Source organism: Thermobia domestica, chromosome 15 (genome assembly GCF_964235325.1).
Source record: "Thermobia domestica chromosome 15, izTheDome1.hap1.1, whole genome shotgun sequence".
NCBI lineage: Eukaryota > Metazoa > Arthropoda > Insecta > Zygentoma > Lepismatidae > Thermobia > Thermobia domestica.
This window is the reverse complement of record NC_137468.1, coordinates 23,000,969-23,145,147: the sequence shown is the minus strand read 5'-3', so window position 1 is coordinate 23,145,147 and position 144,179 is coordinate 23,000,969. Positions and strand designations below refer to the sequence as shown.

General features: G+C 36.0%; 2 protein-coding genes, 1 long non-coding RNA gene and 4 other non-coding genes across 7 annotated transcripts; 2 read left to right on the top strand and 5 right to left on the bottom strand.

Annotated features, from left to right (window-relative positions):
• Nucleotides 1-5,812: 5,812 nt before the first annotated feature.
• On the bottom strand, nucleotides 5,813-57,321 carry LOC145672108 (pfs47 receptor-like). Its single transcript, XM_081741380.1, has 4 exons — nucleotides 57,126-57,321; nucleotides 15,661-15,854; nucleotides 10,773-10,919; nucleotides 5,813-6,051 (listed from the first exon to the last, which is right to left on the bottom strand). Exons 1-4 carry the CDS (start codon nucleotides 57,130-57,132, stop codon nucleotides 5,962-5,964), a joined length of 438 nt encoding a protein of 145 aa, XP_081597506.1. The 5' UTR covers nucleotides 57,133-57,321; the 3' UTR covers nucleotides 5,813-5,961.
• On the bottom strand, nucleotides 21,586-21,678 carry TRNAY-GUA (transfer RNA tyrosine (anticodon GUA)). The gene is made up of 2 exons: nucleotides 21,642-21,678; nucleotides 21,586-21,621 (listed from the first exon to the last, which is right to left on the bottom strand). It is a non-coding gene; the product is annotated as a tRNA-Tyr (tRNA).
• TRNAY-GUA (transfer RNA tyrosine (anticodon GUA)) lies at nucleotides 25,844-25,937 on the bottom strand. The gene is made up of 2 exons: nucleotides 25,901-25,937; nucleotides 25,844-25,879 (listed from the first exon to the last, which is right to left on the bottom strand). It is a non-coding gene; the product is annotated as a tRNA-Tyr (tRNA).
• On the bottom strand, nucleotides 36,150-36,244 carry TRNAY-GUA (transfer RNA tyrosine (anticodon GUA)). The gene is made up of 2 exons: nucleotides 36,208-36,244; nucleotides 36,150-36,185 (listed from the first exon to the last, which is right to left on the bottom strand). It is a non-coding gene; the product is annotated as a tRNA-Tyr (tRNA).
• On the top strand, nucleotides 37,798-37,879 carry TRNAS-AGA (transfer RNA serine (anticodon AGA)). Its single transcript has one exon. It is a non-coding gene; the product is annotated as a tRNA-Ser (tRNA).
• Nucleotides 57,322-60,909: 3,588 nt separating the features above from the next.
• Nucleotides 60,910-141,271, bottom strand: LOC145671439 (pfs47 receptor-like). Its single transcript, XM_081740628.1, has 8 exons — nucleotides 141,105-141,271; nucleotides 131,587-131,783; nucleotides 125,622-125,768; nucleotides 119,164-119,247; nucleotides 116,357-116,465; nucleotides 79,060-79,253; nucleotides 75,913-76,059; nucleotides 60,910-61,107 (listed from the first exon to the last, which is right to left on the bottom strand). Exons 1-8 carry the CDS (start codon nucleotides 141,109-141,111, stop codon nucleotides 61,015-61,017), a joined length of 978 nt encoding a protein of 325 aa, XP_081596754.1. The 5' UTR covers nucleotides 141,112-141,271; the 3' UTR covers nucleotides 60,910-61,014.
• LOC145672110 (uncharacterized) lies at nucleotides 99,960-106,763 on the top strand. The gene is made up of 3 exons (XR_014128615.1): nucleotides 99,960-100,319; nucleotides 104,096-104,255; nucleotides 106,578-106,763. It is a non-coding gene; the product is annotated as an uncharacterized LOC145672110 (long non-coding RNA).
• Nucleotides 141,272-144,179: the final 2,908 nt, after the last annotated feature.

Below are 144,179 nucleotides of genomic sequence, written 5' to 3'. Positions count from 1 at the left end.
AATTTTTGACATCTTATAAGAGGGCAAACATATACTTTACAATGTCTGCGATAAATTCTTCATTGTTTTCTTAAATCTTTCTGGACAGTGTTTTTCCCCAACCATTATTCATACACCCTCCATTCCAAAAGAAACCGAACTTTTGAAAACAAATAGTACCATCTGTTGTAATATTTTACCGGTAGATGGCGTAGTCCCTCATTGACAACTGGTATAAATGTCACGACATTTGGATGCACGGCAACAAAATTATTGCGTTTCAACTGTCAGAGTGTTGTGTACATCGGTCGGAAAATGAGTTTCAAACAACGAGCTGCAATTGAGTTTTGTGTTAAACTGGGTAAAACTTTTAGTGAAACGCACCAAATGCTACAAACTGCATATGGTGATGAGTGTCTATCCCGTACGCAAGTTTACGAGTGGTTCAGGCGATTCAAATCGGGTAGAGAGACGCTGGATGATGACGAAAGATCAGGCCGTCCCAGAACCGGATTATCGGAAGAAAACATCGAAAAAGTGCGTGAATTCATCAAACATAACGAAAAATCGTCGGTGAAAGTTATTGAAATGGAATTAGGCATTCCTCAAACAACCGCATATCGCATTTTGACCGAAGTTTTAGGCCTTAAGAAGGTTAATTCGCGGTTTGTACCACACAAACTCACCGAAGACCAAAAAGTTGATCGAATTGCGCATTGCAAAGATATCGTTAAAATTGCTCGGCAGGATCGAAACTTCTTGAAATCGATTGTAACTGGTGACGAGACGTGGTGTTTTGAATATGAGCCCGAAACAAAGCGGCAAAGTGCTGAATGGAGAGCGCCGGATGAAGGAACACCCAAAAAAAGTCGCTTGGTGAAGTCAAAAGTTAAGGTGATGCTGATTTGTTTTTACGATTCAAAAGGAATTATCCACAAAGAATTTGTTCAGCCCGGCCAGACAGTCACTGGAGAGTTTTACTTGGGCGTTATGAAGCGTTTGCTGGCAAGAATTCGTCGTATTCGGCCCGAATATCGCGAAATCGGCAGTTGGACTCTTTTGGACGATAATGCACCATCACATCGTTAGCGACTTGTAACTGAATTTTTGGTCAAAAATCACATTATTCGGTTGCATCATCCGCCCTATTCACCAGATCTCGCTCCGTGCGATTTCTATCTGTTCCCGAAACTGCATTTGGCGATGAAAGGAAAGTGGCACGCATCGATTGATGCCATTGAGAAGGCGACGATCGCCGTCCTAAAGACCATTCCAATAAAGGACATGGAGAAGTCGTTTGACAACTTGTTGGAGCGTGCAAATATGTGTATCGATGCAGAAGGGGAATACATTGATTAATAAAAATGATTTGTTCCAAAATGTACATTGCTTTTTTGTTTTTTTAAAACGTTCGGTTTCTTTTGGAATGGAGGGTGTATTCACACCACACAATTTTCGGCTATTCCTACGGAGCATGTCAGATGTCAGTCTTCTTTGAAGGTGTACTTCTGTTCCGATTATATAGCGACTGTCGACAGCCGACAAAAAACAAGGTTCTCAACAAAAAAAAAAAAAAAAAAAAAAAAAAAAAAAAAAAAAAGGAATAGAGGCAACAAAGAGGACTCATAATCTCTATCACGTGTCGTGAAGATAAGCAGTGAAGGATTCAGAGGACTTTCAGAATTCCAGAGAAAACATTTCTGTCCTGAAGTATACCGCGCTACGTTTTGGAAGAAATGCTTCATGGTCTGAAACAAAAATTCATGTGCAGAACATTTGAGAAAATTATGTCATTGTTTCTCATTTGCGCTTTCTGATATCCTCTCTCCCTTGCTCTCAGCAGCTATGGCTCTGAAATCTCATAACCATAGAGAAACAAAAAATTCCTTGATCTACCAATACTCAAAAATGTATAGTAATTTCCTGTTTATTGTTGTCCTAAACCTTCTTGTTTCTACGCCTGGTGAATCATCTTGCAATGCAACTTTTATCAATACACCTCTAAACTTACATTTTTGCATTAGTTCAGTAGCAGACATTATGGTTTGTAAAACAAGGATTGTGTTTGATCTTAATACCAGGGTAAAAATATTCATGCTAGTGAACGAGATATTTGAACGTAAAGCAAATCATGAAGATGTTCAATGTCGGTGAAACTCAGGTGTACGAGATTCTAAAGAAAAGAATGGAAATTTTGAACCGGTGAGAAAACTGCAGTAATGAAAAAATAAAGAGAGAACTTGCGAAAACTGAAAACCAAGACATTAATGAAATAGTGTGGGAGTTGTTTGTTAGTGTCAAACCGTAAAATTACCACATATCGGACTCTATTTTACAGGAATACACTAAACGGTACCTGAAAAACTGGGTAAAACTGAATTCAAAGCATCCAATAGATGATTAGAAAGTTTCCGCAAAAGACATCAGATAGTTTTTTTTTAACGAATTTTTTGATAAATCGTGTGATAGAAATAGTGAAACATTTGATGAATGGGTTGCTAAACTACCTTCCATAATCGGAAGACATGAAATTGAATTGAATTTTTTTTCTCAGGATAGGTCTACCTCTATTAAGCGGAAACCTGACTTTAACGGAAAATGTTACGAGTCCCGCTCGATTCCGCTAAAGACAGGTTTCACTGTATTTAAAATATAGTTCACAGTATTCCGAAACAACTGGCAACACTGTAATTTCTGTGGATGGCAATATTGAAAATTCTTCAGGTTCATATTTTCTGTTGTAGAATAACATCTATAACTGTATTAAGTTACATTTCATTATCTCCTTTCACTTATGAAAAACTGCAGAAGAAAAATGGTATATTTTGTATTATTTTTAGTATTTCAGGCTTTTCAAGTAACTATGCTACCCATTCCACAACACACTTTCCAGTTTTTAGTCCACGCGTCTCTGAAACGTATCTTTCAAGTAGTAGTTTTCTTTTTCCAATATAGCTCCCTCTTGGCTAAGCGGTTAGTGCACACGCCTTTGGCACGGGAGACCCGACTTCGATTTCCGGCGGGAGCTCGTGTGGTTTGGATCTTACGCAAAGTAGGTCCACGTCTTATATAGCCTTGCTGCTGCAAGGGACGCTAAACTCAAATCAAACTTTTTTTTTTCCATAATGGCATAGCGCTATTGGTTGTACACTTGCGTATTTCACATTATTTACCAGTAATTTCGAACGCGATGCTGTGACCTGATAGGTTCCTCCTCTCTATTACAGTAAACCAGACAAACTAATGGCTTAAGGATTTTAATTCCTTCCTCCCGCTTCAGCAAGATGAGATGGAAAATAAAGCATCTACTATATTAAAATGTACAAAAATCACGCGTGTCCTGAAAGGATATAAATAACTAACACTTTCTAATCAGAGTAATGCTCTTATTTATTGAAGCTAAAATAATGTGTAACAGTTTCAAAAACTTAACGTTGTGTTCATAAGACAGATACTCAGATGATTGAATGTCTGAGGAAGACAACGTTAAGTTGTTGAAACTGTAACACATTATTATAGTTTTAATAAATAAGAGCATTACTCTGGTCAGAAAGTGTTAGTTAATTGTCTAATAAATTCCAGAGTTGTAATGGATAGTGTGTGTTACAAAGAAGTGAGATTGAGCACTTGAAACTGTTTATGCCACTGACACAAACAAATATAAAGAGCTAACCGAACAACCTGATGTTTGCCGTTCATGTAATGGTTTTAAAAACACATTTCTTGTGGATCTATGACTACTCCCACGCTACCAACAATTGCACTTGTATCTTCTTTAGTTCTCACTGTTTCTCTGTGTTGCTTCTTCAAATAGGAAAGCGTGCCATGACATCATATATCGGCTACTTGTAAAACAGTCGCCAACATAAGTGCATACGTGAGCTCCTTCGTGGCTAAGTTGTTAGTTCCCACTTTGGCGCGGGAGACCTGGGTTCAATTGTCGGCGGGAGCTCACGTGGTTCGGATTCCACATTAATCAGTAGGTCCACATCTCATATAGCCTCGCTACTGAACGGGACGTTAAACTCAAAAACCAGACAAGTGCATAGGTTTCCTACAGAATACTTTTTTTTTTTTTTTTTTTTTTTTTTTTTTTTTTTTTGAACTGGTATACCAGTTTTGCAGTTTCGAGTACAGTTATCTTTTGACATAGAAAACTTGTAATTGTATGTTATGTTATTGAAACCTGAACTTAAAATAATAATTGGAGCGCGATGGCTTAGTGATAGAGCGCTCACCTCTAGAACATGGGCGTCTCTGTTATGTTAAAATTTGGGGGACGACTACAATGTTAGTTGACCTCAACTAAATTTAAATCAGATTAGAAATCCAGTTAAATTAAGAGCTAACTGGATCGTCCATCTACCTCTATCAATACAATTCATCCTAATTTTCTTCCATTACTGGTAGGCCACTTACTACAAAGTTAAGTTTCCATGCAATATGATCCTTAGGTAACTTCTTCGCCCTGTTATAGGAATTATAATTTTAATACTACCCATTAATTTAATCTTTCCCTACCTACCTTTTTGCCTTTCACCATATCTTCTACCACGTCATTCGGAGTACAATTTCATCTTCAACAATATCCCAATATCTTTTTAATTATTTCCAATTTTATTCTTTTACTCCATTATTCCTAATGCCACTCATTGGTTTATCGTTCATCTGAAAATCAAGTTTTACGTTCATCTGAAAATACAACTTTCGAGGAACTCAACTATTTTATTGTCGTCTTTTCGTAATGACACGTTTCTATTTCATACAACGTAATACTTTTCACTTGAATCCTTTCCGAAACTCTTCATTCAGTGTTTCAAATAGTATTTTTCTCGTTATTCTCATTAGAATCATCTTGAAGATTTTTCACCATTTCTTTCGTTGCTTCCTATTTAACGTTCGCATTTCATATCTTCGTTATTAATATAGGTATTGAGAAATAGGCACCTATTCTGCTTTCTTGCTCATATCTGTAATTATCACAGTCTCTGTCAACCCAGCCACCACTTCTTTTAATTTTTTTCATAACTATTTTCATCATATATTATTTTTTTTTTAGGCCTTTCGTTATGTTTTCTAGCAGCATATTAATTTTGAATTTAGATTTCGGAGGAACAATTACTTCGTCTCAAAATAGATATATTTGTTCTTTTCTTGTCAAACTCTTCTTCGCTATCTTATAGGTGGTAAATTATGTTACTGGGAGGAAAAATATTTGTCGAAATCAAGCCATTATTTCTAGCTTTCTAAGACTAGAGTATTTCCCAATACAGAAAATCATCACTATGGGGCTGGAATCTAGCACTAAGCGCGCTATCATTAATTTGTACAGAGTATTCACATGTCCAATAAGACACTCTTGCCGTCTACTGGAGCTTGCCACTTAGTATTTTTTGGATCAAAAAATCCAATATATTTTAATCAAAAATTTTCTTGTACGCCTTATATCTGGAGAACTACATATAGTGTAGCCAGACCCAAACAATCACTTAACTCAGTATGATGTGCTCATTTCGTAGAAAATATGAAAACTCGATTTAGGGGCCGTTCAAAAATTTTGTGGCCTCTGATCGAAAAACTAATTATTGACCAAGATCGCTTTTTTTTTTCTTTTCTTTTTTTTTAATCATTCCTTCAATTCCTGTTTAAGAAGCTCTGGAATCACGTCACAATATTAGATAAACACCGAAAGTACGGTTTCTCAACTGGGGCTCTGTACCACTTATCTACAGGTAATAAACACAATTAATGAATATTTGAAATTCACGCTTTCTTTGAAAGACTGGTGTTTAAAAAAAATGAAGATAAAAGGTAAAAATTTTAAGAAGGAAATTTAAAACTTTTATTTACTTATAAAAAGTACATTATTTCTTAACTATGCTTTACTTCAAGTAATAACTTTTTTTTTCTTTCTTTAAAGTTACAACACAAGAAAAATGAATGAAAACTATTGATCTTCTTTCAGTCGTTACATACCATACTTCACATTTCCAGTACTAGAACTTCATATTCACTTAATGCAATTTCTTGTCCTCCAAATGGAATGTACAGAACGCGATGGCTAGGATGAACCTATAAATAAATATGCTAAATGTTTTTATATATTATTAGACATTTCTGATAACAGAGTTGTTAGAAACCTGGTGAGTAAGAAATTTCATTTTTGATCTGACTGGACGGGGAGAGCTATACTATATCATCCTCAGTGATGTCATCAAAAATGATAAGTATATGTATTCGCTTGCTGCTTTGCGATGGGGCATTGGTTAATCAATTCTGTGGCTTATTCTGGCCTAGCAGCGCAGTTGATGGAAACGTTATTTTCTCCCGGATACAAGATAAGGTCTTTTGATCTCTTTATTCAATATGTGTCCTATACAGGGTTCCTAGTGATCTGGAGAAATCTATTTCCCTGACTTTTTCTGACCTTTGCCAAGACTGATTCATGACAGGTGTCGGATGACGTTGAGACAGTGGGTGTTATTCTATTTTTTTTAACAACCGTTTCTATATATATATATACATATACATACATATATATATATATATATATATATATATAAAAAGATAGATAGATATAAATAGAGAGAGAGAGAGAGTAGATGGATAAGCATGTAGATAGATCTAACTCTCTTAGGAAACAACCCATAGACAAAAGTAACTTTTTTACTGGATACCACAAATTACAACTAGAGATTACACAGCATCCTAATACAAGGTAGTGTGACGATATTAGGTAACACTACGAATATCTTGGGAACGAATTTTCCAAGGTAGATGATTGTCAAAAAGCATTGGGAAGATCTTAATCCAGCAATGGATCAACAATTGTTGATAATGGTATGTATGCATTTGAAATATAAATAACCCTCACTACTACACTCATGTGATCCCAGTTCTCATTCGAGATATTTGAAATTAAGAAATAAACGCGTATACGTTGTTCTGAGAGATCATGGGCCTTATGCAGAGTCGTTTTGACGTATGATTAGCGTCATACTAAAGGCCTGACTACTGCAATAAACATATGTTAGTCGAACTCTTTAGTATGGTACCGGTGTCAGAGCGACTCTGCATAAGGCCCCATATGTTTAATCCTGTAGCTGTAAGAATTTCTGAAAAAGATAGTTAAACTAAAATTTACTGTTCCTGCTCATAACTGGGTAACATTTACTGTTATGTCTGGGTATAACAAACGGTTCTACGAACTCGAAATATTTTAACCGGTTCAAGCGAACCTTCTGAATAGCACCACTAAGTTGACATATGAATAAGGAATAAATACCGGTGACTGTTTATATATGAGAACATTTATTTTATAGAGACAAATAATAATCAATTGCTCATACGTACATTCCACTTATTACCCATAAAAATCTGAGCAACGTTCCATACTGTGATAATGAATATCTACTTACAAACGTATGACAATTAATTACTCTGAAGATACGATACTTCTTATACATTCATTTAGTTGATAATGGTTGGCTAAGCTGAAATTGGTGTGTAATTAATGTTAGAAAAAATATATTTTATAAAATTTCCCTGATTTCCATTCTTTCTCCCTGAGCTCCCCTGACATGCTCTATTTTCCCTGACTTTCCTGAGCAGTAGGAATCCTGCTATAATTACCTCTAACAATTACATCACATAACACATATTGAAAAAAATATTTATTTATTTATTTAATTATTTATTAATGTACAATGAACAAAAGATAACGAACAAACTAGCAGTTGATTCTAAGAGAAAATATCGTGAAATGTCAAGACATTTCGTGAAAATTTCGTTGGGATGAACTGCACCTGAAACTTGAGTTCGTAAAATATTAATCATTGACTGTAGTGATTTTTCTTTATGTTAGTTTGGAAATCGAAGTAAACACAAATTTGTAATACTATTATTGCAGTCGTTAACCAATATTAACACTTTTTCACTCATTTATGGTTTTAAAAAAATCCTCCATTTTCTCAACTTTCAATAATTTTAATACATATCAAGGTCTTTTTAGGGAAAACGCTAATTTATTAACCTGTGATATACATATATCTATCACGACCAAAATTCCTCAAATTGTCTATTTCAGACAAAATGCTTGATTGTCCTTCTCCACTAGTCGTAAACAGGCTTATATCATCCTATGTAAAAAGTAGCATCACGTGATAACACGATGTAATTCCAGTGTAAGTTATGAAAGTGCAATAACAGAAACATCAATTGTAATGAAAAGCTAAGACCACTTTTTGCACAGAAAATTCCATTTACGACAGCAAATGCACCTTACCTAAATCACTAATTTACTATTTTAATGTTTTTATATGATATTACAGGTCTTTCAAGATGTGAAATTCTTCAATGTATGAGGCTGAAATATTTTTCCAGTCCCTCCGAATACGGTTCAGAAATTAAAATGACGACATCTCCTTTCTTTTCCTGTAGTACAGTTACATATTGGTATCTATTGGTTTCAAATTATTCATTACATCCACTGGAGTTTACAGCATCTCAGCCTTCGACAGACTTTTTGCGTAGAATGATAAAGGATAGCACAGATAAAAGTACCTCGTGTAAGAATAAAGGAGATGCAGTAAAATTACAGAAATGAAGAGCTGAAATGGACTTACCATTTATTTACAATGAAAAATAGAGAAAAATACATTTGTAGAAGATGTTGAACGTGACCTCCTGCGATATCAATACACAGCTCTGCACGTGTAAGCATATTCAGATACACCTGGCCTAAAGTTCGGATATTGATGATGGCAACGTCATGGCTAATGTTATCCTCTATCCGGATACTTGAACCCCAAAATTTCGGGATTTTCCTTAATCGAGCCCTTTTCACATATGCTTCCACAATTTCAATTCTTTCTTCTATCGAGAAAGTCGTTTTGCTGACCGCAAAGAGAAACGTTTAACTTCACTCATGAAATAAATTAAAATGCTGACCGAAGAATGCTAACAATCGATAGGTTTTGTATGTCCATTGTTGTATATTATCGATTGTTGAAGAAAAAACAATCGATAATTGCATAAACTGTCCATTGTTGTAGCCGTTTACTCAATTTCAGAAGTCGAAATATTGAATTTGCATTCAAAGGGAATGCAAGCTACTTTTAACTGCGCCACCCTGAAGCCTATTTACTACTACTGAAGAATGATAATGGACTATTTTATGCGAAATATTTAGACCATTTGGTAAGTGTTAATCGTCATAAGGACATGAGACAGGTTAATAAACTATGTTATAGTCTGAGATTGGAGTCCCGGTTTTTCTCTTACAAAATCTGGCAACTCTTCTTTCAACGTGCCTCTCTTTCCTTCCAAGAAAAAAAGAGTATGACTGACAAGAAAAATGGGAGGGGATAGAGAGGAGGAAGAAAGAAACGGGGAAAGAAAGAAGCAGCCAAAGAAAGAAAGGTTCTTTTTTGAATATCAATACTTGCACACCTATCATAATTGTCTTCTTTCTTAATTTAACGTCCCACTATTATGCACCGAGACTAAGAAAGATGGTGATAATGAAATGAATGAAAATGGTGAAATGACGAAAGTGGGAGAACCCGAGAAAATTTCACCCACAACAGTTCGTCGTGTTTGTCCATAACAAAGCCCACTTGGTGGCAGCTGCGATCGAACAAGGGACCTACGCGCCAGAAGTGAGCGCTCTACTATTGAACCACCACGGTTTCATCTACCACGCGTGTTAACATAATTTTTTCTCTGTAAAGCATTAATTAGGTGCCCTTTATTTTACAAGTTCTGTTTAATTTCAGTTCTGTACCACGAGTTATAAATATATTCGAAACGACCTATTATTTTAAAAGTCAATTGAGGGTAGTCATGTAAATATATTATAGGTATCTATTTACTATTATTTTTGGTCGTGTTTTCATATACCATGCTTGCTTTATGCTCGAGGCCACGAGTGTGGCACATAAGTGTTCGGCAAATCATATAACAGTTTGAATCCAGTTGGGGTCCATAAAAATAGTTCAAATGAAAATAAAAAGCGTTTATAATAATAATAATTGAATTTCTTTATACTTAAAATTGATTGAAAATCAAAATTCTTATATTCTCGCTGTTAGTCGAGAGAGCTGTCCACTTATTATCGACAATGCTGCACACAATGTAATGAAGGCTACATTCCAAACCATGTTCGAAATATGCAGTGTGAGATACGATACGTTTCTCAATGTGTCAGCTGCTATTTCGAATGTAGTTGCGATGTATGTATTTATTCACTTATAATTTCAATGTATACGTTTTACAGTATAGGGTTTAACTACCAATAGAACGAAAAAATGAAGAATGTTAACGTTTATTACTTTATTAACTTTTACTTAAGCAAGACATTTCATACATTTCAGCTCTATTGTTACTTTTTGCCGTCCCTATACGGATTTCTCCGTCTGGCAACTCCTACAGCACTTGTCGCTAACGCATCACACTCTCGGCCTCCATTAGCAAAAAATAAAACCACATGGTATAATCATTATTTCTTTATAATTTATTTTAAATGTACTGTACCTCCATTAGCAAAAAAATAAAACCACATGGTATAATCATTATTTTTTATAATTTATTTTAAATGTACTGTACTAAGACTTAGAGAAAATCTTAGTACAGTATATTTAAAATAAATTATAAAGAAATAATGATAATACCATGTGGTTTTATTTTTTGCTAATGGAGGCCGAGAATGTGATGCGTGAAGTTACTTAACTTATATATGAAAGAGTTACTAGTAATGGATAATTTTAAAAGTAATATATTTTCTACATACTTACTTTACCCACAGTTAGTGAGCCTTTATAAAACGCTCTTCCAACATACAATTTCTCACCGCTGCGAGTACGTCCAGCATCAGTTGCCCACCTTGGAATGGATCCGTTAGAGCATTGCTGCCATTTAACCGTTCCATTATGAGTCAGAACCTTCATTAAAGACAATAAACAAAGGCATACAATATTTCTTAGATGAAATTTCCTATCGTAATTTATAGACATAACACGTCTTCATACTCAGTACTGTTTTATTTCAAACATATTCTCTGATATTTCAACTACTCGAAATGATTTTGTCTTAATTTATTACCTTTGCAATAGTGGCAGATCAGTCTTATTAGCAATTTGAAATAACTATATAGGTCTATTAAATGGATCACCAGAGAATTAGATTATATATCACACGGATCATCAAGAGAGACTTAGAATAATTATGATCAGCGATATATTAAATGAATTACTAAGACAGGATACATATTAAAGAAATACATATTAAATGGTTTATGAAAAAAGTGTTAAAATACATATTACATAGATCAACAAGAGAGAGTTAGCATACATATTTCATAGATCATCAAGAAAGTTAGAATACATATGATGCGGATCATCAAGAGAGAGTTAAAATACATTAAATTGATCATCAAAAGAGAGTTAGAATACATATGATTTGGATCATCAAGAGTTAAAATAATATTAAATTATCATCAAAAGAGATTTAGAATACATATTAAATTATCATCAAAAGAAATTTAGAATAAATATGATGAGGATCATCAAGAAAGAGTTAAAATAAATATTGATCGTGAAAAGAGAGAATACGTATGATGTGGTCATCAAGAGAATAAAAATACATACTAAATTGATCATCAAAAGAGAGTTAGAAAACATATGATGTGGATCATCAAGAGTAAGTTAAAATACATATCATCAAAAGAAAGAATACATATGATGTGGATCATCAAGAGAGAGTTAAAATACATATTAAATTGATCATAAAAAATTTAGAATACATATTAAATTATCATCAAAAGAGATTTAGAATATATATGATGGGAATCATCAAGAGAGAGTTAAAATACATATTAAATTATCATCAAAATAGACTTATACTACATATGATGTGGATCATCTATCATCAAAAGAGAGAATACGGTACATAGGATGTGGATCATCAAGAGAAAGTCAAATACATAATAAATTGATCATCAAAAGAGAGTTAGAATACATATGATGGGGATCATTAAGAGAGAGTTAAATGCATGTTAAATTATCATCAAAAGAAAGTTAGAATACATATTAAATTATCATCGAAAGAGATTTAGAATACATATGATGGGGATCACATCATCAAAAGAGAGTTAAAATACATAGGATGAGGATTGTCAAGAAACAGTTAAAATACATATTAAAATACCATCAAAAGAAAGAACGTATAGAAAGAACGTATATGATGTGAATCGTCAAGAGAGAGTTAAATACATATTAAGTTGATCTTCAAAAGAGATTTAGAATACATATGATGTGGATCATCAGGAGAGAGTTAATACTAGAAGCACCAAGCGGTTTTTCAGACCGCTTCCAGATAAACGTATTGTCCGTTTTCATTAATTTTTATCGATTAGTCGCTCATACTCATGGACTTTTGTTTACTTGTTATTCAACGTATTTACAACGATTTTGAATAAAAAATTATGTAAGTTGAAGGAGTTTCAGCTTCATATATCTAAAAGCACCAAGCGGCTTTTTAGACCGAATAATGTTAAGGGATGGGAAAATGAATGAAATTACTGTTGGTTATCGTGTTAATTTGTGGGTGACGGAAAAGGATTTTTTCATACAATATTAAGTACATTTTACATAGAGGAAACTAAGTGGCTGCAGTATCAATTATATAACTTAATTTTAATTTGTTTTCTTTGTTCACATTTTTTATCACAAATGAGTTTCAAAAACTCAGTGTTATAGCTTACTTCCTCCTTTCCTATTTGTGTTATCAAAACACTAAAATGGGGCTTTGAGATTGGTTTCCTTGATCTCTCGTATATCATGCTCTAGAAAGTTACTTTATTCCTCTTACTAGGTAATTTTATACATCTTACACGCTGTGATTAAATATAGGCTTAGTGCTTGAGACTACTTATTTCTGTAGTGAAGGACTATCATCGTGAGTGTTTGATTTAATTAGTGTTCTGTTGAAATGAGGCCCTTAGAATATTTTCTCACACTTCAGGACCTGGAACAACAGGAGTCTGAATCTGAAGATTAGAAGATTATCAGGTAAAAACAGCGAACATTCCAATCAAGAGAGTTAGAATACATACGATGTGGATCATCGAGAGAGAGCTAAAATACATATTAAATTATCATCAAATTGGAGTTAGAATACATATTAAATGGATCATCAAGACAGAGAATGCATATTTAATGGATCATAGAAACAGAGTTAGAATATGAAGTGGATCATAAAGAGAGATAGTTAGAATACATATTAAATGGATCATCAAGAGAGAACTGGAATACAGATTATATGGATCACCAATAGAGAACAAATGTTGCATAGATCATGAAGAGAGAGTTAGAATAGAATGGATTATGAAAAGAGAGACAAGCATAAAGTCTCACAACCAAATTACCACAAACATTCTACAGACAGATGAAAACTAGGATTTGGACTCATGCTATACCTTTCATCGACAGCCCAGTAGAGAATTCCGATGCCTGCTGTGCCTTTGCACTTCTGAAACACTTTCTTTTTGCAAGGTGCACACAGTTTGCGGCCTCTGGAAAGTGTCCCAACAGGAATGTATTACTACAATGCCCTGTGTATAGGTGAAAAGAAGTCTTTCCCAGTAGAACATAACCAATGACGGAAGATTGGACTTTCATAGGATTAAAGTCTTCAAAGTCATATATATATATATATATATATCGTGATGTGGTGTCAAAAATATCAATTTGACAACTCTAAAGCTATTTCTCGCGGTATGTTTTGGCAGTCTGTTAGAGCGAAATTGCACACAATGCCCTGCTCTTTCTCTCTCGAATTTTGGTTACTTGTTTTCTAAAGGCTGAATACCGGATCAATAAACAGAAGTAAATTTACGATGAAAGAATTCATCATCATCATCACCATCATAGGTATTCTGCCATTATTGGCAGGCATTTGCCGCAACTGAGAAACTTCCATACTCCACGGCCTTCCGCTAAGTTCGTCTTCACGTACAATTTTCTGTTTTGATGTCGTCCATTAACTGTAGTTTTCTTCGATTCTTCCTCTCTTTTCTGCTACCATACCTTCTAACACGTCTCTCATGATACAGTTCCTTCTTAGCCAGTGTCCCAACCGGTTTCTCTTTTTCTTCTTAATAATATCTAAAATTGTTCTTTTCTCCTCCATCATTTCTAACACCTTCTCATTCGTTTTAAGCTCGACCAAGCTAATTCTCTCCATTCTTCTCCATACCTACATTTCGGAAGTTTCCATATGAAAGAATTGGTGAAATGAAAATACAGGTAAGGAAGCAGGAGAATCCCAAGAAAGAAGAATTCACAGACAAAATGTCGACTGCAAGCAGATATGAACTACGACCAGGGGCGGATCCAGGACCGACTTCTGGGGGGGGGGGGCGGTGGGTTGTCATACTGCTACTTTTAAGGGCTCTAAACTTTGGGATGGGTTTTATTTATATATATAAAATAAGAAAGTTTCCTCTTCTGGGGGAGCGGTCGCCCCGATCGCCCCCCTGGATCCGCCCCTGACTACGACCACACCAAAGGCTCTTCGTAAACTGACAAATATTAAAAGTGGTTAAAGAAATCAAGAGACTCTGCAAAAGGCAGTAAAGGAGATCGCGATAAATATACTTTTATGAGTGAATGAAATATTGACAGTTGCAGTTAAAATCACCGTTCCCCGTACTGACTCCATTAACGAGCTCGGCCACAATAACCGCTCGAGCTATGTATGAAAGACAAAATGGAAATAAAAAATTCGCCTTCGTTCGAGTTATCATATGGAGTCAAGGACGGGCAAACTAAGACTATACATTATGGGATAAATCCTAGGAAATATCTTACGAATTTTCCTAGAGCCAAATTTCAACGTGCATGGCATCAGATGTTATGCCATTTCCTATGTTCTAAACAATCCTATGAGATTTCTCCTGCTTAGATCACGCTCCATTTCGTAAGAAAGAAAAAAAAACGTAAGATTTCAATTTAAGCGACATCAGGTAGGAGAAAATAAAAACAATTTTTTCTGGCCGAGTATGCGTTGTGAGTCCTGGTACCTCTTCGGAGGATGTGAAACAAGTTTCATCATCTTAGGCGATCATATGTGGGTAAAAGAGCAAAAATACTTGACAAAATGAAGAATGGTGCAGGGACTGATAAAGTATGTTTTGCTAATTTATCTTCTGATTTTTATGCTTTTTATTTTCAGAGGAGTGCAATTTAACAATATAGCGCCTGGTATCAATATCAGTAGGATGCACAACTTCATTTGGTCAGACACGAAAACTCTTCACGTGTATCGCGCAAAAGGGTAGGATTTCCTATGAGATATGTCGTAACATTTTTCCTAAAGATATTTCCTAGGATTTATCTCATAGAATATAGCGGGCCTAACTAGGGGTAAAACTGGATCTGAAAAGGTAGGGAGATGCATCACGTCACGCCGTCCCCCGTGCCTATCTTTGTCCAATTGTAACATCTTTTAGGAAGCGGAGGGACGCCATAAATATTTTTGGAAGTGGTGGTATGACGTACCTCCGCGTTCCCTCTCACTTTTACCCCTGAGTCTAACAGAACAATCTTGTAAGTCACACTTGCATGATACTAATATGACAAAAGACAGGCAAGAAGGATAAGATATTAAGAACAATACTCTTACCTCATATTCAAATTTGGGGTGTTCTTTTCCACCCCAACAGACGAAAGCGCCACCTTTATTGGGAACCACTTTAGCAGGCAGAAGATCTCCTTCATGATGAGCTCTTCCAACGTAGATAGGACTGTTGTCACAATCAACTCCGGCCTTGACAGCATTGGGTGGTACACTCCCTCGAGAAGCTCTCGTCCACCAGCCTTTAATGGAAGAAAAAATATATAAGCTCTCTGTATTTGTATATTAAAAATATTTTCACGTCAGTGTTTAATGTATTTGAATTTTGAATCCAAAATTAGATCTTCATTTAATAAAATTGGTATTATATCATTCACAATATAAGGTAATTATAATATTTTATTATTTTAATTACCATGAAAAATGTTCAGGGGAAAAAATGAAATTTGTTTCCCGAAAGTTTTTTTTTTTAATTTTTATTTTGATTCTAGAAGATGCACCAATAAAGTAACCGAACTTTTACAAAAGCAGCCTACTCCCTTAAAAATGATGCAATAATATGACAACACTGGAAATACCTTTGTGTAAGCTTCCCATTAGCGGTTTGATGCAGTTTGTATCTGGGTAAACCCGCGACAAATGCATGTAGTATGAAGTCGTCATACGAAACACGCACATCGAAATAGAACATGATTCTTAAAAAAAAAAAAAAAAAAAAAAAAAAAAAAAAAAAAAACTTTGTTACTAATTACCGAAACGTTGCCGATAGTGATGTAGGATTGTCAAGAACCCAGGTATATCAATGGTTACAACCGTTTCAAATATGGACACGAAAATGTTGAGGATAATTCCAGGCCGGAACTCCATTGAGCAGCAAGGAATGAGGAAAATATGGAGAATAATCGTGCAATGGTGAGCGCTGATAGACATGTAGCCATGCATCGCCTGTCAACCATGCTTCAGACAAAGAAAGGTTTAGATTAATTTTAAGCAAGGACTTGAAAATCAGGAGTTATTCATGTAATTATTGTTTGCGAAATAACTCTAATTTTTGACAGAACAGCAAATGTATTTGAGGATTTGGTGGCTACTGCAGTACGTGACAGCAACTTTCTAAAGTGTATCACAGCCGGCGACGAAACTTGGTTTATAACAGTTTCGTAGGGCGACTTCACACAACATGTATTTGTTGCGCACTTACCTGTATAGAAACAAACAGCATCACGTCGGTTCAAACAGGCATTTAGATAAAGGTCTTTCCAGTGTTGTTACACTATAGACTATGGAAACATTGTTAAGGGATTTGTCCGATTTTGTAAACGTTCAATTACTTTATACGCACACGTCGTATTTATAGCATTTTCTACAAGTGGGATCATAAAAGAACTTACTATATATTTTCGAATCCAATACAACACCCTATTTTTTAACAAATATTATAAAGAAAAAAATAGCCATAGCACATACATGGTTTATTTTTAGAATTTACTATACAATTACACTAAAACTCAAATCAGATACAGGTAACCTTTAATCTTCCTTACTGGAAGGTGCCACTGAATCTGCAAACATTCAAAGCTAAAGCGACCCAGACGAGGAAAATATGTTCAGTAAAGAAAAACTCCACGTCATATGTCGCGAAAGCATTCAAAATTTTTGAGCACGAAATTGTGAAAAAAAAAATCTTGGATTCAGAAATATACGGGATTTCGTTGTAAGATATGTAGCTTTATCAATTATCTATTATTCTGAAAAAATATTATTATTATAACACTCTCGTGGCTATGTGGCTAGCGTACGCGCCGTTGGCATGTGAGATCCTGGTTCAATCCCCGGAGGGACCTAATCTATTTCGAATTCCCCGTTAAGAGGGAGAAGGAGTGCGCCACAGCGGCCGGAATATTGGTGTTCAATTTAACATGGGGTCTCAACCATTTTTTAGGCAAATCACGGTTTCATTTCGTTCTTTCGCAAAAATGTCTCAGTAGCGCACTAAATATGATGCATCTCATTTTAAAGGTGCAATTTGAGCGCTGTGCGTGATATTTTCTTCTTATAAATACAGATAATTATAATCCAAATTCCCATAAGAAAATGATCAAAATCAGACGGAAAAGTCTTCTGTTTTTTTACAGTAAGGAAAAGAGCTAAAAACTCCGGACTTTTTTGAGAATGGTGTACAATCTTTGTATTTGTGCGCTACTGTACTATTTTTTCGCTGTTTCCAAAGACATCCATTTCACAATCGATTAGAAATTATATCCTTCATAATTGAATCTACAGAAATCTGAAATCAGATTTTTTCGTGTTCACGTACTTGGCCGTATAACTGCTAGATGGCACTATAGTCATTCCTCATCCCACTTTCCTTCTCAGCGGGAGCCAGTCCTTTTGCAAATCTACTTTGAACTTCTTAACAGGGGCGGGAGGAAGGAAATCATTGTGAAGAACGGGAACTTCAAACACGAGGAATGGCAAAATTTATGACCTCTTTGGTTGATGGTTTCTGTTTCAGCAGTACAGTGTGTTTGTAGATGGTTTCTGTGAGAAGTAATTTGTGTTTGTAGCGATAAAGTCCTTTCGACAAAAATTTGTGAAGGAGAAGCCGAACCAAAGTCTTCGTTTATCTATTCCAAGAAAGAAATGAAAACTTCCTGCAGGACTAAGAATATACATGCAAGAGAAAAAATAAGATACATTATTATAATCATTAGGATAGATTAATTCCCGAAATATTCTTTGTTTACCTGTCAAAAAATCAAGAATAATGTGGTATAAAGCTCTTTCATCAGCTTCCATCGTACAACATACTAGACACACACATTTATATACATACATACATGTATATATATATATATATATATATATATATATATATATATATATATATATATATATATATATATATAGTGGCGGATCCAGGATATGATCAAGGGAGGAGCTAAACCATAGTTTGCCTCTTTATCCAGAGTAAACAGGATTGAAGCCCATTTTATCCAGTGTATACCTGAGCGTCAAGGGGGGGGGGGGGCTATAGCCTCTATAGCCACCCTTGGATCCGCGCCTGTATATGTATACTATTTACAGTGCCGGAGTTACGTGTAAGCTAAACAAGCTATAGCTTAGGGCCCCGCTCTCTTGGGGGCCCCAAAATCTAAAGAAAAACTGGATTTCTAAAATATAAGAAAATTTAAAAAAATAAAATAAAATTTATATATACGTAGCAACAGTGCTTCCTGCTGTGTAGCCTACGTTCGTGTAATTAATAGGGCTCCTTCTACCAGTCTGCTTCCTAAATTATCTCTAGTTTCTTCATTGCTCTATGTAGGTTGCCTATGTTCATCTGGACACATAAAGGACCCCATTACCTTCAACAGCTTGGGGCCCCACTAAACCTAAATCCGACTCTGACTATTTATGCATGTTTGCTCCCTATTTTTTCGAAGCAGTGTTTCTTTGATATTGCTTCCAATTCCGGCAGGTTTTACCAAGGGGGGAAGAGTCCTTACTCATTCCAGGCATTCAAACTAGGGACTGGACTACTTGCTTCCAACATTCTGTCCCCCATGTTTCCCGGTCTGAATCAATTGTCTAAAGCCCATAAAACATTCAAATTCATATGTAGATGTTGCTCATCAGTGTGTCGACACCTAAATATTTCTCAATCAACGGTAGGGGTGTTTGGTATCCTCAATCTGTCTCCCTCTTATTAGCGGAGCGGTAGTAATATTCGGTAGTAATTCTTAAAAAAAAAAAAAAGCTTTTTAATGTATGTAGTAACGCATAGGAAACTAAATTTTAATATACCCTAGTAGTATAGAAACGTACCATACGGTACCTTACCAAAATAAACACCCTATGCCAAGGACGCAAACATTAACAATAATAAAAAAAGATAATAATAAACATTTTAAAGACATTCTTTCATTAATCAAGTCGCACTTAAAAGTTAAAAAAAAAAATGTTTATGCGTGACTAAAAAAAAAAGGGATGCGCTCTCATATAGGCTTACAGTTACTTTATAAATTCTTAAAATGACGCGCTCCATCCTTTTTATTTAGTCTTGCATAAACAAAATTATTTTTAACTTTTTAGTGGGAATTTATTAACAAAAGAATGTCTTTAAAAGGTGTCTTATCATTTTTTTTAATTCGTTGGACACCTTTTCCAAATCCTAAAGTGATATGCAACCAGGGATACCGGGGCTGGTTAAAGGCTTGTATTTATTTTAGGATAAGGAAGTTGAAAATAAAAACATTAAAATTTGCTTTTAAAATAAATAGATATATTGCAAAGTATGAAAGTAAGAATGGAATATTGTCACCGGACTTACATCGCTCTGCAACAGTTCTTAGTTCTATGACGTCAGGAAATAAGTTCAATTTATACGAACACTTATTTAATGTTTGAAACAAACACCTGTTACATCCTTGTACACTCATGTCCAAAATGATTGTCGCATATCTATAACTGTCTTCTTGTAAAAATATCATGTAATAATGATTTTGCAGGAGACTTTTAATACTGATACTATGTGTACAATCGGGAAATATATGTGGTAAATTTCATTGGAAAATACAGTAATTATAAATACGAAGATTAGAATGAGTAAAATAAAATGTTGCTAAATGGACACGAAAGTTTTGTTTTCGTTTTATTGTTCTTATTTACTGCTCTTTTGACGTGAAATTTGTCACATACATGTCTTTGCCGATTGTACGCATACTAACATTATAAGAAATACCGGGTGAATTCGTTATCAAATTATATTCCTACAACAACATATTTATAGACATGCGACAATAATTTTGGACATGAGTGACACATCTTTTTGTTAATGAAGTGGTCTATTTCCCCCAATAAAAACCAACATCAAGCAGGGCATGTGCCCCTTCCTGTCCTTCTAAGCCGGCCCCCAAGGCTGAATGTAACATTGCGGCTTTTTCCTGTTATAATAGGAAAAACTCAGGATGGTCAGCAACTGGTATCGAACCCAGGACCATTCGAATGTGAAGGCGAGAGAGAGGGTAAATCTGGTAGTCATATTTTGAAAAGAAAATAAGGAAATGGATTCCACTAAAAAAATGATTCACATTGTCAATACATTTCAAATCTTTGTCTGGGTTTTCTGCCTTTCAATTCCAAGTTTTTTTTTTTAAACCACGGAGGCCCTAAATAAATTAGAATATCGACTCTCCCGTGTGTGTGTGTGTTTTTTTTTTTTTTTTTTTTTTTTAATATTGGCATGGTTCTTCAGTTTATATCAGATTCTTCCCGCACTATTCTGTTATTTACCATAGGTAGAATCCTTTGAGAAAGAGACAGGCGACAAGTGCTTTAGTTCTCTATGGTATGTTTGTGACCGTTGTAGATATTTGAGTGGCTCTCTGACACGGAGCTGACGGCTGATATCATGTTGGTCCCTCTTATTTATTTGTTTCTTCAGTTCTGTTTCTCTTTTAGCCAAAAGAATAGAATTTCACTCTTCTGTCCCATTTACAGCCGTAACCATCCCCCTCCTACGCTGTCCAACTTTGACCACATGCAGGGGAAAACGAAGGAAAAGGACGGGTGCATTTGCTTTGACGGCATTTCAGCGACAACCCCATCTGTTGCCAAAATAAGGAAACACTTTGAACTGCAAGGAGAAACTCTATCTTCGATTTGTCAAGGTCACTTGAGTCCCTCCGGCTCTTAAGTTGTAGGTTCATGTTGCATATAGCCTCGCTGCTAAACGGGAACACACTCAAATCCAAGAATCCCTATTATTATTAACCACCTTGTTTAGATTCCTGGTTATTTAACACTGTAAATCGACATTTTCCACACACACACTTTTTCTGTAGTTCTTTGACAAGTTATTCTAGTACGTACTATTCATTAAAAGACAAAACAATTTTATTAGCAACTATGTCATACATTAGTTGTGTAGTAATAATGGAGTTTCGAGTTTTGCTTACAAAGTAAAATAACTCCTCCGGGCCGGATTTGAACCAGCGACCTATGGATAACTGACTGTTATATTACATCTACAGTCCACCGCTCTACCAACTGAGCTACCAGAGGATGTTGACAGAATTTCCTCTCATCCAGTTATTCTTGAAACAACTTTCACTTTGTTATCTTGCATTCATGTTTATTATATGAAATAAGTATACCAGCGAGATAATTTCTTTAATCAAAATGCTTAACTTTTAGGCACGTTAGTAAATTTGAAATGAGTACATTATTCATTTTTTACGTTTCAAGCGACTTTTAAAATCTTATCCTATTTTCCTTTACTCATATTTGTTTTATACAGTATTTGAAGTGGAGAAAAGCAGAGGTGGTATGTTTTATTACAATTTTGACTCGATATACCGGCTATTTATATGCTGAAATACAGTGAGGGTATATTGCCTAAAAGAATGCATTTCTATTTACATAATGACTCTAAACCATGGGAGAGCTTCTCCGTAGTTAGGGTAAAGCGAGCATGGAGAGACTTTGCCTCCCGTCCCCAACTTTCTGAAAAAATAAAAAAATATCCGTAAGTTATATGTTTTATTATAGAGAATTATACACGAAAATACTCAGAAACCGAGTTTTTATATAAACAATTTTGTGCAGGACAACTTACGGACCACAGTAGACTGAGGGATATTCCAGACCCCGGAAGGTCTGCCCACTCCCATAGCATACAACCTCTAAATCCGTCCATGCTCAAATTTTTAGATTTTAATGCACCCAAAATTTTCTTCGCACTTATACACATAGAACAACCAAATTCACCATTATTGTATGTCAGCCACGTATATTCTTTAAATTTGGCGTCCCATTGTTCTTGAGTAAGATAATCAGGAAATGCAGCGACATTAATGTCTTGAGGATTAACTTCTTGATAAATGAATTTATTGGAAAGCATGTAAGAGAGCTGCTTTTTTATTTTTCCTAAAAACTTCTCCACATTGAAAATATTTATGAAACTTCCATTAATTAACTAACAATATCAGATTGAATTAAAAACAATCGCCATAAAGATCTAAATATTAAGGATACCTCACGCACACAGATAATCACCACACACATATTCACAGTATTATCAAATTATTAGAAACATGCAAAAATACTTTTCAATTGTAACAACAGATATTTTGGTTGGATAAATTATATTTCTTTTTCTCGTAAATACCGGACTCAGGTACGTATTTCTTTATCATTATAGACGGAAAAAGAAAGCCCGACCAGGGCCGGCTCTACCATATGTGCAACACGTGCATTTGCACGGGGCAGCAATTTTCGAGGGACGGTAATATCTATCATAACTATATTATTTAAAATAAACATTTCTTGTTGGAAACAAATTTCATGATGATGGTTGTCAAATTTACTAAACTGATCTATTTGAATACTACATTCATAAATCATGTTTAGATCGCATTAGATTAAGGTCACATGGACAGTGCTAAACCAAATATTCAAACATATCCCAGCATGAATTTCTTGATTGTTGTCAAATACAAGAACTCAATTCTCGAACAGTAGAAAACACCTTTTCCATTTAGTTAGGTATTAGTTTTGTTATGAAAGGTAGAATTGTCTTTGTCACAAACAAATTTCTTATAATTGAAGGTGGAAACAACTTTAAAAAAATACCAGATATAGAAAGAAAATCAAGAAATAAAGATAAAGGAGCTAGTTGCACTGGAATTGCAAATTGATATGTTGAGATTAAAGCTCGATATTAAATTCTATAAAAAAAAAAAAAAAAGATTACCATCTCGAATGTTTGCTTTATCTTTAACTAACATAATAGATTATCATTCACATAAAAAGAAACAGACACAACGAGATTGTATTTTCAGTGTTTGAACCTTTCTGAGTGCGAGTGCCTTTCCATCTCCATCGTTGTTCATGATGGGGTAGCACTGAGGTAGCATACTTAAAATCGTGGGTTTTAAGATTTATTGTTTCTGAAGAAAGGGGACGGCAAGTGATCCCATGGCAAGGGGCCCTGGTTCCGACTAATTCATAACAATCCTTTCTAATTTCAGTTTAAACGAGTCTCCTCAATACACTAATTTTTGTTTGGATTAGACTCATAATGCATTCCTTTCTCTTATGTGACCCTTACCTGCAACCAACACAACCAGCACCATAATTTCTTGTATAGGAGCAAGGAGTGAACTTTGTAGACACTTTATTTTAAAAACAAAAGGTAGGAAAGGTAACAAAATGTCGGTGTTGGCAACTTAGAAGTTATTTCTACTTAAAAAATGAGATCTTTGACGTGTAAAGCTATTTGTCACTTACTGTCCATAAAAATGGATTTATTAAAGGTATATTAGCATCCATTTTCCAGTGACGGTATGTTTTGGTTAGGAATGCGCACGAGACAAGATTTGAGGCTGTCTCGTCTCGAAAATGTGCTGTAAAAGTGATGTCTCGACTCGAAAAACGTATATTTTTCTATTGGAAGAGCTGTGTCTCGACTCGAATTTTCTCAGGAAAATTCTGTCTCGACTCGGCTCGTGCGCATCCCTAGTTTTGGTCACTGAAAAACCAGAGACGGCATGTCTTCATCACTAAGAAACCAGAGGCGGTATGGCATACCACCACATACCGTCTCACTTCGACCACTGGTTTTATAAGTTAGAAACGTGGAACTAAAAAAAAAATTAGTTTGATTTATTTGTGCGTGCGGCAAAATTGCAAACTAATTTCCCTTTTACGTGACATCAGTACGTGACAGGGGTGACTGCCAGATGTACTGGTTTCATTTGAAATTTCTTTCATATGTAGTGTTTCAAGAAAATTAAAAGGATACCTGAACCGGATGTAATTTAATGGAAGCAGTCCTGTATCACTGTCACAAAATAAAATGCATGTTTCTCGCTTGAGAATACCGTATCTTTTACCCGTTACTATGAGCATGAGATCGGTGCGCGTAGTTTTCAACCATCTTGTGATTTAATTAAAGGTTTTAAAGGCCTCATCCTTAACAAAATCAATAAATGCATTACCTTTTTCTTTGCAATTACACAAGAGAGTATAAAAATATCATAAAACTTAATAAAAACAATAAAATAAAACTTCCTATGTTCTTTTACGGCTTGAAACTTACGACTATTAAAAACATATTTACATAGTACAGAAGTTCTGTTACATCTTATTCTCTGTCTCTTTGGATCCGTACAGGCCTTTCATCCACCAGGCACGTAGCCAAGGGGTGGGTCCGGGGGGTCCGGACCTCTCCTTCGCATCCAGAAATGAAATATATTAAGGAAGGATGAAACAAAAAGAAACGAGAAGAAGATGAATCAACGTCAAAAATATAAAGCTACAGCAAGTGTTTGGTTATTCTTTCTTATGATGAGCTTTGTGTGGAGGAAACCGGAGGGGGAGTTGAAAATTGGTATTATTGTAACGAAGCATTCCGAATACCATCTATCTGCATAGATAACATAGACTCTGAGGTAGAACTTAAGAAATGCCCAGAATCACCAATGATATGAGTCATTTTGAATTTCGCGGCACCTCTAATCCATTTTATAGGATGTCTTTACTCCCGAAAGAGTATCTCGTTGCTATCCTTGATGGCATTAAACGAAGATAAGAAAAATAGGAAGAAAGAAGACAAGTGGAACTGAGTTCGAATGACCTCAGAAGTCTATATCTTTTTCAATACTTTTTTATTTTCTTTTACTCAAGATTTCTTCATAGTTTTTCTTCTTAAAATACTTACTAACATGTCCTCATTTTATTGTCCTAAAAGACCAATGTGGGTATGTTGTCAGTAAAATAGTTTAGATTGCTCGATTCCCTGGTGTGTAACCATAGTATTTCATGTCACCCCCCCACCCCTCGATTACGAAATCCTTGCTAAACGAACGAATATATCTTGCCACTAAAATAATTTAGAATGATCGAGCCCCTGGTGTGATAACCACAGTATTTCGTCACGGACTCCCCTATTTCGAAATCCTGGATACGTACCTGCATCCACACGCCTCGTGATGGAGTTTCTGTTGCTCTTTGCACTTGATTTTACATTGAACAGGCAGAAGAACAGTAAAAAGAGAAATATGATTAAAATTTTAGGTGTGGTTCGATATTCTGCCATCTTTTTCTTTAGTTCTTTGAACAAGTTTATTTAGTACTATTCATGAAAAGACAAGGCTTATTATACATTAATTTCATTAATTGAGAAGTAATAATAGAATTTCGAGTTTTGTTTTCAAAATAAAATAACTCCTCCGGGCCGGATTTGAACCAGGGACCTACGTATAACTGGCTATTATTATCTTACCTACAGTCCACCGCTCTACCAACTGAGCTACCAGAGGAAGATTACGAACGTCCTTACAGAAGCAATCATTCTTGGAACAACTTTCTCTATTTTTTATGTGAAATTTATGAAAATAAGAGAATTTCAATAATCAAAACGCCACATTAGTATGTTAAACGCATTATCCAAAGTTCCTATTTCAAGATTTTTTTATTTTATTTACTTTATTGTATTGGGTTCTTGTTTTTACTGGCGCAAATCGCGGGGGGATGAGGAGGACATGTCTCCTCGAATCTTGGAACTGGGGGGATTGTCCACCCCAATAATCCGATTTGAAATGTGTTTTCTGGGGGGAGAAAAGTGATGATTTGTGTCCAATTGCCACAAAGGAAAGTGAGACGAAATTGGTCCCCCAGAATAACCCTCAAATCTGCCCGCCTCCCAATATTGAAGGCAACTCTGCTCCCCTGATCCTCCACAGCATTGTCTTTCAACTTCATAAATATTTTGAACATCGCTTAAAAAAAATAAAAATAAAAAAAATTGTCCCCCCAATGCTGAAGACAGATTTGGGTCGCTGCTTGTTTTGATATTTGTTTCAATAATAAAAATAAAATACCTACTTGCATTTTTTTTTTTTTTTTTTTGATTGGCTAACGGAACTTTCAAACAATAAATACTTAGTATTAAATAACTAAAGAATTTGAGAGCAAGAACGGATTAAAAATTAATGAAAGCAAGACGTTAGGTGTTTTTGTATCGTTCATAATATGTAAGAAACGTAACGAAAAGCAGTCGATGAAATTGCGAATGGACATTATTGAAGCGTTGAACGTCAAATTACGTTAGCTATTTAATTGAACTTAGCTTATTGTATTGGATCCTTCTAAATTTGATAACTATTATTTACATTTCGAATTATGTACGATAAATCAGCTGTGCCGTACGCATGAGGAATTTCGGAGTTTAAATCCCTTTGAACAAGATATTACGCAAAATTAAACACTTACAACATTAAGTTATGCATATAAATACCTGAAGTTATATAAACTTGGGAGCCTGAAGCATCCTCCATTTTGACAAACTTATGCCTACGCCATCGAATTCGACACATTTCATACAAATATTGTGAATTGTATTCAAACACTTTGTCATGGTAAAAAAATCTATTTCAGAAGAGAAAAGTAAGAAATACATGCATGGGAGGAGCTATGGGCAAAAGCGCCCATTAGTGGGGACAAGCCTAAGAGGAAATTGTACTTGCGAATATTGAAAACCCAATAGAATTTTTACATTAGTTACAGCAAAATTTGAAACTATATTTGAAACGTAGCTTATACTTGCCCCCCCCCCCCTTGGAAACCACAACATGGGCGCCCTTGGCTATGGGTGGCCATTCTTCCTCACTAACTTTTTGACAAAAAACAAAAAATGCCACCTATAAAATGGCCACCTACCAAGATCTGTCAAACAGATCCGAGACTGACCAAAAGGTCTGCGCCCCTTCCCCCCAGCAGACAATTCCTAACTCTGCTTATGAATACATGTAACATATATGTGGTAATAATCAGAGCCATAGTTAGAGATTTCGGTGCCCTCTATGCTCATCCCACCAACGTTTTTTTTTTCTTTCTTTTTCCAGCGAGAAGCAGTTTCTATTTTATGCTAGGCTGAATTATTATGAAGCTGCATGGAGAGAGCATTGCAACAGCCAAAACCAATCATTATGTATTCTTTTTACAAATAAGAGCTGTTTTCAAGAGGATCTTTTTGGACTTTTTGTCAAACTTGATAGAACTAACCAAAGATCCACTTGGAGAATAGTTATGGAAATTTACAATGCAATTATTATTTCCAATGTTTCATACTATCGATAAGAAATGAAGTTTCAATACATTAAAAATTATGTGCTTTTAAAATGTTCGAAATGGGTGAGATCATTAATTTACAGTAATAATGGAAACTTTTGAAATTTTATTTTGTATGTAATCTCCACAAATAACATTTCAATTTCGATTCTTTCACGGCGAAAAACACATTTTGTAAAATGTAACGGAAATTCAGAAGGAGCCTTCTTTGCGAATTTCTCAATATATTCTCTCTCTCTCTCTCTCTCTCTCTCTCTCTCTCTCTCTCTCTCTCTCTCTCTCTCTCTCTCTCTCTCTCTCTCTCTCTAGCCGAGTCGGTGAGCTGTTGGCTCGGCTTACTTCTCGGTTCGGGTCGATAGTAAATGAGCTGTGAGCCGAGCTGCTCGAGTCGTTGACAATTCTAAACCCGGGCAGAGCAGTTTTGAAGATATTTGGCCAGTGCTCTCTAACTTTTAACAGTGTTTGGCTCGAGCTCGAATACTCAACCTAGACCCCCAACCCAAATTCAGAAGCTCGTGAACAATGTCTTTGACTCCTAGACTTCACGACTACCGAGGTTGGCAATCAACTAATTTTTTAGTATTCAAATACAAACCTCCAATCTTTCGTTTTATATACAGTGTTGTTAAAATAATAATAATAATAATAATAATAATAATAATAATAATAATAATAATAATAATAATAATAATAATAATAATAATAATAATAGCGGTAGTAATAGTAGTACGGAAAATTTAAGTCATATTTTTTTCACATTTTTAAAGTTTCGGACTTAAAAGTAACGCGTCAGTAACGCGTTACTTTCGAAGTAAAGTACCAGTTACTTTTTGGGGGCAAGTAACGCGTTACATTTTAAGAGAAAGTAAAGTAACTTGTAACGCGTTACATTTTTACAAGTAACTTACCCAACACTATGCGTGTGTCTCTTCACCTCTTTCATTTTCATACTTCCGTCACACCGTTGTGATTAATTCGATTTTGTAGAAAAGCGGGATTAACTAATAAAACTCATCACCATAAAAACGCCGAACACGAATTTCAGACTTGTACCGTTATTTTTATTTTAAGAACGCTCCTGCGTACACTATAAATGATTATTCGGCACGTATATTTCTTCACATCGTCATTAATAAATCATATTTAATAACTTTTTTTTTTTTTTTAATTAAGAAGTAAAAACTATTATTGAAACGATTTGGGTTGTGAGTGGAGCAAGCAAACAAAATTTTTATGAAATGTATTTTCTTGCAAACCGACAATATTAATTTAACAGGGTACCAATACTTTTACAGGGCGTCCCATCGTTTACTCTTTTCTAATATTTTCTCTTTCTGCTTGCTCGTTCGGCGCCCTCTTATTATCAGCGCCCGGGGCAATGGCTTCGCTCGTCCCCCTCCCCTGTAGCTCCGGCTCTGGTAATATTATCATGCCTTCCATTTAAGCGAATTCTCACATTAAGCATTTTCTGAACAAAGAATCGGAAATTTTAATATTTTCTACTAGAAATTGTCCTGTTTAGTAGCCGAAATTTTGAAAAGTTGAAACATGTTCTGGAACATCCGTACACACACACGCACACACACACACACACATATATATATATATATATATATATATATATATATATATATATATATATATATATATATATATATATATATATATATATATATATATATATATATATATATATATATATATTTGGTCTAGGAATTAATTCGTGCGGTTGGTACGCACGGTGTCTTCCCGTTGTGCCTACTTCCCGTTATGCCTACAGGCCCTCCAGCACTTTGTAGAAAATATTTTTAATGATCTTATCTGTAGGCAGAACGGTAATTCCCGTTGTGCCTACTTCCCGTTCTGCCTACTCTTTCGAGACGGGGAATTCTGTGCAGGGAGGGATCTTTTCTAGGGATTTTTTCTTTAGTAATTCTAATAGATTCTGTAAGAAGAATAACTATTCCTTTAAATTTCATCATATATTTTAAATGTTATCTTACTTGCTCTTCTCAGAAAAAATGACTAGGTATAGTTTTGTTATTAGCAGCGTTATTCACGTCTACTTTAGTAGAGATGTGTTTTTTTAATACTTACAGAGAAATGGAAAATTAATTGATTCAGTTACAAGAAAATAAACTTATTTCGGTCTAATATCAAGTCATTTCACAACAAAATTTTATTCAGTTTTCCAGTAGTTCATCTCCAACATTCTAAGTTGGGTCTTAGTCTCCTACATTAAAATTACTTTTTCGGCATCACCTTATCAGCTGATTTGTCTTCTATACGTGATTCTATACTATATGCCATAATATCATACATACTTCTATTTTCATATTTATATTGTCAATGTAAATAGCAGGAATACAAAATACAAATATCATAATTGAATGTTTTTGTAGAGTTTCAACTCAAATCAAAAGGTCAGATAATCGGGGAGGGAAAGGGATTTATAAGATTTTGTTTCAGTTTGGTACTCTTGAAGGTGATTGGCTACTGTGTTCACCGGTAGCCAATCAGCGTTCAGAACACCTGACGGCTTCGAAAAGTGAAAGTTCTGAGATCGAGACAGTAATCTGTATAAAATTCAATTCAAATTTTTAATCTGTCACTTTATAAGTATCAATAGGAATAGTAAGCAGCACAGAATGGCAGAATTTGTCAGTTCGAAATACGGGGGGAAAGTGCTCGCGTACGAAGGGTTCTTATACCGGATTAATAGACGTAGTAAAGAAAAGACATATTGGAAATGTACACGTGGGTGCAAAGCGACAGTTGTTGTTTTGGGTGACGATGTTTTATCAAAGAGTGGAGTACACTCTCATGAAACAGAAAGGAGCAAAATTGAAGCAAGATGCTTAATAGACAGGATGAAGTGTAAAGTGTCCGAGAATCCTGTAGATGCAGTTCCAAAAGTTTACAGGTAAGACTAAATTTTCTTTTTAAATGAGTAGTTATTTTATTGGTTAGTTCTATCTTCTAGTTAAAAATTAACTACTTTTTTCTTTCGTTTTTTAACATTACGTTAAGAGACACCAAATAGTTGATCTGGGTAAACTGAAGTCAGTTTCTTGAAGGTAGTGGCCTAGTATCTCGCTAGTCGTGTGATACAAGTTCAAGTTAGCAGTACAAATAATCTCAGTTTACAAGTTTTGACTTCAAGCTTATTGCACTAGTCAGATGAATGTATTTTGCAGGTAAATTTTAACGAAACTATTCATGTATTTTTTTTATTTATTTCATTTGTTTCTATCTTCAGAGAAGTGATTGCAAAGGAAGGGATACAGGAAGAGGTTGCAGCCGCTTTGCCAACATTTGAGGGAATTAAACATACCCTGTATAACTGTAGAAGCCCAGAAAGGCCTGAACTTCCCACAACAAGAAATTGTATTAGGTTAGAGGGCAGGTGGAGACAGACATTAACAGGAGAGGAATTTCTCTTAATTGATGATGGTGTTGATTCTGATCGATTATTGGTAACTGAATTTATTATTATTCAATTTTAATTACAATAACTTTCGTAAAGTACTTAATGTTAGCAGTGTTAAGTTTACAGACATTAATTAATATCATCTAGTTTGAATTTACTTAATAGGATCCTCAAAGTTTAGTTTTGGAGCCAGAGGTGTACTAATACAATTAACTGAGGGATTTCAATTGTATTATATTCTGGGCACGAGCTTTAGATAACTTTAACATTCAAGTATGCATCCTTAAATTTTTAGCTAGAATTAAGTATGCTGGTCATCACACTTCAAGCTTGCAGCATGTCTGAAAATTCAATATTAAATATATATTTTGTTTGAATTTAATAAGTTTGTTAATATGTTAATTAGCTAATACACTAATAATTATCAATATATTAGGGGAGCTAAATATTAATATTATATTCTGCAGGTCTTTGGGACAACCGGAAATTTACGGAAGCTTTCAACCACAAAGACAGTTTGGATGGATGGTACTTTTAAAGCAGCTCCCCGTATATATCAGCAGCTGTACACCATACATGGGACATATTTGGGGCAGACTTTTCCGTTTCTATTTTGTTTATTGCCTTCTAAGAAAGAGGAAGACTATCGTAGGATGCTGCTTCTCATTAAAGATGCGGCTTCTGCAAATGGTCTTTCCTTTAATCCTACTACAGTGATTATAGACTTTGAAAGAGCGGTAATCAATGCCGTTACTGGTGTTTTTCCGGATGCAGCCATTCGTGGGTGTTTCTTCCATTACACCCAATGTTTATGGAGGAAAGTTCAGTCATTGGGGTTGTCCACTTTTTATGAAGAAGACAAAGAGGTCAGGAAGTGGATAAGACGTGCTGCTGCACTACCACTTGTGCCAGTGGAGCAAGTGGGTGACATGTTCCTGCATCTCCAGGAAAATGCCCCGGAAGTACAAAACGCAGAGAAGTTTCATGACTATTTAGTCGAAACATGGCTGGACGATGCAGACGCCATTTTCACAAAGTAAGTACGATATAGTAGTTACCTTATTTTCTACGCTATTTCACTATCTGTTTTTCGTTTGATTTTTTTTTTTTTTTTTTTTTTTTAATATATGTGGTTTTCGTTTGGGAAACGAAATCTACGTTAGCAGTGATTAGTATTTCATATATAGGCCTACTCATTCGGTCATTTTAGTCCTTTATGTTTTTCCATTAGTTTCGTTTGTCATTGTTGTATTGCCTATGTGTTCTACAATTGTGAGCTCAGAAGTGTCTGGATATGAAATGGTGCATAGTGTCTTTAATGGAGTGTGGTAAGCGTAATTATTATTCTCATTCCATAAAAAATCATTTCTGAGATCTGCATACCAATACGAAATTTTAATCTGCTCATACCAGAGATCTGAAATTAACTCTATACTAGTGTAATGATTACAAAACTGAATACTTATAAATTTACCGTGTTACTAACAACAAACAACAGACGCTATCCTTAACGTTATCTACGACAGACGTTAACATGCAACTTCCAATCGTTGTTGAATGTCTATTGTCAAGCTTTGATTTGTTTTATGTAATTAATGTTTCTCTCTTTTCCAGAGATATATGGAACCAATATGATAATGTTGAGGGAAGAACAAATAATGTTGTAGAGGGCTGGCACTCTAAATTAAACAGAAAACTGACAAGAGAACATCCAAATATTTTTACATTTGTACAGCTGTTGCAGCAAGAACAGAGTGAGAATGAAGCTTGTATGCTGATGTTGGAGGTAGGAAAAAAGCCGAAGGAACCAAAGCTGAAATATAAGCGAATTGAACAAAAAATAAAATCATTGAAGGCACGTCTGGAATCACATGTAATAGACTTGGTGGCTTACACAGATGCAGTTGCATACTGTTTGCATTTAGAACAGTGATGGTGAGATGTTTTAAATATATTGGCTATATTAACGATATATGGTATTAACATTGACGATATGTAGTATTTACATTGACAATATAAGTATATGTAACATTGCATGTAGTATAGAATCGTGTTAGAAGACAAATTACCTGTTAAGGTAATGCCAAAGAAGGAGCAGTGATGTAAAAGACAAAGGCTCTTTTTTTTCAAAAGGGCCGCCTTATGCATCCTCTTGCATTGTTTGTTTAATGTATGGCCGAACATGTCTTGAGGATGTGAATTGTGGCACTTTTTAGTACTGCAAGCCTTAGTATGCTGGAGATAAACTACTGGAAAACCGATTAAAATTCGGTTGTGAAATGAATTGATATTAGCCCGAAGTAAGTCTGTTTCGTGTTCGTTTCAGATACAATGTCAAACGGGTTACTGGCAACTGAATCAATCAATTCGAGGAAAGAGATATGATGGAGACAAACACTCTTTTTAAAGGCCGCCTTATGCATCCTCTTGCGTTGTTTGTTTAATAGTTGGCCAGACATGTCTTGGGGATGTGAACTGTGGCATTTTTTAGTACTGCAAGTCTTAGCATGCTGGAGGTAAACTACTGGAAACCCAAATAAAATTTTGTTCTGAAATTGCTTGATATTAGATCTTTTTTTTTTTTTTTTTTTTTTTAATGTTTGTTTCACATACAATGTCTAACATTCTTGCAACTGAGTCAACCAATTTTCCATGTATGATGAAACTTGTAGAGGTGGTGGTTGTTTTTACAGAAGCTTTTAGAAATACTAAAGAAATATTCCCTACAAAAATTCCTCCCTGCACATAATTCCCCGTCTCGAAAGAGTAGGCACAACGGGAAGTAGGCACAACGGGAATTACCGTTCTGCCTAGAGATAAGATAATTAAAAATATTTTCTTTAAAGTGCTGGAGGGTCTGTAGGCAGAACGGGAAGTAGGCACAACGGGAATGAACCGGTACGCACACATTGAAGCTGTAGTACAAACACAAAATACATAAATACCTTAAGAAAAATATTGTCCATCGCTAGCAACCACTTTCGCCCATCTGTCAGGCAATGTACGGATTCCGTGGCGAAAGAAGTCCTCATCCTTGGAAGCGATCCAGTCAGAGACCCATGTTTCGATATCTTCTGAAGAAGTAAACCGCTGTCCAATCAAATCGTTGTTCATGCAATCGAACAAGTAGTAGTCCGAAGAGCAACGTCTGGTGAATACGGCGGGTGGGGTAAAACTTCCCATCCGACATTTTCTAAATAGGTTTTGACCGGTTTTGCGACATGTGGGCGAGCGTTATCATGTTGAACAATAAGTTTATCATGTCTGTTCTCCCATTCTGGTCGTGTTCTGGCCAGAGCTTGCTTCAAACGCATTAATTGTCGTCGATAACGTTCTCCATTCATAGTTTCACCCGGTTGCAGCAGCTCATAGTACACCACACCTTTCATATCCCACCATATGCACAGCATAACCTTTGCACAGTGAATATCTCATTTTGGTTGTGATGGACCTGGTTCACCTGGTTTCACCCAGGCCTTTTTTCGTTTAGGGTTCTCGTAATGGATCCACTTCTCATCACCCGTAATAATTCGATGCAGAAACCCCTTTCTGCTCTGTCGTTGAAGCAGCAATTCGCAAATGGTTTTTCGTCTTTCAACGTCTCTGTCTTTCAATTCATGTGGAACCCAATGTGACATCTTTTGAATCATTCCCATGGCTTTCAAGTGTTTGGAGACTGTTGTTTGATCAACGCCTAATGCTGCTGCAAGTTGTTCCTGCGTTTGACACGAATCCTGCTCGAGCAATGCTGTCAATTCTTCGTCTTGAAATTTTTTTGGCTGTCCAGCTCGCTCTTGGTCTGCCAAGCCGAAATCACCACTTCTAAACCGTGCAAACCACTTCTGACACGTTCGCTCAGCTAGAGCATGGTCACCATACACTTCCACCAAAATACGATGACTTTCAGTCGCACTTTTCTGCATGTTAAAGTAATGCAGCAGGACACCCCGCAAAAACACTTTATCAGGCACAAATTGCGCCATGTTCACTTAACTACAAACTGGTGTCGTTGACGCTTTAATCCACTGCCCTATACTACGAACGATACGCGATGACAGGGGTTTGCAACACATGTGTGGATACACGGAACTGTGGGACGCTCCGTTCGTTGCGCCATCTCTTGTCCACCCGCACGAATTAATTCCTAGACCTAATATATATAAAACACCGAGCATACTACTATTAATCGATATTTTCCACACTTTTTTCCTTTTAGTTCTTTGAACAAATTCACGAAAAGACAAAACTATTTTATTATTTATTTATTTATTTATTGTCAACACAACAGGCTATAGCCGAATTACAGTGTTGAAGATTACATAGTTACATAATTCGAACTCTTGTTAACGGCATTTCTAAATTTCTTAGGTGTCGTATCACATATATCAAATTGATTTTTTTTTTTCTTTATGAAAGTTCAATTTACTAAAATCTTGAAGGTATACAGGCGACAAGGAACAACAAATTAAAACTGATTGATACAAATAGATTTGGGGATCATTCCAACTATTTGAAAATTAACAATTCTATATATTTTTTTTTTTTTTTTACATTTTTTTCCCACTATAATCACTTTATTCTGCACATATTGTTTCCAGAAATCTAATGTCATTAAATACACAATAATATATTTTTTTTTCGAGAGTTTGGTGAGAGGAGAGTGATTACAAAAGGAAAATTTCGTCCAAAGCTTTTCCCGGAGGGAGAGTTCCTAGCATCGCTGCTACGTTCCCTCTTTGCACAGCCATACTTATCCAATTGATTGTTATTTACAGACATAATGGTGATTTCATTATTATATTAGTTCTTGATTTTTTTAAATAGTAATACAGGCCAGTGTTTTTACGTGTTCTTAATGAAGGAACATGAAAATTCAATGAAGAAACGTCGTACATTCAATTCGGAAATACGTCGTACATTAATTGTGTAATAATAGTGGGATTTCGAATTTTGCTCATAGAGCAAAAATAACTCCTCCGGGCCGGATTTGAACCAGCGACCAATGGATAACTGTTCATTAAACACTTCACCTACAGTCCACCGCTCTACCAGCTGAGCTACCAGAGGAACTTGACGAAAAGTCTACCGATACAATTCTTCTTGAAACAATTTTCCCTGTCTTATCCATATTTTTCATACGAAATGTGTGAAAATAAGATAAGTTGTATAATCAAAACGCAAGACTTAGTCACACATTTGTATATGAAAAGCATTATCCAACGTTCCTATTTCAAGTTTAATTAATTCAATTATTTATTACTTTAATGTATTTGGCTCTTATTTTGATATTTGTTTCAATATTAAAAAAGAAGCACTGTAAATACTTGAATTAATAGCCATTACAGCAACACTGCGCGATTTGATTATTATTATTTTTAAAATTAATTTTTATTAATAAAAACGAATATGATTTTCTCATAATCTGACGTTTCCACAGCATGTAGTTTGTATCAGTTTCGTATTGATAGACGGAATAGATATGAGGAAAAAGCTTGTATACCAATACACGCTTTCCCCTCATACCTATTCTGTGAATCAATACAAAACTTGGCACACACATTTCTTATCCCCTATAGTACTTTTCGAGACACATTTGGATTGTGTGCTTTTACCCGGGGTCACTCCAGAGTGCTCCATAATTGATGGGAGGGATTTTTAGAGGGAATTTTCCCGACACTCTCTCAATTTTACTTGTTCAAGTACGTTATGGGCCCCAACACATAGCAGCTCTGGAAATCTTGTTTCATGCTGAAGAAAATGAACTACAAACCATGACTTACTAATGAACAGTGTTGATGCAATAACTATTTAACTGCGAGTCTACGATTTTGAATTGAATTGAATTGAATTGAATTTCTCTTTATTTCAGCGAGCGAGGTTCAGCCGGAGGCTGCTCTGCCACCTAACCCTTGTCGTCATTACAAAGAAAAGAAAGAAAAAACAAAGGCATAAATGAGATACAAGATACAAATAACAACATAACATGATACATTCAATAATATAAGGATAAACAAAACTCAGTAAATGTAAAATAAATAAATAAATAAAACACTATACTCATACTGCTAGTCCAATTTCATACCAATTTCAGTCCAATTTCATACTATACTAAACCTTTCATGGTTGTCTCTGATCACTAAATAATAATGTTTGGAGTGATGATTTAAATGAATTGTACGGTTTGTCAGTGATTGACTTTGGTAGGAAGTTCCAGATTCTTACTGCCAAAATTGAAAATGCCTTCTCTGTTATTTTTAAAGTATGCCGGGGTCCCAGGGATTTTACTCCATTGTCCATGGCACCTAATTTGTTGTGAATGATCATATCTTTGTTATGTTTATCGAATGGACTAGGTTTGATTCGGATGTCCGGATGACAGGTTCAAGTCCGTTAGTTGTAAGTTGTAAACATTTTACGTGAGTCTCAATAATTCGATTTGAACAGCTATCCATTTTCCTTCCATGTACACCATCCATAGAAAATATATGTTCGCCAATAAATTAATTAATCAGATACTGGAAGAACATGACTATAAAATAATAAGAAAAAAGAAAGTGAAACTTTCTTCAAAATAAACTATAGAGCAAAATTTCAGTTTCTTTGAAAAGCTACCTATTACAGCAGTCGTGGCCGAGCGGTTAAGGCGTCTGACTAGAAATCAGATTCCCTCTGGGAGCGTAGGTTCGAATCCTACCGACTGCGAGGATTTTTTTTTTTTATTATGTCTGTTTGCTGTAGTCGAGCAGTCTGAAGGATTAGGTATTACTCATAATGGTGAGGCAAACCTTGTCTTCGATTTCCATTGAAAAGCATGGGAGTTTCTGTGTTCATATCCCTGTTAGGTCTATTAATTCAAAATATAAGAAAGATGAAAATAACTTAATAAAAATGATACGGGGTGTAATAAGCAATTATCCATAGGTCGATCTTTCAAATTCAGACCTGACCCAAACCATAGTCAGAACACTAAGACTAAGGCAATGGAAAGCAAGATAATTTTGTTTGGGGATGAGGAGGTAATTTAAATTCACCTTATATTTATAGTTCCTTAGCACTTATAAACGCTATTATGTAATTGAGCCACGTAGAAGCTTTTGAAATAGACTGAACAATTAACATAATTTAATATGATTTTAAAAATGAAATGAAATCTTTACGTCCCACGGTTATGCCGGCTACGCTAAAGGAGACGGTGATTATGAGAAATGAATGAAATGGTGAAATGAGGAAAGTGGGAGAACGCCGATGAAACCCAAATCAACTACAAGGTTCACATGGCTCGATTTGGATTCGAACCAGGAATCTCATGCATCAGAGGTGAACGCTCTACCACTGACCACAGCGGCCCCCAAATATGATTTTAAGACCTTAGTAAAATTGAAAATTTACCACAGAATGAATTCATACTTGAAGACTCGCTGTAAAAAACAATGTAAGTGCCAAACACAATAGTTACTGTAACAATAGAGACAAAAGATATTATGGCCAAACGTAAAGAAAAAAAAAAAACTCTTCCTTAGAAATACAACTTATCATATAACCAAGTATGAAAATCTAACTCAAGACATAAACGTATTACAAAAAATAAAATAACTGAAACAATTTCAACGTGGCACTTACAGTAAAGCGTCGATTATCCGAACGTCGGTCAACCGAACGACCGCTTAACCGAACTATGTACTCGCTCGCAACTGTTACTCTCCCACCCTACCGTCCATCATCCCCCCTCACTCCCAAACCAAGTTTCCCGCAGTAGTCGCCGCACTGAGCCACCGCTGTCAGAACATTGCTTCTATTGGGGCCTTCATAAGGCACTGCTGACCGGCCAAGCCACCAGTCGCTGTGTTTCAACAATCAGCACACTTCTGTCGGTTTGGCACTGGCTGTAGAAGTAGCGGCAGTATCAAAGCTGTTCACAGCAACAGCTGCGCCAGCTTAGAGTTGAGGTGTGCCGCTCCGCGCATGGCAAATAAATATGTACAGTTCGATTATCCGAACAAACCAGTTTTCCGAACACCCATGTCCCCCAATTACTTTGGATAATCGACGCTCTACTGTACATTGTTTTCTGCAGTGAGTCTTCAATTCTATTAAGTGAATATAAAGCATGTATTGCTTGCAGAAGACTGTAACCATCTAATACTTTTATGAAAAGAATTTAGGCCAAATCAATTGCGTAAATAAGTTTGTGAAATAAATGAAATATTGAATTAGATAAATAATGCTGCAACGAAAATGGTACAGATACATGTCTGAAACTGCCGACCCAAATGTAGTAGTTGAAATTTGTTATATACACGTATTTATATTAAATGCCAATAGTAGCACTGAACACCACACATAATAAAGAAGTACTTAAAATAAAAATTATCCAAAGATGTAGAAGATTATTAGTAAAAATAACACAACCACACTAAAAAATAAAAGTTCCTTGCATGTGACTCCAGAATATGGATCCGATGTATTTTGTTACAAAGAATCTAAATTTCGAAAACCCAGGAAGATCGATTGTGTCAATTCTTCGTTATAGTCGAAAAACTTGAGCGATTTTGGATAGGTAGATACACACGTAATACAGCTATGAAAAAAAAAAAGAAAAGAATTCTGTTCAGCGGACCCCAGAGTATAAATTTGGTGTATTTTGTTACACAGAATCCAAATTTCGAAATCCTAGGACGGTTGACCAGGGGCGTGCCCGAAGGGGGGCGAGGGGGCAACGGCCCCGGGTGCCTAAGTAACGGGGGAAAATCGGGAGAAAAAGGAGCAGAAGAAAGGAAAAATTACTTGGAATATATGTATGGGGGCGCCGTCGTACGGGGGTGCTCTCGCCCCGGGCGCTGATTTTCCACGGCACGGCCCTGCGATTGACCGTGTCCATTTTGTTTTATGGGCGAAACGTGTGTTCTCCCTATCCAAAATCGCTCAGGTTTTTCGACGGTCAATCGTCCTAGGGTGTAACAAAATGCATCGAATCCATACCATGGGATTCAATGCACAGAACTTTTATTTGTGTGTGTGTGTGTGTGTATGTGTGTGTATACGTGTATGCGGCAGAAAACTTTTGAAGTATTATGGTCGCCATTTACAGGAAACTTCCACTAACGGACACCTCCCATAACGGACATATTTTGTAAACCCCGAACACTGTAATAGGAAAATGCATATTGGCAAACCTCTCTAAAGCAAACACTCTCTAGTACGGACACGGACAGTCTTTCCTGTCTTTTATAGGTACTATTTACCTCCGTATTACGGACACTTTCTCTACAAACAAAGTTGAAAAGTACAGTAAAAATTCATTTTTAGTAATTCATATGTGTGTGTCACCAAGGAAACACATAAGGGTGTGAGAACATTTCGCTTCCTCAACTGTCTGCTCAGCAACCCAGAGGAACAGTCTCTTTTTAACAACACCCTCATGTCCTTTGCTTGCATTCCACTCCCACCCAACCTGTTTTAAACAGACAACTGATAGATAGTTGCCCGAGTAGTTATGGGGCATCTAGTCCTCACTCATGAATATTCATGAGTGTTTACTTTTTTGACATGGTAGCACTTGGTAATACACGTTTTAAAAAAATGGATACACCCTTTTCCGCATACTAATGACACATAATGTATGCAGGTGCGGCCGGAGGTAACATGACACATAATAAATGTTTCCGGTTAAAATAAATGTTAATTGGACAAGCAGAATACAGAAAAGACCTTTCGGAAATAAAATATGCAGATCACACACGTAGAACAAGGTAATTCATTAATATGCAGCACATGTAACGCGACAGCTGCTGGAGAATATGCTAGAAATTTGGATCGTTGGTATGAGTGAAAGAAAGCACTAGAAGCTTCCAGATCTTTTTTTAATTTATTATTGTTGGAATAGGGGAAAGAACACACTCGAAACTTCTGGAAAGATTTCTTGTAGTATACTTGTTTACTTTTTTATATGGAAAAGGGACATATTGTAATTGTCTGGAGTATAAGGGGACGGAACTGTTTGGTTTTAATCGGGAATTGATTGCGGATTTTCCGGCATTAAAAATGATATGACTCGGTGTAATTTTATGGAATTATAACGTGACTAAGATATAGTATAATGTAATATGTAGGGAATCAACATTTTTTATTGCACCGGGACTCGAATTAGTATTCTCCCACGTGGAGAACCGTACGCTAAATTTTATGCTTGCAGTGCGAACGTGTTACTTATATGTAGCTATGAATTGTGTATGACATAACAGGTATATATAAATTATATTGTACAGAAAGTTAGCAGAATGCGCCCCCGGGAATCGAACCAGAGCTCTTCCACGTGAAAAGCCGTACGACAAACATTTTACTTAGCAGATGTTGTTACTTATATGTAGCTATGAATTGTGTAAGACATAACAGGTATATATAAATTATATTGTACAGAAAGTTAGCAGAATGCGCCCCCGGGAATCGAACCAGAGCTCTTCCACGTGAAAAGCCGTACGACAAACATTTTACTTAGCAGATGTTGTTACTCATATGTAGCTATGAATTGTGTAAGACATAACAGGTATATATAAATTATATTGTACAGAAAGTTAGCAGAATGCGCCCCCGGGAATTGAACCAGGGCTCTTCCACGTGAAAAGCCGTACGACAAACATTTTGCTTAGCAGATGTTGTTATTTATATGTAGCTATGAATTGTGTAAGACGTATAACTGGTATTTAGAAAGTATATTGTAAGAATTTTGTTATAAACTGTTGTGTTTTGTTTCACATACGCTAGTGTAACAATGAGGTTATATGGCGACAGAACGTTTAACGTTACCGCAGATTGAACTTAAGGGTTTTTCATGTTGAAAGCTAAGGCAATAAAAAGAGACCCGAGATTGTTTGAACGTATTACCCAGGATGAAATGTAGTAGTGAAGTTAAAAGGGAAACTTTATACTTAAATTTTGTAATTGGAAATCGTAATACAGCAAATAATTATTTTTAATTCTTGTATTGTTTTAGGTGGTGAAGGAAATAAAAATCTTAATAGAAACACGGGAGAACAAACCTTATTTTCCTGAATTGTTTGTTGTTGAAATATAGCGGAGTTTTTTTTTTTTTTTAGTGAAAAGGAGTTATAGATTGATCTTAAAATATGGATTTACTGAAACCGTTGGATCTTAGTTGTATGAAATATCGAAAATATTGGATAATGTGTGATATGAATATTGAATACTGAAATATCGACATAAAAGTTATTATAAGTGTTACATTTAACGAATATACTGGCTAGACTAAATGAGACGGTGATGATGAGTAATGAATGAATATGGTGGAATGAAGAAAGTGGGAAGAAGCAGGAGAACCACGACAAAAACCCACGCACATAGTGTTTGTGCACCAAAAAGCTAACTTGAAACAAGCTGGGATTGAACCAAGGACTCCATGCACCAAAGGTGAACGCTGTATTGCGTACCCACCATAGATTTTTCTATGTATTATATTTGGATGAATAAAAGTACGCATGTATAAGTTGGTGGAACGAGAATGTAGGTGGAAACGGGAGAACTTTACACTTACACAATGTTTAAACTAAAAAATACACTTTGAATGAGCGAAAGCATTTTGTTTTAGAAGTGACTTATTTTTTATGATCAGCGCTATTTAATGTTTATGAACGAGGAAAGAAACTGTAGCAGTTATTGGACAATTATACTTTTGAAACTCTTTATACAAAATTAGGTGTTTATATAACTTCATACATACTAGTAAAGAAGATATATTTAATAACACGTAATGTACGTTAGGGACAATTTTGACATTATTTAAACAGTGTAGGTAACGACTCTTAAGGCAATACAAGAGACGGACAATTATTTGACAGCGCGGATTAGTTTTATATGCAGATGGAAACAATTGCTTTGAATAAGAGATAGCACTTTGAACGTATAGTTTGGTTAAAATTGCTTTACTTTAGAACTCATAACATTAAGTACAAGGTAACCAACACCATTGGCGATAACTATTAGCAGGACTGTGACCGATGGGAATTAGCGTGTTGGAGAGACAGATACATTTTGCATACATAATAATAGTGAGTATGAATATTTGACTTTGGCACCTAGAAGATTATGCAACCGACAAGTTAAAAATGTTTTGACGGTTGCATATAATATTTACAGACAGTCTGATACGATTTTGTATTTTATTTGAAGTGTGATTAATGTTTGTTGAACTAAAAAGGGTATTTTATTTATAGGTCTTGTTTGTAAGTTAGAAAACAAGAACATATTTTTGTAATGGTGTTATAGTCGCTAGAAGCGAAATAATTTAATACCTTCTATTACAGGTAGTAGCTAACATGTTCTTTTTTACAGTTGAAATAGATATCTGACAATTTAAACTTTAATAAAAACTAGTCTGAATTTCGACAATTTTAAACTTTATTATAATTGTTACAAATGCATAAGAAAATAGTATTTTAATGTTTTAGTTGTCTGCATATACAGTGCAGATATATTTGTGAGTGAATACATGACATATAGTTATAACATATCAGAAGTGATGTACTCCCGAAATTAAATCTTCCTAAACCTTAAAGAGATTATATTGTGCAGTTTTCACTTATTGAGTTAAATTTGGTAATTTAAGACGAACTGTGGTTTTGCTTTTTACCCACTGCAGTTGTATTGGATTGAAATACTGAACTTACTATATCTGGATTTTTAGTTACTGTTTTACTGGTTCTATGAATGATTTGGGAGGGCTGTTGTTTAAAGTGGAATTTGAACCATTACTAATGCTTGTAACGAGAAAGTATATCTATTGAGAAGTGTAGATTTTCTTTTGACGCAGATGAGAAGTAGCCTATGTGTAAGACAGCAATACGAAAACGAATATTTGCACAACGAATTGAATCACTAATGCTCACACCAAGATATATTTTAACTGTACCTGGGACTTTTGATTGATTAGTAAATGAGTAAATTATATTTTAAAGCGGTGTTGAGATTTATTTCGTATTAGGTTTTAACTACTGTTTGGATTATTTTTTAAATTTATGTTTTATATAACAACAAGGTTATAAGGAACAGTATATTAACAGTAAAATGGATTTTGAACCACAATAGGGACAACGTTAATGCAGTTGCTGTGTATATGAACTGTTATGGAAGATTAATTTCATAGTATATATCATTTCTTTTATGTTATCGTAACTGCAAGAGAACTGTATTATAAGACTACCTACTCTCGAGTTGCTACTCGCCAAATTTCACAAGTTTCGTAGATACGAGTTTCTTCTTTTCTGGCTTGAAGGCAAAGCGAAAACACTTATTCTGACATGTAGATATGAGTTTCTGCTTTTTTTTCTGGCTTGAGAACAAAGAGAAAACATTTTGTTCTGGCATGAGTCTTATATACTCATCTACTCGAGACATTTTACAAGTAGGCAACGTTGAATGGTTAATGATTGTACAAATGTTGAATATGAAGAAAGTGGTAGGAATGGAGAACCCCGAGAATATCCACAGGATGTTGTCCATCACAAATTGTCACGGTCTTGGGATTGAACTAGGGATCCTCGTGCCAGATGGGTGCACTCTACCAATGGATCAAACTGTTTCCATTTAAAGAAGTATTCCGTACAGTGATAATTATGAATGTTGTCTAATATTTTTCTTGTGGGTTTTCGTGTTCATGTTGTTAAATAAAACATGTTTTCTACTAACATTACAATGGACAAATGATGAAAGCGAATATGTATAAGAAATAATAAAATATTAAATGGTCGTATAAAATAATCTCTAATATTAAAAGTTAAATAAAATTGAAATACTCGCACACAACTCGTATTTAAAATCAATACATAAACTTTTCATCCACACCTGTATCGCCCTCCTATAATGCAACTAGATAGTTCGTTCGTTTATTATAGTTTAAGTTGAATGCTTGTTCCGATGAAATTTCAAAAAAAGTATTAACAGTCCAGATAAAGAAACATTTCGTCTTTTGAAAGTTCGTGTATCGTTAATTTTAATACCAACAGATGTTTCGTGAAGTTGTTGTTGTCCACCAGCACCACTACCCATGGAATTTTTGTCCATCACAATTGCACATGTTCTGAGATTAAACCATGTAATACCATTTTGCAAACACTACCTGGTTCACTTTTCCAGTTTTAGCTACTGGCATAATCATACAAACTCATCATCTGAGAAAAATAATCGTTATATTTGGTGGTCAATCTCAACCATGGATTGTCTCAGTTTGAAAACAGAGGCTGTTTTCCTTAATTCTTTTGCACGGTGGGAGTTTCCAAGTTTATTTCACCTCAGTATGTTCTTATTTTCTTCATTATGTTTAAAGTTTTACATTAACTTTGAAAAAAGGTTCCAGCGAAAACATTTATTCCAACAAAAGTCTACCCAGGTTCGATTCCCGGCGGGAGCTCATGTGGTTCGGATTCCACGTTAATCAGTAGGTCCACGTCTCATATAGCCTCGCTGGTGAAAAGAGATGTTAAACTCAAATCAAGTCAAGTCCAACAAGAGTCTTATACAAAAATCTAATGGCCTTATAATTTTGAATGCATGTGTATAAAGCTGTAAAATTAAAACTGTAATCCGTGCACGTTCTTGAAATCTATCATTCTGGTCCTCTTAAACATTAGTCCAAAAAGAACAAAATAAAATTCATGTAACCTTTGTATCACATAGTATACTAAGAATCTCAAACAATCATTAATACTACTGTGGAATTATAAAATATTCTTCATCGCCTTCAAATCCTTCACCTCTGGCGCATGATGAATCCATGGTTCGATCTTAGCCCGCCAAGGCATAGAAATTGTATTATTATTCAATTCAAAATCTTTTGTCGTTGTAAAATTCTATCGAGGAAGTTGAGGTTTTAATATACAACGACAAACGTACCTGTTATACTATATATTATGAAACATAATAGCTTCCTTACTCTGAAGAACGTCCTTTAGGTTAAGGGATAAGCCAATTAAGCCAATAAATGAATGCTGTAGGAAATGGAAGTACCAGGAGAAAAAAGGTGTTGTCCACCACAAAGTTCACTTGGTCGTTTTTAAATCACGACCATCAAAATGTCGTTCTACCACTGAGTCATAGTGCTCTCCCCATATCCGAGTATACCTCACTGTGGGTCTACAAGTTTCAAGAGGTTACCATACAATGTTTATTATCAGGATCAATAAAAGTAAAGCGTCTGCAGTGTGTGTCAATTCATTATACGTAGGATTTCTAGTGGTTGTCTAACAAAAGGGTTGTGTTTGATTTTCAAGTCCAAGGTAATTATTCACAAAAGTACAATCTTGTCCTTTTACTATATAAAATGGAATAAGTATTTCACGTTATCATCTTAATAAGAAGAAGTATTTTCCTGTATATTTCTACGCATTTCATAGACATTTTATCCTTTACCTCAAAGTATTGAGCTCTCTAAGCCTTATTCTTTTAAAAAAGCATATACCAAGTAAGGGTCTGCACATCCTGAAATTTGTTGAAGGGTGAATCCAGCCCTAACAGTCACTGCGTTTAAGCATTATTGAAGTAGCATTATTCTACTTGCAATAAAACAAGATGTAATTTTACAATATTTTCATCTATATTCTCAACAAAATAGTACACTAACTTCTTTTTATAAGAAAGGAGCACAAGGGTACTGTAACATCAACTTTTCTACAATATATCACGCATTTCTCTCCTACTGCAACCATAATTTTCTTTAAAAAGTTTTGAAAAGAAAAGTTTTAAAGTCTTCATATCATAAAGTAAACACAAGGTATCAAGCTCAGTGACTTGTTCAATGGACAACAGTTCATCATTCAGTTACGTTGGTAATGTCTGTAAAAAATAATCTAAAATTAAGTATTAAATAATTTCAGTTTCCTACCATATTCTTCGAAACCAATTATTTTTCTTCTAATGCACTGCTTCTTAAACACTAGTTTCTTCATATAGCATAGAAACAACTAAGATTATTTTTTCTAATATCTATTTATTTCTTTCTTTAAAACAATACATTACTCTCACTGACAATTCAGTTGCCAGTACTTCAGTATTTTAGCTCTAACTATTATTTACATGTGGTAGGTAGTCTTATAATACAGTTCTCTTGCAGTTACGATAACATAAAAGAAATGATATATACTATGAAATTAATCTTCCATAACAGTTCATATACACAGCAACTGCATTAACGTTGTCCCTATTGTGGTTCAAAATCCATTTTACTGTTAATATACTGTTCCTTATAACCTTGTTGTTATATAAAACATAAATTTAAAAAATAATCCAAACAGTAGTTAAAACCTAATACGAAATAAATCTCAACACCGCTTTAAAATATAATTTACTCATTTACTAATCAATCAAAAGTCCCAGGTACAGTTAAAATATATCTTGGTGTGAGCATTAGTGATTCAATTCGTTGTGCAAATATTCGTTTTCGTATTGCTGTCTTACACATAGGCTACTTCTCATCTGCGTCAAAAGAAAATCTACACTTCTCAATAGATATACTTTCTCGTTACAAGCATTAGTAATGGTTCAAATTCCACTTTAAACAACAGCCCTCCCAAATCATTCATAGAACCAGTAAAACAGTAACTAAAAATCCAGATATAGTAAGTTCAGTATTTCAATCCAATACAACTGCAGTGGGTAAAAAGCAAAACCACAGTTCGTCTTAAATTACCAAATTTAACTCAATAAGTGAAAACTGCACAATATAATCTCTTTAAGGTTTAGGAAGATTTAATTTCGGGAGTACATCACTTCTGATATGTTATAACTATATGTCATGTATTCACTCACAAATATATCTGCACTGTATATGCAGACAACTAAAACATTAAAATACTATTTTCTTATGCATTTGTAACAATTATAATAAAGTTTAAAATTGTCGAAATTCAGACTAGTTTTTATTAAAGTTTAAATTGTCAGATATCTATTTCAACTGTAAAAAAGAACATGTTAGCTACTACCTGTAATAGAAGGTATTAAATTATTTCGCTTCTAGCGACTATAACACCATTACAAAAATATGTTCTTGTTTTCTAACTTACAAACAAGACCTATAAATAAAATACCCTTTTTAGTTCAACAAACATTAATCACACTTCAAATAAAATACAAAATCGTATCAGACTGTCTGTAAATATTATATGCAACCGTCAAAACATTTTTAACTTGTCGGTTGCATAATCTTCTAGGTGCCAAAGTCAAATATTCATACTCACTATTATTATGTATGCAAAATGTATCTGTCTCTCCAACACGCTAATTCCCATCGGTCACAGTCCTGCTAATAGTTATCGCCAATGGTGTTGGTTACCTTGTACTTAATGTTATGAGTTCTAAAGTAAAGCAATTTTAACCAAACTATACGTTCAAAGTGCTATCTCTTATTCAAAGCAATTGTTTCCATCTGCATATAAAACTAATCCGCGCTGTCAAATAATTGTCCGTCTCTTGTATTGCCTTAAGAGTCGTTACCTACACTGTTTAAATAATGTCAAAATTGTCCCTAACGTACATTACGTGTTATTAAATATATCTTCTTTACTAGTATGTATGAAGTTATATAAACACCTAATTTTGTATAAAGAGTTTCAAAAGTATAATTGTCCAATAACTGCTACAGTTTCTTTCCTCGTTCATAAACATTAAATAGCGCTGATCATAAAAAATAAGTCACTTCTAAAACAAAATGCTTTCGCTCATTCAAAGTGTATTTTTTAGTTTAAACATTGTGTAAGTGTAAAGTTCTCCCGTTTCCACCTACATTCTCGTTCCACCAACTTATACATGCGTACTTTTATTCATCCAAATATAATACATAGAAAAATCTATGGTGGGTACGCAATACAGCGTTCACCTTTGGTGCATGGAGTCCTTGGTTCAATCCCAGCTTGTTTCAAGTTAGCTTTTTGGTGCACAAACACTATGTGCGTGGGTTTTTGTCGTGGTTCTCCTGCTTCTTCCCACTTTCTTCATTCCACCATATTCATTCATTACTCATCATCACCGTCTCATTTAGTCTAGCCAGTATATTCGTTAAATGTAACACTTATAATAACTTTTATGTCGATATTTCAGTATTCAATATTCATATCACACATTATCCAATATTTTCGATATTTCATACAACTAAGATCCAACGGTTTCAGTAAATCCATATTTTAAGATCAATCTATAACTCCTTTTCACTAAAAAAAAAAAAAACTCCGCTATATTTCAACAACAAACAATTCAGGAAAATAAGGTTTGTTCTCCCGTGTTTCTATTAAGATTTTTATTTCCTTCACCACCTAAAACAATACAAGAATTAAAAATAATTATTTGCTGTATTACGATTTCCAATTACAAAATTTAAGTATAAAGTTTCCCTTTTAACTTCACTACTACATTTCATCCTGGGTAATACGTTCAAACAATCTCGGGTCTCTTTTTATTGCCTTAGCTTTCAACATGAAAAACCCTTAAGTTCAATCTGCGGTAACGTTAAACGTTCTGTCGCCATATAACCTCATTGTTACACTAGCGTATGTGAAACAAAACACAACAGTTTATAACAAAATTCTTACAATATACTTTCTAAATACCAGTTATACGTCTTACACAATTCATAGCTACATATAAATAACAACATCTGCTAAGCAAAATGTTTGTCGTACGGCTTTTCACGTGGAAGAGCCCTGGTTCAATTCCCGGGGGCGCATTCTGCTAACTTTCTGTACAATATAATTTATATATACCTGTTATGTCTTACACAATTCATAGCTACATATGAGTAACAACATCTGCTAAGTAAAATGTTTGTCGTACGGCTTTTCACGTGGAAGAGCTCTGGTTCGATTCCCGGGGGCGCATTCTGCTAACTTTCTGTACAATATAATTTATATATACCTGTTATGTCTTACACAATTCATAGCTACATATAAGTAACAACATCTGCTAAGTAAAATGTTTGTCGTACGGCTTTTCACGTGGAAGAGCTCTGGTTCGATTCCCGGGGGCGCATTCTGCTAACTTTCTGTACAATATAATTTATATATACCTGTTATGTCATACACAATTCATAGCTACATATAAGTAACACGTTCGCACTGCAAGCATAAAATTTAGCGTACGGTTCTCCACGTGGGAGAATACTAATTCGAGTCCCGGTGCAATAAAAAATGTTGATTCCCTACATATTACATTATACTATATCTTAGTCACGTTATAATTCCATAAAATTACACCGAGTCATATCATTTTTAATGCCGGAAAATCCGCAATCAATTCCCGATTAAAACCAAACAGTTCCGTCCCCTTATACTCCAGACAATTACAATATGTCCCTTTTCCATATAAAAAAGTAAACAAGTATACTACAAGAAATCTTTCCAGAAGTTTCGAGTGTGTTCTTTCCCCTATTCCAACAATAATAAATTAAAAAAAGATCTGGAAGCTTCTAGTGCTTTCTTTCACTCATACCAACGATCCAAATTTCTAGCATATTCTCCAGCAGCTGTCGCGTTACATGTGCTGCATATTAATGAATTACCTTGTTCTACGTGTGTGATCTGCATATTTTATTTCCGAAAGGTCTTTTCTGTATTCTGCTTGTCCAATTAACATTTATTTTAACCGGAAACATTTATTATGTGTCATGTTACCTCCGGCCGCACCTGCATACATTATGTGTCATTAGTATGCGGAAAAGGGTGTATCCATTTTTTTAAAACGTGTATTACCAAGTGCTACCATGTCAAAAAAGTAAACACTCATGAATATTCATGAGTGAGGACTAGATGCCCCATAACTACTTGCCCGCCGTTTGAGATGGCACGTCATTCTACTGTCCTGCTGGACTCTCTAACGAAACAGAAGACAAGTTTGGTATTTTTTGGCCGTGGGTACGCATATTGTCTCAAAAAAAAGTCATTATTGGACTGCAATTAACTCACAAATTAAAGCAACACACCGAAAACGCAGTAAGTAGTGATAAGTGTAAAATGCAGAGTACCATAACATCTTATTTTATATTGTGCCTCGGGCATAGAGTATTGGATGACGTAAGATAACGCAGGTACAGAAACATTGTGTAATATTCGTAAATACATTATTCATGCAAAAATATTTTTTCTAATTGTATATTACCTTGTTTACTAATTTATCCACTGAAATCTCTCTATAGCGGACAATTTTTAATTCCCCACGGCTATCCATTTTAGAGAGGTTTCACTGTACTATGGACCTATAATCATTTTATTTTCTTTTTTACATATTGCTTCCACTACTGAGTGTCTATGGTCAACCCATAAGGACCAATGCCAATGAAACTGTAAGACACACTGTAAAAAATCGTTGGGTTATTTCAACGACATGCCTATGTGTTAACACGATTGTGTTAAAATATAACACAAACAAGTGGTTAGAACAACTCACTCTCCATTTGGAGTTGTGTGTCAAATGCCGGTAGTTGAAATGACACACAGCCTGTGTGTTAAATTAACACAAGTGTAGAATCTTCGGTGTTGTTTTCTGCGTGATTGCCAAATATGTTGGGCATCTAATTATAAAGGCTTATGAATTGAAGCTACAGACAAATACAGTAGAAAGAAATACTTCTTAAACAAATCCACATATACGCAAAATTTCATCTCCCACATTTGATTCTTTATTGCTTCTTTTTCTAAGTGATTGTGTACTAGGAGCAACAAACGCATCAACCTTATCAGATGGCAACTGTCGCCGATCATTTGAAAGTAAATATGGAAGAACTATAAAATAAAGTAAATAGACAATCGCCATTTTGTTATAAAATTACATTGCGAGCAGATTTTATCTTATCCCAAACGGTTATCGTCGAATATACACGGCTTAAAGGAGCACTCTGATTAGCCAAATTCAAAAGACCTCAACAATTTATTCCTCTGCAAGCGACAATTACTTCAGCGCTTGCGTCGGTAAGTTGGAAGAGCACGCGGCTAGTAATCGAGAGGTTGGTGGTTCGGGCCCTCTACCCGTCACTAAAGTAATTTTTTACTTGTTTAAAGTGTTTTTTTTTTTTGACTCAGCGTAATGTAAACACATTACACATATAGGCGATTTAACATATTTTAAGAGAGTAATTTTGTGGTTCATTAACGCTTACAGAACGGCACGGCTCAACACCGGTTGTATGTTAAAGACGTAACACTCCCCCTTTGTTAAACGCCAACACCACAGGGTATGTGTTGAACTAACACCGCATAGTGGTAGTCACGCTGGAACCACTCACTGCCTTGTGTTAAAATTGAGTTGAATTAAGACAACCATTTTTTACTGTGCAGGATCATTAGACCATGGGATGACATTTTCCAGTAAGTTCGTCCCTATACGCATTACGGTGAACCAATATGAAATTGAGGAGTTTGATGTAGATCTAATAAGGGCGTAAGCGAGTTTACGTCCTTTTTGGATCAAACGCATTTGTGGCTTTTGCCATGCTTGTTTAACCTCCTGGTAACATTTCAATTCAATATCGGAATAAAATTATATTATTACATTGTTTTATGTAAGAAAAAAAAAACAAGATTTTCAACATCGTTTTTCTCCAACTGCATGTTTCAGGCTTACGCCCTTATTGCTTCAGACTCCTCAATTCAAGAACTATAGCCATATGATCTTCAAATGGGGCTAGACAAACATTATAGTTAACAAGTAAGCTATCTAATTCTGCACGTCGCGTTACTGCGTATGTAAATATATGGTGCTTTTACAGTAAATAGCACAGTTAACCACAGTTAACAAAAAAAAAAAAAAAAAAAAAAAAAACTATTCCGCTGTAGTGCATTTTCGAAAATAGCTGAGTTAAGCTGGTTTTCATTTCACTTTGATTCAAATTCACATTATAAAGGGTGGAGGGAAGTATGAAATGTATAATTTAAATATTTTCTTTAAACTTATTATTCCTGTCATAAGAAACTGGCAACACCTCATAATTACTGGTACAACCTTAACGAACACCAAGACTTTTTTTTTTTTTTTTTTTTATGGCAAGTGCAACCAGACTACCCCCAACTAAAATATTTTGCTTCACTATTGACGACTTTCAAAAAACGTACTTTTCAGTAAGCTGGCTACTCAAGTTGGCTCGTAGTCGATTTCAAATAGGCCTACTTTTTGAAAGAAAAATATGCGTATGAGTGAGAGTGAATTTAGTTCTTGACATCAGAACAAAATCTTCTGTAACATCAGAAAGTTCATTTGTTCTGTGATAAAGATTACAGTCATTCTTGCCAAGCGATATCTACTTATCAGTACTTATCGGTGTTATCAGTATTAAATATATTTTAAATTTTAAACGCATACTTGTTCCTGACAAACAAAAAACAAGGAAGAAAACCGATAATTTATCTTATGTGTATATTTATTCCAAGAATTTGCCAACTCTCAGTTTAAAAGCTGATAAAATTAACCTGATAAGAGATTTAAATATACCAAGAATAATGTTTTGCGTGTAAACCTGAAATCAATATCGATTTCTTATTTATGAAAAATTGCAACATTTTGGTAGTCTTGTTAATGAAAATGGGTTCGAAAGAAAAAAAATGAGACCTGCTAAGGCCGCTCCTACATTAAGTTCATTGATTTTGAGTTTCATGTCTCGTTCAGCAGCAAGGCTATATGAGATGTGGACCTACTGACTAATGTGGAATCCCAACCACATGAGCTCCCATCGGGAATCGAACCCGGGTCAACCACGGCAAAGGCGCCTACGCTAACAGCTTCTTTTAAAAATAAGAAAGTCAACCGATCATACCTCAGTTTCCTCGTATACAAGGTTTCTTTAACCTTTTACCAAATTCGACAGGGACACGAACACATACATACCCAGGATAGTTAAAATTCCAAAGGCTCTCCCACCGGGAATCGAACCCGAGACCACGTATACCAAAGGCGAAATTGCTAGCAACTAGACCAGCGGTGAAGGTTTAGCCACGAAGGAACTCTGGCACAATATTGACCAAAGAACAGGATAGTTTAACCAAGATTCAGTACTGTGTGGCAATGCAACTAAGCCTATTACGGCATATTCTCTAGCAAATGCTAGACAAAAGCCTCTCCAACGTTGTGAGGGATTTTATTCTATGACGGTCAACGCTAAAACCGGAAGTGGTTGATTTTCTAACACTTCCGGCTTTAGTAGAGTGTTTAGAGTGGAGAGGAAATATCTTCTTGAGACGTTTAATTGATTGCAGAAATCCACTTTTGCTATCTGTACCCGTCCTTACTCTATGACGATTGAAATTAAAGACTGAAGTGGTTTATTTCTGCCATTTCCGGTTTTAGTAGAAAGATAGATTGGAGATGGGATATGTTCTTAACCCCTGGATGCATACGTGGGGTCTCTTCGACCCTAAGCCGTTCTTCGTGCTTCACATCTCCCTTGTTACATGGCACAGGAAACCCAAATTTGATGACTTATTCCTACAATATTTTCTTCTTTTGTGTAAAGGCATTTCTCATTTTTTTTCCAAATTTCTGAAAAGAAATCGATTTTTAATCGATACCTTCATTTTCCATGCATCTAAGGGTTAATTGTCTAAAGAAATCTGTTTCTCGTTACCTTTTACGATTTTTATTCGATCAACGCTAAAACCGGAAGTGGTTGAGAAGATACCTATTCTTAGAACGCTAAATCGATTCCCGCCCTCCCCCTCCAAAAAAAAAACTCCCGATATCTCTGATAGATTTTCGTTTTGTGTAGATCATTATTGAGACCGGAAGTTGTAGCATTCCTACCACTTCCGGAATATAACATCGTTTGGACTTGGGAGTTTTAATCGATTACAGAAAACCGATCAGCGTTGCCAGACCCACAGCTCGGAATTATTCCAAAACCTGATGGAAATTATGCTAGATTGGGTCAAATTATGCTAGATCCTCATAATTACTAATTCAGGTGTTTTAAAAGAAAAAAACGAAGTTGAGATACGATAACGTAACTTAAAATACGCAGAGCGCAAGAATGCGTGGATAGAACTCAGTACGTCACGGACCAAAGGTTTAACTCAACTAAACTAGTGCAGTCGTTGCTAGACTCAATGGCGTATATATCGTATAAATGAATGCAAAGTGTTTGTTTACATATTTTGAAAGAAAATTACCTCGCAGCATAAGCGGAGTTGGGAATTGTCTGCTTGGGGGGTGGGGGGCAGATGTTTGATCGGTCTCGGCCCTTTTATTTCAGAAATAAAGATGGTCATGAAGTCAGAAATAAAGATGGTGAAGTTGTCAAAAAGTTGGGGGGAGAATGGTCCCCATAGCTCCGCCCATGACTCGCAGTTAAAGGATTAGAAAACCCTGGGTGGAGCCACACACACACACACACACACACACACACACACACACACACACACACACACACACACACACACACACACACAAACACAAAAAAAAAGCCGTTTCTAACTTACTTTGGAAAATAAGACTGGGTGTATGGTTTACCGAGTGTATGAATCAATGGAAGAGGATACATTTCTGCCGTTCTTTTTCTTCCTACAATCAACTTCTTTCTCATCTCCAGGTTTTATGGCTTTTTGATAAACTTGCTGAAATTATGCTAGATTTGGGCAGGATGCTAGATGCTAAAGACATGCAAATTATGCTAGATCTAGCATCATTATACTAGATCTGGCAACGCTAAAACCGATTCTCTCTATTTATTATCTTTATTGCTCTGTAGAGATCAACGTAAAAACAGGAAATAGCTGATTTCTACTATTTCCGGTTTGAAAAATTGGTTCCAAAAACAAAATCATCACTTTTGATCAAACTTTGGTGATAATCCATGGTAATTGCATTGGCACTCTGCGTCTGTATTGCATTATACAAGACGTCAACATGATTCATCAGCTCAGTCTGGCTTGTTAAATTTCTTTAAAGGAAAAGAGTATTTTGTTATGGCATTCCATCTATTATTTTTTTCCTCAACCTTTTCAAAACATACCAACAAATGCCTTGTTTTTATGAACACTACCTATAACAGTTCCATCTTGTTGAAGAAAATGTAAAAATCCTCTTATTATTGATTGATCATAAGTCACTTCACTTAGGCGATAAAGAGAAACATTGTGAATCCAGTATTTTTTTTTTTTTTACAAAAGTATTCTATAACTAAATTCAGTAAGTGTGGGTAGCAATGAATGTGCTTGGCATACGGGAATAATTTTGTATCAGGTTTTATACACCTTCTTGGTTACCACTGAGTACCGGGACACAATCGTATGCTTGAACTATGCGTGCCTTTTTTCAATTGAAAGGTTCCAGACTGTTTTTCAGAACCTCACTAAGGCCTAAATTTACCATTCTTCCCCCCAAATTTATCCTTCTTCCCTCCACATTTACTTACCTTTATCCCCCAAACTCATCCCTTTTCCCCCAAATTTACTTTTATCCCCGATTTATCCTTCTTCCCCAAACCTACCTTTTCCCACCAAATTCACCTTTATCCCCGATTTATCCTTCTTCCCGAAACTTACCATTCTTCCCTCATTTATCATTCTTTCCTCCAAATTTACCTTTATCTCCCAGATTTATTCTTCTTCCCCAAACTTATTATTCTTCCCCCAAATTTACCGTTTTTCCCTAAATTTATCCTTCTTCTCCCAAATTTACCTTTTTGACCTCCAAATTTATAATTCTCCAGCTTGATTACACCATTTTAATGAGCAATTATAATTCCCTAATTATTCTTATGGGCGCAACCCTTGCCCTAAAACCCGCTTGTGAACACCACTATCATCACATTTAGACTTAATGTTGCAAATCGACATTACTTTAAAAACAGGAAAAATCACTCCTCTTTCTTCAGGTTCTCTGCCTTTCAATAAGACTCTATCCACTCATTCTACACAAGGTACGAAGTTCCAACATATCAATGCATTAATAAAAAGCATATCCAAAGACTTACCTGGCATTTTATTCACTATCTGTTTCCTCACTTCACGAAACTTCACAAAGTTCCAAATCGAAATACTTTAGGTTGGTTAATAAATAAAGCAAGAAAAATCTTTTTAAAACCGTCAATGCAGAGAAAAATTGATCGTTATACGGTATTTAATGAAATAAATGTAACGTTGGAATCACTAGATAACAGTATCGTTCAAAATATTATCTTAAGCCTACTTAAGAGGCGTTTCCTGGATACAAGAGAGTGTTTTTTTCTTTTTTTTTTATCATCATATCGTTGCATAGCACCTACATTATCTGTCAATTGCTCCACGTTAATCTTTCTTGGAAATTGACATCATAACTAAATGATTTTCCAAGTGGAAACGCTTACCAGGAATTTATCTCTTACAGTTAATATTAAAAGATAATACAGGTACTTTTGCGACTTATTGATTAGGAATCTTCACATAATAATTCATCATCATAAGCATTCTCCTATTATTATAAAAGTTTCTACATCCTATACTCTCCCCATAATCAGTGACGTAACTAGCGGGCAAACGGGGGTGCGCAAAACTCTGCAAATATTTATTTTCAGTATAAAGCAAGGAAAGGAATTTTTAGCAAACTAAAGATAATAAAAAATACCTCAGAAAATTAACAGGACAACGACTCACAAACTTTATGATCATATCCACCCCATCAGGACGTCGCGGTCGGAAAGAGGGATTGCCGCCGTCGACGGTGGCGGGCCGCCGGAGGCAGCCGGCACCCGTCCGCGGCAGCACGACGATCTACATGTTCAAAGTTGCCGACCTTTTACCGAGGCGGCAAGCGATCGAAAATCGTCAAGTAAAATTCCCTTTGCCTACTCTTTGCCGACTGTTGCCGACCGTCAGAGCCGGCAAAACAATCGGAAAGGCCTCTTTCCGACCTTCTGCCGACCTCTTTTCGACGGCGGCGCCGGCGCATTTACTGCGCCTTTACGGTTATTTGCAGACTGTTCGGCAAGACAACTTTCCGACGGCGGTGCCGGCGCATTTAATGCTCATTTCCGGCTGTTTGCCGACCGCTTGCCAAGGCAACCATTCGTCGCGGTCGAAAATCGCGCTGAAAGATGCCGGCGTCCGGCGCCGGCAAGCCGACCGCGGCATCTGGTCGGCATGGACAAATTGTCCGACTATAGGCGGCAGAATCCTGATGGGGCATAAAGCGCAAGTTAGCTTTAAAGCTATATTTTGAGGACATTGTAAAAGCCTTTGCAGCCAAAAGAGCCTGCAAAGTTAAATTTTAGTTCCAGCTTTTTGTGTTTTCATTTAACTTACATCGATTTAAGAGATTTGCAAAATGTCCGAGTACAATACTCGAGACAACAGCTTGACAGTTTGTCATAATTAAACATTCTACTCTACAGCAATAGACTGTTGATTCCTTCTATACGTATGTAAATCCCGCTATAATTAAAAAAAATTATATTATGATAAAACTATAAGAATATATCAAACATGCTACTATCAGATTATTTGTCAATCAAATACTAGTTTGGTGTTTTATCTTGTACTAAAAACAAAATGAAATTATCTATTGCAATTTTGAAATCAAGCTTTACCACTTGAAGAAAGAAATGGAATAAGAGAATTACTGTTTGGTGCCAATATCAGGTGTAGTTGGGGAGCGTTTTGGTTTGGTTGGTTATGGGGGAGAATAAGACGAATTCTTGCCCCGGGCGCATTTTCGCCGATCCCAAGAGATTCATCCTAAACATGGCTGAAGTATCATTCTTATTGGCCACGTACCAATGACGTCACTACTATTACTACTACTACTACTACTGCTGCTTTTGCTATAGATCTTTATAGTACAGGGGCAAACTTATTTTAATGAAAGAAGTTTAATGGAAAATTTAAAAAAATAATCGTTAAATCACTTTCGATCTGTATAGTACAAGGGCAAACTTACTTTAATGAAAATTTTAAAAAAATAATCGTTAAATCACTTTCTGAATATTATTTTAACAAAAGAAGTGTTATCAAAAATTTTAAAAATAATAAAGAAAACTTTTCTTAAACAGGATTTGAACCCACGAGAAAAACTATTTTTCTTACTAACATGTTGCGCTAGCTCACTCAGCCACGAGGGCCAACAGCAATTGTCGTTTACTTTGTGCTATATATATGTCATGACTCGTGATGTCGTATCTGTATCGGCCAATCAGATCAGAGAATATCTGAAGCTCTTGGGATCCGCGAAAATGCGCCCCGGGCGACAACGAGCGTAGTTGCATCGCTGCCCATAATATTAGATTGGTACGAATGAATGTCTGCTTTGACGTCTGGTGGAAAAATTACCTCAGACACAACACAGAGATAGACTAAGATAGTGGTTTCCAACATTTTTAGACTCATAATATGCTTTGTTGATTACCCACGACACTACAACACACTTGTTGATTCTGTATTATTATTAATAATATAAATTATGAAGTAGTGACTCTATGTAGTACTGACAATGAACCTGTCATCCGGATATCCGAATCAAACCTAGTCCATTCAATAAATATAACAAAGATATGTTCATTTACTGTACAAAAAATTAGGTGCCATGGACAACGGAGTAAGACTCTGGGGCCCGTTAACCTTGTTAGTATAAACAAAATCGTAGAGTCGCAGTGAAATAGCTATTACATCAACACTGTTCATTGGAAAGTCATGGTTTATAGTTCATTCTCTTCAGCATGAAACAAGCTTTCCAGAGGTGTTGTGTATTGGGGCCCATAACGTACTTGAACATGGAAAATTGGAAGAATATCGGGAAAATTCCTTCCAGAAATCCCCACCATCAACTTTGGACCCCTCTGGAGTGGCTTCGGGTAAAAGCACTCAATCCAAATATATCTCTAACATTACTACAGGAGTTAGGAAATTAGTGTAACAAGTTTTGTATTGCTAGATGGAATAGATGTGAGGGAAAGATGTGTATTGTTATACAAGCAGTGGTCGCCAAACTTATGAAGCTTCTAAATTACCATATAGTTTTAAATCCTATTGAAAGCTACTAACCAAAAGAACTACCAATCTTTTTTTAAATCTTACATTTGTTTATTGCGTATAAACTTAGGCCATCAAGGTTACGTCACCGGAGCGTTAACGTGATCTACCGAAAATATCCCGCGAGCTACTAGTAGCTCGCGATCGACAATTTGGCAATCACTGATGTAGAGGGTTAGAAATCAAGTGCGTTGGTTGACTTGATATTCAAACCGGAAGTAATAAAAATCAACCATTTCCGGTTTTAAGTTTATTGTTACTATAGAGCAAACATGTTAATAGACAGCGAGAAGCGGTTTGCTGTAGTCGATTAAGCGTTCAGAGAATACATTTCAGCCTCATGGTTAACTCTTTACTAAAACCGGAAGTGATAGAAATCCATTACAAGTTCCGGTTTCAATGTTGATCTACATGAACCAAAAAAAGATAAGAGATAGCGAGAAGTGTTTTACTGGAAACAGGTGTTTTCAATTAACCTTCTATATTCCAACCGGAAGTAGTAGAAATCGACCATTTCCGGTTTTAAAGTTTGTCGCTATAGAGCCAAAACGGTAATATATAGCGAGAAGTGGTTTTCTACAATGAATGAAGCGTCCGAAGAATATACTCCATCTCTCTAATTTCTGTATTAAAACCGTAAATGCTTGAAATTTACTACCATTTCCGGTTTCAATATTAAGTAAGAAAACATGACACCACACAAACAAAAACACGCGACACTGCAACTTGTTTTGTATTAATTCACTAAGACGCAAGTTATTTATAGTATTTATTGTAGAAAGGATTTATTTAACTGATTCACACATCATACATTCAAACTGTTGTTTCCAAAAGAAGTAAGTCTTAATGAGATTCACTTTATCACATCATGTCCAATAGAAGAACTTCGTACTCTTTAAGTGGGATTTCCTGGCCTCCAAATGGTATGTATAACACACGATGGCTAGGATGAACCTATTGAGAGATAGAAATATTATTACAAAGTAAAGACTTTTGGATGGTTACAAAGCATAGGTGGCACATTATGCCTGCTACATTGGAGATACAAACTACTTATACTTGACATGATTAAAATCCACACCTGATAAAAACTAAGGAGGAACTACGTGAGTATCATTCCATTCTTGCTACCAATTAAATGACAATAAACCAAACTTCCCATGTTTGACGTATTTTCCATCAAAATTGGCGCTCGTGCATATTTGTATGTGCATTGATTTTTTAAAATGGTTTTCTATGTTTTACGTTTTAAGCATTATTTTTCTGACTCTTTCTCTTGTGGATATATATTTATTTCTTCTGTCAAGCATCTGATTTATTGGCACTATATGATGTATACAATCTTGCCAATTTAGTGCTGTTACCAACAGATCTGAGGTTATCTGACATTTAATGAGAAAAAAGTTCTATTTAATGGCCAGACTAAAATGTAGTTTATTATCATAATTTATTCAAAATTCTTGAAATCGAACAAGGACGATTCTACCTACCAAAGATGAGCTATTTACCCTTCATCACCACATCCCTCTTTAAATAATTACGAGAACAACACACTATCATTAGGCTAATTATTGTAAGCATACAATAATTATTAAATAATTTAATTATTGGTATTAATTAGAGTAATTATGGGGAGAATACACAGTACAATGTTTAATTCGTAATTTGCAATATTCATCAATATCGCGAGTTAGATGTATGAAATGTCTCTATTAGTAGCACACAGAATGTTACACACTTGGCATCATATTGTGAACACACTTGGCATCACCGGCGGGTTTAGGATTAGTGAACGAGGTCTCGTGTTTGGAATAACGCGTGCTGCGATGTATTGTTGCACGGTATACTACACGTTTTTTACGCATATGAGTATGAAATAATACATCATTGTATGCGTTACTCCGCAAGTCGAGAAACCGTCGAGCTGCAGTTCTCTTAACACTTCAGACTTCCGCTGACCTATAACGTGTTCCCTGCTCTCAGGGCTTACATTTTGCCGAAGGTATCTAAGAATTCTCTTAGGAGCTTGTCTGGCAATTATGCCCAGTGGGAAATCCCTTGCAGACACATTGCACATTGCTGAAATATGCATTGTTGGGTAGCACATGTGACTTCTTTTATATGTATATGGACTGCCACTCCATAGTTTGTCGTGTTGAAAATAATGCGTGTTGCGATGTAGCTTTACCTCACTTTAGGGCAGCCTTAGCTGTGAAACTAAGAACTTTCCCCCCATAGGTACCAAATTTCACAAAATTAAATCCCCACGTTAAGCGGGTTTGCATATCCAGGCTCCTAACTATGAAAACATTTACGCTCACTCCAACCTCAATCATTTCACGAATTCAACCTGTTTTACGTATGTTATTAGGACATAATATCGATTGTGATTTATTCTAAAAACACTTTTATACATTGCAAGAGCTGTAACGTCCAAATATTTACTGAGAACTCATAGTCGTATCGGAATAAACAAAAGCGAGCATGAAACAGTAAACTGCTTTCACAAAAGACAAAAGAAGATGTACAAAGGCATACAAAACGGTCGAGTGGTTTGGATCGGTACACTACCACTCACATGTTTGTGTGTTCAAACCCGGTAGCAAGTTGTTTCTTTTTTAAGTGTCTTCCTATTTTCATCCGGAGGCTGAAAATATTTCTTTGAGTAACTCATTGAAAACTTCTTTTGTTTCAAATTCGATTAGAACGGAACATTATATGAATTGCAAATTTTAAATCCATAGCTAAAATAATAATAATAATAATAATCATAATAATCATAATAATAATAATAATAATAATAATAATAATAATAATAATAATAATAATAATAATAATAATAATACTCACTACTCCGTCATCCTCTGATTTGTAACGAAAAACTATTTATAAACAGTGGTGACTTCAGAAAATTATCCTCGGGGGGAATTTCAATATGCAGATGAAGGGCAAACATTGGTAGTCTACATTGAGCACGATCGAATATATGGTCCTGAAGGCGGAAATTTCTTAGCTCGAGAGGAGTCTCAAATTCTCCCTCAGATCACATCCTGAAAGCATCATTGCTTAAAAGCTTTTCGTAACAAATATATTATTACACTTGTTTCTCGTTCTACATTTTGAATTGGTAAAATCATAACTTATAGAGGATTATAATAAAAGCATAAAAATTACAATACCAATCATGTATAAATTATCCTGTAAGTTACGAACTTTGGGTCAGATTAAAACTCAAATATTTGTTTTCGGATTGCACTTAGAAGTAAGTCCTCTCTATATAATCCTGATTGGAAAGCCATGTATAACTCTAATTAATTAATCAATATTTATACAAATAATTTTTTATTTTACTATTTTTACTATTCAATATTATATACACTTCATTTCTAAAATCAAAATCTCGAAAATGTATATTGTACGAGTGCAGATTCATAAATAAATGCTTATTTATCATATATATTGGTCTCTATTCGAAATTCTATTTAATCGAATCCGACAAGAACACAGACAGAAACATCGAGAACAGGTGAAAAAAAGAGAGCAAAAAGTTCTGTAGCCGGCGGAGAATGGGACTTAGTTCGAATGGTGCTTTATAAGCCGAACGCCTTAGACCACCACTTTTTTTTTTTTTTTTAATAGTCACTTTATTTTCCTATATACATGGTATTACAGAGTAGATTTACAATGGAGAACAAACATGTTTGATCACTAAAGTGAAGAAATAAAGTGATGATTTTATGCTACTTGTCCAATACCACCTTAAGAAAGTTTTCAAACGTTTTGTTTTCCTCCAAAAACTGACACGTCTTCCATCTTGTTCTTCTCAAAAAATCCATGTAATCTTCCACTGTGAGGAAAGATCTATAGCTGTCAATATACCAAAGAGTATTGGCTATTAGCCATGATACAGCGTTATTTTTAGATTTCGGATAGTACTTGTAGTCAGGGTAGCCACTCGGCTATGGTAACAACTAGTGATTTTAGCAAAGGCTTCGAATAGTAGTTTTTATTACAGAATAACATTTTCTATTGCCTAAAATTTAAACCTAATTTACTTTGATATAATATATCTATTAATTTGTTTCATGAACACGTTTTCGTTACTTTGATGAATGATGTATGTTGTTGATATAGATTCTATTACACGTTCTTTCGTAAATATTATAGAAAGTATCAGGGTTATTTATGATCTTTCATGGAAATTGACTGGCGCATGCGCAGTACACAGACAGTTCAATTGAAAGGCGAGGGAAGGAAACGCTAACACACTGTTAGAATGTTTCCCTCGCAAGCAGTAGTTCCCAACCGAGGGACGGCGGGACGCACTTCCTCCTCCTGGGGTGGCGTGAAGGGCTTACGAAGTCCCTTCGTTGTCTTATATTTCTTGAATGATTATGCGCAATATCAAGTCACATCTTCTACACATTTGGAAGTGATAAATCGTAGTATAAATAAATCGTCCTCCACACACAGTGATTGTTGCTTTTCCAAGATTATAAACTGAAACACTTTTTATTTCAGCAGAATATAAAAGTTTCAATGGGAGGGGTTACAACCCCCTCAACCCCCTGGGTCTTTGATATGTCACCGCCTAAACTTTAACTTTCAAGTTAGAATCGAAAAATGGAGACATGTGACCTACTAAATATATTTTTAGTTCATTATACATTTTCATAAATAAAATATCTACAATGACAGTAAACGCTAAGTAATTATTGTAAATCTTTGTACTTTCATTTTCCCTTTTTCTTCTCAACTGAGCTTGAAAAATGTAAAAATGGGAGGTTAAGAATTTCAAATATTACGTATATTTTAGCGTATTACGATATTATATTTAATAGAATCCGGCAGGATCACAAACAGAAACGTCAAGAAAGAGGTAAAACCAAATTGTACTGTGGTGGGATTCGAACTACTCTTGAATGGTGCCTCAGAATCTCTAGCTGAATGCCTTAGTCCACTCGGCTAATGTGACAAGTTGAAAACGTAGTAAGCGTGTTTCATGTTCAATCTTTTGTTACAGTATGAAATTTATTTTGTATTTTCTGAAGTTTAAGCCTATTTTGGCCTGATGTAATAGTCTGTTGAAATTGTTTTATGTTTACGGTATTCTTTACTTTGATGAATGACGGCTGCTGGTCCTGGAGATTTGGTTGCGGTGCCTGAGAGAATGAACAGCAGTGTTTACATTAATATCCTCGAAAATACGTTGTTACCGTCCTTAGAAAGAAACTTCCCCGAACAGGAAGAATATATATTTATGCATGACAACAGTGCTGTTCACACTTCCCGGCAAACACGAGAGTGGCTAAGTGAACATCCAGAGTTAATTTGTATTGAGTGGCCCCCTCTATCCTCAGATTTGAACCCAATTGAACATCTGTGGGCCTACATAGTGCAAGAATGGGAAGAAAGACGTAAAGACAGAGACCAAACGTTTCTTCAAAATCATGTTATGGAACTGTGGCAACATTTTAATGACACACCGTCGTATTGCTCGAGACTTGTATCTAGTATCCCCTCCAGACTTCAAGAAGTTATTGATTCTAGAGGTGATTACACGAAGTACTAGTGTGTCATTTTTTGTGTAACCATTTATTTAAGTTTCATTTATTTATTACATTTTTTCAAGAGCAATACTTTCGTTTTTCATTCTTTTCCTTTGCTTGTTCACTTATCAGTTCGTTAAAACGTTAAGGAAGAGTAGTATATCTTCAAAAAGTATTTGTGAATTTACTTTGAACGTTTCTAAGAATACATTTACTTTTTTTTCTTACTCTATATCATGCCCAATATTACTTTTATTTCAGGTAATTAATAACTATTTCACATCTCGGATAAAAGTATTATCGTCATTTTAGCGATGTTTTTCCTTTTGATTGTGTAATGTCTAGTTTCATTGAATTATCTCAATTCGAATGAACAAATCGCATTTTGCTTATTGTCCCTTCCTTAACAATTTTCGAATTCGAGAACAATTTGGTGTAATTTACGTTCTTTATTCTTCATATTGTGCAGTAATGACAACATTAATTATTTTTCATGAGTCCAGTTGATCAGTGAGAACTTGGACAAACATTAACCTGGTGATTCTTTACGCAATGACAAGCGTAAAATACATTTTAGCTGTTCTTTATACTTCACAGCGATGAAACATTCTAACAGTGTGTTAGCGTTTATTTCCTCGCCTTCCAATTGAACTGTCTGTGTACTGCGCATGCGCCAGTCAATTTCCATGAAAGATCATAAATAACCCTGATACTTTCTATAATATTTACGAAAGAACGTGTAATACAATCTATATCAACAACATACATCATTCATCAAAGCAACGAAAACGTGTTCATGAAACAAATTAATAGATATATTATATCAAAGTAAATTAGGTTTAAATTTTAGGCAATAGAAAATGTTATTCTGTAATAAAAACTACTATTCGAAGCCTTTGCTAAAATCACTAGTTGTTACCATAGCCGAGTGGCTACCCTGACTACAAGTACTATCCGAAATCTAAAAATAACGCTGTATCATGGCTAATAGCCAATACTCTTTGGTATATTGACAGCTATAGATCTTTCCTCACAGTGGAAGATTACATGGATTTTTTGAGAAGAACAAGATGGAAGACGTGTCAGTTTTTGGAGGAAAACAAAACGTTTGAAAACTTTCTTAAGGTGGTATTGGACAAGTAGCATAAAATCATCACTTTATTTCTTCACTTTAGTGATCAAACATGTTTGTTCTCCATTGTAAATCTACTCTGTAATACCATGTATATAGGAAAATAAAGTGACTATTAAAAAAAAAAAAAAGTGGTGGTCTAAGGCGTTCGGCTTATAAAGCACCATTCGAACTAAGTTCCATTCTCCGCCGGCTACAGAACTTTTTGCTCTCTTTTTTTCACCTGTTCTCGATGTTTCTGTCTGTGTTCTTGTCGGATTCGATTAAATAGAATTTCGAATAGAGACCAATATATATGATAAATAAGCATTTATTTATGAATCTGCACTCGTACAATATACATTTTCGGGATTTTGATTTTGGAAATGAAGTGTATATAATATTGAATAGTAAAAAGAGTAAAATAAAAATTATTTGTATAAATATTGATTAATTAATTAGAGTTATACATGGCTTTCCAATCAGGATTATATAGAGAGGACTTACTTCTAAGTGCAATCCGAAAACAAATATTTGAGTTTTAATCTGACCCAAAGTTCGTAACTTACAGGATAATTTATACATGATTGGTATTGTAATTTTTATGCTTTTATTATAATCCTCTATAAGTTATGATTTTACCAATTCAAAATGTAGAACGAGAAACAAGTGTAATAATATATTTGTTACGAAAAGCTTTTAAGCAATGATGCTTTCAGGACGTGATCTGAGGGAGAATTTGAGACTCCTCTCGAGCTAAGAAATTTCCGCCTTCAGGACCATATATTCGATCGTGCTCAATGTAGACTACCAATGTTTGCCCTCCACCTGCATATTGAAATTCCCCCCGAGGATAATTTTCTGAAGTCACCACTGTTTATAAATAGTTTTTCGTTACAAATCAGAGGATGATGGAGTAGTGAGTATACTTAATTTTTTTTTTTTTTTTTTTTTTAAGCTATGGATTTAAGATTCGCAATTATATACTGTTCCGTTCTAATCGAATTTGAAACAAAAGAAGTTTTCAATGAGTTACTCAAAGAAATATTTTCAGCCTCCGGATGAAAATAGGAAGACACTTAAAAAAGAAACAACTTGCTACCGGGTTTGAACACACAAACATGTGAGTGGTAGTGTACCGATCCAAACCACTCGACCGTTTTGTATGCCTTTGCACATCTTCTTTTGTCTTTTGTGAAAGCAGTTTACTGTTTCATGCTCGCTTTTGTTTATTCCGATACGACTATGAGTTCTCAGTAAATATTTGGACGTTACAGCTCTTGCAATGTATAAAAGTGTTTTTAGAATAAATCACAATCGATATTATGTCCTAATAACATACGTAAAACAGGTTGAATTCGTGAAATGATTGAGGTTGGAGTGAGCGTAAATTTTTTCATAGTTAGGAGCCTGGATATGCAAACCCGCTTAACGTGGGGATTTAATTTTGTGAAATTTGGTACATTAGAACTTTTAAAATTGTCTTGGTATCAGGAATAATCTCTCATATGGTGTCAGGGACACGGTGGCTCAGTGGTAGAGCGCTTACCTCTGGTACGTGAGGTCCCTGGTTCGATTCTCGGCACAGTAAGTTTGTGGTAGACATCGTATTTGTGGGTTTTCTCTAAGTACTCCCGTTTCCTCCCACTTTCTCATTCCACCGGTTCTCCCATCATCTTTCACTTGCTTTAATCATCGTCTCCCTTAGCCTAACAGGCATTAACGTGGGACGTTAAACGGAAATAATTCGTTTCGTTTCAAATGTTGTTGGTGTTGTTTCGAAACATCCTGTATATTACAATGCTATGTTTATATCTTTGAAGGCAATTCCTTTTGACAATCGGATCTCGGAATCGGAACTACAAGTTCTAGCAATTGTCATTCTCGCGGGTCGATTCCCAATTTTGTGTAGACTCGCTAGTTCTCATTGATATTTCCTGCAAGAGCGGGTCATTATTGTTCTATTCAACGTTTTATAAAGGGTTGTTCTGGGGCCCCGGCATAAGCGTGGGACGTAAAACTCAAAGATTTAATTGAGGCCGCGGTGGCTCAGTGGTAGAGCGTTCACCTCTGGTGCTTGGGGTCCCGGTTCAATCCCAACCTCCGCCAAGTGAAGACAAACACAGTGTGTGTGGGTTTCCTCGGGGTTCTCCCGTTTCCTCCCACTTTCTTCATTCCACCATTTCATTCATTACTCATTATCACCGTCTCCTTTAGCATAACCGTGGGACATAAAATTCAAAGATTTCATTTCATTTTCATTTTTAAAGACTTCATTTCATTTTCATTTTTAAAGATTTCATTTCATTTTCATTTCCAAAGATTTCATTTCATTTCGTTTTGGGGCCGTAAGACTAACATTGTCACTAGGACGTTCCTAAAGTTGACATTCTTGAGTCAGGCTTCCCGCAGAAGAGCTACGTATAGCGGGTTGACGGACAGTGCAGGCGTTTTGCTTTAATCGGATTGACAAAGCCTATTGCGTTCTCATAATTTCAAAGGCCTGTAGAGCAGCAATGAGATGTACTCGGATATGGGTTTATAAGAAAGAAAAATCCATTTGACGTCATTTATCACTTCTCACATACACTACACACCTCACTTCAATATCATTTTTATATGTTAACCCGTAAGTAGTCGCGCCATTTTTTGTAACGTAAGTACTCGCGCGGGGGTGCCACAGACCCCCATATTTTTTTGTTGGTTTTTCTAGCTGTTAATTAAAATATTGCGGTGAGAATTGCTAGAGACATTCCTTATAACCTTTCTTTTCGGACCTTGATAGAATGCTTGTTCTATTTTAGGAAGATACTGTAAGTGGCAGCATTATAACCAACTCAATTTTCAACAAAATCACTAAGGAAACTTGCTGGGGGTCTAGGAGACCCCCACGCGAGCACTTACGGGTTAATATTATGCTTATGACCAGTTCCTTTCGACAATGAGGTCTCGGAAACCATAAGCTCTAAAAATGTGCCATTTTCGCTCCTTGATTCCAAATTTTTGTGTGTTTTTTTAATTGATCTGTGAGTTTTTATTGAAATTTTAAAAAGTGCCGTTATTTTTCTATTCAACGTTTTAGGAGTCATTTTTCAACCCATAAAATTAACATTGTCGCTAGGGCTTTGCCAAGGTAAACAAATACCAAGGCGAAAATTTCTGTCTTTTTCTTTTTTCTTCCTTTCTTCTTCTTTTCTTTCTTTCTTTTTTTTTTTTTTTTTTTGGAACGATTGATTCTCCCATTTAAAAACACCAATTGTGACCATACTTTTAGAAATAATTAATACTATATGTAATCACGAAGAAAAAACTAATATATCAAAAACATGTTCTTAAAAGCACGAAAATTCGTTGTTATGGTTGCTTCTATAGTCGCTTAACCTCTATGCTGATGGATTTTGTTTCGGTTTGAGAAAAAAAAAAGTATCAACAGGAAAGTTTTTAGTCAGGGTATTGAACTTCCTTGCAACGAAAACAAATTTTCGAAATATTTCTTCGTATGTTTGTTTAGGAGTTACTTGCCTTGAATCTCGTCGCGTTGGAAACGACAAGATGAATGATACCAACATCGCTTTACTCTCATAATAACAAGGAGACATTACGAAATGAATTGTTTCGTGTACCCTTATCTTTAACAACATGATTTTTGTTAAAAAAAGACTCACATTTCATTTGTTTTGTCGTAACTCTTGTATTTGTAGCAATTCACTCTCTTCGGCCCTTCACTTATGTATGTAAAGTGGCATGAACAGATATAGTGAGGAAGTAGAAAGTAGATTTGTGCTCAAATCAGAATGATACTCTGTGCAGCTAGCACAGGTTCAGCTAGTAGTTTTATATATATATATATATATATATATATATATATATATATATATATATATATATATATATATATATATATATATATATATATATATATATATATATATATATATATATATAAGATCAGAAACGTCTATCGAGTTACTAACCAGGGATGATATCGAAACTGCACCTTGAATTGGGAGACATTCTATTTATTTTCTGATAGGACGTCTCAAGCAAGTTCCAAAACAGGTGTTCGTTTCTTGCCCGGAAGTGACCCAGCCTTTGCAGGGGCTAAAATATATAGAGCATTTTGACCTATTTTCTATAGCAGGTGTACATAAAGTACGTTGCTACCCCTAAAAGTTGAAACCTATGCTAATACGACAAAACACCTGTTTCATCATTGTAAAAGCTTAATTTTGCGAAGTGAAAATATTTGCCCCAGGGTCTCCGCAGGGTCCCAGGTGGGGTCTAACTCAAAATTGGCAATTGAAAAGATGGGCAAGTAGCATATCGTTTGAAAGCTAGTGTTAAAGGAAAAACGATAACAGAAGTCTCACAGCTCTAATCAAACTCTGTGCGAAAAAGTGCTATTTATCGAAATGATAATGTTTAACCCAGGGTCCCCGCAGGGTCCCAGGTGGGGTCCAGCTCAAAATTTGCAATTGAAAAGAGGGGCACGTAGCATATCATTTGAAAGCTATCCCGCTACAACTTACCGACAGCCCGTCTGGTAGAAGCGATCTAGAAACCTCTAGACCACGTGGCTGTTTTGCATTTACAAGTGTCGTTTTGATGTGAAGAACCACATAGTTCGACATTTGTTTCAAAGCTTTAGGTGTAAGCAGTGGTCATGAAATTTAAGATTCAGAATGCAGACGTAGTGTAAACACCCCACCATTTTGCACGGGATTGGCATAGAGACGAAAGATTGGTTCCATACGCTGTCTGTTTTGAGAAACTTTGAAAGAAAATACTACTTAAGCCATCTGAAAATGTGTTGTCTGCCCGCATATAGGGAATCCAGGACATACGTTTTCATTTACATTGGAACGTAATCATATACATTGAACGTTTGGAATGACGAACTTAGAAAGCCAGCAACCCTGACTTATAGCCTGTGATTAGCTTGAATGAAAAGTTGTATTAGCCAATTTGCAATAACGTTGACTTACATCTAGAAAATTGATTCTCTAGATTCCAAAAAAGGTTCACAAGCTGATCAAGTTGATGGTGACAAACTCTGTTCTCCAGGACATTACAATGACCGTAGACGATTATGTTCCGTTGGAAGATAATACTCAATTCCAGCCCTTGGACACAACATCAAGTCAACAAGGAACTGCTTCGGGTACCGAAGGCGATACTGATAACGACTACATGGACCCAATTCATTTTCAGGAAACCGCATATTGGAGATCATGGAATGAAACGAAATTAAGGGATATTGTAGTAGCTTATAACAACGCATCCAATGGTCGTAAACTCTAGGATGCGAAACGTGTAGCAATAGTTGACATCTGTACAAGTGACATCATTCGGATGAAACTATTCCTAGGCAAGGAATCCAAGCGGACCAAGCTAGCCGAACTCCGAGAATCTGTCAAAGCATGGTGCAAAAATCAACGCGCTGCTCCGAATTTTTTCAGGATCACTGAAGAAGGCATTGCCGTGGAAGCCTTGGAACAATCGCGGATGCTAGGGGTTGGTTTCAAGGCATCCCGATTCTGGATCCGCCGACTATTGAGAGAAATGAACTGGGGTTCCAGGAAAATCACAAAAGTCATGACAATGGTAGCCAGAACAAAAGCACTGGAACGTTCAAACGAATTCGACAGCTACATTCAACAAATCGGGCGGGAGATTGAAGAGGATAACTAAAACCTTGATCAAATTGTAAATCTTGATCAAAGTGGATTCAATTATGAATTACTAACACCACGAACTTTAACTCAAGGCGGAGTAAAAAAGTCGAAACTCAAGTCACATGCGAATCAAAAGTGAACATCCTTACACAGTCCAGGAAGCGATTTCGGCATCAGAAAAGCTCGTGGGCCCGACTGTCATTATTCTCCGCGAACCATCCGGGAAATTTGGATCAAGGGTCCAATGTAAAATCCTTCACATCCCTGGAGTCATAATCAAAGCCAACAAGTCAGGAATGATGACAAAGGCAATATTCAAGGAATACCTGCCACATCTTCTTCGAGACGTTGGGACGCCATGTCTTTTATTGAAGGACGACGCAGCCATCATGAGAGATCCGGACTTGTATCAAGAGTGTCCTGACTTACATCCAGAAACAATCACACTTCCTTATGGACAGCCATTCGATGGGGGACATATTATTTACAGAAAAACGATGGTGAAGCGTGGCCACAAGCATGTTCGGAATGAAGGACTTGGAGACAAGCCAGACATGACAAATCAGTATTCCAGTGCTCACTTGATTGGGGTAACACGAAATCAGTTGGAATCATCCAGATTCCAAGAAATGATCAAATATGCTTTCGGCAAATGTGGATACATCGACCTTCCTGACGATTTTAGTTATCAGTCAGTGAGAGACTTGTCTTTCAGTTTCCACACAAAGGATCCAACTTTTTCGACATGTTCGATTCTGGACGACGAACACTGCATGAAGAAGAGTGTTTTTCAGTGCAGTTGGTGTCTCCAACCAATGTGCATTTATCACTTCTTCATGAACAATAGCATGGCCGCACCCCTCCACGAGACACTCAAGCCTCACTATCACGCCGTAGAGTGATCGTCATGCATATGGCCCTCTTACCTGCATAACAAAGATACAGTCCTGGCAGCTACCACGTTGCTACGACCGTGGCGTGTGACTTTCGTGGCTCTCACACATAGACCAAAACAACAGCCAAGCGTCACCAAACAACATGCGACGGAGCCGTATCTTCTAGACTGCTTCTACCAGACGGGTCGTTGAAAAGTTGAAGAACGATAGCTTATAAACGATATACTTTTTGAAGCCTTTCCAAATGAAAACGTCGAACTAAACCCGCGTGGGACCCTACGAGGGCCCTGGGGCGAACATTTTCATTTAGATAAATTACACATTTTAAATACTGTAACACATATTTTAGATTTTGACATCTGTATCACAGTTTTGGAATTCTAGTGCTGGCCATGCACTGCTAGATGCAGACTGTTTTCAAATTTTGAATTTTCCGCCATTTCACACAGATTTTGATTAGAGCTCTGAAACTTCTGTTATCGTTTTTCTTTTAACACTAGCTTTCAAACGATATGTTACGTGCCCCTTTTTTCAATTACAAATTTTGAGTTGGACCCCGCCTGGGATCCTGCGGGGACCCTGGGTTAAACATTATCATTTCGAAAAATAGCACTTTTCAAATAAAGAAACACGTGTTTTAGAATTTTGACACCTGTATCACAGTTTGGGAATTCTAGTATTGGCCATGCACTGTTAGCTGCTGACTGTTTTCAAATTTTGAATCTTTCGCCATTTCGCACAGAGTTTGATTAGAGCTGTGAGACTTCCGTTATCGGTTTTCCTTTAACACTAGCTTTCAAACGATATGCTATTTGCCCCTCTTTTCAATGGCCAATTTTGAGTTGGACTCCACCTGGGACCCTGCGGAGACCCTGGGGCAAATATTTTCACTTTGTTAAATTATGCTTTTACAATGATGAAACAGGTGTTTTGGCGTATAAGCATAGGTTTCAACTTTAGGGGTAGCAACGTACTTTATGTACACCTGCTATAGAAAATAGGTCAAAATGTTCTATATATTTTAGCCCCTGCAAAGGCTGGGTCACTTCCGGGCACGAAACGAACACCTGTTTTGGAACTTGCTTGAGATGTCCTATCAGAAAATAAATAGAATGTCTCCCAATTCAAGGTGCAGTTTCGATATCATCCCTGGTAAGATTGGATGAGGTCCAGTGGGTGGAAATCCCGTGAGCGAGCCCTAGTACACTCAAAACAAAAGTATTAAAAAAGTGTTAGAAAGTTTTCGGGTGGTCTGGACCTGATATATTCTCTATATGGATGCGCCCTTAACGAGATAGATTTGCCAACATTTTGGACAGGGATTGGATTTTATATTTACATGTCCGTATTGAATAACTAGGGATTTATTTCCGTATACTAAATAGATGTAGTGTAACAAGATTGATCGATAGCAACGTTTTACAAGTGTGATGGGACAAAAGACTGTAATCTGAGCACAATACTTAGCGCAAAAATTAGGTACAAACAAAGAATGAATGAATACAGATAATTATAATACATGTATTGAAATTAATTCATTCATCATTAAGATTTTTTAAATATGGAATAAGAGGTGTGTTCCAAAGGAAACCGAATATTTGCTATAACATCTTTATTACTCATTGTACAACTTTTGAAGCACTGTCCCGCTCAAAGTTGTCCTTTCTACTGGTAATACACCGTTCCCGACATTTCTTTCACTTTTGGAAATCCTAGTGGAACGCCCTTTTGGGAATAGTGCGCAGGTCTCTTGTCACATTATCCGAAATATCCTCTATGGTTTGGAAACGATGTCCTTTCAAGGTAGGTGATTTTAAGTTTGGGAAACAGGAAAAAGTCTGCTGGGCCTAGGTTCCGATAATGGGGTGGATAGGGCACAACTACAAATGAGGAGCAAAGCGTGAGTAAACACATTGGCACAGTGCACCATCCAAGTCTGATTTTCACACAATTCAGGCATCTTCCTGAGCACATCGTTTAACCGCGCTAAAGTATTCTGGTAGACCTGTTTGTGTGCCATCTGACCACGTGATACAAATTCAGGATGAACAATGCGTTTCCAATGAAGACACAACCAACATCATCTTGATTTTTACCGATTCATGCATGCTTTTTTGGGTGGGGGGATGAGGAGGCCCTGAATGAATTGAAAAAGCAATTGAAATGTCTCTGTAAATGTTTTGTCTGGTTTGCAGTAAAATTTACCACACAGACAGCGTTCTTCAAGCTCTTTCATTGTCACCGCATCAATAACTCAACGAACAGTTTGTGCACGTGCTCACTTTAGCGGCTGCAGCTTGGCGACTAACGTTCACAGTGAAACGAGGTAAAGGGCAATTTGTTGTTTAAACCTGCTGCTGCTCCCTCTACAAGTTGGCGCGCTATTTCAAAAGGTCGGTTTCTTTTTGAACACACCTCGTATTTGCCAAACAGAAACCACGTTATTTCTGGAAGTCTTGTAAATCAAAACAATTAATTGGAAACGTTGCGGATTATTTAGCAATGTAACGTGAAGTTATTCTACTTACCTTGCCAACTGTCACTGATCCCTGGTAAAAGCCCCTGCCAACGTATAATTTCTCCAGAGACGAGGTTCGACCTCCTTCGATTCCCCAAGTTGGAACTGCACCGTCTGAACACTGTTGCCACCTTACAACGCCATGGTGAGTAAGGACCTAGGAAGATTAAAAAAAAAAAAAAAAAAAAAAAAAAGATTAAAATTAGAGTTGGAGATTTCATTGTGTGCACATGTCTGGAACTTTTAAATAAACTCCACAACTTGTACTCTCAATACCTAGCATAACGTAAATAAAACGTATAACTCTGAATATCTAGCTTAACGTATAACTTTAGCAAAACATACAACTCTGAATATATAGTATTACATATAACTTAAATAAAACGCATAACTCTGAATACTTAGTATTACATATAACTTAAGTAAAACGTATAACTCAAAATATCTAGTATTAGGTATAACTTAAATAAAATGTATATCTAATGTTATGTATAACTTAAGCAAAACGTATAATTCTGAGTACCTAATATTACGTGTAATTTAAATAAAATGCATAACTCAAAATACCTAATATTACGTACAATTTAAGTAAAACATACAAGTCTGAATACATAGTATTACGTATAACTTAAGTAAAAATAAAAACTTACAAGTAAATCTTTATTACTACGAATCCGCGTTACAGTTTTGGCGATATCAATGTTTTCATTAGAGCAGATAATGTGTCTGATGTAGGCAATAATATTTTAACAAAGATTAGAATAATACATGTTTGCTTTGGTCATATTTCATAATTTTTTTAAGACCGCACTGACACATTTTCATTCAGATAATCCTTCAAAATTGTCATACGAATCAAGGCTCACAGAACACAAGATGCAAATAAAATTGGATACTATAAGAAAGAAAAAAGCGGCATATGGATGGTACTTTTTCTTTTGTTCATTTTTAGCTTCCGCTTTGTAACTAAAAAAAGTAAATGAAAATGAAATGAAATCTTTCAGTTTAACGTCACCACAATTATGGCCTTTAGGCTAAGGAAGACAGATGATTAAGACGCGTGAATGATGGTGGAAGAATTGGTGGAATGAGAATGTAGGAGGTTGTCCACCAGAAACTTACTTGGTAAGGGATCAAACCAGGGACCCCACGCACCAGAGGTAAACGCTCTATCACTGAACCACTGTTCCCCGCGGGAGCTTATAGTCACATATATTAGCTGGATCTAAACCAGATTTAATGGGCAGGTAGCCTATAGTTTACGAATAAAGATAGTTAGGAATAAACTCTGCAATAAATGCCGTCTCACAGCTTTGCACGCCGAAATTTCTGAGTTCAGTTCACTGATTGTGTTCCCCTTTTTTACTTCTGACTTTCTACAGTAGATCGGAGTGCGTTATCTTTTAATTTATGTAAATCCGCAATTGCATCGTAATGCTGCATTATCTCCCAAAATTTTAAAACCATACAAGAATATCCTCACAGCAATTTTGGATAACATTTGAACATGAACCTTAAAGTACTATCTCTCTATTTTATAATGTGAAAAACAAACTATTTGGTGCAATAGTGTTATGGTAAGTTTTTATTTCGAATTGAGTTGTTGATTTTAGTTTAACGTCCCTTTCAGCAGCGAGGCCATATGAGTCATGGACCTACAGCTTAACCTGGGATCCGAACCACATGAGCTTCCGCCGAGAATCGAACCCGGATCTTCCACGTCAAAGGTGCGTGTGCTAACCGCTTAGCCACGAGAGAGTTCAGTCTTTATTTCGACTGTTAGCTTGATACCTAAGTAGAAATTGAACTAATGTTTAGGGACATTGATATATAGACATTTTATAAAATTTACAAACGGAAAACATTACAGAGTTTACTAAAATGCATGAAGTAAAGACAAATAGGATTTGTCAGTAACTGTGACAAAGATTACCTGTAATGAGTTCTTGGATTGTCGAAAGAAATATTATACGTATACATTGCGTTTACTTAACGCTTTGTACTATATTGCATTCATTTAGCGCTTAGCATCAAATTAAGTATGAATGGTAAGTTACATTTATATTCTACCTTAATTCTTGTTGTAAGATAAGTTCCTTGTATATTTCCCCTAATTCCATGAATATTTTCCCGTAATTCTTGTTGCAAAGTAAGTGCCATGTATATTTTTCCGTAATTCTTGTTGTAAGATAAGTTCCATGTATATTTTCCCCCAGTTCTTATTGCACGATATATTCTTCTCTAATTCTTGTTGTAAGATATGTCCCATGTATATTTTCCTTCAATTCTTGTTGCAAGGTAAGTGACATGTATATTCTTCCGTAATTCTTCTTGTAAGATAAGTTCCATGTATATTTTCCCCCAGTTCTTATTGCAAGATATATTCTTTCCTAATTCTTGTTGTAAGATAAGTCCCATGTATATTTTTCTCCAATTCTTGTTGCAAGATAAGTGACTTGTATATTCTTCCCTAATTCTCATTCAAGATAAGACTCCTGTATATTTTCCTCCAATTGTTGTTGCAAGGTAAGTGACATGAGTATTCTGCTCTAATTCTTGTTGTAAGGTAAGTTACATCTATATTCTTCCCTAATCCTTGTTGTAAGATAAGATCCATGTATACTGTTACCTAATTCTTGTTGTAAATATAGTGACTTTTCGTAGGAAAATTTGACGAAGTCCAACTCCTAACTTACCGAATTACATTACTTTTGGTACATGATTGGATAATATAGTCTAATTAAGGTTTTTATCACCTTATGGGAAGGGGAACATGAAAATGTGAGAGGAGGAGTAGACAGGTAGTAATATGTAACATTAATCGAAAATGACCGAGAATAGTGTCTAATTCGTAGTTTTTTTTAGTGTCACTAAGACGAACAGCGCCATTCGATGTTTACGTCCAAATTCGTGCCCCATCGACATGTGGGGCGAGGGCTGAGAATGGGAAGAGGTGCCATTACAGACTTTTATTATTGCACTTTCATTGGAATGCGTTTCCTAAGGGTTCATTAGTATCCTAAGGTATTCTGTTTCCATTAATTTATTCTCGCCGTGCGAAGAATATTATCGTTTCAGTTTGTAAAGACAAATCAAATAATTCAACTAAAACTCTTGCTCAGAAAGGAAATGTCTAGTCTGAAAAGTTTTCCGTTACCTCGTATTGAAATTTGGAGTGTTCGCCACCACCCCAAGCGACGAAAGCGCCACCTTTGTTGGGAATCACTTTAGCAGGCAAGAGTTCTCCTTCATGATGAGCCCTGCCAACGTAGATGGGGCTGCCGTCGCAATCAACACCACCTTTCACAGCGTTTGGTGGGACATATCCTCCGGTTGCGTTGACCCAGTGACCTGGAATTGACAAATTGTAATCAAGAAAGAAATAGTAATGTAGTTTCTTAAATATACAGGGTGGCCCAAAAGTAGGTATACACCCCTGCATTGATCAAGTATAACATTCTAGTTTATGAGTTTATTTGCTTCGGCTCTTCCGAGCTTGAGATGTAATCAAAAACACATGAAGAACAAATAATAAAGCAACTAAGTCTACCTGTTGGATAACAATAAGAAATGATATAAAATGCAATGAGCTGATCAGTACGATACTGAATACCTACTTTTGGGCCACTCTGTATATAGATAAATGCAATAGATAAACAGAAAGTATATTTTCATAACAAATCAGAAATAGCTCTTTTTATATACTCCACCAGTAATGATTTGATTGAATATGTAATCAGTTATTCAAAATATATCCCTGTATTTTTCCATGTATCCATGTATGTGGTGGACAACATCGTGTCCGTGGGCTTTCTCGGGGTTCTCCCGTTTCCACCAACTCATCATTCGCTTTCCTTAATCGTTTATCTTCCTTATGGGGCGTTTACACTTAGTCGATTTGCGTTCGATTCAGTTGAATTGACGTCACTTTCAACTTAATCGACCGTGTAAACAGGATTTCAACTTAATCACTTGTTAATCGAAAGCGACTAATCGACTAGCAACTGAATTGAAAGACGTTCTATTTTCTGTGGTCGATTCTATTTTCTTCTGCTATAACACCGCAAATTGTACCAATTTCTTTTTGCTTGGACATCTTTAAAATTGCCAGTCGATTTCGAATCGATAAGAAGAGAGCGAGTCGACAAGCAGCATTCAATTTCGGTTGAAACAATTGAACACATCCATCGATCTCATTCGGTCTAGTTGCTTCGATTTAGTCGCAAATGCAGCGAGTCGATTTAGCCGTGCGACTAAATCGACCAAGTGTAAACGCCTCATTAGTCTATATTTTTTCTAAAAGGTATAAACGTGGGACGTTAAACGGAAAGATTACTTTTTTTTTATTTTCCACACTTGAATATCTTCACATATAAAGCTTAGATCCATTGCATTTGTTTGCCACAATACATTTTAATTCATGTTCATAACTTATGAAAAAATGCACGATTCAATTTCTATTTAATAATAATTTTCTCGATAAGTTTTGATTTTCTGTTTTATACTAAAATAGCATTATTTTGCATTTATTTTTTTTGATAATGTTCTAGAGAGTTTTAATTTAAATGCTTATTTAGTTTCAATAATGTAGACATTTTGGATAGAAATAGAAAAGACAAAACTTGAGTTTGTTAACCTTTTTACGCCCGCCAAGGATTTGAACGAAATCGTAGTCCCTCACGTTGAAGGCCCTGGTGACACCTCGTAATTATCACAGTCATGATTCATCACTGGCGTAGCAGCTGCCCCCGCAACCCCCGCAGTGCAGGGAGGGGGGGGGGCGAAGTCTTGCGATGAATAAAGATTTAAAGAAGTAGAACTTCAACCTTACTTCTCTCGGCTTTACAACTAGGGCCCCTTCTCTATACTTTGCAGTGGGGCCTGCAAAAGTGTGCTACGCCACTGTGATTCATACATGGTTGGAAAGCTTATGGAACAAAGACTCGAACGAGGTAACATTTGTGCAATTCCCGCCCTATTCGTAGTAGTAGTAGTAGTAGAAGAAGAAGAAGAAACAAAAAGTCCTAAAAATATGAAAATAAAATTTCGGGGGCCTTGGCAACTCTTGCTGTCACCCTACGCTAACAAAATGATGCTAATGTGTAGGTAACGGACTTGTGACAATAATAAAAGAAAATGGTAGCCATTGCTGCACTATGTTATGTCTAGAAGAAAAATTAATTGAATTCGACATTTTCCCCCTCCCCCCACTGGTACCACGTTATATCCACATAATTTTTGCTGCACATAACATGCACAGCAACAAGAATTATGTTTCTATAATAGACCAATTCAGTGAAAATATATCTTGTCTTATATGGAACCCACCTGAAAATAAATGCAATTTATGTTATAAAACTGAGACTCAAAAAATTGGAAAACTTTGCCACTCTCCTTTTCTATACAAGAAACAAGTACACATACAGCGTATTACCATGTAGTGAACTACTTCATTGCTTTAAAAAAAAAAAAAAAAAAAAAAAAAAAAAAAAAAAAAAATCTGATGGGGAAAAAATCTTTACTCTTCACCGTGGTACCCCCGCCCATACATAAAATGCATATCAACGAAAAGCTTTATCTTTCAGAATCACATTGATACCAAAGTTATCTCCCTAGCTTAATTAGGGGTTGAGCTATTGAGATTTAGAACTTTACCGCAACACTTGCGTCAATGAACGTTTAAAGCTTAAAGCTACTTGTAAATAATCATTACAAGTGGTGCTTTATTCGAAATTTCAGTGTATTTGTCAGTAGAATCCGTCCCTTTTGATCATTCTTCACGCACTCTAGGCTGGAAAGCACTGCTCTAAATTTATTATTTACTAGAAAAATTAATAGCAATTAAAGTTGGGCATAAATTCTTGGAAGGAAATAGATTCGGGTCTGTATACATTTTGAAAAGCTTAAAAAAATGTTCCACTGTTATGTTCTTTAGGCTAAAGAAGATATATATGATTGATGAAAATGAGTAATAATAAAGTAATTAGTAGAATGCGAATGTGGGAGGATAAGGGAGTATCCGAGAATACCCACATTTCCTTCGCGCTAGAGGCGAGCACTTTCCCCACTGAGCCACTGTTCTTCATAATTAGGGATGGCCAGAACCGTTTCCTGGTGGAACCGGTTTTCGGGTCTGAATGGATCCGGTTCTAGAATATCCGGTTCCGGAATCGGTTTTTCGGATCCAGGTGTGGAACCGATTCTTCGGATCCAGTTCTGGAACTGGGTTTTCGGATTCAAGACTGGAACCGGTTCCCAAGATTCGGTTCTGGAACCGGATTTTCAGATCCAGATCTGGAACCGGTTCCTAATATCCGGTTCTGGATCCGGGTTTCGGATCCAGGTCTGGAACCGGTTCCGAAAACCGGATCTCCGAGAATCGTTTTGTCCGCCGGAACCGGAACTTTGTGGCCATCCCTATTCATAATGTCTATATAGATAGAGTTAAAAGGACCAGATCAGCTTGGTGTGACTGAGAAAAACTATGTAAAAATCTCAGCCAAAGTGGCTTGCCGTGGGAATGGAACTCGGGATCTCACAATGACGGAGCAAGAATGTTCAAACTGTTAACTATACCTTTTGGATGACTACCTAGGCATATAACATATGACCAAGTTTAATATAACCATAACCAAAGTAAATAACAAAAAAAAAAAAAAAAAAAAAAAAAAAAAAAATTTAGAATGTTTTTACAAGGAGCTGAAAAATCTTTCCCATATCTTCTACACTTCAAAATGTTTAGGCACTTCCGACAGGATTAGAATGATGAAATTTGGCATGATTCTAGCCTTCCAGGACTAATCTGCAGGAAAATTACCAAAAGTGAATATTTTTAGTTTTTAAGGGGCCTAGAGGAGGGATGAAGAAATTCCCATGTTATTTAAATGGGCGTTTTCTTGGGATACACAATCTTACTTTTTAGATAGTTGAAATAGGAAAAGAAACTTGAAATTCGGTAAAATTGTGGGCTTAAGAGGTGAGAGGCCGCAGGACGAGCAAACGTGGGGGTCTGGGGAAAGGCCCTAGTTAAGCCAAATTCAGGAAATACTAAAAGCAAATCCACGAAATTCTCTCTTGATGCAAAGGCTGACACATAAGAGATGCAAAGCTGTAGGCCGAGCAAACGCGAGGGCCTTGGGGCGAAGGCCTCAGCTAATCAAAGGCTAGTCAATCCACTATAAAACTGCAGTAGTGCTGTAGAGTTAATATTTCAGCTGCTTCCAGGTCATCAGATCTGTCCAGGCCAGAGACGCAAGGCCCAGATCCAGATGATCTTGTGACCCGTGCTGTCACTGCTAAGTTATGAATGTAAAACTACCAAAAAGGGAGCAAACTGTATGAAAACTCTAATAAATGGTTCCATATTTTTTAGGTTCCACCTATCTTAGTGTTCCAGTCTTTTTTTTTTTTTTTCATGGTATCTCAAATATCAACATTGACTTTTGTACTAAACTTTCTTACTTCTCATGTCATGGTGCTGTTATTTCTTAATTATTTATGAAATTGATCAAAATTGTGTATAATAGGTGTCTTCGAAAAAGTCCAAAGAAAACTCACCCTGAAAAGCATTTTCGGTAAGTATGTGAACCATTTCATTCAACTGTCTACTAGAGTGTTCCGCACCCATCTTTCCACGTTTTATTTCTCCTCAAAATACTGCTGAAATGAAACAAAATAGTTTTAAAAACTCCCTGTGTAAATTACGCATACGAGGGAGGATCAGGAACTAAAGTTACAATGCCGATATTTCTGGAGTTTCGTCTGTTTTTTAGAGGAATGAGGAGTTGTGATAATTTTACTACATGGAGTTGGCAACTATGCAGTTTCAGCCATCCGCCATCTATGGCGCTAGTTGCAGGTAAACACAAGTGGACAGTCGTTTGGAAGACTGGTCTCGCGAAGAAGTTCGCTCAGTCATTTGATTTCTGGGGACGGAACATGTAATCGCGGCTGAAATTCACCGGTAGCTGGTAGAGATTTAATATATCGTCAGGGTGTCGCAGAATGGTGTCGAAAATTTGCAGCTTGCGGTCGAGGACCGGTGCTGAAACTACATTCCTGAAGCAGTTTCGCTGGGATATCATCGACTACCCTCCCTCCCTAAAGCCCGGACCTCGCTCCAAGCGACTTTCACCTATTCCCGCACTTGAAAAAGCACCTAGGAGGCCGTCGCTTTGCTTCATACAAGGAGGTGAAACACTTCGTGACAACGTGGCTAAACACTCAAGGACAGTATTTTTACCAGGAGGAAATCTTAACCTCATTCCACGACGCGACAAGTACCTCAACCAATATACAGAATATGTCAAAAAAGAACTTAATGTATGTACCATCTGTTTGTTCTGTTGGTTGTGTGAAATAATAAGTACACGTTTCACGGCACACGTTTGGTAACCTTACTTTCTGATTACATCTCGCACATGAAAAAAAATAAAAGAATTTCTGCTTGTGTTCCTTAGACTAAAGGAGACGGATAGTTTATGATAACGAATGATAGTGAAATCATTTTTCGAATGAGAATGTGGGAGGAAACGGGAGAACTTCGCGGAAAGCTACGCACAGTAGTTTTTTCTCCAGAAAATCACACGGCTATCACAAAACAGAGACCAGGGAACCCTTATACCAAAGGAGAGCACTTTACCACGGAACCACCATGTCTTTCCTCTCTCCGCGTAAATATTTCTATATAATTCTCTTCGTAAAAAAAAAAAAAAAAAAAAAAAAAAATCTTGAAACAAATTATGATGTAATAATACGAAAATGGAAATCACTTCAGATTGGGCGAAAATGAAAATCACTTCAAAAACGTTAACTCGTATTTTGTACTTTCTAGAAAATACACAGTAAAGTAATTACCATATAGGCCCTTATATATCTTTGGTTTCTGTAATGTCTTAGAAAAAATGTGTGACCAATGCTGATATCTCCTTTTAAGAGTATTCACTGGCGGCAAAACTATCTTCCAAAATAACTATTTTTACCATTAAAGATTAAAATCGAGCGCGTCAATTTAAGGAAAGTCACACCTTTAAATAGAAAAATTTTACTTCAAACTAAGGGAAGAAAAGTTATGTAATGTTCCAAGTGCTGTATACAAGAATTAGAGCGTTGGGTAGCTTTCCTTACTTTAATTTTGAAGTGATAAATCTTCGATTTTGATTAAAATTCAATTAATAATAATTGATTCACGAGATAGTTTAATTTTACATAAAACATTCTACACATAAACTAATAGTATTGAAAAATAGATAATTTAAATTCTTTTGGCAGTCCGTAAGCAAGGCTTTTGTTTTCAAATTGAGAAAAAAGATATGAAATCTTTAAGTTTTACGTCGCACGATTATGCCGGATAGGCTAAAGGAGACGGTAATTATGAAAAATGAATGAAATGGTGGAGTGAAGGAAATGGGAGAACCCCGAGGAAAACTCACGCACACGGTATTTGTTCACCACAATGTTCACTTGGTGCGAACTGAGATCGAAGTGAGGACCCCATGCACCAGAGGTAAACGCTGTACCACTGAGCCAAAGCGGTCCCTTGTTTTCAATTTGTCTAACTCTCACAAAAAAAATTTAAAAAAATCAATAATCTCGAATTAAAATCTTTACAAGTAAAATAAAGGGGAATAAAGGGATACTGGTTATTTGACACTACAGGACAGTTTTTTCCAACCTGGGGAAGGGCACTTTGGTAGAGGGGACGTGAAAAGTCAGCAAAGGGGTCGGGAGCTACTGATAGAAAAAAATCGTGGAACTATAAATAAAGCACCACTTGTAATGACCATTCACAATTAACCATTCAGCAAACTTTACACACGCTACTTGTTGGTTAGAACTCCCTCGTGACTACGTGAATAGCGTGCACGCCACTAGTGTGTAAGACCCGAGACCGATTTCCAGAGGAAGCTCGTGTGGTTTGGATCGCATGTTAAACTGTAGGTTCACGTCTTGTATAACCTAACTGCAATCCAAAGCTACTTATTTGTCATGTTGTCTTGAATACTTCTACTCTAGATTTCTAACCAACTAACCACCTGCGTCACAGCCCTTTCTGGGCCCGAGACGCTCCAACGTCATCTGTTAGCGAGCGGTTGAACTAGTTATGAACACGTGATCAGTACATTGCGCCGCTGTATCTTCAATAGGAATACCAGGAGTTTTCTGAACCTAATGGCCGTCACGTCTTTTATTCACGTAACTCTTCAGTTTGCCTTACAACGTTTGGTGGTCGACGAAAATTGGAATGCAAAGAACGGGAATCGAACCTGGGACCACGGGGACATGAGACCAACGTTCTAACCACTAGATTACGGAGCTCCCATACTTTAATTTCTACTTAATTATACTTTTTTCTTCAAAATTATCAGTAATTGATTACAAAATCTTATCTCGGTATGTACGTATCATGGATTTCAAAAAAAAAAAAAAAAAAAAAAAGAACAAATTATATTATTATTAGACTATTATTCAAGATTTGAGAATTCTATGCTGCGTCTGAAATCACAGAAGGGTATCAAACAAAAAATTAGTATGACCGATAAGCGCGAAATATACAGGATTTACGAAGGGGGCGCGGGCGTCAGGTAAACAAAATTGAGAACATTTGCTACAGAATGTCAGAGTGTTTTATATCGGAGGAATATTAAATGACGCATACATGCGATTACCTGTGTAATGAATCTATATTAAGTTCTTGTAAATGTAGTATTCGAATCCCGAATTGTCAATCTATACGTTTACTGCAGTTATTACATTTTCGGCTTACCATAATTTTTTCTCAACCACAGGATAAGAAATTGGCTATCCTACTCCCTATTAGTTCGTAAGTTAGTGTCTTTGCCAAGCTATGTTTGGGTAGATGGGTCATATGGGCGGAGTTATGGGGGGGGGGCATTGCCCCACAACTTTTTGACAAAAAATAAAAGTGCCACTTATAAGATCCTTCAATTCTCACTTGCACTTACCGTGCCCCCCCCCAGTAGACAAAAGGTCTGCCCCCCAGCAGACAATTCCTAACTCCGCCCATGGTTACAACATATCTTTGGGCAGAACTCTAAAGACAAACAATGGCTGAATTTGATTATCTCAGTTCTTCCAAGAAAATAAGGGTAAAAAAAGAAATTTGTGATCCTGTGCTCACAAACAATAAAAACTTATGAAAGACTGCTTTGAAAGTTTGGCTTGAGACTTGACAATTGATACATTGCAAAATGTACCTAAAATGTTCAAAAAATTGTAGAAGAGATATTAAATATGAATTTAGAAGATTTAGCACCAAGTTTTCTTTGCTTGAGTAATACTACTACTACTACTAATAATAATAATAATAATTGAACAATAAATAAAGGTAAGGAATAGTAGTAATAATACTTATCCTCGTAAAAATTTGTTACTTGACAATTTCCATGAAATAAAGTGACTCTGCAGCTTTCGAATGAGCGAAACCTCGTATTCAAAGTCAAATTTGAAAGTTGAGTTAATGTATTAAAAAATGTAATACAGAACTTACTATGAAAAATAGCGGGTTAATTGTACTTGAATTTTACGCCCTTTCCAACGCCAAGACTGTCGAACTGGGAATCACTATTTTGAATATTGGCGGATTTATAACTTTCTATAGGATTGAATTGATTTTAAGTGTAGCGTCCCTTTGAGCAGTGAGGCTATATGGGACGTGGAAATACTAATTAACGTGGAATTCGAATCACATGAGCTCCCGCCGCCATTTGGTGCCGCGCAGCGTAGTCGCTAACGCTCTTTCCATCGGTGCCAACGGTCCCTGGTTCGATTTCCGGTGGTAGAACTCGGTCGAAAAAGTGTAAAATTCATTTTCAGGCCAGCCATCCTGAATGAGGTTTTGTTGGGATTTCCTCATTCACACCAGACAAATGCCGGGGTGGTACCTAACATATAGGTACCAGGCAGCTTCCTTCCTTCCGTTTCCCAGCGTGGCCTTGGATGCCTAAAGCCGAAAAATCTAAATGAGCCGGATGCCTAAAGCCGAAAAATGTAAATGAGTCGGAAAAATCTCGGCATCGAACCCGAGTCTCACACACCAAAGGCGCGTACGCTAACCGCTTAGCCACGAAGGGACTCAACTTTCTATTGGGGAAAAGCTATTTAATTATGTGGCATTAAAGAAAACAATAACTTACAATCTGTTTGTTAGGTGCTTTTGGGGCTTACTTCACTGAGTTCAAACCCCTGTCCATGAGTACTGGACCCTTGTCCAGTACCTAAGGCAGTAGTTCTGAACTAAACAGGACTACAGCAGATCATTAATATGGCGTGAGATTTGGCTTGTGTTCCGCGGAACTTACCACACACTGTGACATGACAGTGACGGTTAAAAAAGGTATAATTCAGTACAAATTGAAAAAAAAAAAAATCGAAGGCTAGAAAAATATTTATTTTCCACAGACGTCCAAGAATGGACCTAGTAATTAATGAAGAATTTCAGCCTGTGTTGCCTATTCGTGCGACGTACATTCAACAAAGGAAGCTGCACCGTGTCCACAAACAGGTTGAGAACCTCTGGTTGAAATTTCCAGTTATTTTCACTAACTTATCTCTAAGTGGGTTAAAGATAAAAGGACACTCCAAGAGCACGGCCGTCGATCCACAAGGAGGCACGCCCCCATCCCCTCAAAATTTCATTGGGCTACCCAGGATCTTGATATATTTGTTTCGTTATCTAAAACGAAACGCACATACCTTACCCCAAATTGTTATACAGAAGTGAATAACTAGGCCTATTTCTAAAATCTGTAACTGTAAATCACTTTTATTAACATGTAAAATAAAAATATATAGGCAATTAGAGAATAAACCAAATAAGTAAAACTATTACAAATAAATAACACTGTATGTATATACAAAAGAAAAAAAAGAACTGCATTACCGTGCATTATATATCTTGTTTTATCTTCAGAACACTTCACTCGTCGGATCCTGTTATTATGATGGATTGGTCTCTCACTTCCGCTTCAAGAGAGCTTTCACTTATGAATGCCCGCGTGTCCAGATGCAGACTATGACCGTGTGTGCCGCGTCACAGAAGAATTGTGGATTTGTGGAATCCTGGAATTTCTAGTTGCGATTATTATCTTGCGAGAGAACCTGTCCCTTTGTGACGACACACAAACAGTTGTATTGAAATAGTTTTGAGGGTTGGATTTGGCGAGGGAGTTTCAGGCATTACTCACCCTTTTTCCTTATAGGGTTGCTAACTCTCCTTTAAAACGAATCACTAAAAAAAAAAAAAAAAAAAAAAAAAAAAGAAAAGAAAGCGAAAAAAAGAAAGAAAGGAAAAGAAAGTCCAGTGGTGGAGTAGTGGACGGCTGGACATATTCGTTAGATGATTATGAAAAACTACAGTAGACTTCCTCAATCTGGTGCAAGGGGGTCCGTGGTTTGACTCTAGACCAGTTGAGTTTCTGGTGGACAACATTGTGTTCGTGGGTTTTCTCGGGGTTTTCCCGTTCCCTTTACATTTACATTCTCCCAACTCTTTTGTACTAATTTACTTTCATTGAGTCTCCTTGACATATTACAGTAAGATGACCAGAATTTTGAATTGCAAAAAAGAAATGCATATTAATGGGGGGAAGGAGTAAACCTCTGGTACCCATATTACGTTTCGGGCACCCGAAGTATTTTCAAGTTAGAATACCAGAACAGATTCACAAAGTGAGAAATTTCGCGTTGCACAGAAATGAACTAAGCCAATTTACGACATGTCAAGTGAAATTGTGTTCTTTTGTTTCACTGAAATTGATGATAATGTACGGTTATTTCAAATGGCAGGCTTATCCTCCCACCCAACCAGGTACTCCCATGCGCAAAAAATATTGCGCGTATACTGTAACTCACAATTTTTCGCAATTATTCCATTTTCCATATGTTTATTGGTAAAATTCAGTTATTAGTACGTGGAGATAATAGAAAGCAATCCATCTAAGGAGATATTTCCAAAAAATATAATAAAATAATAAAAATATAAGCAAAAAACAAAATTATGTTCGGTTTTGTGTATACTGGCAATAATGTTTTCGAGGGAATTTTTGGAGTAGCACAGCACGATTGCAGAGGGAATAACAAGATTAGTAGGAGAACAGCTGAATCAAGGAACTAGAAATTGGAGCAAAATATTGCATTTATTGGCTTAAATCTAGGGTGTAAATTGTCTGCCAAATATAAATTAGCTTCTGTAAGCAAGATGTTATACGGAAAATATAAACAAAGAGAAAAACTGTTGTCTTAAGTTTGGAAGTGACATGCTCTATAGCCATGAGCATTTATTTCTTAAGAGAAAGATAGGCAACAAAAGAAAATCTGTGTGGGCAAGTGGATAGAGTGACGGACTAGTAATTCTTATACTGTTTTGACACCAGATCGAATCCCATCCGGTCCTCTTAAATTTTTTTTTCTTTACAAAACATTGTAGAAAGTGTATAATTTTTATGTTAATAAGAAACGAAATAATATAATAATGAAATAACTTTTTGTTTTTCTGATGACGTATTTATTCAGAATTAGCTTACTATTTATTACTAATAGCGATTGTCTTTAGTTTATGGTATGGTATGCTTAACCGTTCCCTCTCCGTTTTTACACAGCTTCAACTCACTGCGAGTGTCTGAGAGTCAGGAACAGGAAAAAACAAAACAAGAGCAGCCTGCAGCTTTACACACAGCGTGAGGAACACAGTCACAGCGATAGCTCGTTGTCATGAAGAAAAAAAAACTGTTCTAGTGTTTCTGTGTGTGTTTCTTTTTAAAGTATTGACTCTCTCTCTCTCTCTCCTTTTGTTTCATATCCACAAGTGCCACAAATGCAAGTCTGTGTGAAAAAAAAAAATCAAGAGTGCTTTCTTTAAACAAAACTAAATTTTACAGCTCTCTTTGTGAGGAACGCGAATGCTTCCAAAAGATGCCATGAATATTAACTATAATCGTACTGAATTATAAAGTAGCGTGAAAAACTGATAATAAAATGATGTAACATGCATAAGCTTTTTTTTTTTTTTTTTTTTTTTTTTTTTTTTTTTTTAGAGTAACCACACATTAAACATAACAAATTAAATTTTTGGGATTACAAATTATCACATTACGTGTCGGTATAGGCCTATTCGTTTTCACATTCGAGCGACGAAAAAAGAAAGTGTGGTGATAGTTATAAAAACCGAATACCAGATTTCAATAAATTCAAGTTACATGGCTCCTACATAGCGAAAAAAATGATTTTTCGATGTCTGTCCATCTATTTGTCTCTCGGTTCGTCACGCTTTTACACGCACTCAAATAGAGGCCATACTGTTCAACGTATCTGCACCGAATTCTAGACATAACGTTTTAGTAACATAATATCTTTCGAATTTTATGTCCTTCGACACCTAAAAGCAAGGGTAATTTACTGAAGTTCAATTTTCTCAAATAAAAAAAAAGCTGTGACGATTTTATTTACTTTTGATAAATATATATTTTATTAACAAATCTCCACCACATATGAATAATTTTTCTGAAAACATATATATGGTGTAATTTACTGTATGGTATGCGTTCTTTTTGCACAATTTTCTCAACCACATTTCATAAATAAACGTATATTAATTACCTAACAATATGTCAACTCGTTGGAAGGAGTAGCTTAATCTTAGGGTGAGCTTTCCCCCGATGGTTTTCCCATTAACGCCTCAGGCAATTTTGTTCATATTTCGTAAAGAAATATTTCATTAATAAACTAACATAGAGCATAAATAGTTTATTCCGATAACATCAGAAGAAGTGGTTTTCTCAAGGGTTGATTTTTTTTGGACAATTGTCTAAGTTATTACTGAAATTTCTATTTTTACTGAAATTTGTTCTAATTTCAGTAAAAATATTTTCTGTAATAGTCTTACAATATGGTATAACTCGCTTGTTCCGAAAAGAAAAATCCAAAAGAGATAGTTTACTTTGACAGTGAAATTTTTCCCGACGATTTGCTTAAAAATTACTCGATATACTGTCAAAATTACAGATAGAAGAGTTTACCTTTGGGGGTAAGCTTTTGCCGATGACCTTCCTAAAACAACTCAGGAGATGTTTGTTGTTCATATTTTATAAATACGTATTACATAAATAACCTAGCTATATGGTATAATTCCCTCATCCGGAAAATCTAGAAATAGTATATTACTTTTGACAGTAAGTTTTACCCTGCGATTTTCTCAAGAACGACTCAGGCGATTGTGTTCGTATTTCATAAATAAATGTTTTATGAAAACACTAACAATATAGCATAGCTCGTTTATACTGAAAAGATCCACAAGGGATAATTTATTCTTGAGGGTGACTTTTTGCATAATTTTCTCAGAAATTACTCAGACGCTTTTGCTTATAGTTCACATACAATTATATCCTTTATAATTCTAATATATGGATCAAGTTATTTCTAACGGAAATATGACCAATGGGTACTTTACTTTTGGGCCTGAAGTTTCTTCTAGCAAAGTTTTCGAAAACATTATTTTATTCGCAATTTCCCAAATAAATGTATCAATAACAGTTGCAGCCTAACATAAGTCAGTGTAAAATATTCGAGCGAGAAAGTACAGTGCGTTTACTCCGTACCCTTTCTTAAATATATTTTTAAATGTTACACCTAATCACAATTTTCCGAACAAAATCGAAACTTCTTTTTAAATGTGCCTTGTTGTGGTCAAATGGTTCAAGTGCATTGGTTCTGGATTAGATTTCCAGTGAGAGCTAGTGTATCTTCATCCAAGAGATGTGACACGTCGGTGCAAAGAAGAAAGTGTTTAAATAAGCCTAACCAAGCTAATCAACAAAGGAAATAATACAATGTTACGAAATTATCGTAGAAACGTTGTTAATATTAGGTAGGTTCGACTGGAATGTCCAAACAATTGTCAATTCCAAAGGTCTTTGTTTTCGTCCGGCGGGAGCTCATGTGGTTCGGATTTCACGTTAATCAGTAGGTCCACGTCTCATATAGCCTCGCTGCTAAATGGGACGATAAACTCAAAATCACATCACACATCTTTGTTTTCGCCTTTGTTTTAGCTCATAAATGTCTCTGTTCATAAGATCCTTAGTGGTTAGCGTACGCGCCTTTGGCGTGGAAGACCCGGCTTCGATTCCCGGCGAGAGCTCACGTGGTTCGGAGTCCACGTTAATCAGTAGGCCGTCTCATATAGCTTCGTTGCTGAACGAGACGTTAAACTCAAACTCAATGTCTTTATTCATAAATGTCTTTGTGTATGGTTTTTCATATACGTGGCATGGACATTAAATTTTGATTTCTACGCCATATGTATCTAATTACATACAGATCTATAGAACGAACACAACAAACTTGGAATATCTACATTGTTTGCGTATGGAAAATAATCACGTTCTACTGTACAGGACAGCCGTGTGTATGGAATTCCATACACATGGCATTCAAGGTATTAAGAAATGTATAATAATAAGAATTATTATTATTATTACTATTATTATTATTATTATTATTAATAATAATAATAATAATAATAATAATAATAATAATAATAATAATAATAATAATAATAATAATAAACAGAAAACGATACGATCACTTACATAATCTATTATATAAAAGAGAACGCACAAATCCTTTGTTACCTCATCACGCTAATACGGCTGAACCAATTTCTTTTATTTTTGGGGGGTTATTAGGATTTGGACCCTAGATGGTTTTTATCATATCACTTTAATTTTTAATTACCAGTGTCTTGAGATAATTGACCATTCAAGTGTCCATAACGTACAAATCCTTTGTTAGTTCATCATAGGTAAAAATAAACGTATTTATATGCAACCCGCATGACCGTGTCACTCGGCGGGTTAACATAAATGACAGGCGATATAATGTTAACATTTACTGCAATCTACTATGGTTTTTATCATATCACTTGAAAGCGAAAACTTCCGGGGTGACCGCAGCGAAGCGGGGCGGGTTAACATAAATGACAGGCGATATAATGTTAACATTTAATGCAATCTTCTATGGTGTTTATCATATCACTTGAAAGCGAAAAAGTAAAAATTATCTAAGTAACAAAGTTTATTGCGTTCCGGGGTGACCGCAGCGAAGCGGGGTGAACGCTGCTAGTTTATAAATATAAGTTAACATTTAATAAGCATATAACTGCAATGGAATTAAGTTGTTTTTCTCTCTCCCTGAACGCTACAGCCCTTATTGTTCTAACGCGTAGAAGAGAACTTGTGGCACCCACGATTTGGGGCGGTGTGTGGTCACAACTTGGTATCCCTTTGTTTAGTCCTAGCTTTCTAGACGGATGCAGTTATTACCGGTAGAATATACAAGCAAATTGACTTTTGTATTACTATTAAAGTAAATAATTACACTCATTCCTTCAATGTGATACTTGTGGTTGCTTAACCGTATACAGACAGCTGATCCATGGAAAAATCGTTAATAATAATAATAATAATAATAATAATAATAATAATAATAATAATAATAATAATAATAATAATAATAAATAACAGGAACTCGACAAATATTCTTGCAAATAATAGGAAAAAGTTTGCGTCACACTGTTCACTTTGCTGGACACACCAGTGTGGCGCGTTATACCGATTGTGGCACACTGGAATATAGGGTATGTTTTTTTTTTCAACTATTCCAACTGCTTCAATTGAAATGGATCTATAATAATAAGAGAATGAATTTAGTCTTCTTACCCTTCAATTTAGAAATAAGGTTCGCGAGAATTTCATAAAAGAATAATATACTCAGAATTGTATATAGTAGTTTGTTTTATTCGAAATTACATTCTTCCTGCAACTGTTTTTTGATTGAAATGATTTGAAAAGAAATTTTTAAGTTTTATGTCCCACGATTATGCCGGATAGCCTAAAGGAGACAGTGATGATAAGAAATGAATGAAATGGTGGAATGAAAAAAGTGGGATAAAACGGGAGAACCTCGAGAAAACCCACACACACAGTGTTTGTCCAGCACAAGGTTCACTTGACGCGAGCATAGATCGAACCAAGGACTCCATGCACCAAAGGTGAACGCTCTACCACTGAAACACCGTAGTCTCTGAAATTACTTATGGAACTACCGAGAACTATGCTGTAATATTTGAATGTGCTTCAAGTTTACAATAATTAGTTTAGTTAAATTCATTATTAACAATTAAATAATTGCATTCATTATTAACAGGTAAATGCTGCTGATGCAAAGACTTAAATCTAGCGATACCGCGAGCGTAAGTATTAAACAGAGGGATTTTAAAGGGCCCCCTGAGCTGGGGGCCCTGGGCTCCATTGGCTCCGCCCTTAATCCGCTAATGCCTATAGATTATAAATTAAAGGGGACGGGCCGGGTCCGTTCTAAAAATTCCGGCCCGTGCAGACCTCTAGCTCCTGTGTATATGCTATCTGAAGATACAGTAGATTTTCGCTTATCCGACATAAAACAGGCAGGCAGAACGCCGGATAATATGGATGTGTTAAGCAAAGACCTATAAAAAGTCAAACTATGATATAATTTTACACATTACGCATCTAATTATCATCTTTGCAAGAAACAAATATAATGCATTGACTCAGTGACGTATCCAGCGTGAGGTCCTGGAAGCTGTCCCTTACCAAACCTCAAGCACTTTTTTAATAAACCTACTTTTTCCCTTTTGAGTTTTTTTTTTTTTTTTTTTTATGTCAGATTACTTTGAGTCAGTGTCCAAACTGTGGACAATGCGTTGTTGTTATAATTCTAACAAGTAACACTTCCCAAGTGTAACACTCCGATTTTGATAAAATTTGGCAGGTAGATACTATACATAAAATAAACAAATAAGTGCTTTTTTATTTTTTTTGCTGAAAAACGGTTTTAGGGGGGCAAAAGCCCTCACCCAAAATTTGAAAGTTGACGCTCGAAAGGCAAAAACAAGTGGACCAAAGTGAACGAAATTGTGAACAGATATTGCGGACATAAAATTAGAGAATACGTGTTTTGTATTTTCCTGGAAAAAACCGGTTAGGTGGGGCACAGATCCCTCCAAACCTTTGATCATGAAATATCAAAAGTGCTAATAACAGTATGTCAGAAGTGCCTAAATTTACATGAAGAATTGGAACAAAACTTTGTGTTAGGGCAATAAGCAAAAAATAAACAAATTCGGCTTTTTTATTTCCTTGCGAAAAAACGGTTTTAGAGGACAAAAGGTCCCCCGCATGAATTTTGAAATTTGACGCAAGAAAGACAAGAAAAAATGTACCGAACTGAATGAAATTGTTCACAAATGTTGTAGAGGTAAGATGAGGAAATACGTGCTTCGTATTTTCCTGAAAAGAGAAAAACATCTTTTGAGTGGACCGAGGCGTTGAGTGTCGGAAGGATTGGACCGAAGCGAATGAAATTGTCTGTAGATATTGGATATGAAAAATAAAGCCTCTCGTGTTTCACAAGTGTCTCCATCAGATTTCTTCAAATTTGGCAGATCAACATCAAGCACAAACAGTATGGCGTATTTTGTAGTATTTCACGAGGCAACTTTAACCCTTACAATGTTTTTCCGCATAAACAAAAACACGTGCCGATTAATTTCCTGTTTGCTGTTGATGTGCCAAAATTGATAGGGACATCTTTAAAACACGAAAGTCCTTATTTTACATACAGTCTATACAATATCTACACACAATTTCATTTGCTTCGGTCCACTCCTTCCTGCACTTTTACGGTAATATTTACTTTTTTTTGGAGGGGCTCTAGGCCCCAACACTGTTTTTTCATACAATTTAAAATGCATTTCACTTATTGTTTTGCAAATTGTCCCTATACGAAGTTTCGTTGCAATTCTCCATACTCTTTAGGAACTTCTGACGTATACATACTTATTTGCACTTTTGATATTTCCTAATCAACAGCTTAGAAGGTCCGTGCCCCACTCAATGGCTTTTTTTTTTTCAGGAAAATACGAAACACAACTACCTCAATTTACGTCTAGAATATCTGTGCACGATTTCAAAATTTTGGGTGGGGAATTCTGCCCCCTAAAACCAATTTTTCGCAGAAAATAAACCCGTATTCTTTTTTTTTTTTTTTTTTTTTTTTTTTTTTGCGTATTGTCCCTACACAATGTTCCAATTCTTCATGTCCTTTAAGCACTTCTGACATACTGTTATTAGCACTTTTTCAGGAAAATACGGAACCCATATTCCCTCATTTTTCGTCTACAATATCTGTGCACAATTTCATTCATTTCGGTTCACTTCTTCTTGCCTTTCGGGCGTCAACTTTCATCATTATGGATGGGGGATTTTGTCCCCTAAAACAGGCATTCGTTTAGTTTTAGCGTATTGTCCATACACAAAGTGTCATCGGAATTCTTCGTCCTTTACACACATCAGACATATTGTTACTAGCACTTTTGATATTTCATGATCAAAGGTTTGGAGGGGTCTGCGTCCCACCTAACCGTTTTTTCCAGGAAAATACAAAACACGTATTCCTTCATTTTACGTCTGCCATATCTGTGCACAATTTCGTACACTTTGGTCCACTTGTTTTTGTCTTTCGGGCGTCAACTTTCAAAATTTGGGGTGAGTGCTTTTGCCCCGTAAAACAGTTTTTCCGCAGAAAATAAAAAAACATGTATTCGTTTATTTTATGTGTAGTATCTGCCTGTCAAATTTTATCAAAATCGGAGTGTTACACTTGGGAAGTGTTACTTGTAAGAATATACCGTAATACCAGGTGGAATTAAAGAACACTTTTAAATGGGATTACAATTTCGTTTCCGATCTGTTTATAACATTACTGTATTAGAACGATACACTCATTGCCATTTGCTATTTTTGTTATGTGATATACGTAGCAGACAGTTTTCCTTACATGTCTCTAGAAAATATTTTTTGATTTCGTGTGAGTTAGAATTAAGTTTGACCGGTTCATAAATGACAAGTAAGAAACGTTTAAGAGAAATACAGAACTGTTGCATTATTATTATTATTATTATTATTATTATTATTATTATTATTGATATTTTTGAAACATTAGAATTACGCGCTTACGAGGATTCGTGTCGGGTCCCCTCCGAAAAGAAAAGCTGGATATGTGCCTGCACTGAATGATAGACGTATGAGTCAAGGTATAGACGAGCGTGCTAGGCGATCGACTCCGGAGCATCAGAAACAGACTAAGAGCACAACTTGCAGTTCTTCTTGCCGATTGATGCTGCTTTTTACCTGCTATGATATGTCGGATAATAATGTGAAATAAACGAAGGTCAAGACCATGGCGTATTGGTGTTTCATGCACCTAAACCTGTAAAATATTTGTGCCGAAAACATCTTTCACTCACTAGCTAAATTTGAGGGTATGATCGCTCATCTTGCCTTATAAAGTATAGTCTTATAAAGAATATATATAGCATAATAAAAACCTTAAGACCAAATTCAATGATTTCTATAGTTTTATTTTTTAATAACGGGAAACTTATTTATTTCATCACGATAAATCATGTTTGATACTAAGATGTCTGTTTCTGACTATATATATTTTTCATACTTTATTGGAGAATTTTTTTTTTTCAAGAAAAGAGGATGATAAAGGAAGCTATACAACACCATAAACTGAAAGCAATCGGTATTACTAATAGTACACTAATTCTAAATAAATACGTCATCAGAGGAAACAAAAAGTTATTTCCTAATTGTATTGTTTCAGTTTTATTAACATAAAAATTATACACTTTCTACAATGTTTTGTAAAGAAAAAAAATGAAAGAGAACCGGATGGGATTCGATCTGGTGTCAAAACAGTATAAGAATTACTAGTCCGTCACTCTACCCACTTGCCCACACAGATTTTCTTTTGTTGCCTATCTTTCTCTTAAGAAATAAATGCTCATGGCTATAGAGCATGTCACTTCCAAACTTAAGACAACAGTTTTTCTCTTTGTTTATATTTTCCGTATAACATCTTGCTTACAGAAGCTAATTTATATTTGGCAGACAATTTACACCCTAGATTTAAGCCAATAAATGCAATATTTTGCTCCAATTTCTAGTTCCTTGATTCAGCTGTTCTCCTACTAATCTTGTTATTCCCTCTGCAATCGTGCTGTGCTACTCCAAAAATTCCCTCGAAAACATTATTGCCAGTATACACAAAACCGAACATAATTTTGTTTTTTGCTTATATTTTTATTATTTTATTATATTTTTTGGAAATATCTCCTTAGATGGATTGCTTTCTATTATCTCCACGTACTAATAACTGAATTTTACCAATAAACATATGGAAAATGGAATAATTGCGAAAAATTGTGAGTTACAGTATACGCGCAATATTTTTTGCGCATGGGAGTACATTCTAGGAACGTGCCATTTAAGTTCCATATGTATCGTTTACGTACCTGGTATTTGAGAAATGTACATTTCATATGCATAGCATGTGTCGCTAGGTACGTACCTTTCGAGGAATTTCTGGCACTTGAAAGGTACTTTTACATGCTTCACTGGAATGTGAGGAATGTGAATGGCACATACCCCATGTACCACGGCCTGCTTGCGCGTAAGTTGTTTCGTATTGCGACTAGAGTTGCCAATTTTGCCACTTTGTGGCTAGATGCGGCCACTTTGAGAACCTAGTTAGTCATAAAATTTTCAAAGAGCCAATAGTGTCTTTCTTTCTTTTTTTTTCTTTCTTTTCTTTTTTCTTCTTTTTTTTAGAAATATGCTTTTCTCTTTTAGCCACGTTCTGAGTTTAGCCACATTTTAATATATTATATGTGTCATTTTGCTATTTTCTGAAGTTTCATGCATTTTCTAAGTTGTAACATTCTAAATCCCACTGTTAGAATTGTTTATCTCTATAACACAGTGTTATTCTCTATACGAAATTTCATCCAGTCTTGTAACTAGTTGAAACAGAACCAGCCGAGTTCAAATAACAGAGATAAAAGAACCTTCGTCACAACTTGAAGAAGAAGATGATATTTATCTCTGTGAGGGGAGTATTATAGGATTCGGATTTATTTATCATTGTCTCAGCGTGGAAGCTTGCTTTCTTCTAGCCATTCCTGGCCATTTTTAGCTATTCGTTGAAGCCACTTTTTCGCGTTGGTGTTGGCAACACTAAAAGCAACATTCATTTGTCTACACCCCACAAGTACATATTTATTTAAAGGAGGGAAAGATTGCAATTCAATTCTAAAGGTCAAAGATTCAAGTGAAACACTAATTTCAATATTATCATATTACAGTTATATTTACTTATTACATAAATAGGAAGAAGGCATCTGGATCTGAACGGTCGTGCCTATGAAGAAGGCGTTCATGAAATGAAATGAAAGCTGGCGGAGGCTGAACTTACAATCAACTTCATTTTCATAAGAATTTTCTTTTATTTCAGGTAATTATGCATGGAAATACACCGTATATTGTTTTATATATTCTCGATAAATATACTGCCAAATTTACGAAATTAAATATAGGTTCAAACTTTTGATATGTTCACTGGAAGAAAATATAAAATTATGTATAATTCTAGCACACAGAACATTTTATTTTCTCTGTAGTCTTAGTCTGAGTGCAGATATTTAAAATGATGAAGTTTGGGTATAACTACCGAAGCATCGTACAACTTTTTTTCTACCGGATAAAATAGTTTCTTTTGCATGGTAAGAAAAGGTAATTGAGTTGTAACCTAACCTGCGTGCAGATTAATGATACAGATTGGTACATAAATGCATGAAATATATAGCCTACTGCTTTCTCTTCATTGACTTTCGGCAAGATTCTAGAACACAGGTCCTCCATTTCATTTAGCTGTAATTAAGACAGAAAACAACGTGCCCTGGGAGGCTGTAACCCACTTTCCCTTGCTAACGCTCGCTCGGTACTACTGTCTAAATTAAATATTAAACTTTGATGCAGAAAGGAACAAACCTAGCTACTAACCTATATGGGGTACCTTCCCTTCACTTTCTGTTCCTTCAGCAAACATTGAGGTGTGCCTTGCATTCCCCGGTGGAGATTCACTTTAAGAGGTCTTGCGCAAAATAACCAACATATCTGTGCTTGGTGGCCACTAAAAAGAACGAATGCTATCTAAGGGAGTCAGTGCAGGAGCGGGCTACACAGGGATACGTCCGTAGAAGGCACACGCGTCAGCGATGGTGGGTCGCGTAAACGAGGATTGTGGAAAACCTGCTTTCATAATAAAAAATATATGTTTTAGTTAGTCATATGCGCATTACGTTTATTGCATATTGCCCTTTATTAATCTACCATAACTTAATGGGCGAATTTGTGCATAATCAGGTTCGACTTTAATTAATATATTTTCACGTAAATACGCATCTCACAGGTAAGAGCTCACCATATCGTGATTACTTACACACTACCCTATTAAAATATATTGGATTAAGTTCCAAAGTTGGTTGTCTGTTGCTAACAAAATTTTGAAAAGGGTAAACTTTACAACGCCCGCTCCAGCAGGTATACTCACTCAGAAATGAGAAATTACACTCTAATAATTTTATGAAAATGAATCATAACTTACCTAACCTTAAGTTAACCCGTTCCTAACCCCTACCCTACTTATTTCTATCCTAATTTACTCTGGCCTACCGTACTCTACAATACTTTGTACAAGGGCCCTACTTATCGATGCGCAGCTGGAGCGTGTCTCGTAAAGTTTACTCTTTGAAAATTTACCGAGTTTAAATGAATAACTTTCTTGTTTCTGTGCTTGATAATGGGACGTATTCCGAAGTTGGTCGTCCGCCTAGTTCTTGGCTAGAAGCTTAATAATTGGGTCCTTTCTGTTCCAAAGTTTGATATTTAATTCACATTTATTGCCGAGCGAGCGTTAGCGAGTGAAGTCGGGTTAGAGCCCGCAGGACACGTTGTTTTCTATTTTTCTTACAGCTAAGTGGGAAGGGGGACTTGTGTTCCAGAACCTTGCCGGCAAGTTGGTTATGTACTTACCGTTACATTGAAAAGTATAACTTTTTCCATCCTTCTTTACAGTTATTTGCTTACCACATGTTTTACAATTTACTTCTAGATTTATTAAGCCGTGACTTTTACTTACTTTTAATAGATTTTTCTGATTATCACCAGCCATGTTCACAACAAAGAAATGCTCATTACATTCCCATAATCCTACTATGAGAAATCCTTGCCCCACGTAGTTCTCTCCGCTTCTCAAATAGTTCCATGTTTAGAACTGTTTATATAAGAAAATAAACACAAATTGCGCTCTCGTTATACATTATCAAGCACAAAAACAAGCAAATTATTCATTTCTTTCCTTTAAATTTTCAAAATTTTGCTACAATCGACCAACTTTGGAACAACCCTTGATACTATATAAGGAGAGCAAAGTTGTGTTAATTTTTTACGTATATACGCAGTTCTATACATGAAACTATTTGGCAAGCAGAGGGAACTACTTCGCGCAAGGTTACCGCATGGTAGGATTGTGGGTATGTAATGAACATTATTATTGTAAACATGGCTGCAGGTACTCAAACATCTGATGTAACAGTATTCCAGTTTTGAAACAATAAGTTAATAATCAAAATTAATAAATCTAAAAATAAATTGCAGACAATGTGGTAACCAAATAAGTACAAAGAAAGTTATACTTTTCAAAATTACTCCTAAAATTAGACTAAAAGTCGGAATATCGGAGAGGTGTCCGATACAGTTTTCCGAAATTTACTAAGATGGTAAACTATATGTAAAATTTCCAAACTTACTACTAAAATTAGACTATACTTGTAAAAAAGTCAGCATGTCAGAGGGGAGTCCGATTCATTTTTCTTTGGTGTGGCTCAGTGTCGTGCTGTGGAGAGAAGGCGGGCGGGGCAACGGCCCAAGCCCCGAAGTAAAGGGGAGCAAAATTGAGGAGGGAAAAAAGTAAAGATAGAATGTTCGTTCGGAAAGTAAGTTCCGTTCGGTAATAAAAAAGAAATAGAGTACAGATTAAGAAAGCATTTTTGCACAAAAATCAAGAACACTTGCACTACTTTTCTACATAACTCCCGTAATTTTCCAGGCATTTTTCATAGCGTTGCCTAAGTTTGATTCCTGAGACATAGGGTGTTGCCGCCTGTGTTGTCAATCATCTGGTAATGTGTTCTTTGAACTTTTTATTGTTGAAACGCTTAGCATCAAGTAAAAACTCCAGATGCAGAAAGAGATAGAAGTCGCTAGGAGCGAGGTCGGGACTGAACGCAGGATGGCTGAAAACGTCCCAGCCAAAGCTTTCATGGAATTATTTGGCCATATTCCCAGTGTGTGGTCGGGCGTTGTCTATACTCTCTTTTCTTGCTGAGAATAATTGGGCGAAACCACGCTTTGAACGGGCAACCGGACAGTCCCGATTTCTGCTCCTCTTAACACATTGGGGTTCCAATCCCCTGAAACTTGAAACATTTATGTATTTTACATAACTTCAGGCGAAATTTATGTATGTTATGTGTATTTCGTGTTGTATGCTCGTGCTGCATCACCTTTTTCTCTGTCCCATATTAACAACTTTCGTAAAAAAAAAAAAAAAAAAATAAATGTACATTTTTGATGAACATTGATGTCCATAATGATTATTAGGAAACATTGTTTGGGATCGACATCGATTAAAGTGTAGGGGTTAATTCATAATGCAAACCCAATTTCGAAGTTTGTACTGCAATGATATAATTAGCATTCAATACGAATTTCTCACTTAGCAACAAGTTGTATGCAAGAAATATGGGAAATATGGGATAAAAGGGAACACTTAGAGCATGAAGAAGAGAAAATGGGCTGCAACGAATGAAAACCAGCGCCTCAAATTAAAACATGCAGGTGCATATAATGCAACCAATTTTCCCTTCTCGTACAATGTCCTGAGTGTTCCCTTTTCGTAGGGCTAAGGAAGGAAGTCATTTCCGGAAGTCGACCTATATATCGTAATTTAGCGAACTTGCTGTAAAACTGTGACTACAATATGTCTTTCTCTTTGCTGCATAGTATACCATGTTGGGAAAACGTAGAATTCTTACATAGAGGTAGATTTTTTCTGAAATTACTGATCTCACATAGGAGAAAGTTCGATTACTGGCTTAGAACGTATAATTTAATTAATTCTTTACATATCGTTCATTACTCACAATTTGTTTTATTTATTTCTTTAAGGTACGAGAACTTGCCAAAGTAGGTGGGAAAGACACCAGGAATATTACTTATAGGCTCCTCCGAAAATTGTTGAGTAACAACCTAGCTCAAAAGTACAGCTGGCTTGGAGCAAAGGGAAAGACTGTTCTATCTACTTTAAAAATTGGACAAATCATACTTGGTAAGTATTTTCTATGTATGTGTGTTTCTTGATAATAAATGTTTAACCTATAAACAATATAGTAGTTCTGCGAACGATAGTCCTCGCTTATTTCGCATATAGAATTTCAATATTAGTCTGGCATATTGGATTGGGTGAAAGCCAATTTTTCACTTCGTATGTGTTTTTCCTAATTCATCCCAAATTTGTTTTCTCTAGCTCCAGTTTTGTAGGCTGAAAATTTACGCACGTCAGCACTACCAACTTAATTTGCACTTTAAGGGGCGTTTTCACCTGAGGCGATTTCCGTTGTTTTTAAAACACGTCAGTAGTATTTCACTTCATATTTTACTTAACAGTAGAAGAGTTGCAAACATGTAGTATGAAGAAAGCTGAGAATCGAACTCGTCAAACACTATGTTGACGAAGAGGCAGAAAAGGGAAAATTGAATTTTTTTCTTATATTTGATTTGTATACCGTTTATTTTTAGGTATTAAATATCTATTTTTTCATAATTCTGTACCTACAGGTACATTAACTTTTAGGTAGAGTGGGCGATGACGATATATCAGACACAAAATAAATGAAAACTTTACGCACCGCAACGTAGTAAAATGAATAAAAGTAGTTTCATTCACTTCATATTACTTTCGTCAGTTGTATTAAAAAAGGATATACAGGTCTGGAGTAGGACGTGGTTACGAAATGAAAGGAATAAAATCAGGAAGATAGTTTTTCAACATTTCAGATCACTACAGAACCTAACTTCATACTGTGGTGGCCTTACGTATTGAAAAATACTCTTCCTGATTTTATTCCTTTCATTTCTTAACCACGTCTCATTCCGGATCGTGTATGCTTCTCTTTTAAAACTACGACTGGTGGTGGTGGTGGTGAGTTCAATGTATCAACTTGGCCCTTGACAACAAGATAATTTAGGAGTTACTTGTTATTATTTGTGCCTAAGTTAAAAGATGGTTTCTTAAGAGTAATCCCCATTTAACCATGTTGTTTCTTAAACATTTACATAAATTGTTACATTTACACGTATCTTGACTTCAAGAGCCCGAAGACGTAGACTTACAAAATCAATGTAATTACGGTCACCTTAAGGTGTGACAAGTTTTTTTTTTTCTTCTTTTAAAGAATAAGATATAGAATTTCTATAATCTACGCCTCCTTTAGCTGTGCTCAGTCTCGAATTGCTGCATGCTTTATTTGTGGTAGACAGCGTGGGACTGTATTGCATGTAATGTAGTGAGTTACAGAGACATGTTTACAGATTTTATTTGCCAGCTTTAACAGGCCAACAGCATGGCTCTACGTTCCACAGAAGCCGTCTCACAATCACTCTTTTGCGGACTAATTTTAATAATTGTATCAGCAGTTTTCGTAATTTCCCCTCGGTAAAGCTACGATTTGATACTATTTATTTTTTTTGGGGGGGGGGGGGTTGACATTAATGATCCGTGTTTCCTGACAATCCAGAAAGTATTCAGGTACTTAAGCATAATATTGAGCGAGCTGTTTGTGAAATCACGCCACAAACCATCTAACAAACGTATACTGCAAAATCAGGTTGACAGGATCCGCTACTGCCAAGCAATTTTAGACAGGTATTTGAATGAAATTATCGTCCATACTTAATCGGAAGGATACAATTTACAATAAAGCTACAAACGTTCAATCATGCTGAATAGTGTTTCTTTGCGACTTTTAAATAGAAACCAGCCGATGGTTCATCCTTTCTGTTGAAATATTTAAGATTTGAGAAATGATTTTTATTTTTTTTTTATTTTAAACGATTAGAATAAAAATATAAACATTACTTAGTGTAGCTTCTAGCACACGGTTTAGATTTCAGTATTCCTTTCATACTTCACTGGGAATAAAATCTGAAACTATTTTTGCAGAACCTTGTAATTATTTATTCACGTAATAAGATCATTGTAATATTACAACTTAAAAAAACAAAAACAACCATGATGTCAAATGTTTAAAAAGCACTAGCTATTGCTTATTCTTGCAAGGATTTTATCTCCTTTCAATAAACTTCATTTACTATGTGCTTATTTTGGAACTCACTTTAAAGGAATTTGAACTATAAAAAGGTCAACATTACAGGAAATGTTTTCACTACACACTTAAATCCTGTTGCCAGTTCAGTTCAATTCAATTCAATGTTTTCATCCTTTTGATAATGCAGACAATTTAAGAATACTATGAGAGGAGGAGGATGTTTCTTTTTTCCATTTTGAATAGAAAACGAAATTTATGTTTAGATACTGTGAACTTGCAAGCTAATCATTATTATTTGATTTATTTTTTTTTTCTTTTTTTAGAGACGTCAATCTGTAACGACCATCATCGTTTGGAGACCTTTTTGTTCCCCCGAGAAGGATTCGTCAGAAAAAAAAAAAAAAAAACTTCAGAAAGTAATGTTAGTACTTATGTATGAGAGGAGATAATTTGAGTTTTTGTGTTTTTCTGTATAAGAATTATATTATTAAAATTAGTATTTAAATATATTTTTGTCGCTTTGTTATTTTATTCTTAAAAACAAAAAAATGTAATGAGGGATTGTCAGCCGCGTGAATGAGAGAGATGTTAGAATTAGTCGCGTGAGCGACAGGCATGGTTTTCCTCTCGAGGCTTCGTCGGTGGTTCTCGATCGGTGTGTTGTTAGTTTGGTGAAGAACAAGGAGTTTGAATGCCTCTGAATGGGAAACCTATTTTGTTCGATTATAATGAAAACAAGAATTATTCTTAATAATGTTTTTGGCGAAAGTGTTAATTCAGTTTGTGTTCTTTTTTTAAAAAAAGAGGAAAAAAGAACGACTTTTCTAAGAGAATTCTGGTTTTATTTTTGAAGATGATTAGACAAAAATATTTGATTGCTTATTTTTTGGTAATTAATAATTGAATAGTTATTTTGAAAAATTGAGAATTCAGATTATAGATTTGGAGATTTTTCTCCGAATTTTCTCTCTCGGGCTTGGCTGTTTGAGATTAAATCTACAAAATATTTTTTATTTTATTTTATTTTATTTTTTCGATTTGGTTTCATTCGAGTTGGACTACGGGGATTGGGACGGTTACATCAGAGAGAAGATAAAGACCAGACATTAAAAAAAAGAAAGAGTTATGTTCTTGCATTGATAATGCGGACCAGTGTTCTAGAAGTATCTCTTAAAGAGAACTTTAGAAAAGGATTTACCCTCGCACTGCTGTGCTCAAAGTAAAGAGTTACCCATTTATGAGAACTAAAATTATTTTAAAGTTGTGTATTGATACTGAAATTAAGAGAATGAAGTGTTTTAAGCGTAGATCAATATGAAGTTAAACTATACGTAAAATATGTAAGTTAGCGGTAAAATTGCACTAAATTTACATCAATGTTGATATTTCGGCAGGTCCGGATCCTCCAAAATCCCCTTTCGTAGCCACGGGGGCGCAGTGGCTCAGTGGTAGAGCGTCCTTGGTGCTTGGGTTTTTGGTTCGATCCCAGCTTGCGCCGTGTAAACTTTGTGGTGGACAAACACTGTGCTCTGGTTTTTATCGGAGTTCTTCCGTTTCCTCCCACTCTTCATTCCAAAATTTCTCATCACCGTCTCCTTTAGCCTAACTTGCATAACCGTCGAACGTAAAACTGGAAGATTTCATTTCCTTTCGTACACCACTTCCTACCTGGTATATATTATGTTTGACTCTTACCACACACACACACACATTACCCTAAGACAGTGCTGTTCAACCTTCTTTTTCTCACGTACCCGTGGACACAATTCATCATCCAATTGTGTACCAGCTGTAGATAAATTAAATCGAAATGAGCTTATTAAATCTTCGGGGGTACGCGTACCTCTGGGGATACGTAATCCGAAAGTAATCATATTTTGAAATCAAAGCAGAACATGTGTTGATTAATAAGAGAGAGACAAATAGAGAACCAGCAAACGGACAATCAGTGTACAAATCAAAAGACTATTTACAGGGGGATAAAGTGCACATTCCCAAAAAAATTAACATGGGTAATTTCAAAATATGCTTATTTTCGGATTACGTATCCCCAGAGGTACGCGTACCCCCGGTTGAATAGCACTGCCCTAAGGAACATTACGGACATGCCTAGTACATTCCTGGCACATGCCAAGTAAATGTGTCAAGTACATACACGGTACGTGATATACACATAATTGATACATTCCTCGGTATGTGTCATGCACGTACTTTTGGGCGGAAGTAACCTTATTCCTTACATGTGTATTTCACATGTTTGGTCTATTCACGTACCTATCATGTACATTCCAATGTACCTCGAGGAACATTCTTTACACATGAACAGTATGTACTTGTGTTGGGTGGGCTTTACCTTACCTAATTTAAAACAAAAATAAAATCATGCACTAGGCATTATCTAAGTAGTCACCATGATTGTACGAAATGGTTAACTGGGTGTTCATTTAATGATAAAGTAGCATATTTTAGTGATGTTTATTTTGTTTCGGAAAAGGCGTTTGGAATGTCTCACAGAGTTCAGTATAGAGGTCTGCACGGGCCGGAATTTTTTTTAGCCTTGGACCCGGCCCGGCTCGTGAATTTGTAATGTAAGGCCCGACCCGAGTCCGAAATATGTTTTAGTATTTAGGCGCGAGCTCGTATGATTGTCAAATGAGCCCGAAATAAGTCCGAATCACAGAAATTTCATGATTTATGCAAAATTGTATTTTTATTAGAAGTTTAATTTTGCAGTTCTGCTTTAAAAGTTCTCTAGAAAGAACGGTCTAAACGTCAGTAAATATCGTTGTACAGTATATTTAGAAAGTGAGGCCCGAAAAGACTCGAAAAATTTATGGCCCGAGCCCAGCCCGGGCCCGAAGTGATATATGCTTTGTAAGCCCGCGGACTCGGCTCGCGCCCGTGCAGACCTCTAGTTCAGCAATCACTTTTTATGTAAATAGTGGATGTCATCAATAGCTCTAAAATTATCCAACTACTCCGTAAAGATATTTGACACGACGATTGATGGTCAAATAGATCGATATCGCTATGAGATAATGAAAATATAAAAATGAACAAAAAAGAAAAAAAAATAGCACATCTCACTAGCGCTAGAAGTTTTGGGTACCAAGTCAATGAACAATCAACTACATTGAATTACTGAATTTGATTGTAAACTATTATTAGGCCTATTGTTATTATTATTATTATTGATTTTAAGATTAGCGTACCTTTCAGCAACGAGGCTATATGAGACGTGGACCTACTGATTAACGTGTAATCCGAACCACGGGCTCCCGCCGGGAATCGAATCCGGGACTCCCACGCCAAGGGCGCGTCAACAAATTCCAAAATTAAATTCTCGGTACCCTCACTACAGGACTCCAGTGTTTCGAAACTGATGCTAAAGTAACTGAATTGGAAACACTGTTTGTTCTTTCGTATTATCTTTCCCTGGCGTACAGAAAACTTGTTTCCCCTGCTGGGAGGCGTTTCTGATAAGAAGGAAGTAAATTGGTGACGTAGTTCTCGCAGCTGCTTTAACAATGTAAACAACGCTTTCAAACACTACGATTACAGGAAAAAACAGTTGATTTTTCCTCATTTATGAAGGATCTCATCATATAAGATATGAATAACATGAGTATTATTAATTAATTATTTTCATGTTATCCATCTGGCAATGTGGTTATACACTTTAGTAGTAAATTTTTTGATTTGCGTGGTCTTTTGCTAACGTAGTAGCCCCGCGTATCGTAGTGCGAGCAGTCCCGGGTTCGATTCCTGGTGGGACCACACGGTCGAAAAAGTGTACAACGCCCTAAATGAGGTTTTCCTGGGTTTACCTCATTCACACCAGGCAAATGCCGGGTGGTACCTAACGTATAGGTCCCAAACCGCTTCCTTCCTTCCATTTCTCGGATTGTATGCTCGCCGAGGGACGTCATCCCTCAAAACGTGACGGGCTAAATGGCCTTAGATTAGGTTGACCAACCGTCCCGTAAAAACGGGATTGTCCCGTTTTGTCACTACCATTCCCGGTGTCCCGAAAACTTCTCCCGAGACGCCAAAATGTCCCGTGTTTACGTATAAACATTGGATACAAGAAAAACCTTTCGAATCGCTAAAATTTCCTAATTTATATTATTTTCTAAGCTATGTGATTATATTAGAATATGTCTAATTAGGGCCTACTGAGCAACGCCATTACGACGTTTGCAATATTGGATCTGGTGGCTGCAGTGTTTTTCCTCCTAGGACTCCCCACTCCGCAGACGGCAGTGCAAGGGGCTGAAAGTCTTATGGAGAACAAATGTAACCTGCTTTTACTCTCTTTTTCGGGCGGTGGAAGATTGAGGCACTGTCATCAGTACAGTACAGTGTTTCCGTGATTTGACTAAGATGTAACATAGACCCTACTTCCATTTACGGAAGGGGAACAAAAGTATAGAACTATAAAAGTGAAAGTAAAATGAACCGTAGTTGTAAATGAAATAATGTCTAAAAGCAAGACAATGCAAATAAAAGGAGTTGGAATCCGATGCTGAGAGTAATTATAAATCCTGTCGGTGATAGATTTGAGCGCTCATATATTTTTAGTAATGTTTTCAAATATTTCATTTTTTGATAGCTGCTGATAGTTACTTATTATCTAATTAATTCCACAACCTTTTCAATAGGTTTTAAAAGGAAAAGTGTAAATTTGCCCTTTTTTGTGAGAGATACAAAGAAAGAGAGAGAGAGTGAGAGAGAGAGAGTGAGAGAGAGAGATTGAGAGAGAGAGAGAGAGAGAGAGAGAACGGAGAGGCTAAAAAATATATTTAGGGGAGCAACCTATCCAGAAATAAAAGATGTCCCGTTTTTTCTAGTTTACGATTTGGTCACCCTACCTGAGATGCCAAACGCCCAGAAATCTAAAATCCTAAATCTTTTGTTAACGTATGTGGCTTCTTTGGACTTGGTTTCGCATTCGATTTCCTGCAAGAGTGGGAGTGATGGTTCGGCTCCCACTTTGAGAAGTAAGTCCTGTCGTACGTTGCCTACTGAAAAGAGACTCCAATCAGTGATTTGCATATTATAAAATACATGTCCATGAGTACCCACAGTGAGGGAGTACCCCCTCTGTATTTTCGAAAGGGGTCGGTCCTTTGAAATACATGTCAAAACGTATTAGATTTGCTTAGTTACCCATTACAATATTTTATATATTTACTCTAGCTAATAAAGCTATGCAATGCGCGTCGATAGTAACTGTTTTGCATTAATTATTATGTGCATAAAGGTTTATATATTCGCGACTCGTATGTCAGTTTTTTGTCTCACTTACACTCCCCTTTGAAAATATCCTCCAGACGTTCCTATTTGTGTCTACATTGCAGTGTATACATGATTAACCAAGGATGTTATAAAATAGAGGATCTGCCTATATGTATCTTCATCATATTAAATTAATGTAGCCAAATAACAACCGAGCATCGGCAAGTCTGATCAGCTATTCTCGTTTTCGCCATCGTCTGATTCGCTACTTTCGTTTCCGCCATAATTGTTGGCTCAAAACACTGCGATCTTATTGGGCGGAGTGGGCAGAGTAGGGGTGGTAAAATTGTGACGTATGGCTTCAAGATTTTGTTGTGAGGGCAGATCCTCTATTTTATAAGATCCTTGTGATTAACCTTTATTATTATTACGGTGTATTATTATTATTATTATTATTATTATTATTATTATTATTATTATTATTATTATTATTCATTTGCTCGAATTTGGAACATAAAGAGATGCATTCCTGTAACATTCTACTGCTCATTAAAAGATCAGCAACCGGATAGAAGGAACACGTCTATGGCGGGCAGTGCTTAGTCTTACTGGAGTTAGCCTATGGCCTCGAACTTTTGATTCATCACGTAGTATGGTGCTCGGACAAAAAGAAAGAAGAAAAGAAATTCCAACGGATTTACATGTTTCATGGCCCCTATACGACGAAAAAATATTTTTTGACTGTTTTTTTTTTTCAGCCTGTTCGTCCATCCGTTCGACTCGATGTATCAAACTTAATTAATTGGAGGCCATAACGTTCCCCGTATCCAGTGAAAATTTTAAACTGAAGGTTTAAATAATATTCTCCAGGAATTTTCTCCCTAGCTACAAAATTAAGAATAGTTTACTGGAATGTGGAAGAAAAATCAATTTTCTCGGAAACAGCTAGAACGATTGAGTTTATTTTCCATAACTCAATATTTCTGTAACAACTCTATAATTAGTAGTGTACTGCTAAAATGTTTGGTAGGTACACGCTCTATCGTTTTCAAATACATATCGTGTACCCACCCATCCCCTCAAAGTTCTTTCGTTAACGTAAGGTAAGTATTTTTTAAGAAAAAAAGTATAGTTTACTCTTAACATGAGATTTTTAGGGATAAAGTTCTTTAAAAAAACTCGATTTTTTTTTTCGTATTTTGTAAATGTAGGTTTACTTATTATATAATATAAATAAAAAATAAACTTATCGCAGAGCCAGGCAAATTAATTTATTATTATTATTATTATTATTATTATTATTATTATTATTATTATTATTATTATTATTATTATTATTTGGTCTAGGAATTAATTCGTGCGGTTGGTACGCACACATTGAAGCTGTAGTACAAACACAAAATACATAAATACCTTAAGAAAAATATTGTCCATTGCTAGCCACCACTTTCGCCCATCTGTCAGGCAATGTACGGATTCCGTGGCGAAAGAAGTCCTCATCCTTGGAAGCGATCCAGTCAGAGACCCATGTTTCGATATCTTCTGAAGAAGTAAACCGCTGTCCAATCAAATCGTTGTTCATGCAATCGAACAAGTAGTAGTCCGAAGGAGCAACGTCTGGTGAATACGGCGGGTGGGGTAAAACTTCCCATCCGACATTTTCTAAATAGGTTTTGACCGGTTTTGCGACATGTGGGCGAGCGTTATCATGTTGAACAATAAGTTTATCATGTCTGTTCTCCCATTCTGGTCGTGTTCTGGCCAGAGCTTGCTTCAAACGCATTAATTGTCGTCGATAACGTTCTCCATTCATAGTTTCACCCGGTTGCAGCAGCTCATAGTACACCACACCTTTCATATCCCACCATATGCACAGCATAACCTTTGCATAGTGAATATCTCGTTTTGGTTGTGATGGACCTGGTTCACCTGGTTTCACCCAGGCCTTTTTTCGTTTAGGGTTCTCGTAATGGATCCACTTCTCATCACCCGTAATAATTCGATGCAGAAACCCCTTTCTGCTCTGTCGTTGAAGCAGCAATTCGCAAATGGTTTTTCGTCTTTCAACGTCTCTGTCTTTCAATTCATGTGGAACCCAATGTGACATCTTTTGAATCATTCCCATGGCTTTCAAGCGTTTGGAGACTGTTGTTTGATCAAGCCTAATGCTGCTGCAAGTTGTTCCTGCGTTTGACACGAATCCTGCTCGAGCAATGCTGTCAATTCTTCGTCTTGAATTTTTTTTGGCTGTCCAGCTCGCTCTTGGTCTGCCAAGCCGAAATCACCACTTCTAAACCGTGCAAACCACTTCTGACACGTTCGCTCAGCTAGAGCATGGTCACCATACACTTCCACCAAAATACGATGACTTTCAGTCGCACTTTTCTGCATGTTAAAGTAATCCAGCAGGACACCCCGCAAAAACACTTTATCAGGCACAAATTGCGCCATGTTCACTTCACTACAAACTGGTGTTGTTGACGCTTTAATCCACTGCCCTATACTACGAACGATACGCGATGACAGGGGTTTGCAACACATGTGTGGATACACGGAACTGTGGGACGCTCCGTTCGTTGCGCCATCTCTTGTCCACCCGCACGAATTAATTCCTAGACCAAATATTATTATTATTATTATTATTATTATTATTATTATTATTATTATTATTATTATTATTATTATTATAAAAGTAATATCTTGTGACAATTTTGCTAGCTAACCACTTGGTTTCATCAGACACTATCTAGTCAAGTAGCCAAGTGGCGAAAGGGTCACTATATTATTATAATATAGTTTTATAATAATAAATTGTTTTGTCTGGCTCAGCGATAAGTTTATTTTTAATTATATTATTTTATACGTTTTAGCAATCCTATAATATGGCATACGCATTTTTTTTCTCTGTAAAAGAAAGAAAATGTGGATGAGAGCTTACTCTTAGGATGGGTTCTTTACGGGCAATTTCCTGAGAAATTTTTTACTGTTGAGTATTGTACTGTATGAGGTAGAAACATGGGCATTATGCAAATATGATTTAAAAAAATGACTCGGCGCTTTCGAAATGTGGATGTGGAGAAGAGTTGAGAAAATTAGCTGGGTCGAGCGGAAGACGAACGGCAGGATGTTAGAAATGGTGGAGGAAAAGGGAATTTTAAATATTACTAAGAAGAGGAAGTGAAACTGGTCGAGACATTAACGAGGAAGGAACTGTACAATGAGGGACGTGCTAAAGCAGTGCTGTCCAAATGGCGGCCCGCGGGCCTCATGCAGCCCGCCAAACCATTTTGAGCAGCCCACAAAGTTTTCACGATTTACGATTCTTATTACTGATACTATTTTCATTTATATGTATTCATTCTTTTAGTGTTTCCACTCTTCTTTCGAAATAAGGCATCCATTTAGCGATTCTGTACAATAACAACAACAACCACAAGAACAACAACAACAAAACCGCGAGAATCCACGCCAACACCTTTCCCTGAATCGTGGAGCTTGGTCGGGAAATAGTGTCCGTGTTTGAAAGTACTTATTTGTGTGAAAGTGCATTTTCCACCATGAAAATTGTGAAGTACAGTAATACCATCGAAAACAAATCGTACCGCTAGAACTGATTGTGTGTTAAGAATATATATATTCGTCCCGAACGATGCATTAACCGTTGTTATGACCCATTGTTAGCAATATTAGGATCTGTATTTGATAACAGTATCAGGTAAGAACGAACTGTGGAACGATGAATGTAAAACTGGCAGCTTTCTGGAAGGGGTTCATCATTGGACTTTCCGCAGCCATTATAGGCATTCAACAACAATGAAATGGTGCAAAGAAGAGGGTTTAGTCGTCAACAAAATTTGTGTGAGTCTCATCATTCGATGATGTATCCAACAGGTGCCTGCAATATGTGGTCGACTGGAAATTGTGAAGAGAACACAGTTCCAACCCGCTCGAACCCCAATACAGTGCGTGATATTAGGAGAGCAGTAACATAAGACAATCTCCCAACGCAGAGAAGTTTGATCATACAGCATTGTATCTCAGATGGCAGAGTTTCCAGCATCATCAGGAAGAAGCTCGCATTGTAAGCGCGTCACAAGTTGCAAGGACATCGACTCACAATACACTGCATCCAGGATAAGGTTACAAACACCAGAACATTGTGTGAAATATACTTCGCGACGAACAAGTGGAAATGAGTGTATCGTATATGAGCGGTGGCTTTACATAGATGAAGTCAACAGAAGTAGATTCATTTTCTACAATCAAAGAGACCGCAAGGGCCGTTCTGACTTTGCCCTGAAGGACAAGGAAGTGTTTTGTAAGGTATTCTGTTGGTAGCGGGATATTGCAATAAGGAAACGCTGTTACTCACTTCTGTGCTTTCCAACACCAAAGTCAATGCAGCTTATTTCCAGGAAAACACAATGGATCCTCTGTATAACATGTACCTCCCCCATCTGTAAGTTGACGAAACCACAAATGTATGGATCCACATGGACAAGGCCTCCAATCATATCGCTCGATCATCCTCGGCGTTCTACATAAGGAAGGCAGAAGAGATGGGGATTCGAGTGATTCCATTTCCGTCTATCCCTGTGAAATCTCCGAACGCCTCACTAATGAACTATTGTGGGTTTTTCGACTCCTCAAATAGGTACTTGCTCGATGATGACCCCGTACCTTGCAGGGTCTTTGGAAAATTGGCAAGTTGTCTGGCGAGACATTTTCCTTCTCATTCTACGCAGAAGTTTGCTACAGTGGAAACTACAGTGCAAGACAATCGTTCGGGCCCATGTCTGTCACTGCAAACACAATTGGTGGTGGAGAAAGGGGATTTACTAGCCGCAGGTGATTAACAACCTACTAGTTTCGTCGTGAGCAACCTTCTTAATTCCAGAAAAATTGACCTCACAGGCTGTAACTGGAAGTTCATTAAGTATAATCCACTTGTATTTATTAGCAGCTCCTTTTATCTAAGAACATAACAGCGCAACATTAAAGTCATGATTTGAATTCATATCATTGATAATACCCAACGAACTGGCTAAATTGATATAATTCTCGGCTTTGGTGAGGGAGATCCAGGTTTATTCTGAGCGGGAGTACAAGTAGTGTAGTTTAATGTAACATAAACTACGACCATGTCGAATATGGTTAAGATACTGAAATAAAGCATTAAATTTTAAACAAACAAATAAATAAAACTCAAATATCATGAACATTTCTATAGGGTTTTCTATCCACACTAGCTACTACTCTGGGTATCTCCGGGATCAAATGCATATCTACCGTTTTAATAATATAAGGGTTTGTCAAATCATAGGTGTGTATTTTCCAAGGTCAATGACACGTCTTTCCGTGAGTATTGTTAGCATTATTTCGTTCCCACAAAATCAATACCTACTTTTAGCCTCGGAATAGTTCGGATCTTTAGTAACACCCACTCCTTATGATGCAGCATTGATTAAAAGTGTAAATCTTATTTGCATGTATTACAAACTTCTATATTTAAATTTTTAGTTACTATCTAACTTAATCTTACTATCTAACTTATTTTTAGTTACTATCTTATCTCATTCTTTGCCCACGCTTAAAATTTCAATGATGTTATTTGTATTATGAACTCCCTATGCATACCCTTGAATCAAGTAAAACTCAGTGGTAGCCCGTACAAGGAAGATATCTTTTCTTATTACAATACTGATACCTCTGTTAAAGAAGTCTTCAGTTAACCTGTATTGAAGGTGACCAAGTTACAGTTACCTCTGCTAGAGAAGTCTACAGTCATCTCTATTAAAAAGTTGGCAGTTACCTCTGTTAAAGAAGTCTACAGTTACCTCTGCCAAAAAGTCTACAGTTACCTCTGTCGAAGGAGTGTTCAGTAGCCGTTGTTAAAGAGATCTACGATTACTTTTGTTGGACAAGTCTACAAAGGTAAGTTTGAGGAAGTTTTCAGTCATCTCTGCTGAAGGAGCTAACCGTTACTTGTGTTGAAGAAGCATTCAGCAAACACTGGAAGAAGCCTAGAATTAAATTTGATGAGTTCACAGCTAGCTCTGTTGAAGAAGTTTTTTAGTTAAAATATTTCCGTTGAAGCAGTTAGTTGCCTCTTGTAAAAAAAAGTTATGTCGTCTCTGTTGAAGGAGTCTATACAGTTACATCAGTTGAAAAGTCTTCAATTAATCTGATGAGAAAAAGTCTTCAGTCATATCTGATGAAGAAGTTTTCAGTTACATTCATTGAGGAAGTCATTAGTTACATCTGTTGAAGAAATTATGAATTACATCCGTTGAAGAACACTACTACAACCTTTAGTGAAGAAATTTTTAATTACTTATATATGTTGAAGAATTCTTCATTTATCTCTGTTGAAGGAGTCTTCAATTACATTTATTAAAAAAAAAAATCTTGTGGATGTGTGAGTGAAGTCAATCTTTCATCATCTTTCCTTCATATAATCTACACTGGAAATACTTAAATTCTTTTTTTAACTTCCCAAGCTCATCATGGGAAGAGATTAGAATAATTATTATCTGGTACTTTTAAAATTATTGGCATATTCGTTATCGAATAGTTATTATTCGAATATATTTTCTGCTGTTACATTTATTGTCAATATTCAAGCAATTAATTATTTGATTAATTATCCGAAATTGGAACAATTACATTGATTGCCGAAATAACTGTTTGAATAATGAATTTGATTTGAATTTTCGAAGAATACATTATTCTTTATAACGATAACATTTATAAATATGTATATGTTGATATGGACAACAGTCCGTATCGTATGATGTTAGTTTAATTTATTGCCAGACCTAAACATTTAACTTGTTAAGTTTTGTGGCCAGACATGTTTAAAACATGTTTTTCTAGATAGTTTTGATAAAATAAATGTAAAGAGATCATTAATAGTGGATGTATTCTCAATTATATAGAAGGAATTTTCTGATAAATAAAAAGGTATTTTAAATGCAGAAAATCTTCCGAAAATGGGCCTACATCAGTTTAAATATATTTTATCTTGAGTGTTATCATTGAACATTTAGTGAGTAAACTACGTTTTAATTAGTTCCAAAAATTATAATATAACGAACTTAGGGCAAATATATAGATGTTATATCTTCGAACAATGTATTATTCGAATTTTAGCAGGCAGCATTAAAGCTGTAGTCGTGATGAGTCACAATGAAGTAGTTCTAGTACAACTTACAAATAGATAAGTAAGTGTGACATAACATTATCGCGACGAAGGATAATGTTCCTTGAAGGATAATAGGCTTATCTCCTACTATAACATGTAAAGATGTTGATATATTGATTGTCATTGATATAAGCCATATTGGATACGTGTTTAAGTGGAGGTTTATGATGCTTGAAAAATAGCATTATTCTAGAGGTTTACATCGAGAAATTTAATTGACCCTTATAATAATAATAATAATAATAATGAGAAAGTATGATCAATGAATTAGAATTTTATTAGATAAAATAATCACTGTATTCATTTCCATTATGTTTTGCATGGGTACATAGTAAATACAATAAAATTTCTTTATTATTTTCTATTTCTTTTAATGTTTCAGTGCGTTTTACTAAAAAAATATTTTGTACAAATTAACATTTCAGATAAATACCAATTGTGACTTTTCTTTCTTTATTTATTTTTTACTTAATAATTAAAGCTTCGTATTTTTTCAAAGGAACTTCACTTCCACCAAAAGGAATATACAACACTCCATGGCTTGGATGTATCTGCAACGAAAAAAAAAATATTATTTTAAAATCCAAAATAGGAAAACAAATATGTATATTTGTAATTTGTAAGGAAAATTGTTACATGAAGTTAAATAAGTCTATAACTATCCTAGATTATAATACAGGCTAGAGCAAGAAAGAAAATAAGTAACTGGAACCGAAATCAAGATCATCCAGATCAAAAAATGTCTGCAAAGCTGCATGCAATCGAACTACGACTACGACCTGCTCTTTGTATCGCTTAGCTGTTACTGTTGCTGTGTTACCGTATTTATTATTAATGAAATGCACATTCATCGTGCCTCTACCAGCCTAAAAGAAAGATGGACGCTCTGTTTGTTTACGTGACCACTGAGAAGAACATGACACTCATTAGAAAATCACGAACCATCCATGTAATGTGGAAAAAATGAAATGAAATTTTTGAGTTTTACGTCCCACGGTTATGCCGGTTAGGCTAAAGGAGACGGTGATTATGAGAAATGAATGAAATGATGGAATGAAGAAAGTGGGAGGAAACGGGAGAACTCCGAGGAAACCCACGCACACGGTGTCCATGTAATGTGGATAAAGATACAAATTTGCTAAAAACACATCGACAGTTGTGCACGCGAGTACGGACATCTGTTGTACGAGAATTGGCACCAATGCGTTTCACAATACAACATACACTGGTACGTTCAATTTAGCATTATGCATCCAAAAAGCACTAAACATTCCAGAAAATAATAAATAAATAAATAAATTATTCACATCATTCCATGGTTTTGGATTCCGATACCTTTCTCAAACTCCACTCTGTGTAAAATGTTCACAGTAGTACTGTTAAGATTTGAAATGCATTTATTTACAATTTTCATGCTTTCTATTAGATGTATTTATATTTATTTATTAGTTTAACGTCTCACGATTAGCATTTATGTTTAACCTATGAACTGCGATTTACTGGCGAGTTTTATATAAAAGAGCATTTGCTCAGTGCTGAAGTCCTGGCATTAGCATAGAGCAAGAGATTCAAGATACCTAAAAATATTAACATAGATACACTAATTATCTCTATAATACTCAACATTAGTATATGACTAACACACGTGGTTCTGGATTAGATTTCCGGTGGGGTACTTCCCTCGGATACGAATGCGAGTAATTATTTGGATTAAACACTAGGTCCTGTTTCATATAGCCTCGGTGCTGCAAAAAGTGCTTTAATCTAAAGGTAGTCCAATCCAAATGAAAAAATGGTCTATTACTTTCCGAAATTTTACATGCAAGTGATCTTTAGGAAAGGATTTTTTGGAGAAATGTTTTAATAATCTTCATAACTAATTTTCTTAATAACATAACTTAATAATCTTTAAATTTCATAACTAATTTTCCATTTAATCATTAGCAGTTTGTCAGGTGAGGCAGATAAGCCCTGGTCTAACCTAAATTTTTGAGCAAAACTAAATGAACTTTTAGCAATAAATTTCAAATTAAGTCAACATTTCTGTGTAATATTAGAAATAAAACTTATTTCAAATTATTTAATATATAACACAAAACAGACTTCTTAAAATTCATTTACTCACGTGTAGAAAATGTTTGGAAAATATTACAGAATTTAATACACATTAAAGGCAAGAGTGAAAATTTATATACTTTGGCATGATAATTTCAGTTTTAAAAATTCCAATTCTGTATAGAGGCCTGACAGATGTGGCCTCCTCAGCATCGAAGCACTGTTGACAACGAAAACATTCCTCTTGCAGTCTGAAAGAGCAATAGTCTTGGGTTAGGAATTACTCCAATGTTCTGTGTCTCAAGGGAGGCCAGTTGAAAAGGTGCCTGTCCACACGAACTGCGCATGCTTGAACCAGAGAGTGATACTTGCTATACCAGGGATGCAAATAAGCTACATAAGTTTACTCGTCCAAGAATAAAGCTACTAGCACATATCCCACAATAGAAATCATTTAAACCACGTTTCCACTTTACATGAATCTTGTAGGCTACAAGTTGTAGCTATCATAAAAAAGACCTTGCTACCCGATCTTTCTATCTACTATTTAGATTTTACAACTTCTTGTAAGCAAGAAAGATATCACCACCCATGCAGCACTGCAGTCTAGTGGACAAACAATTAACCTCCTCATTAAAAACGTGTATTTTGGCGCATTCCCCCTCCCTGTCCAAAAGAATCCGTTGTTTCGGAAGCGGCGAAACTGGTTTTTCCTTTATGTCAGCGGGAGGGCGATAGCAGGTAGCAAGCAAGACGTCCCAGAAAGTTGGACACTGTTCGACTCCTTGCAAGATGGAAAAAATGTTTTATGACCCTTTCAAGACTATGTGTACACGGTGAAATATGGTAGGGTTTCAAGATTTTTTTTTTTTTTTAAATGACAGCTACAAGTTCTTCTAACATGGCAACCCATCTTACTTACCTTCGATATGATATTAAATACTCGCCAGCACCAATGAACCACTCGCCCCGGGCTAGTGGTTATTTGCACCCCTGTGCTATACTCTCCGTTATTCCCTAGATAAGGTCATGCAGTGTAGCAAATTGAATAAATTTAAACGTAAGCGTTGATTATATAGAAGTATTCAATTACATATGTTATTTCCTTCAAATTAACAACATTTAAACTTCTATAACGTTTTACTGGGGAAGTATAATATTTCCTTTGAAGGGAATTTTTAGTATTTGGTTTCAAAATACATAGTGGTCTATACTTAATTTCTAGTAAACATGCTAAAAACGTTGACAATAAAAGCATACAAACCAAAAAAGAAAAAAATCTATAACAGTTACGGCAATACTGTGAAACATATTTTTGTAGTATTGTAAGAGCGCGAAAATCGAGGGAAGCAGGTGTAATATCGTGATTTTCTTCATGTTTTATCTTGTTTTCAAGCGATAGTGTGCGTTTGTAAGATATTTATGTGTGGTATTTTTCTTTGTGAGTTGTTTTCAAACAATATTGTGCGTTTGTAAGATATTTATGTGTGTGTGTGTGTTTTTTTGGGGGGGGTGAATTTGTGACAGTGTATTAGATCTTGTGCTGAATTATGTGTAGAAAGGGATGCCATTACTTCGTGTGATGTGATGGTTTCGGTATGATGAAGTAATTACACGATATGCAACAGCAAAGAATCGTCGCATCGATCTTCTGTACATATAAGATAAGTTCATGTTTTAATATTTATGTTAAAAATTCAATGCATAACTTGCATGCTTCAACGAAATTCAAATACTTGCATGTTTTCTCTATTTTCTGTATAGGAGGTAAAGGTGGGAGCAACAGTGAATCAGCGTTAAAGAAAAAAAATAAAGCATTCTAAACCGATTATCGTTATCTTAAAAGCAATGTTATTTTTGTAACAAAATATAAGAAGATTTGGGTTAACGAATGCCACTTCTTCTTCTACAGATATAACATTGCCAGTGGCGTCAATAACGCCTCTACAACGCGGGAAACCTCGACTTTTATGCCCCCCTTAAGTGATTGGTTTCATATTATGCTTATTAGATTACTAGTAGCCCGAAAGTCGGGGGAAAATCGTGCAACATGGGAGGAAGAAGAGCCAGATTCACCGCCACTGAACACTACGACCAGGTTTTCTGTGCTTCACCTTATTTAGCCACGAGCCGCCTCTGCATTTAATTAGTAAGAAACGATAGTTTACTGATAAAGTTTTGAACATTAGCAAAATAAATGAAGTCTGTTAAAATATTTTAATAAGTAGCAAACGAAAATAAGTAAAATTTACTAAAAGACAGTAAAGAGGATGACGCAATTCCATAGGCAACTATGGACACTGATTGATCCATTGAGTTGAGTTGATTTTGAGTTTAACGTCCCTTTCAGCAGGGAGGCTATAGGAGACGTGGACCTACTGATTAACGTGGAGTCCGAACCACATGAGCTCCCGCCGGGAATCGAACCCGGGTATCCACGCCAAAGACGCTTACGCTAACCGCTTAGCTACGAAGGAGCTCACTGATTGATCAAATATGATTCTTCACAGTCACAATAGAATATTTCAATTCCATGAAAACCGACAAAACAGATATCTGAATTTACTCCCGAAATAAATAAATATATTGCTCTAAAAATGTTCTACCTCATAGTGTGCTCAAGAAATGATTTTGGACAAATTAAATTACATTTAATTTTTCTGCTCTGTAAGTTAAAGGTGAGAGATGAAGAAAATATGAAATCAAAATTTTCAATTTAACGTCCCACGTTTATGCCCTTTAGCCTAGGGAGACGGATAATCAAGACAAGTGAATGATGATGGAAGTCTTGATGGAATGAAAGTGTGGGAGGCAACGGAAGTACCACGAGAAAATCCACGGTCACCATGTTGTCCACCACAAACTTACTTGGCCAGTTACAGAACCAGGGGCCTCACGCACTCGAGATAAGTACTCTATTACTGAGCGATCGTACCGCACCTCTGACAGGTGACAAACAGAATTAAATGATGATAAAAGAATTGAGAAAAGGCAGTTGACTCCAAGGAAATGTATATATACATACGGAACTATGCCGAAAGCTTACATAGATTGAGATTGAATCGCACCTTTTTGCTAAAGAGTTAAGGGCTTTATCTATAAGCCACTTTGCTCCCCAAATACCTTATAGGATATGATATTTTTGTAAAAGTAATATACAGCGTGGTCCGGAAGTGGACGTACCCTTAATTGGTGTTTTCTGACGGTTTTACCCACATTTGTTTGGCAACATAGCTTGGCATTGTCTGGTAACATTGCTATCCATGTTCATTAGTTTTCTGCTGTTTTCTGCTTGATAACAGTTATTTGCAGGTGGGGGAGTACGTTTCCTGGCGTTTCCTGGCCGCTGGATTGGAGGAGGTTGTGCATCTTCACCAGCTCCCTTTGCCTGGCCTTTAAGAAGTCCCGATCTGACGACACCAGACAATGCTCTCTGGGATTTGGTAAAGCAACAAGTAAGAAACACTCGATATCACACAATGTGGGAATTACGACACGCCTTCCCTCTTGTGACTCCGGAGTATATCCTCAAAACATCTGCGAGAACTTGGCGTAGAATTCAGCTGTGTTACGACATGGATGGTGATCATACCGATGTTTATGACTCTTAAGACTCTTTAAGACTTCAAGGTAACTGTGTACAGACATTCTACCATAACTAACACTATGCTGTTGAAACTAAAGGGGGGTTACGCCCACTTCCGGACCACCCTGTACATTCCAAAACACAAGAAGGCTGTCTTATTTCAGTAGCCTCAGTAATGGTGGTAGCTCAGTCTTTCATTCACTCTTCAGTTTCTTTTAGGTTAGCAATATTTTATGTATTTTATTAGAATTTACTAGAATTAGATTAGAATTAGAAGAGTTTACAACCCGCACATCTAGATCTAATTATATTAAGAATATTACGAATAAGAGATTTATCCAAACTAATACATAAAGGAACATACATGTGTGTCTGTCATGGGATCTTCGCATATACAAAGAAGTCATTTAGAGCCAGTAAATTTTGTACACAGAATTTTACTAGATCTAATCGTGTGCGGTGTTTTTTTTTTAATTTTCGACTCGAGGGGAATAGTACGGATGCGCACGAGACAAGATGTGGCTGTCTCGTCTCGAAAATGTGCTGTAAAAGTGATGTCTCGACTCGAAAAATGTATATTTTACTATTGAAAGATCCGTGTCTCGACTCGAATTTTGTCAGGAAAATCCTGTATTGACTCGTCTCTTGCGCATCCCTAGGGAATACGGAGTCACAATTTCTGGAGATTCAAAAACTATAGACAATTTCAGAATCTCCTCGAGTTATACAATCCAATCTATTCTACTGTGTTGCAGATTGCATAGTATTCAATCAATTTTGATTTGTAAATAAATAAAATAAATAAATACACAAATAAAATAATTCAATCAAAAATCCTGTATTGTCGAATATAGTCTCAAGTTATATTAATTGCTAATAAATTATTAAATGAAATAATACCCAGAACATCACATTGCGTATGTTCTTTGGGAAGTGGATGAAGAAAAAAATCTTTGAATGAGTTGAGAAGTCGACTATTTTAAGGTAAGATTTAGGGAAGATAAATGATAACAATTCTATCTAATTCAGTTAAAACAAAAATTACATTATGCACATTATGAATGATGAATCCACATGATTAGAAAAAGACGATTTTTTGTTTCTAGGCGAGTTTCTTAGGTTGAATTCTGATATGCTTCCGAGAATTTTACCCTCCAACATGAATATGAGATTAATATCCTGTATTCATTTGATATAATTTATTCCTAAAGTTATTGTAAATTTCGTATTCTTGTAATTGGTTCAATTTTATAATTCAATTAAAAGATAATGTATTGTTTTTACCTTGCCAACAGTCAGAGATCCTTCATGGAACGCTCTTCCTACGTAGAGAGGTTCACCATCTGCAGTGTCACCTGCCCTCACTGCGTGGGAAGGGACACGACCATCCTCACACACTTGCCATTTGATCTTACCACTGTGACATAATACCTGAAAGAAAGAAAATATACATTACATGAATCACAGAGAAACCGTATCAAATAATGCGCATTCTATCAATGGCTGTCTCACTCACACTATTCGGTAATTGTCTAGTCTCCGGAAAACCTTAGAGATTCGCTACGTCTATTTGTGGTAATGAGATTTATAGCTTTGGTATTCTTTGTATTTAAACATTACTTGGTCAATTGAATTGGAGTTCAACGTCTCCTTCAATACAGAGGCTGTATCAGACGTAAATTACAGTTCTGGGATTCTTACTGTATATTAAACAAGGATTGGTTAAATTGGATCTTAGCGTTACTCTTTCATCACCAGGGCTATTTGAGACAAGTCTACAGCTCACATGGAATCTAAATCATTTGAGCTCTCATCTTAAATCGAAACTGGATTTCCCACACCAAACGTGCGTACACTAACCATATAACCAGAGCTCTGTAATTGTTCTTGTATTATCTGAAATAAGCTTAAATGCTACAGTAGTATTTGAAGTGCACTTTTTAAAAAATTGTTTAAGTTTTAATACTTCCTTTCTCTGTAGAATTCAATTGAGACGTGATTTCTATGGAACCGAACACAGAATGATGGCATAAAAAGTGATTCAGCCAAATTACTCGGCAACTAAGAAGCTAATTAGTTTCCGAAGTAACGAATCACTCGGATTCGATTTCCGGTCGGAGGGGACTCACATTTGAACACTTACATGTTTCGATTTCAACTTGAAACAGTAGATCCACGTCTCATGTAGTCTGGATGCAGAAAAGGGACGTGAAACTTCAATAAACCAACGATGTAAAGAGTCACTTCAATCTTAGTTTCTTACCGGTACTATAGGTAAAGAGGAACCGTGCGACAAAAGATGTGGAATTTTAACTGAATGAAGTCTTAACAGTTCCCAAATACGCATTGTTATCTACTTCTATTCAGGTGTGTAAATATGAAACTGGAATTTATGTACAGAAAAGACAGTGATTGTATGACAATGCTAAGTACTATTTTATTCGAAGTATTGGATATCGCAAGCGATACATTTCTGCTTTCGTTCCGGATTCCGGCAATTTATGGATGCCAGGAAAAAAAAAAAAAAACTTCCTCTTGTTCTGCAAACCAGTCATCAAGCAATTTTCGTATATTTTCGTAAGATGTGAAGTGCTGGTCAGCAAGTGTGTCCCATGGATACAAATAAGTGAAACTCGGAAGGCGTTAAGTCTGGTGAGTAAGCCACATTTGAAAGGATTTCTCAACCAAAAGTCGCAATCTTTTCCTTGACTGGTTTTGTTGTGTGTGAGGGTGCATTATCGTGAAGCATAATCACTTTGGCTTTGGTCATATTCTGGTCGTTTTTCACGAAAAGCTTGATGCAAAGTGATAATTTGTTGTCGGTAATGTTGGTTATTAACGGTTTCCCCAGGTATCAGTAGTTCATAATAGATCACTCCCTTCTGATCCCACCAAGAACAAAGCACTGTCTTCCGTCCATAGCAATTTGGTCTTGCGTCGATGTCGCCGGTTCTCCTGGAGTTATTCATGATCTTTTAAGCTTAGGATTCTCGAAATAGATCCACTTTTCGTCACCAATCACAATTTGATGGAGAAATGATTTCCTTTTGTACCTGGCGAGCAGAATTTCGCAAGTGTTTTTCATGTTTTCCTGCTGTCGTTCACTCAATGCATGTGGAACCCGTTTTCCCACCTTCTGAATCTTGCCCATGGCTTCTAAACACATGGAAACTGCTTCTCGTGCCACAATTAATAGATCAGCGAGCTGTTGTTGCATTTGAGCGTCATCCTCATTCAACAGTGCTTGCAATTCGCTGCCTGCAAACTTTTCCAGTAGTCTTCCACGTTCTTTGTTTCTTATGTCAAAATTGCCACGTTTAAATTGTTTAAACCACTCATAGCACTGTGACTTACCAAGAGCATGATCACCGTAAGCTTCGACAAGCATGCAATGCGATTCTGTAGCAGTTTTCTTCAAATGATAACAAAACGTTAGAGGGTATGGTGGCGGGAAAGATAGGGAGGGTCGAAGGAGGCTACAGTTTATGGACGGTATCAAAACAGATAAATCGTACGTCAAGACTAACATATAACCGCTATGAGGTAACAGAAGGATTTTTTGTGGACACTCTGTATATTTCGTAAAGACAGCGATTATTATTTTCGATTTGTACTTTATTCTGCGACGCATATAAGTTCTTTCTTCGGTGGTAATTGCTTCTTTCCCACACAATTGGACAAAGAAGTCTTTCATCGCTTTTTCATATATATATTTAAAACATTGCTTTTGGTGAGAACATTTCAGTTAGTGACAAACCATTTCAGTGTTTCTTCTTGACTTATTATATGCACAGTATATATTCTATAGTTATTGGAAACTGAATTAAGTGTTTTCTTTAATCGCTTATGAAACATTGCAATACATTAGAGCAGACTAGACCAGAACAGGTATTCAAGTGACCATAGTGGCACCAATTGCGTTGCTTTGCAGTTCCTTATCTGTACTTTCTCACGCCCGAGTTATCGCAGTGTCTCGTGCATTGTAGGCAGTTGACTAAAATTAACATAAATTATTTTCTATATTCTGTTTGTATGTGCATACAGGTGAGTTAACTGAGTGATTTTTGGAATGAACTGCCAACACTCGGCAATCGAGCATTGCAACTCGTACCTTGAGCTTTGGTGCTCAGGGAGTTTGACTCCAGGTCTGGAAGCCGTAACCACGCACGTCGCGTCGAGCTTCAAGTATGATATTGTGTTAAGGGGCATAAGTTATTAGCCGGCGAAGGACGTTTTCTTACGGCTAGTCCCAACTAGTGAAGTCCCAGGTTCACAAACCTTGTGCGTTTAAAAAGTTATACACGCGTCCTCCAACATCAGCATTCTACTTTGGAGGCTCTCTATTTTAATTTGCTGAAGACTCATCTTTACGCTTCAGGATCGTTTGGCGCAGCAACTGAGATTGTCTCGGCAACTTTTCTCCAGTGCTAATCCCCCAAGTGCGTCAATGGTGTGAGAGAAGCATTTGCAGTGAAATCTGAATTATAATCTTATATATATATATATATATATATATATATATATATATATATATATATATATATATATATATATGGCTACATTGCATTAAAAGGGCAAAGTGTGATTTTAGTAATGAAGATTATTCTACATATTATGTGTTGAGTGTTGTGTTTATTTCTCTTCGTTATTTTTTTATTATATTAGTATTCTAATAAATAAGTATAGTGTTATTTAATCCAGTGTGTTTTCGTTGTTTGTGTGAGTGATGTTTGTGTGCGTTATGGTCTGGATGACCATCTGATCGTCTGTGAGGCTTTCGGGACGAGACACCCGAACCTCTCGGCGCCTAATGCTCATCTCATCATTGAGACCGACGAGCGATTTGGGAACAATTTGTAACTCTTCTTGGAGAGGTCCTTCATCGTCCTGTCCAGGTAAGTTCCAGTCTTGGGAGAATACTTATTGGTAGGACCACGAACCACGAACAGCGACCAGATTACAGGGAGTGGTTACAAATAAATGTCCGCCCGAACAGAGACCTCGAATTGAAATGGTTACAAATAAATGCCGCCCGAAAAGAGACCTCGAACTCAAGTTGGTTACAAATAAATGGCAGCCCAAACAGCGACCCGACACCCGGGTGGTTACAAACAGATTAGCTGAAGACCGTGGGCCATGGACGCTTTTTTCTGTCAATAATGGCAGAATACCTATGATTATTATTAGTTCATTGTTTAGTTGCGAGTCACTCAATGGGATTTACATTAACGTAAATTGGTACATTCCACGCCGACAATCACGCGTGTCTCATCAACATACGTTTTATAACGCTCAGGTACAAAACGTTTATGTGAATGCCGATGCTTTGGAGGGTAAGATGGAATTACTAAATAATTAATTAAGAAACATGGAAAATTACTATTAAACCATCTAAGCTCAATGAGTATTGAGCCATGATGTTATAAAATATTAATTATATGATGATTTTTATTATTTTAACACGATTTTATCAAATCAAAATACAGGAAAACCTATTAACTTACCATCTGTCTATCTTGGAACTTAGCCGAAATTGAAACAACGTTCAACAAGTGAATCAATAGATTAATATACCGTTAAGGCTTCCTATTCATATTCTTTACTGCAAGACAATTTCGTGGTTTAATCGAGACGGGTTCAGATGTTCTTTTGTTTTTTTGTCACGTCTTCGAATCCCATTTTTCTTTGGGAGTTTACATATAGTTTAGAACAAATAAAAATCAGATATATGTTGCACAGTGTTAAAAACACAAGTCTTTTTCTTTGTTGATGGTCAATAACCATTCTCTAGTTGCACAATCGGTTGCTTTTGATGTTCCCTTACTGATAGCGATGAGTGAGACAGTGGATGTTTTGAGTATTTCCTGGAGCTGATATTTTACTATTCTCATCTATCATACAGGAAGAAAGAAGAGAGGGGGGGGGGGGAGGAAAACTGTGTGAAGCGTTTTGTATCTAAATACCATATTGAAATTACATATAAAACATAATGTGCAAATGACGAACTAAGATAGCTACTTATGTCATAGAATATTTCCGCATTCCAGAAATAAAGTTTGCCATATAGCCTTTTATTTATAAAATACAAACTAATACAATAAGTAGCCACATTAAAAATACTTATTTCGATCTACAATAGTTTTATTTCAAAAATAATTTATTTTTTTGTAGGTTTGCCACTTTGCAGTGAAACCGATGGTGGCAATATAGGCAGATGTTACTGTATAGAAAAAGGATTTTATATTATAGTAGTTTGGTTTTGAGCATCACATTCACATCCACCAATATAATTATTTGGGTCTTTAAGTTTAGTGATTATCTTATTCTCCTTCATTGAAGATTATAAAATATGATAGGGGCCTCACTTTTCTGTTCCCGCTGGGGACCCAAGAAGGAGTCAATTCGGTCCCATGTGTGTGACAATGAATCAAGTTGATTTCGTCACTTCTGCTTTCAATCTAAGTGAAACGATCCAAACCTCATATTTTAAGTTCCAAACGATACGTCTGTTAGACAAAGAAAGCATAAGACTGTTAGACTTGCCTTACCTTTGATCCACTTGCCTTTTAAGGCCTCTTCTTTCGAAAATTTACACAAAAGAAACCAATGATCTCTTCCGTTATAATAAGTCAACTATTTTAAGTTCCAGTTATACAGGGTGTCTCAACAGTCTCCTGACCTAGGGTAACTCTGTTATTATCAGAGTTACAATAAAATGTAACAGGAGAAACCGTCTCCAAATATGATGTTTTCAATCTAAAGTGAAGGAATTTTTAAAATCGGGCGAGCCGTTTGGACTGTACACTCTTTATGCGCCCGATGTTAAAATGCAACGTTGCCATTTACTTGGACCTGCAACATAAGTGAATCAAGTTATTATTTGAAATGGAACTGGCTATCGACATGTTAGTGTAAAAGACAGTCACTTTATTCACTTATGTTGTGGGTCCAGGTAAATGGCAACGTTGCATTTTCATTTAACATTGGGCGCATAAAGAGTGTACAACCCAAACGGCTCGTCCGATTTTAAAAATTCCATCACTTTAGGTTGAAAACATCATATTTGGAGACGGTTTCTTCTCTCTTACATTTTATTATAGCTCTGATAATAAAAAAATTGCCGTATGTCAGGGGACTTTTAAGACACCCTGTATGTTGTCTTTTGAACCGACCGGAAACAAATGATTCCGGAAGTACTGGTGAAAATACGTCATGCTCGACCTGTTCATTTAGAAGGTAAAGTACTTACCTCGTATTCGAATTTGGACACTTCTTCTCCTCCCCATGGAACAAAAGCTCCACCTTTGCTAGGAATAACTTTTGCAGGTAATCGGTCTCCTTCGTGTACTGCTCTTCCTACGTAGATGGGGCTGCAGTCAGTGTCGTTGCCTCCTTGCACTGCGTTGTCTGGGACGTCGCCATTGGACGCTTCAACCCACTCGTAGTCTACGAAAAGAACACTCAATATTATTACTTTTCAAAGACACATCATTAATCAACACACATTACCCCCCCAAAAAAAAATCCATTTTCGCGCAATTGAGGGTGTTCTACCAGGTTGTACTGGCCCACCGGTCAACAGGATAAATAATGCACGGTGCGCCATCTCCTTATAGTGTCTCGTCAAATTTCTATATAATAATAAAAATAACATGTATATATATTCTTTTCTAGAATAATGCACAAAATAATTCACGTAACTTGTGAATCTTTGTTGTTAAGAACTTTCATCAAACCACGTCTACGTAAGTTCGTCTACCTGAAGTTATACACGTATATTGCCGGAGCACCGCGGCTGTCTTCTGTAGTCAGTTAAAATTACATTGTATGTTATAGTTAAAATCATGTGTGGTTATACAGACTAATGGCTATATGGTCAGCGTATGCGCCTTTAGCGTGGGAGACCCAGGTTTGATTCCCAGTGTGAGCTCTGTGATTCGGATCCCACGTTAAGCTATAGGTCCACGTCTTATATAGCCTCGGGGCTGAAAGGAAGCTGAACACCAATTCAATTAACCAACTGAACATCTATAAATTACTTACTATTTCTCTCTCCGACCAATTTGTATGACGTATTTCCATTATCTGTGTCACCGCCCAAGTGTTCTATCGTTGCTTGATTGATCTAGTTATCTTTATTAGTAGTAGAGACCGGATGTTAGGCGAAATGCCTATTCTTTAATATTAAAGATATGGTCAAAAATAACGTTTTAAACTTTATATGGAGGTTTATAGTTTCAATTTAAGCCAATTTTATTTTGCCTATTTTGCCTACTTTGCCTCTTCCTGCCTAAATAATTGCTTTAGTGCCTAATGTTGCCTATTCTATGCATTTTCTTCAAAATAAGACTTTATTGGAAACAATATTTATTTTAGTATTTCAAGAAAGGATTCTGCCTCTTCCGATAAATATAAGTGGTTTGTAGGACTTAAAATAAGATGTAGTAAAACTTTAGACTGTTATATGTGCTGATAAAGTGCTGTGAAACTTTGGACTGCTGTGTGTACTGATAAAGTATATGAAATTTGGACTGTTACGTGTAGTGATAAAGTGCTGCACAGAATATATTTACTAAATATACATGGAATTCATATCAAGCCTTTGTTTTTGTATATACAGTAAAAGAAGATATTAACAAACAGATATGTTTCTCTATTCTTTGACCATTAGCTACAACTTGAATTTATTTTTTTAATTGTGTTGAGTATTTATCTTCATTATTTCGAGTTACATTTTAGTGCCTACTTTACTGCCTATTTTTTAAATTTTAAGTGCCTATTTGCCTGCCTATTTTCCAGGTTTTTAATGCCTAAACATCCGGTCTTTAATTATTACGATTAGTATTATTTTGAAGAAATAATATTTTCCCAAACATTTTAATTGAATAAACAAGTGATATTCATATAGTGAAGTTGTCTTCTTTCTAGTTTATGGGTAATTCAACTTCTTACCTTTGACCAATTTCAAACCAAAGAAATAACGTCATGATAAAGAAATAACAAACACTATATTAAATAAAAATTGAATAATATCAGGGAACATTGTCGTTTTCTTTTCTTTTCTTTTCTTTTCTTTTCTTTTCTTTTCTTTTCTTTTCTTTTCTTTTCTTTTCTTTCTTTTTTTTAGTAGGCTGAATTCACTCCTGTCTTTTGGATTTCATTCTTCAAAATTTACTATGTAAAGTAATTTCACTGACAATTTAGGATATGCATCCTCAATAGGTAAAAATTTAATCTTACGCAACAATCTATACGGACCAGTGTCTATAAACCGGCACGTGTGCCTTCGGGGTGATGTATGGTTACCACATCAACTCACCCTCGCCATTATTGCTTGCTTTCTAGACAGGAAGTTGGCTACTTCTTCGTTTCAAGTACAGTACAGCCTCGTTTATCCGGCCCTCGTTGATCCGAATCTCCGGATAATCCGGATCAGATTTGTAGACATTTCATAAACAGTTGTCGACACATGCAGATGCTGTGCAACAGCTGACAAACATCATGATGTACTTGAAGCTCAGCTGACACCATTCCGGCTGAACTATTAGAAATAATAATAAAGCGTTTGCATGATTGTGCTTAGTTCAAATGCCACGCATGTTTGAAACAGAAAACTGTGGACCAATTCTTTGTTAAGAAATGAGTGAAAAGTTATCGTAATAAATGGTAAGTCTGCTTATTTAAGCATTTGTTTTGCTTATTACCCATATTATCCGGATTATCCGAATTTTCGATTCTCCGGATTGCCTTTGGTCCGAGTTATGCCACTGTAATTTCCCAACTGTCCCCGTGACGCTGAGAGGACTCTGCAATGCGAACACCACTTGGTAAGAACGAATGTTGACCCATCTCTCTTCGGACCAAACCCACCACTGCTTGACTTCGCTGATCTTACGAGAAATGGTAGCCTATTCCAAGTCGGCTTAGGATATCGGTAGATATTTCTGTGTTTTGAGGCTTTCTAAATAGGTATTTCGCTATCAAGAATAAGTAGGTGAAGTAAATTCATCCTAACTTTTAAGTTTATATATATATATATATATATATATATATATATATATATATATATATATATATATATATATATATATATATATATATATGGGAAACCGGGGTATTCGCGAACACCCAAGTTTCCAAGTTTACGCCCAAGGAAGCTTGTTAGGAAACAAGCAATTTTGCTGCATGATAGCGGAGAGACCTGGAAAAGTGTAGCATAAATTTGGTGACAGTCAGTTGAGTGGATCGCCAACAAGAAGACGTTTTGTTGCTTTTGTCAATTCACTAATAACGTTGATTCAACAAACTGAGCAAGATAAGTTGGCTTTTTGTTACAGATAAGGTTATATATTCCCCTATATTTGAGCATTAGTTCTTTGTAATCTTATTACCCTGTATGCAGTCAACAATTAGTTTCAACTTTAACAATAACATGGTGTCTCATCGGTAAATGCCGGACAGAATGTTTGCCATTACCCCAGAATGTTTGGGATCGCCCCGTGGTGTGAAATAAATTATCAATTTTTTAAAAATAGTTTTTTGTTATTGAAAAGTAAGTAATAGCTAATAGGTTAATGAAATTGGTTTGGATCATTTCTTAGTAATGAGCATTATTAGCTTTATTAATTAGAATAGTGGGCCTATGCTATATTTATTATTTTAGGCCATTAGCAGCCTACTTCATTATTCTATAGTCAGTAACCCTATTTTAGATATCTGATCCTTCATCATATGCTGCAATTTTTTCTGAGTGTGATTCACAGAGTGTTTTACAAATTTATTTAACCTAGTAGCGTCCATTAGCAGTTAGTAATTTTGTTCAGCTTATTAACCGCATTTGAACACTGAACAAATAAAGAATACTATCCTTGGAAGTAAGACATTAACGCATATATAGTTGTGATTTGTACAATTCCAAATAACGTTTTCATTTTAATAAATATTTTACTTAATGCACAGTTAGTTCTAAATTTGTTTCATAAGAGTACCTTTTGTTTAGCCTATTCCCTATTACCTTCCATTTGTAATAGTTTCAAAGATGATGAGGTCTGATCATGTTTGTCTTGACTTGAGTTTGGAATTATAATTCTTATTGAAGATTTAAATACTATATTACGGTATAATTTTAACGCATTTTAATGCATTTCGCTTCATTGGTAAAGAAAAGTTTAAAGTAAATAGTATATTCGAGATTACCCCGACCACTAGGGCAATCCCGAACATAGGTACATTTTTAAAACACCTCACTGATTTGTTAAAAATGTTAGTTTCGACTTTCCTCTGCACTTTAGTAAACAGGAAAAACTCCAAGTTTTCAATACACAAGAAATCTTAATTTTTTTTTCTAAAAACAAAAGAGTTAATTATAATCAAAGCTTATGTGTTCGTGAGTACCCCAGTCTCCCATATATCTATATCTATATCTATATCTATATCTATATCTATATCTATATCTATATCTATCTCTCTCTCTCTCTCTCTCTCTCTCTCTCTCTCTCTCTATATATATATATATATATATATATATATATATATATATATATATATATGTAAAATAATAATACCAGTTTAAAGAAAGACAAAGTTTAAGGTAAAGTATATAATATATTAAAGTTTGTAACAGGAAAAAAGAAGTATATAGAAATTCTTTTGAAGTTCGTCAAAAGTAAACATCACAACAAGCATTCGTATATCGTATGATAAGACAACACATACCCTGACACATCATGTTGACCAATTGAGGAAGTAACAAATATTGACAGATTACTTCCGTGTTTGTGAGTAAACTCTGACTCAAACATTCTATCAGGTGGTTATCAGTTACATGCTATGTGCTTCTTCTACTGCATGATAAAGCTTAAGATATTTATTTTCTTTCCTTTCCCTATGCGAGTACATTGAGTAATACTTTGATAAGACTTCTTTTTTTTTTTTTTTTTTTTAAATCTTCTCAGCTAATCCATAGATTCTAAGAAAGCTTATTATCCATCAACTATACACATGTTGTGCAACATTTTCCAATATAATACGGAATTTTCAATAAACTTCTAAGATTATTTATTATGAACGTGTCGTAATAAAACTTGAAGTGAAGTACAAGCAGGGAAGAGCCTACGTATATTACTCTTACGGTATTAATAACGGTCTGAAATAGAAACATGTCTTTATACCGTTCCTTTTTCATCTTACTTTAGAATACACTATTACAAATATAAGTTTACGAAGTATGTTTGAGAGTTTGCTATACACAGTATCGCACACAGAATTTCAAGCTCCCAAATACATATTTCACATGTTTGTGCAGATATTTTAATGTGGTAAATGCTTATTTTTGCACATCTTGCTCAAGGAGGAATTTCAACCCAGAAACTTCCCCTTGGGTACATCACTGGTTACATAAATATATACTGTCGAACCGTTTGAAATAAATTTTGGAATATAATTAGTACATAATTAAAATTGAGTTTTTTTTTTTTAAATCGGATCTTTTGATTAAAATGCGTCTCCTACGGGGGTTCAACATTTGTCAAAAATAGAATATATAAGAAGCTCCCCAAGTTAGAGTGCTGAAAGTTTTCATTAAAAATAACTGGAATTGTGGGTTTGCGTTTGTGAAGATTCCGCTTCTAAACTGGAGAGGGTTTCCCATTTCCTTCCACTTTCTTCATTCCACCATTTCGTTCATCTCTCATCATCACCGTCTTCGTTAGCCTAACCGGCATAACCGTGGGACGTAAAACTAAAGATTTCATTTTTTCATTTCATTTCTATCTTTAGTTTCTCTATTGTCGTAGTAGTTGACCCTTGCTGCTCTTCTACAATATTCGCATGAAATTTACTCTCATATATAATTTTCAAATTTCTCTATCTTTTTAAATTCTTGTCACTTAGCTTCTCCTGTATATTTCCCTGTCTATGTAGATTTCACTTCTTAATTCTCAGATAAACTTTCTATACATCCTTTCCTTGCTTTCTCCAGCCTTCCTTCGTCATGGAAACCAATTGTTGCTGGGTAAGCAATGAAAAATTGTGTGCCTGCAGCCAAGACTACTTTGACTAACCAAAAAGCGTAACATAAAAAAAAAAAAAAATCCTTCTTTGAAAGTGATACACGTCAGGCGGACATTCTAATCACATTAACCTAATGTTTAAGAGCAGGCATAACTTTAATTTGTTCTGCCTATGTTTTTACTTTTTTCATATAGATCTAAATACTTTCAGCATTGATCCATTTATCTCGTACTCAAAATATTTGGGAGGACGCGTCCTCCTGCCCCCCCCCCGCCAGAGACGCCCATGAATAAGATGGTCATATCTCGAAATCCTTTGAAAAATCTTTCAGTTTTACGTCCCGAAGTTATGCTGGCTAGACTAAAGAAGATGCTGATAATGAGAAATGAAAGAAATGGTGGAATGAATAAAGTGGAAGAACCCAGAAAAAACCCACGCATATGATGTTTGTCCACCACAAAGTTCAATTGGCGAGACCTGGGATCGAGTTAAGGACCCCACTCACCAGAATTAAACGCTCTACCACTGAGTCACCTCGGCCCCTTCGAAATATCTGCACAAAGCATATTCCAAGCACTGTTTCTCCTTCCCTGGCAACAAATCTTTCCATTTTTCCTTCCTTAAGACATCATTTAAACAACAGCCGGTCTATTGTTCCGAAACGCACCAAATATTCTCGAGCCGACGTTTCTGCGCGTTTTTTTTAGCGCTTTCGCATTTGTAGCGCATTGTGATTAGCCATCCACATTAAAATACATGTTCAGCGTATTCCAAGCGTACTTATGAGCAATAAAAACGCGTTGCGAACGCTTTAAATAGCCGCGCACTTAATATTTCGATTTAAATAAATTAAAGATGTGTTTCAGTGTCTTTTTTTTGTTTCGCTTAAAAGGGGAGAAAAAAGGGATGGGGAGTTGGAATTTTTATAATAAGATGTCATATTTGGAAATGCCTTAAGATTAGAGACACATGAAGAATATGAAACTTGGTATATAAGAGCCTTATTCAAAACAAGTGAGCATACGCCACAGTTTCCGAAAATTCCACTTTTAACCAGAGAAGGCGGACAATTTTTATTTATTTATTTTATCAATATATAAAAATGACTTCGCGGCTGTCAGTCTTGTCATCACGGGAGAACACGGAACGATTTGAGATGAGTTTCTGAACACACTTAGCACTTGGGTTGACATGGGATATTTATCTTTTCACTTTGATTAAAAGGCGTTTTCTTAGGAGTTTATTTTTTATTTATTTATTTATTTTTTTTTTTGCAAAAGAACAATGCCATAAACGTTATTATTGCCGTGCGAAGAACGGAAGCAAAGGCTGAAATATGAAATGCGACGCCTTAGGCCGGTGAAACGCAGGGGTCTGGAGACGAAGTCCCCAGCAAGCCGAAGGCTAGTTTCAAAAATATTTTTAAGTGTCTCATAAATTTCAATTACGTGGCGTTTGAAAGATCCCATAAAATTCCCATAATGAATTGTGGGATGCAACAAGCCATTCACCTCTGCGAGAACCCTGTTACATACTACAAACTTAAATATTTTATAGAACATGGCGGTTTCGCTACCTATTCGTACTGATTCTACAGTATACTTGGCATGGACGCGATGGTAGCGTCAGAAAAGATTTTAGGGCTTATGCCTTTTAGTGCATGTGTTGTTTAAGCCACCCACTGTTTATGGTTCCCGCTGTTTCAACTAGTTGATTTTTAGGTGTTATGCCGTTTAAGTTCAATACAGTTTGTCTTGGGCTAGTGAAGCATCGCGTATCATTTTTTTTTTTTTTTTTTTTTTTGTTACCTGAATGCTCAGAGGCGTCACAGTTTGCTTCTTGCCTTTTCAGTGAGAGAGGGAAAAACTGGTAGGTAACTTAAGGTTGACAATAGATACTGAAGACATGCAGAGATGCCATCCTCTTCAGAGGCTGGAGCACGACATAAAATAATTACTATCTTTTCCCAAAAATTTACCATTCTTCTTCGCAAATCTACCATTCTTCCTCCAAAATTTACCATACGTCCTCAAAATTTACCATACTTTCCTCAAAATTTACCATTCTTCCCAAATTTACCATTCTTCCTCCAAAATTTACCATACTTCCCCAAAATTTACCATTCTTCTTCGCAAATCTACCATTCTTCCTCCAAAATTTACCATACGTCCTCAAAATTTACCATACTTTCCTCAAAATTTACCATTCTTCCCAAATTTACCATTCTTCCTCCAAAATTTACCATACTTCCCCAAAATTTACCATTCTTTCCCCAAAATTTACCATTCTTTCCCCAAAATTTACCATACTTTCCCCAAAATTTACCATTCTTTCCCAAACTTCACCATTCTTCCGTCAAAATTTACCATTCTTCTCCCCAAGTTTACCATTCTTTCCCCGAAATTCACCATTCTTTCCCCAAAATTCACAATTCTTTTCCCCAAATTTACTATTCTTCTCCCCAAATTTACCATTCTTCCCCTCAAGATTTACGATTCTTGCCCCAAAATTTATTATTCTTCCTCTAAATTTACCATACTTCCCCGAAATTTACCAATCTTCCCCCGAATTTATCATTCTTGCCCCAAAATTTACCATACTTTCCCCCATTAGATACCTTAGGATTACACTTAGGAATAAGATTACAGTAAAAAGCTCAGCTAGAATTATTTTGGTACATACAAACTGGTACATTGAAGGAGAACTGAGGTCACTACTGGTTTCTTAATCTACACCGAATTCTTCACCCGCTAGTGCTATCTCTGTTGTCATTTAAAAATGCCTGATCTACTTTATTGCAGGGCCGTTTTTAACCTTTCCAGCACCCTAGGCACTTCAAATTATTACGCTCCCCACTATTTCCAGAGCACTCCTTCCTTCGAAAGTCGTCTGCTGTGAACTTGACTGGGTACTGCCATGATTGTTACAAACAAACGCTGATAATTGCTATTGTGACAAGATGATCAGGTGCTGGCGCGCTTTTGCTAATATTATTGGGCGCGCTTTTACTAATAATAGGGTATACATTGAAATCATCAAAAGAATATTATAATTATTGTGTGTGTGTGTTTTTAATTCTTTCATCATGTTCATGTTCAGTTTATCGTATTGAATGACAAGCTAGTAGTTTTAAGTGGACAGAGGTTGCGTTTATAGGTTTCTCGTAAATTATTGTAGGCTAATTAAAAAGTGCACAAGGAATCATTTCCACAGTCTCGGCTTTTGTCTGCTAATAGCACGATTTTTCCTAATATTAGTACAGTTAATAGTTTTTTTTTACCCCAATTATCCTCAGATAACTGTCCTTTTGTATTCTTATTTATCAAGGAATATAAATCTCTATTTTCAATTAACAAAAGTAAAATTATACTTACCATATTTACATTAGCCACTGAGATCTAGTTTGTTTGTAACCAGCTAGCTCAACCGGAACGAAAATGACGTTTTCTGTACCAGCATATTTAAAAAAAAATTTTTTTCCTCTTTTTTCGCCCTCCAATTTTCTCCGCCCCCAAAACGTTTGCGTCCTAGGCACGTGTCTAGCGTGTTTGAGCGGAAAAGCGGCCCTGCTTTATTGTATAGGAAGACATCAATAATTTTCTTACTAAGAAACATACGAAAAGTCAGTGCTTACGTAATAATTCTGAAATTTACTTTCTTTCGGTAAGAAACAGACAAGAAAAGCAAATGCATAAAAAAATCGAGAAAATCAATAATACTGTACGTTATTAAAACTCAATAGTGGAAAGCGCTTACCTGGCATAATAACAGAAAATTCTCGAAGCTGCCTGACGAAGCAATCTGTTGTCAACTACGCTACGCTCTGTGAGGTGTGAAGAATATAGATTATAGTGAGAGTGACGCAATCGTATTTCTTATCAGTCATATACTTCGTTCCAACGAAACACAAATTCCCCCTAATCTCCACCACACATCTTCAGTCCGTAAGGAATGTGCAGAGAAAAAGATATTGCCTTATTTTGGTAGTGATAATCTTATTTTAATGGACTTTCCAACCGAAGAAAATATTTACCCATTATCAAACTACTGTACGACTGGATTTCAAAGTACTGGCGGAAAAATACTCAAATTACTTAATGCTACTTTAAAAAAGTTCCATGTCTTATAGAAGCAATGGCATAAGGGCCTCTGTGGTAAAGTGCTTACCTTTGATTCAAAGGTTCCCTTGTTCGATCCCATGCCATGGGAGCGTGGTGGAAATATGTCCGGAGGTTTACTCGAGTTCTTTGGATCTTCTCAAACTATAGAGTTCACCAGTTCTTATATCATAATTTGCATACAAGAAGCCTATGGTCACTCTCTTCTAGTCTTCAGGCATAATCGTAGGACGTTAAACCATATAGAGTTTATTTTCTTTCAGTAGAGAGTGTCTTTGAAATGTCTAGAAAACATAGGTAAACGGTTAGCGTGTTTGTTTCATAACCAGGAGATCTCGGATCAGTAGCGGCGCTAGGCTCGTAATAGTAGGGGAGCAAGAGGGGAGGCAAGAAAAATTTTGGGGTGGCGAGGCAGCTATACTTGTTTAGTTTTGGATATTATTATTATTATTATTATTATTATTATTATTATTATTATTATTATTATTATTATTATTATTATTGGTTGTACATATTATTATTATTATTATTATTATTATTATTATTATTATTATTATTATTATTATTATTATTATTATTATTATTCACTGTTGTACACTCAAGTCCAAAATGGTTGTCTCATATCAATAACTATCTACTTGTAAAAATATAATTTGATAATAATTTTGCAGGGCACTTTTAATACTGATACTACGTGTATAATCGGGAAATGTATATTTGTGGTAAATTTCACAGGAAAAGAATTATAAATACGAATATTAGAATCAGTAAAACAAAATGCTGCTAAATGGACCAGGCAGTTTTATTTTCGTTTTATTATTCTTGCCACATACATGTCTTTGCCGATTATTAACATATTAACATTATAAGAAATACGGGGCGAATTCGTTATCAAATTATATTCCTACAACAACATATTTATAGATATGCGACAATAATTTTGGACATTAGCGTACATAGAAAAGTGAGGGGGCGAAGTGTGGACGAGAAAAAAATGGGGTGAGGGTCACCCCTCCTCGCTCCCTTGTAGCGCCCCTTGTTACCAACCATTGTGATTTCAGGAGTTGGTCTGGAGTATATCACCCCTTTCTCGTTCTACGAAATTCCTTTGAGTCATTTTGACGACCTGGGTCATTTTGCCTAAGTTACCTGTATTTTCGCAGTACTACTTTTACTGCCCGTTTGTTTAAAATCCTCCACCCCAAGGGAAAATGTTTGAAATCACTGAGCACGCACGATTTGTGTACGTGTAATCGGGTTCGATCACCGCCCGCTCTATCCTCTATAGAGCGAGAGGAGAACGAGTGACTCCAGCGGCTGGTGGGTTCGATTCACGAAGAGACTACATGCGTATGTTTCGGATCCTGTTAAATATATATACACTGCGCAAAGCAGTTTTCTACAATCAACTAAAACATACGAAGAATATAATTCATCTCCACTTTAATTTCTCCATTAAAAGGAAAGTGGTGGAAATCTACTATTAGGGTCTATTTTCGGTTTCAATATTATTTGAGAGAATATCACACCACATAAACCAAACTTCTTCAGGTGGTTTACATGTAACACTGCTACTTATTTTTAGTGTAATTGATCAATGACGTTACCAAACACACACACAAATAAAACTTGTTCCCGTTTATTGTTACGCACTTTATTTTATATTATACTAACTCTTATGCCCATTCTTCGCATGGGTCAAAAACGCCTCTGGCCCCCAGCCAATGGAGGATGCATTTGGAAGTAAACGACTGTGGGAGTATCATCATTCATCTCAGAGATCGCGAAAACTATGGATTTGACACTAATATCGGTCATTTTGGATTATTTGTACACGTCTCAGTAACCCCCTTCCAGGTGACCTCCTGCCCGTATACAATGGTAGCTGAATTTGCAAGTCATCGCTAATGGAAATGTCACTATTGATCTCAGGGCCCACAAAAAGTATGGATTTGACACTCATATCGGTCATTTCGGATTATTTTTACATGTCTAGGTATCCTTGTCCCCCCCGGTGACCCCGGCCCGTAACCGAATGGGGTGAATGCGATCGGAGTTTCACCATTAATCTCAGCAACCGCGAAAACTATGGATTCGACACTAATATCGGTCATTTTCTACTATTTTTATATGCCCCGGTAAACGCCCCCCTGAGATCCCTAGTTTGAACTATATATATACATAAAAGAAACGCTTGTCTTGGTCTGAGGCCTGGACCGAGGTACCCGTGACCTAAATTTGATAACTCTCAGTCTACTCGTCTGGTCCCCAGGTCGCACACAGACAGACAGACACACAGACACCAGGGGCGGCTTTAGGATTTTCATTCTGTACCTGAGAGCATGAAGTGCGTAAGTCACAAATCTTTGTTTTCCAGAAGGCAAAAACACTTACTTAAGCACTAAATACATATTGGACGTACTACTTATATACTTAGTTAATTACGTCATCAATCTAGAGCAAAATACAACCAACCTTTCGTTACAGACTTCCGAAAGATATACAAAACTAGTTTTAACTCATTTTCGCCAAAATTTGACTTACGCATTTCATGCTCCTAGGCAGGGCCGTGCCGTGGGAGAGGAGGGGGGCGACGGCCCCGGGCGCCGAAGTAAGGGTGGCGAAAATTCGGGAGAAAAAAGGAAAAAAAGATACAAAAATTGTTTGGAATATATGTATGGGGCGCCGTCGTATACTCTCGCCCCGGGCGCTG

Excerpts from the sequence above, each read along its gene's own strand:
- LOC145672108 (XM_081741380.1), bottom strand. Across the intron at positions 10,920-15,660 it reads ACCCCAAATTTGAATATGAG|GTTCTGACTCATAATGGAAC; the intron begins GTAAGAGTATTG and ends TCTTTAATGAAG. Across the intron at positions 6,052-10,772 it reads GCTCACTAACTGTGGGTAAA|GTTCATCCTAGCCATCGCGT; the intron begins GTAAGTATGTAG and ends ATTTATTTATAG.
- LOC145671439 (XM_081740628.1), bottom strand. Across the intron at positions 119,248-125,621 it reads GATCTCTGACTGTTGGCAAG|ATACATCCAAGCCATGGAGT; the intron begins GTAAAAACAATA and ends TTTTCGTTGCAG. Across the intron at positions 76,060-79,059 it reads ACTCCAAATTTCAATACGAG|GTCCTTACTCACCATGGCGT; the intron begins GTAACGGAAAAC and ends TAATCTTCCTAG.